This window comes from Ochotona princeps, chromosome 17 (genome assembly GCF_030435755.1).
Source record: "Ochotona princeps isolate mOchPri1 chromosome 17, mOchPri1.hap1, whole genome shotgun sequence".
Taxonomy (NCBI): Eukaryota; Metazoa; Chordata; class Mammalia; order Lagomorpha; family Ochotonidae; genus Ochotona; species Ochotona princeps.
The window spans coordinates 44,269,770-44,391,911 of NC_080848.1; the positions used below are offsets into that span (position 1 = coordinate 44,269,770).

General features: G+C 56.7%; 6 protein-coding genes across 9 annotated transcripts; 3 read left to right on the forward strand and 3 right to left on the reverse strand.

Moving 5' to 3' along the window:
- Positions 1–20,589: 20,589 nt before the first annotated feature.
- Positions 20,590–39,159, forward strand: SHMT1 (serine hydroxymethyltransferase 1). Its single transcript, XM_004599376.4, has 12 exons — positions 20,590–20,692; positions 22,795–22,912; positions 23,339–23,484; positions 27,294–27,409; positions 27,615–27,775; positions 32,542–32,623; positions 32,892–33,104; positions 33,582–33,698; positions 34,506–34,628; positions 35,961–36,077; positions 38,181–38,291; positions 38,486–39,159. Exons 2-12 carry the CDS (start codon positions 22,817–22,819, stop codon positions 38,656–38,658), a joined length of 1,455 nt encoding a protein of 484 aa, XP_004599433.2. The 5' UTR covers positions 20,590–20,692; positions 22,795–22,816; the 3' UTR covers positions 38,659–39,159.
- Positions 39,160–42,081: 2,922 nt separating this feature from the next.
- SMCR8 (SMCR8-C9orf72 complex subunit) lies at positions 42,082–49,982 on the reverse strand. Its single transcript, XM_004599377.2, has 2 exons — positions 47,136–49,982; positions 42,082–42,600 (listed from the first exon to the last, which is right to left on the reverse strand). Exons 1-2 carry the CDS (start codon positions 49,547–49,549, stop codon positions 42,147–42,149), a joined length of 2,868 nt encoding a protein of 955 aa, XP_004599434.2. The 5' UTR covers positions 49,550–49,982; the 3' UTR covers positions 42,082–42,146.
- A 130-nt stretch (positions 49,983–50,112) lies between these two features.
- On the forward strand, positions 50,113–84,883 carry TOP3A (DNA topoisomerase III alpha). Its single transcript, XM_058675671.1, has 19 exons — positions 50,113–50,495; positions 63,109–63,168; positions 63,505–63,578; positions 63,914–63,989; positions 64,307–64,415; positions 65,600–65,743; positions 65,828–65,998; positions 66,450–66,550; positions 67,223–67,297; positions 68,275–68,357; positions 72,124–72,331; positions 75,074–75,259; positions 75,367–75,496; positions 79,913–80,026; positions 80,108–80,273; positions 81,016–81,159; positions 82,812–82,934; positions 83,399–84,081; positions 84,597–84,883. The coding sequence occupies exons 1-19, from the start codon at positions 50,313–50,315 to the stop codon at positions 84,779–84,781; spliced, it is 3,015 nt and encodes a 1,004-aa protein (XP_058531654.1). The 5' UTR covers positions 50,113–50,312; the 3' UTR covers positions 84,782–84,883.
- Positions 84,884–87,650: 2,767 nt separating this feature from the next.
- On the reverse strand, positions 87,651–90,535 carry MIEF2 (mitochondrial elongation factor 2). 2 transcript variants are annotated; one of them, XM_058676234.1, is made up of 4 exons: positions 90,238–90,535; positions 89,221–89,374; positions 88,972–89,131; positions 87,651–88,850 (listed from the first exon to the last, which is right to left on the reverse strand). In XM_058676234.1, the coding sequence occupies exons 2-4, from the start codon at positions 89,362–89,364 to the stop codon at positions 87,814–87,816; spliced, it is 1,341 nt and encodes a 446-aa protein (XP_058532217.1). In that variant the 5' UTR covers positions 89,365–89,374; positions 90,238–90,535; the 3' UTR covers positions 87,651–87,813. The 2 variants fall into 2 exon arrangements, with proteins under 2 accessions (XP_058532217.1, XP_058532218.1); XM_058676235.1 differs by having other exon boundaries at positions 90,446–90,522.
- Positions 90,536–91,222: 687 nt separating this feature from the next.
- FLII (FLII actin remodeling protein) lies at positions 91,223–100,293 on the forward strand. 2 transcript variants are annotated; one of them, XM_058675249.1, is made up of 30 exons: positions 91,223–91,372; positions 92,079–92,189; positions 92,336–92,407; positions 92,809–92,889; positions 93,116–93,201; positions 93,285–93,446; positions 93,624–93,727; positions 93,857–94,032; positions 94,120–94,271; positions 94,385–94,475; positions 94,572–94,722; positions 94,881–95,017; positions 95,132–95,344; positions 95,433–95,612; positions 96,244–96,326; positions 96,434–96,508; positions 96,779–96,862; positions 96,945–97,116; positions 97,429–97,533; positions 97,613–97,804; positions 97,994–98,182; positions 98,449–98,588; positions 98,661–98,895; positions 98,972–99,126; positions 99,207–99,267; positions 99,339–99,467; positions 99,536–99,642; positions 99,731–99,836; positions 99,911–99,976; positions 100,051–100,293. In XM_058675249.1, exons 1-30 carry the CDS (start codon positions 91,310–91,312, stop codon positions 100,183–100,185), a joined length of 3,813 nt encoding a protein of 1,270 aa, XP_058531232.1. In that variant the 5' UTR covers positions 91,223–91,309; the 3' UTR covers positions 100,186–100,293. The 2 variants fall into 2 exon arrangements, with proteins under 2 accessions (XP_058531232.1, XP_058531233.1); XM_058675250.1 differs by having other exon boundaries at positions 95,132–95,338; positions 95,427–95,612.
- Positions 100,294–100,827: 534 nt separating this feature from the next.
- LLGL1 (LLGL scribble cell polarity complex component 1) lies at positions 100,828–113,892 on the reverse strand. Of its 2 annotated transcripts, XM_004599379.3 has the most exons (22): positions 113,723–113,892; positions 111,385–111,482; positions 109,717–109,798; positions 109,494–109,624; positions 108,610–108,768; positions 108,369–108,531; positions 108,152–108,287; positions 107,990–108,044; positions 107,743–107,897; positions 107,440–107,663; positions 107,194–107,261; positions 106,421–106,574; positions 106,242–106,346; positions 105,568–105,860; positions 105,192–105,339; positions 104,943–105,096; positions 102,554–102,849; positions 101,977–102,241; positions 101,650–101,764; positions 101,425–101,521; positions 101,215–101,351; positions 100,828–101,136 (listed from the first exon to the last, which is right to left on the reverse strand). In XM_004599379.3, the coding sequence occupies exons 1-22, from the start codon at positions 113,801–113,803 to the stop codon at positions 101,058–101,060; spliced, it is 3,195 nt and encodes a 1,064-aa protein (XP_004599436.2). In that variant the 5' UTR covers positions 113,804–113,892; the 3' UTR covers positions 100,828–101,057. The 2 variants fall into 2 exon arrangements, with proteins under 2 accessions (XP_004599436.2, XP_058531234.1); XM_058675251.1 differs by lacking the exon at positions 100,828–101,136 and having other exon boundaries at positions 101,211–101,326; positions 101,415–101,521.
- Positions 113,893–122,142: the final 8,250 nt, after the last annotated feature.

Here is a 122,142-nt window from a genome sequence, read left to right on the forward strand (position 1 = left end):
GGCCTTGGAGTTAGCACCTGAACTCCGCCTCTCTTATCTGATGTGCGTTACACTGTAACAGCTGCCCCAAATCCCTGCCCCCGTGTATGGATTTAACTCCTAGGATTGTAGTCACCTTGTGGGCAAGCCACTGGGTGTGTAGGGGTGAGAAGGTTCTGGCCAGTTAACCTTCATTTGCCTTTTGGCCATGGGCCTTCAGGTGCCTGGAACATTTTGAGCATCTTCATTTGAAGGTCAGAGTGTTCCCTTGGGCTCAGCTGGTGGCACAGCTTTTGCTGGTTCCTGTCCCAACTGCTCCACTTAGGACCAGCTCCCGGCTACTGCGCTCCTGAAAAGCCACAGATGAGGGCTCAGCTGCTTGGGCTGCTGAACCTATGTGGCTCCTGTAACTCTGAACTTTCTTTTAAAAAAAAAAAAAAGAGAGATTTATTTATTTTTACTGGAAAGTCAGATATACAGAGACAAAGATCTGGTTCACTCCCCAAGCGGCCGCAATGGCCAGAGCTGAGCCAATCCAAAGCCAGGAGCCTGGAGCTTCTTCCTGGTCTCCCATGTGAATGCAGGGTCCCAAGGCTTTGGGCCATCCTCGACTGCTTTCCCAGGCCACAGACAGGGAGCTTGATGGGAAGTGGGGCTGCTGGGATTAGAACCAGCACCCATAGGGATACTGGTGCGTTGAAGGCGAGGACTTTAACTGCTATGCTATCACAACGGGCCCTTGACTGAGGTTTTTAATAGAGCTATTTGTGTGGGGAAGTTATTGGAAGAAAAATAGCTACACAGAAAAAAAAAAAAAGAAAGAAAAGAAAAAAAAGGCTCAAAAAAGCAGAGGAGGTCGGCAAAAAAGTGGAGGTAGACACAGCAGGTTAAGTTGATGCGTGCGTTCACATCACCTACTGGCAAATCCAAGCACCATAACAGAATGTGGGTCGGGCCAGGTTCGGTTGCAACAAAAACTAGTGCACATTATCGAATGCCAAGGTGAGGCAACCCGCACCAGATGTGGCTGCAGCGATAACCCGGAAGGGAGGGAGCAAAACCCGCAGGGGGAATGTGGGTTCCCCTGCTGGACCACCACTCCCACTGGAGAGCATGAGCTGGGATGAGGGCAGACCAGGCTGGGCACGGCTACTACACCTGTGGGACTTGTGTGAACTAGATCAGGGAAAAGCCAGGCTCAGCTGACTATTCCAACTGGTGCAAGCCAAAATTAGAGTGGGTGAGGGTTGGTTTGGCTAATGCCCATTGACATGTATGACAGCCGAATGGGATGTGGGTCAGACTGGACAAGTCTGCTACACATTCTGGCAAACCAGGGTAGGGGGCGGGCCTGAGGGGTTATTGTGGGTCGCTCCGACTAGACTGCAGCTTCCACTGGTTTATGCGAGGGCCGAGTGTGTGCTGCACAGAACCAGGTTGGACTGCAACACCCATTGGTTCCAGTGGAAGACAGGACTGGAAACAGAACTGACCCAGCAATTGTGACCACCAGCTGCTTGGGGCAATGGACTGTACCAGGTCTTGTACTTGCAAGTACACACAAGAATCTGGTCTGGGATCACCTCAAAGTTTCTTTGGAGATCTCCCCAATCGAACTGCTGAACTCAACCCATGGCCTGCCATGGAGTACAAGTGCCATAGCCGAGCCTCCTCAGAGGCTCAGAGCAGTGGACAGCATATCCAGGTACACATGGAGGATATGGCAGTCTATCAGAACCTGCAAAGGATGCTTGGCATCACAACAGAGGACAGAACGAATCAATCAACTACCCAGCCATATGTTGGCAGTGAAAAACTGGGCAAACAGAGACTCTAAGATGGACTATGTCAATCAGTGGATTCTGCAACGACCTCATCATGCCAAGATTGGCAGCAATTCAGAACTGTTGAACTATCAAAACCACTTGAGCAAGTATTTCAGAGCATGCCCCACATCAGGGAACTGGGGTGGGTGGGAGAATGGCTGGGGCTTCTCCCTTTATCTCCCCATTTACCCCAGTTACAGGAAAAAACAATGTGGAAATAATAGTCTTACCCACTTACCTGTAGCCCTTGAACCTTTTTTGCCCTAATTAACTATGTAAAGATTGTCAAAAATAGGGCCCGGCGGCGTGGCCTAGCGGCTAAAGTCCTCGCCTTGAAAGCCCCGGGATCCCATATGGGCGCTGGTTCTAATCCCGGCAGCTCCACTTCTCATCCAGCTCCCTGCTTGTGGCCTGGGAAAGCAGTTGAGGACAGCCCAATGCATTGGGACACTGCACCTGCGTGGGAGACCCGGAAGAGGTTCCAGGTTCCCGGCTTAGGATCAGCGCATCGGCCCGTTGCGGCTCACTTGGGGAGTGAATCATCGGACGGAAGATCTTCCTCTCTGTCTCTCCTCTGTATATATCTGGCTGTAATAAAATGAATAAATCTTTAAAAAAAAAAAAAAGATTGTCAAAAATAAAGAAAAAACTGAAAAAAAAATTGCCTCATGCCACATCAGCAGCCCATGTCCATCTGCTTGCTCATTCCCCCAAATGGCCGCAGTGCCTAGAGCTGAACTCGTCTGACACTGGGCAGTAGGAGCTTCTTCAGGGACACTCGCACTTGGGTGCAACGCCTGGGACTCAAACCGGTGCCCGTGTGGGATGCTGGCACTGCAGGTGGAGGACTTGCCTTGCTACGCCATGGTGCCAGTCCCACTGCTCCATCTCTGACCCAAATCCTGTTAATGCATCTGGGAAAGCAGCAGGGGGTGACCCAAGTGCTGGGACCCCGACACTCACATAGGAGCCCAGAAGGGACTCTGTCATTTTCTGAGGTTCTGCCTCTTTTAAAAAAATTATTTATGTTTATTGTAAAGTCAGATATACAGAGAGGAGGCGAGACACAGAGGAAGATACTCCGTCCAATGATTCACTTCCCAAGCAGCCACAACAGCCAGAGCTGTGCCGATCTGAAGCCAGGAGCCAGGAGCTTCTTCCACGTGGGTGCAGCGTCCCAAAGCTTTGGCCTGTCCTCAACTGCTTTCCCTGGCCACAAGCAGGGAGCTGGATGGGAAGTGGAGCAGCCGGGATCAGAACCAGCGCCCACATGGGATCCTGGCATGTTCAAGGCAAGGACTTTAGCTGCTAAGCTATCATGCCAAGCCTGAGGTTCTGCCTCTTAATCCAGGGGGCCAACTTGGCTGTTTAAAATAACAGTGACTACATCCCAGTAAGAAGGCGTTGCCTGTGGCCCCGTCCCCTCTGCCACCTCTCATTTCCAGGGAGAAGACCACAGCCTGCCTTGTACCCGTGGTGCTCACTGGTGCTAAGAGTCAACATGGACTTTCTTCTCAAAAACTGTGCCCGGGTGTTTTGGTGGCAGTTCCTTCTGGTACCACGTGGAGGTTTGCCCTTGAGCTGCCTGGCTCAGGGTACACAGCGTTCCAGCGGAAAACACTGGAAGAGGTGTCCTACCTGAACCAGGTGACGCAAAGAACAGCAAGCAGAGCCTGGAAAGGCCTAGGAAGGATGAGGCGGTGGAGAAGCACCTTTGTGGGGTCTGCAGGCTGCTGAGTGAGGCTGCCCGCACCTGCCAGGCACCCACAGAACCACAAGCACGCCCAGAAAAGAGGAAACAATGGCCTCATCCACCCTGATGAACTATGTAAACATCGTCAAAAATAACAATAAAAACATGGGCCCGGCGGTGGGGCCCTGCGACTAAGGTCCTCGCCTTGATCGCACCGGGATCCCATATGGGCACCAGTTCTAATCCCGGCAGCTCCACTTCCCATCCAGCTCCCTGCTTGTGGCCTGGGAAAGCAGTCGAGGACGGCCCAAAGCCTTGGGACCCTGCACCCGCTTGTGGGACCCGGAAGAGGTTCCTGGTTCCCGGCTTCGGATCGGCGCAGCACCGGCCACTGTGGTCACTTGGGAAGTGAACCATCGGACGGAAGATCTTCCTCTCTGTCTCTCCTCTCTGTATATCTGACTTTGTAATGGAAATAAATACATCTTTTTTTTAAAAAAAAAAAAAACAGACACTAAAAACCAAATGACTGCAAGGGGGGTTCGCAGCACTGGGCCAGACAGTGTGGCGTCTCTGCTTAATGTACACGAAGTTACATTGTGTCATGTTGAAGGAGTTCGGGGCAGGTAATGGCCATGGCTGCACAGCAAGGGGATCCACTGAGTGCTGATGGACTGTGAGCTTCACAAGGTTTAAATGATACATTCTGTGCTGGTAGACTTTAACACTGGCACACACACAGACAGGATGAAGGATGGATGGGGCAAGCGTTAGGCTCAGCAGCTGTCACTTGAGCCATCTCCACCCCATATCAGACTCTCTGGCGTGAGTACAGTTCCACATTATTTTTAAAGCTTTATTTTATTGGAAAGGCAGATGTACAGAGAGAAGAGAGAGAGACAGAGAGGAAGATCTTCTGTCCAATGATTCCCTCCCCAAGTGAACGCAACGGCCGATGCTGTGCCGATCCGAAGCCAGGAGCCAGGAGCCAGGAACTTCTTTCCGGGTCTCCCATGTGGGTGCAGGGTCCCAAGGCTTTGGGCCATCCTCGACTGCTTTCCCAGGCCACAAGCATGGAGCTGGATGGGAAGTAGAGCAGCCAGGATTCAGACTGGTGCCCATATGGGATCCTGGCGCATTCAAAGCAAGGACCTTAACCACTACGCTGGTTCATTCCCCAAGTGGCTGCAATGGCCAGAGCTGAGTCGACCCAAAAGCAGAAGCCAGGAGTTTCTTCTGGGGCTCCCATGCAGGTGTAGGGTCCCAAGGCTTTGAGCCATCCTCTACTGCTTTTCCCAGACCACAAGCAGGGAGCTGGATGGGAATTGCAGCAGCTAGGATATGAACTGGCACCCATCTTTGGGATCCTGGTACATGCAAGTGGGGATTTAACCACTAGGTTATGGAGCCAAGCCTTTTTTTTTTTTCCCAGTTCCACTTCTGGTCCAGTGTCCTGTGAATATACACCCTGGGAGGCAGTATGGGATGGCTTCAATGATGCCTACAATGGGGCTATAGCAAAGAAAAAGAGGAAGGAAGGAAGGAAAGAAAGAAGGAAGGAAGGAAGAAAGGAAGGACTGAGGTGCTGTGAAGGCACCTGTGTTCAGCCCCAGAGCCCCTGTGGCAGTCCTGGGCTGGGCTCCCGACTGCCGCCTCCTGCTGACGCTGACCCTGGGAGGCAGTGAGCACGGCTGCAGGAACTGCGCTGCTGACATTGGCATGCTGAACTCAGACTGCATTCCCAGCTCTCAGCTTCAGCCTTGACCCAGCCCTGCCCACTGTGGGCATCTGGGGAGTGGAGCAACGGATGAAGTATCTCTCCTTCTCAAACAGGCAAAAAACAAACATACACAGCAACTGTGTATATATCAGAACAAGATCATTTTTTTTTTTAAAGATTTATTTTTATTACAAAGTCAGATATACAGAGAGGAGGAGAGACAGAGAGGAAGATCTTACGTCCGATGATTCACTCCCCAAGTGAGCTGCAACGGGCTGGTGCACACCGATCCGAAGCCGGGAACCTGGAACCTCCTCCGGGTCTCCCACGTGGGTGCAGGGTCCCAAGGCTTTGGGCCGTCCTCAACTGCTTTCCCAGGCCACAAGCAGGGAGTTGGATGGGAAGTGGAGCTGCCGGGATTAGAACTGGTGCCCATATGGGATCCCGTTGCGTTCAAGGCGAGGACCTTAGCTGCTAGGCCACGCCGCTGGGCCCAAGATCATTTTTTTACAATATATTTTTACAGGAGTCTGTGGACTCTTCCTCACCCATCTTTTGGACACCACTGCTGCCATTTCAAAGGCAAAGGCCAAATCAGGTGAGGGGCTATGCCAACTGGGTCAGAGTAACTACTGGCATGTGCATAATCTAGGGCTGGGAATAGGCTTGGCTGGGGAGCTGTGAAAGTACACCCTAGCTGGGTTGGAGTTCCCATGGGAGAGTGCTGGAGCCGGAGTGGGGGCTGCGTTCTGGTCTGGATATGGCTGCAGTCTGCCTGGCACAAGGGTGAACTGGGCTGAATTCACCTAACAGGGCTAGACTCCAACACCATCTGGTGCTCTGGAGGACCTGGGTAGATGCAGGATTGACTAAACTAGGTCTCTACCCCTACTGAGCCATGTGTGAGCTGTGTCTGGGTATGGACGAGCTGTGGCTGGGCTGAAACATCCAACAACAAGATACAGAATGGATTGAAGGCACGCAAGGAAAGGCCACTGTTCCTACCAGGACAGGAGGTAGACTAAGTAGGGCTGGCCCATGGACCCACTAGTACACACAAGATCTGGCATAGGGAGAGGTTCTGATGGAGGAGCTTGGGAAACTCCTCTGGCAGGACACAGTCCCTGCAGGTGAGCGCAAGAACCACAATAGGGAGCAATCCAGACCAGGCCAAAGAAAGATACCCAACTGTGTACATTTGGCATAGGTTGGGGGCAGACCAGGCTGAATCAGTTCACATCACCTGCTAGTGAATCCGAGCATCAGAACAGAGTGTGGGTCGGGCGAGGTTTGGTCATGACACATATCAGTGCGCATTACAGAATGCAAAGGTGAGGTGAGCCATACCAAATATGGCCGAGGCACCCAAACAGCCCACATGAGAACCAGGGAGGGAGGAGGCAAAGCCGGCAGGGGGAATGTGGGTTCCCCTGCTGGACCACCACTCCCACTGGAGAGCATGAGCTGGGATGAGGGCAGACCAGACCAGGCCAGGCAGGACTAAAACACCTGTGGGCCTCATGTGAGCTAGATCAGGGAAAAGCCAGGCTCAGCTGACTGTTCCGACTGGTGCAAGCCAAAATTAGAGTGGGTGAGAGTTGGTTGGGCTTTGCCACAGCATCAGCTGGCAGGGGCTGGCACTGGGGGCTTATTCTGTCAAGTTAAACTCCAGAACCACCTGGAGAGTGCAAAATCAGAGAGTGGGTGTGGCCTAGGAGGGAAATAGTGGGCCCCTCCCTCTTGGATTACCACTCCCAATGGAGAGCAAGAAAACCAGGACTGGGGCTGGTGTGGCTGGACAGAAAGGCACCCGCCAGTGTGTGTGTGGGCTGGATAGTGGGTTGGTTGGGTTGAACTAGGCTTCAATGCCCATTGACATGTATGAGAGCTGAATGGGGTGTGGGACAGACTGGGCTAGTCTGCTGTACATACTGGCAAGCATGGGAACCAGGGTAGGGGGCGGACCTAGTGGGGGTTATGGGGAGATGCCCCATCTAGGCTGCAGCTCCCACTGGTTTATGTGAGGGCCGAGTGTGTGCTGCACAGAACCAGGTTGGACTGCAACACCCATCGGTTCACAAGGAAGACAGGGATGGAAACAGAACTGATCCAACAATTGCAACGACCAGCATGTGCATAAGTTGATTGGGGCGATGGATGGTGCCTGACCCTGCCTGACCCTCTACTGGCAAGCACACACAAGAATCAGGTCTGGGATCACCTCAGACAAAGTTTCTTTGGAGATCCCTCCAACTGAACTGCTGATCTCAGAACTCCAACCATGTCAGCCAGTGGATTCTAAAGACATTTTATCGTGCTTGGAGCAGCAAGATTGGTAGCAATTTAGAGCTGTTGAGCTATCAAAACTGCTTGAGCAGGATCCTCGGAGCATGCCTCACATCAGGGACCTGGGAGGGGTGGTAGGCTGGGTGGGGCTTCTCCGTTTGTTTCTCCCCGACCCCAGATACAAGGGAAAAAATGATGATATTAGTGTGAAAACAATGGACTTATCCACTTTCCTGTAGCTCTTGACGCTTTGTACCCTAATCAACTATGTAAGATTATTTAAAAAAATAGAAGAATTGCAAGAACAGATTAACCTTTAGGGTCATAGTAACCATATTTTTTTGCTATAGCAGTTTTAGCTCATACTCCCATCACTTCCATTAGTTTGTAAGATTCTTATCAAGCCATTTCTGAGAAGGTGTGCTACATGTCTGGGCCAGATTTCAGGGCAATGAGTAGGCACACAATAAGGTGCCCAGAAACGGCATGGGTTTAAATTGTGCTCCTGTGTGTAAATTGTCAAAGGCCCACTCACCAAGACATTATCACTAACATTAACTCCCAAGCTCACATCGCTTGCAAAAGTCCTCTCACAGGAGCAAACAACAATGCCTCAACAGATTGCAGAATTCTTAGTGGGGTGATTGAGTGCCCATGCAAAAAGGGGGTGAGACTGCACTGACATGGTTGGAGAGACATCTGCCACACCTTGCCAAACAGCTGGAAGCTCCTCTAGGTCCTGCCAACAGGGGAGCTGTTCTCTTCACACCTTCGTGTCATCCACACCTACTGCACGGATCCCAACAGCTGTGGGATAGTGCATAGAGCCATCACCTTCAGCACCAGGTGGAATGTCGGCTGCTCCTCTTCTCATCCAGCCCCCGTTTATGGCCTGGGAAAGCAGCAGCAGATGGTCCAAGTGCTGGGGCTTCAGTACTTGCTGGGAGATGCAGAGGCTCCTGACTCCATGCCAGCCTTGGGCCATTTGTACCTTTTGGGGGCTGAATCAGTGGATGGAAAATCTCCCTCTTTCTCTCTCTCTTGCTGTGTCTGCCTTTCCATGTATTTATTTTATTTTTTTTTTAAAGATTTATTTATTTTATTACAGCCAGATATACACAGAGGAGGAGAGACAGAGAGGAAGATCTTCCGTCCGATGATTCACTCCCCAAGTGAGCCGCAACGGGCCGGTGCGCGCTGATCCGATGCCGGGAACCTGGAACCTCTTCCAGGTCTCCCATGCGGGTGCAGTGTCCCAAAGCATTGGGCCGTCCTCAACTGCCTTCCCAGGCCACAAGCAGGGAGCTGGATGGGAAGTGTAGCTGCCGGGATTAGAACCGGCGCCCATATGGGATCCCGGGGCTTTCAAGGTGAGGACTTTAGCCGCTAGACCACGCTGCCGGGCCCTCCATGTATTTATTTTTATTGGAAAGGCAGATAAACAGAGAGGAGTAGAGACCGAGAGAAAGATCTTCCGCCCAATGATTCACTCCCCAAGTGACCACAACGGCTAGAGCTGAGCTGATCTGAAGCCAGGAGCCTCTTCCAGGTCTCCCACATGGGTGCAGGAGGTTTGGGGCCATCCTTGATTGCTTTCTCAGGCCACAAGCAGGGAGCTGGATGGGAAGTGGAGCTGCCGGGATTACAACCAGCACCCAAACGGGATTCCAACACATTCAAAGTGAGAACTTAAGCTGCTAGACTACCATGCTGGGTCCAGAATAAAATAAATCTTAAAAAACAACAAAACAAAACAAAACAAAAAAACATGACCCAGTGCAGCATCCTAGTGGCTAAATCCTCACTTTGCAACCACCAGGTTCTTATATGGGTACTGGTTCATATCCTGAATGTTCCACTTCCCTTCCAGTTCCCTGCTTTTGGCCTGGAAAAGTAGTAGAGGACAACCCAAAGCCTTGGGACCTAGTGTCCTTGTGGGAGACCTGGAGGAAGCTCCTGGCTCCTGGCTTCGGATCGGCTCAGGTGTGGCCAATGCAACCACCTGGGGAGTGAACCAGCAGATGGAAGATCTTGTCTCTGCTTCTCTCTGTAGATCTGCCTTTCCAATAAAAATAAATAAGTCTCAAAAAAAAAAAAAACTGAATAATGCCAATACATGCTTGTCCTGGAAACTGCCAGGTCCTGCAGCACCCTTCAGAGGCCACGAGGGGCTGCAGATTGCCTGGAGAAGGGGTCTAGAGACATGCTGGAGTGGGGTCCACTGAGGGCATGTTTGACAGGGAGCTTCCAAGGACTGAGTGACCTCATTCACAGGCAATCAAGGTAGCTTAGACAGAGTTGATCAGAGGGGGAAATCTGGAGGGCATGTGTGGGTCAGGCCAAGGTATCCTGGCGCATTCAAGGTGAGGACTTTAGCCGCTAGGCCACACTGCCGGGCCTGCTCAAATGGTTTTGATAGTTCAACAGTTATGAATCGCTGCCAGTCTCATCACTTCAAACACGATGAGGTCGTTGAAGAATCCACTGATTGACATAGTTCATCATAGAGTCTCTGTTTGCCCAGTATTTCGCTGCCAACATAGAGCTGAGGTGGTTGATTGACTTGTTCTATCTTCTGTCTTTTCTTGGTTAGGGTTCTGAGTCTGGCAGTTCAATTGGGGAGATCCCCAAAGAAACTTTGTCTGAGGTGTTCCCAGACCAGATTCTTGTATGTACTAGCACAGGGTGGGGGCAGAATCTATAGAGGATCTGTGGCTTGTCCCTGTGGGGCTGCAGCACCAGCTGGTTTACATGAGAGCTGGGATTGGCAATGAGCTGAACAAGGAAAATCAAGGAACTCACCAACATTCAGAGGAGCAAGCAGGGCCAAGCTGCCACACCTGCCAGCATGTGTAGGAGCCGGGTCTGAGGGCGGGCCTGGATGGGAAGCTTCAAGTACTCTCCCCTCTCAGAAGAACCCTAAGCAGCTTCTCAGAGCTCTTTCTCTGCATATTGCCCTGCTTTTGGAACGTTCCACAGCTCCCAGTTACCACAGTCATCCCAACCCTGCCGTCTTCAGCCAGCACCATCTGTGTGAAGCCCTCTCTGCCGCCAAGGCTGATCAGTAACCCGCACTGCCGAGTCAGGGAGAAGGGACGCCTCACCTGATTTCCCTGCCTTCTCGGGAGTCCCTTCCAGGCAAGCATCAAGTGCAATGTCTTGAGGCTGAGATTGTGAGGTTTTGCCCAGAATGGAGGAAGATAAGGGTGAGCCCTTTCTAGTACACAGTGAGCAGCGGAAGTCGGTTTTCTATGTTTTTTTAGCACTCTCAGATTAACGCTCTGACAGGGTACCATGGGCAAATGCTGACATTGGGAGTTTCAAGTTCCTTTTCTTTGCAGCTTCTTTAGTTTTGCTGAACAAGGAAAGAAAAGAGGCAGCCAAGTGATTGGATGAATGGTGGACAGAGTGGCAATCACCCCTGCGCCCACATATCCCCCCCTCCCACCTTCTCGGTGCCCACTGCACCCCGCTGCCAACAACTCGGGAGTCCCAGACTTCATCTCTATAGTTTTCTTCCAAGACTCATAATGCTTTGGAGCAGATGAACCACCTGAGCCCAGCATGCAGGAACATGAACAGGGACCACACGGGGTACAGGCATCCCAAAGCCCAGGGAACCCAGGGGAAGACAAACCTGGGGGTCCGTGCAGTGGGTGTGGAGAACATGAAGGTCTGACTAGAGTCGCTCCTCCATTGGCAAGACCTCGAGGAGCACACCTCCCCCCACACATCCCCCCACCTGCCTGAAAGGCAAGGCCCATTCTGCAACTACCTCAAGGCATTTCCACCTGACCACCCGCTGAGAGTTCTGTAATCTATTGAGGCACTGTTTGCCTTTGTGGAATTCCTGCTACTATCAATGTGAGCCTGGAAGTTGATGTTGCTGATAACATCTTTTTTTTTTTTAATTTCCTTTTTATTTATTTATTTTTTTCTTATTAATTACATTGCATTTGTGACAGTTTCATAGGCTCTGGGAATCCCCCAACCTCTCCCCAAACCCTCCCTCCCATGGTGGATTCTTCCACCTTGTTGCTGTATTAAATTTCAAATTCAGTCAAGATTCTTTTATTGCAAGCATGTACCATGCATAGAGTCCAGCATCTAATTGTCCAGATACATTCAACAGTTTCTTGGGGAGATCATCTCTGGTCTGAAGGCAGAGCTGGCAGAATATCATCCCCATGAGTTAAAAGCCACAACATAACAGCAACAACAATTTACGACATTATGGAATTAATTGACATGGTATTGAGTAACTGATATGTTAGAAAATGCAAGTTCTTAACCACATCCTGTGACTACTTCATTGACATTTCAATTTTAGTTTATATACTACCAGTTTCTATCCACCTTAAAATGGCTATAGGGTACTATTCAGCTGTCTCGTGTCTGTTTTCATTTTAGTATTTAGCAGTTTATATTGTATTGAAGCATAATTTTGTTGAACTTGGCAGATTTTAGGACAGCCAAAACTAGCTTATAACTTTAACAAGGCATATGTCAATAGTTGTGCAGAACAATTTTAGGAGGGGTGTGCAGAGAAATCTTCAATACCTTAGTGAGGAGTGACTAATCTTTGTTTCCTACCTAGTAAGGTATGTGTGAGACCACAATGACCGTTTCCTGTCTGGTTCAAAGCTTTTCTTGTTGTTTTCTGTATATCTATTCTAATTTGTGTGTGTGTGTGTGTTTGGGGGGTGCTCCGGAGCGACCCTGATGGTCATTGCAAGAGAGGGTGGGGATCCAAAGTTGGAACTAAATAAGAACCAGAGAAAGCTCCTCTCCCTAGTCCTGAAGGAAGTTTACTGTTCTTCTGTTTCTGTTGATTGCTCAGGATTCCTGGGTGGTGTTCCGATGACCTTGGAACCTGTGAGGAAGGATTTGGGCTTCTCCCATCCCATGTGATAGATCCAAATGGGGGTGGATGACCTCAGAGTTCTTGCTGATAATGTTTTGGCAAAACAGCCTTCTACAATTCATGCTGTCTCTGCCGCTCCCACAGACCATATGGCTGGGAGAGAATGTTTATACTAACATTGTAAAACATGCTAACCCAGGGGGCTTAGTCCATGGGTTTTCTTTCCTTGATCTTTAGGTTTCTCCTTCTGTGATGCGTTTCTTCCCTTAAACTGATTTGAGATTAAGTTGTAGAATGAGGGTTGTAGCAGGAATGTGTTTCTGACTGATATGCGCCATCCATTGCAGAACTTCCTGACCGCAGGGTCTGGATAGATAAGTCCTGCCTTACAGTGAAACAAAGGGCAGAGTTAATCTTTAGAGACACCAGTTTGACCAGGATATGAAGAGTTTGCAGGTGAGTTTATGATGGCTTCTGTATAAAGAGGACAGTTTTCTTGCGTTGTTCATTATGATCCTGAAATTGCAGTGATCTGATTGTTTTCTCTCTGTGTCTACTCCACACATCCTTCTCTTTTCGAATTCGGCTGGAGCTGGAGTCCAGCACAGGGGCTTCCTCAACGACACACAGGGTTCACGCCCCTCACCTTGGTGGCAGAGTCAAGCTTGGTACCAGCTGGCTGATGTGGACTGCTGATGGTTCGGCCCTTTTGATTCTCTGTGGAAGATCCTAGAACTGATCATTGATATGCTCACTGCCCTGTCAGTTCACCCCCTGAACAGGACACTCTCCTGGTGGACTGGTGTTCAGCCGCCTGTGAGCCCCAACCCCAGTGCTGGCTGCCACTGCTCGTCTCCTACCCCCAGAGCCCAAGGCAGAGACAAGATGTTCACTCGTTTTTCACTCTCCCCACTCTCCTCAGTCCTTTGGGAAATGTCTAGCAGATGATTGAAAGAATGACAGGTTTTGTTCCAGGTCCCATTACCTGCTAGGGAGGCCCCTAATCTCCCCCCAGCCAAAGCCACACCTACCAGGGAAATCCTCCCAGCCTGAGACCAGAGGACCTTCAGCCCCAGAACAGTAAGCTCTGAAGCCAGTAAAGTCATGGGAAAGGAATTTCATCAATTTCAGTCCCACCAAGTCCCTCCACTCAGCAATATAGGCACTGGTGGGGGAGGAGAAAAGAGAAGAAAAGCTCCCCCAGCTGTAGGCAGCTGGCTAGGTTACCTTGTACCTAGGAAAGTGTCACACTGCTGGTAGAAGAGCAGCCACTAGCTGGCAGGCATCCTGGGACTGGTTAACGCCAACTCTGTGTTAACTATACTAGCTGGCATAGTTGCTTATTCTTTTCTTATTTATTTATTTATTTATTTTTTTTTATAAAGTCAGATATACTTGGGCCCGGCGGCATGGCATAGCGGCTAAAGTCCTCGCCCTGAACGCTCCGGGATCCCATATGGGCGCCGGTTCTAATCCCGGCAGCTCCACTTCCCATCCAGCTCCCTGCTTGTGGCCTGGGAAAGCAGTTGAGGACGGCCCAATGCACTGGGACACTGCACCCGTGTGGGAGACCTGGAAGAGGTTCCTGGTTCCCGGCATCGGGTCGGCGCGCACCAGCCCTTTGCGGCTCACTTGGGGAGTGAATCATTGGACGGAAGATCTTCCTCTCTGTCTCTCCTCCTCTCTATATATCTGACTTTGTAATAAACTGAACAAATCTTTAAAAAAAAAAAACAAAGTCAGATATACAGAGAGGAGGAGAGACAGAGAGGAAGATGTTCTGTCCAATGATTCACTCCCCACAATCTCCTGGTCCAGAAGCCAGAAACCTCTTCCGGGTTTCCCATATGGGTGCGAGGTCCAAAGTTTTGGGCAGTCCTTGACTGCTTTCTCAGGCCAGGGGAGGGAGCTGCATGGGAAGCGGTGCCGCCAGGATTAGAACCGGTGCAAATATGGGTTCGCTGCATGTGCAAGGTGAGAACTTAGCCACTAGGCCACCACACTGGGCTATTTTTATTTTTTATTTTTTGATAAGTGGGGAACACCAAGCCAGGACATGCCACCCTAGCCCCCATGGTGCTGCTGATTGCCCGGGGAAGGACCTGGGGACATACTGGAGTGGAGTGGCTGAGGGCATCTTTCACAGTCGAGGAATGACTTCTGGGGTCTTCCAAGGACTGGGCCATTGCACTTGCAGGCAGGCAAGGGAGCTCAGATGGAGTGGCTTGGAGAGGGGGGACACTGGAGGACATGTGTAGGTCAGGCCAAGACGCCTGCCCATGTGGGAGACTGGGGCTGGGCCCTAATAGGCCAACTAAGCCTGATGTGCCTGCTGGACTTCTCTTCCACTGGTGAATGTAAGAGCTGGGGCTGGGGGTGGGTCAGACAGACCAGGTGGACCAGACCACAGCACCAGCTGGCAAGTGTCAGGACTGGGTACAGGTCATATCTGCTGGACCACAGTACTGCCTGGCAGGAGCAAGATCTAGGACTGGGAGCATGCCAGGCAGGGATGGCTTCAGATCCGCTCACTTGGGGGATGAAACAGCAGATGGAAGATCTCTCTGTTTGTCCTTCTCTCTGTAAATCTGCCTGTCTAATGAAACACAGATCTTCCATCCACTGGTTCACTCCCCAAAAGGCCACCATTCACAACGGCCAGAGCTGGGCTGGTCCAAAGCCAGAAGCCAGGAGCTGCTTCCCTGTCTCCCACGTGGATTCAGGGCCATTCTCGGCTGCTTTTCTAAGCCACAAGCAGGGAGCTGGATCAGAATTGGAGCAGCTGGGACTTGAAACAGCGCCCATACACGATGCTGGCACTTCAGGCTTAAGCTTGTTCGCCTGACCGCTGTTGTTCTTTAGTGAGAGATAATGGACATAGGCCCTCACCGCTGGTTTCTAGCGAGTCAATTAATTCTCTCTTCTCCGCCTCACGCGGCTCCCAGAGTCAGATATCATTGTGGACAGAACCGGAGAGAAGTAAAATGCAGAAGTGCAGTTCAGTGCCTTAGCCGTGCTTCTCCAACTACAGAGTAAGAGCGTCACGGTGCGAACGCACGTGTCTCCTGTTTAAATGATCACTGTGCTAATAGCAGATATTACCCCTGGCAAGCAGAACACAAACACGAAATTCACCCACAATCTCCTGGTCCAGATAGCCCATGCAAGCTCAGTGGTGCGGCCCCTCGTCGCCACCCGCCAGTTTTCCTGGAGATTCCGCCCCCTGCCCTGGCCTGGAGCCCGGGCTGGTCTGCCCCGGGCCAGTACCTGCCCTTGCCGTTTCGCTAGGCAGCTGCACCACGCGGCACCGCCTGAACCCAGGAGGAGCCAAGCCACGCCCGCCCCTCGCCTGCGTCCAACCGTGGCGGGCTCCTCCCAGGGCGGGACCAGGGTGAGGGCGGTCCGATCGGAGCGCATTGACTGGAGCACTGGCTCTCGCGCGCCAAGTTCGGGTCCTGGCCGGTTCTGCGCGTCACGTGGCGGGCGTGCGGTCTATCTCCGCTGGGCTGCCTCGGATCCTAGTGGAAGCGGCGGCGGAGGGGAACCGAGGTGTCTCTGGGCACTTGCACCAGTTCGCGTTCGGGTAAGCTAGGGGACTGGTTCGGGTCCCAGGGCCTGCGCGCTCGCGGTGCGCTCGGGTGGCCTGGCTTTGCCGCGGGGCTGAGGAGCACCGACCGGGTCCTGAGATACGCAGGCCAAGCCAGGCTGGTGCGCGCGACGAGTACGATCCCCGCCAGCACCTCGCCCTGGCATCCTCTTCGCTGAGCCCTAGGTGGAGGGCTGTTAGCAAAGGCGGAAAGCGAGGCCTCGAGACAGAGACAGCCCAGGTGACCGACCCGACCAGTCGTTGAATCCCCATGGGGGGCGGGGGTTTCTTGCATTACTGGGGCGCGCATGCAGTCACTTGGTGGTTGTGCTCCTAAGGGCTCCGCGGAGCGGCGGGGGGAGGGGGAGAGAGAATGGAGGGGGAGCGCCTGCACCTGCTGTGGGCAGCCTGGCATCCCCTGTTGTAGAAAACAATTGCCCCACTGTAGGGCCCTTGGCTTGGTGCCTGGACTTGGTCGGAGGTTCTGGCCCTTCGGTGACCGTTTGGTCAACCCTGCTTAAAGGCAAACAGGCCAAATCAGTAGCGGGACTGGAAACACCAGTTCCGGTTCTTGCAGGGTCGGGTTGGAGGTGGTTTTAACTTGTGGGAGCACGCAGGTGTTTGGATCAATGTGGTCACGTTCTGAAGAGAAGCTTCTGGACTAGAAGCTTCCGGAAGTCAGGACCTTTACTTCTTAGGACCTTGGGAGAGGTGGGTGGCTCTGTCCGTTGCTTTCCTTCCCCTGTGAAGGGGAGAATACAACAGGTACTCTTGTGTATGAGAGACACGTGCCCCGACTGCCTAGGAGGTGCCAGCTGCATCCTCCTGTGTGACAGTGCCACAGGGAGGGGTGAGGGAACAGGGAGCAGACCACAGTGATACCCTGACCCAGCCTGTAGTGAAGTGTCTGCAGGTGGAAGACAACCAGACATACCTGGTACTGTGTCCACCTGCTCTTCCACCCAGGGAGATTTTGATCTCTGGTTGAGCTTCTCTGGTTTCAAGTTTCACAGCCAGAGGTGGCTGAAATCAGGTTTCTGGGGGGAACAGTTTGAAACTTGTAAGGTATGTAACCTCAAGGGGAAAAAACCTCAATTATGTCCCCGGAGGCTAGCCTGGTGGTACCCTGAAGGGAACACCCCATCCGGTTTGCAAGCAGCAGTCCAGACTTGAGGCCTTGCCCCCACCCTGCCCTGCTTCCCATCCAGCTCCCTGCTAACTGACCTGGGTAAGCAGCGGAGGAGGGTCCAAGTGCTTGGACCCCTGCAGCCAGGAGGGACACCTGGCCCTGCCCTGGCTGTCGGGACCATTTGGGGAGTGAACCTGCCTGCCTCTCAGATCAATAAAGCACCTTTCTTAATGAGGATTTTTTTAAAAAAAGATTATTTATTTATATTGGTGCCGGAGTCCAGCTCCAGCTGAGTTCAGAACTCGAGAAGGGTGCGTGGATGAGGCGTAAAGAGAGATGACAGGGACCGCTCTGACTTCATGTCATAATGGATAATGTGGGAAAGCTGTCCACTTTATACAGAAGCAGTCAAACTCTGGCTCACTTTTTACATCCTGGTCAAGTGGGTGTTTCCAAGGATAATTCTGCCTTTTGTGTCACCTTAACGCAGGATGGTATCCATCCTGACCCTGTGGTCAGGAAGTTCTCAATAGATGGTGCATATCAATCAGTAACACATGCCTACTACAATCCTCATTCTACAGCTTAGTCTTGAATCAGTTAAGGCAGGAAATGCATCACAGAAGGAAGGACCTAAAGATCAAGGAAACAGGGAAAGAACAGATTCCCACCACATCTGGGGACAGAACACCCTTGATTAGCATATGGTCAACGGAATCGGGGGCAGCCCAGACAGCAATAATAAAAGGCCCGTTTGCTAAAAGGGTATCAGCAACATCAACTTCCAAGCTCACACTGGTAGCAGAGGCAGACAATGCCTAAATAGATTACAGAATTCTCAGCTGGTCCAGGTGTCCATGCCAAGGGAGGTGGAGCTGCATTCAGGTGGTCGTAGAGACATCCGCCGGGCCCGCCATGCAGCGGGAAATTCCTTGCGGCCCTGCCTGCAATGGAACAATATTCTTCACACCTTCCTTCTTCCACACCCATCACACAGACCCCAGCATATTGGAAAGTCAGATTTATAGAGAGGAGAGACAGAGGATCTTCCATCCGTTGATTCACAACCCAAGTGACTGCAATGGCCAAAGCTGAGCCGATCCGAAGCCAGGAGCCAGGAGCTTCTTTCAGGTCTCCCACACAGGTGCAGGGTCCCAAGGCTTTGGGCTGTCCTTCACTGCTTTCCCAGGCCACAGGCAGGGAACTGGATGGTATTTGGAGTAGCTGGGACATGAACTGGTGCCCATATGGGATTGTGGCACACACAAAACGAAGACTTTAGCCACTAGGCTACCACACCAGGCCCAATAAGACAAATCTTGAAAACTAACAGATGTCCATCCTGACCCTGGACATCTCGTGTCCTGTGGCTCCATGTTATCCACAGGCTGCAGCCTCGTGAGCCTGCTGCCTGATTTTCAGGAAGTCGGACACCTTCTTGTCTCAGAGCTTTGCCCGTGGTGTTTGCTCTGCCTCTGTGGCTCTTCCTCCAGGCCTCATGACCTGGGCTGTGCCTCGCTGTTGAGTGTCTAGATTGGAGGGCCCAGGCCAAAGTAGGCCCTCGAACCCAGTGATGGTCTTCAGCAGTCACTACCTTCAGGTGGCCACTACCATCTGAACCTGCTTTTCTTTCTCCTGCTCCTATTTCTTTTAAAATTTATTTCTTTGAGGGCCCTGTGCAGTAGCTTGGTGGCTAAAGTCCTTACCTTGCACGTGCCGGGATCCCATATGGGTGCCACTTTATGTCCTGGTGGCCCCATTTCCCATCCAGCTCACTGCTGTAGCCTGGAAAAGAAGCTGAGGTCAGCCCAAAGCCTTGGGATGTCTCTGCCATCTGTGCGGGAAACCCAGATGCAGTTCTGTGCACCAAATTGTGGCCTGGCCCAGGTTTGGCTCTTGTGGGCATTTAGGGAGTGAGCCAGTCAATAGAAGGTTTCGCTCTTCCTTTCTCTGTTGCCTTACCCCTCTACGAAGTGAACATCAGTAGTACATTGTGTCCCAAATTAACTATATGGAGATTGTCAAAATTAAAAAAATGTATTTTCAGTACCCCCCCCAAAATAGTACATATGTGTAGATGGGCATAACACATGGCAGCTTTGTGTTTCAGCATAAGCTCCATGAAGTTCAAGATGCTTTGTGTAAACAATGATGGCAGTCAACGTGGTTTATTGCTTAAAAAACTGAGGGTCTATAAAACTGCACCCTGTCAGCCTGGTCCATCTTACACCATGAACTGAAGTGTTGCTGTTAACACTTGAGATGTTGGCATCCTGTGTGGAGACTGGTTCGAGTCCTGGCTGCTCTGTTTCCCATCCAGCTCCCTGCTAATGGGCCTTGGCAAAGCAGCAAAGGGCCCCTGCACCCACATAAAGGAACCCCAGTGAAGCTCCTGGCTTCCGCCTGACCCAGCCCTGGCCATCGCAGCGATTTGGCATATAAACAACAGATGAAAGATCTCTCTTTCGGCAAGTCTGCCTTTTAAAATAAATACATACATCTTTTTTTTTTTTTTGTAACGAAGAACACATGGCCTTTATTAATATTTGTTTATTTGAAAGACAGAGTTAACAGAGGGAGATCTTTGATTCCCTCCCCCAGTGGCCCCAATGTAGGAGCTCCCTTTTGTATAGATGTGGAAGTCCCGAGCAACATATCTGGTTGATTGATTGATTGATTAATTGATTGATTGGTTTAAAGTGTTTACAGGGAGATCTTCCATCTACTTTACCCCCAAATGGCCAGAGCCAGGAGCCAGGAGTTTCTTTTGAATTTCCCACATCAGCGCAGGGGTCCAAAGACGTGGGCCATGCTCTGCTGCTTTCCTCGCCACATTAGCAGGGAGCTGGGTTGGAAGCTGAGCAGTTGGGATTTGAACAGGTATCCATACTGGATGCCAGTGTCACAGGCCAAGGCTTAATCAACTATGCCACAGAACTGGCCCCCTCTCCTACATACTTAGACGCATATATAGTGTCAGGACAGTGGCCTTCTTAATGCCAGTTAAGAATTCCATTGGGTGTAGTACGTTTGCTTGCAATACAGAATCTTGCCCTTGTTTGAGTGGGTCCCTTGTTGCCAAAAAGCACAGGACAGATGGCAGAAGCCCCCCGAGGTGGCGGCTGCTCCCACCCAGCGGCTGAAGTACAACTGTAGATTGGAAGTAGCACCTTAGGTCAGGAAAAGGTTTGCACTAAGGGTGTGAGGGCAGCAACTCCTTCAGTAGATCCAACCTGGGTTCGCCTGCAGAGTGGGGCTGGGGCAGTGGGGGCAGGGTAGGATTCTGCATGCCTGGGCAGATCTCTGCTCCTCCGAGAAGGCGGCTTTCCAGGCGGACTTAGCTCTCAGAGATTAACAAGTGTCCCCTTGGCTGTGCCTGGCCACCCTCGAGTCCTTTCCGACCTTGAGCAGTTAATATTTAAAGGAAGCACTCTCTCTGGCATTCTAGGGCCTGCCAGTCTGTTGTGCCTGTTGATGGGTTCCCTCCCCCCATTGGTGCCAGGTGTCACCTGCCAAATTGGATGTGACACTTTGTGTCAGATGCAGGGGGTCTTTGTGGCCTTCTTCCATGGGAGCTGAACAGCAAGCACCCCAAGTGTTACCTTCCAGGTATGGAGAAGGCAAAAGTCACTTATTGAAAAGAAAATATATGTATTTTTAAAAGATTTATTCATTTTTATTCGAAAGGCAAACATACAGAAAGGAGGAGAGACAAGAGGAAGATCTTCCATCCGATGCTTCACTCGATGGTTCACTCCCCAAGTGGTCGCAACGGCTGGAGCTGAGCCAATCCAAAGCCAGGAGCCTGGAGCTTCTTCAGGGTCTCATACATGGGTGCAGGGTTCCAAGGCTTTGGGCCATCCTCCACTGCTTTCCCAGGCCACAGGCAGGGAGCTGGATGGGAAGTGGGGTGACCCAGATTAGAACCGGTGGCCATATGGGATCCCGGTGCGTGCAAGATGAGGACTTAAACCACTAGACTATGGCCCATGTCTGAAAATATATCTTCTAATGAAAAGAAGCTACAGTGCTACTCTCTCTCCTCTCTCTCTCTCTCTCTCTCTTTCTGTTTATATATATATATGTTTGTATTTTTCTTTTCCAAAATATTTATTTATTATTTTTTTAAAGATTTATTATTTATTTTAATTGCAAAGTCAGATATACATAGAGAAGGAGACACAGAGAGGAAGATCTTACGTCCGATGATTCACTCCCCAAGTGAGCAGCAATGGCTGGTGCACGCCGATCTGAAGCCGGGAACCTGGAACCTCTTCCGGGTCTCCCACGCAGGTGCAGGGTCCCAAAGCTTTGGACCGTCCTCGACTGCTTTCCCAGGCCACAAGCGGGGAGCTGGATGGGAAGTGGAGCTGCCGGGATTAGAACCGGCGCCCATATGGGATCCCGGGGCTTTCAAGGTGAGGACTTTAGCTGGTAGGCCATGCCGCTGGGCCCAAAATATTTATTTTTATTTGAAAGGCAGAGTTACAGAGAGAGGACAGACAAGAGATCCTCCATCCACTGGTTCACTCCCAGGTGGTTGCCATAGCTGGAGCTGAGCTGATCTAAAGCAGTACCTTGTTCCTGGGTCTTCGGTGTAGGTGCGGGGGTCTAAGGACTTGAACCATCCTCCGCTGCTTTCCCAGGGGTATTAGGAAGCAGCAGGATCAGAAGTAGAACAGCCGGGACTCAAAACAGTGCACATTTAGGAAACCAGCACACAGGCTAGGGATTAACCTACTCCACCAACCACTGTGCCCCACCCCCACCATCAGTCCACTTTAACCAAGATGTTCCTGACTGGGGCTTTACAAGGAGGCAGGATTTGGGCACAAGTGCAGCATCATTTTAGGCGGGCCCAGGGCCTAGACGTCTAGAAGGCTGCAGTTAGGACAGCCACATCCTCCTAGGAAAGCCTGGGTTCAAGGATCAGCTCCAGCTGTGATGGCTCAAGAGGCTGGCTGTCTGACATTCCCATGGGAAAGCTGGAGTGAGTTGCTAGCTCTGGGCTGGAGTCCCCCAGGGGAAAGCTGGATTGAGTTGCTAGCTCTGGGCTGGAGTCCCCCAGGGGAAAGCTGGATTGAGTTGCTAGCTCTGGGCTGGAGTCCCCCAGAATCCCTGTAGGTATTGGTGGAAATGAACCAGCAGATGAGACCTCTGTCCTGTCTCTCACGCCAATGAATTAAAAATCAATTTATCTTGGACTGGCATTGTAGTGTAACAGGTTGAGCCTCTGCCTATGGCATGGCCACATCCCATTTGGACACCGGTTCAAGTCCCGGCTATTCCATTTCTGATCAGGCTCCCTGTTTATGGCCTGGGAAAGCAGTGGACGATGGCCCAAAGCCTTGGGACCCTGCATCCTTGTGGGAGACCCCCAGAGGTCTCCTGACTCCAGCTGTTGCTGCCATTTAAGGAAGCAATCAGTACATGGAAGACTTCTCTCTTCCTCTCTCTGTAACACTGCCTTTCAAATCAAATAACTCTTTTTTTTTTTTTTCTGAGCGGATAACAATAGTTTCTACCAAAAGTTTCACATGGTCGTTTTGCAGTCCAGCTCATTGTTTCATCTAGGGCAGTTTTGGGGGAGGTGGGGTGGCCTCAGCCGCTTGGCAGAGCCGCTAACAGGTGGTGATGAACTTAGTCTACATTTAATATTGCTTTAGCATCTCTTGCCATTGTTTTCCATTTTTTTTTTTTTTTCAACTTAGAACGCAGCCTTGACCCAGGGTGATGGCGACTCCTGTGAACGGGGCTGCCCACGATGCCACGCTGTGGTCCTCCCACGAGCGCATGCTGAAGCAGCCCCTCCAAGACAGTGACGCTGAGGTGAGTGAGACGGGAGGTCTTCACCAAGAATTCTAAACCTTTTTATAATCGTTTTTGTAAAGATGTATTTTGTTTATTTGGAAGGCAGATTGAGAGTCAGGGGTCTCATTCACTCTGCACATGGCGGCAGCAGCCAGGGCTGGGACAGGCTGAAGCCAGGATGCAGGAACTTCTTCCTGGTCTCCCTCACGGGTGAAGGGCCCAGGCACTTGGCTCATCCTCCACTACCTTAGGCTGGTAGCTGGAGGGGAAGTGGGGCAGCCAGGACTTGAACCAGTGCCCGTACGGAAGACCAGCCTCATACGCAGAGGTTTAGCGCACTCAGCCCCTGTGCTGCCCAAGAGATGCTCATTTTAAAGAGACTCCTCTATCACTCTTGTTTTTTCTTAATCTCTTCTCTGCTGACCACCTGCTTTCCTCCCCAAGATTTACGACATCATCAAGAAGGAGAGCCAGCGGCAGAGGCTCGGCCTGGAGCTTATTGCCTCGGAGAATTTCGCCAGCCGGGCAGTTCTGGAAGCTCTAGGCTCCTGCCTGAATAACAAGTACTCGGAGGGGTACCCGGGCCAGAGGTAAGTGGGTATCTGCAGAATGCAGGTTCCCACCTGGGGTAGCCTTGAGGCCCTGCACCCCCCAGAAACACAGGCCAGCCTGAGGGAAGGGGCCTCTGGGCTGCATGAGTCATCCACTCCGGGTTGTGTATCCCTAATCTGAAATGCTCAGGGCTCAGAATCCCAGGTGCCGCTGTGGAGCACTTGGGGTCTGTTGGAACACTTGAGCCACCATCACCTGTTTTCCCCTTCCCCTGTCCACGCCCACCCCACTCCCCCATCAGGAAGCTGGACTAGCTCTGGCACACCCAGGTGTGAAGCCGTGAGGGGCTTAGGCCACTTCGCCACCAGGCCTGCAGAACTTCGACCGGGGAGAGGTCTCCCCACAAGCGAGCACCCAGAAGTCCAGCTGCTCACCACCCCCACGTGTCTTCTGTCCTTCCCTCATGCGCTCTCTCCTTGAGAATCAGACAGTGGGCACAGGTGGCTTCAAGTCCAGGGAGTGAGGAACCTGAGAAGGGTACAGGAACCCCTAGGTCTGTAGCCATGATGGGCAGCAGCACAGGGGACTTGTGGGTTGTGTCTGACGTGGGGCAGGGTGGGTAGCCTCAGGCTGAGGAGTGCCCTCAAGGTGAAGTATGGTCCACCTGGAGACTGTGTTTCGGAACCCCTTGCCCAGAGCCCATTTCCAGCAACAAGCCCGAGGACCACAGCAGGGACATGATCCTCATGTTTAGTGTGTGCCTCAATCCTAAGCACTCAGTCATCCTCCTGCTTTCCCAGGCTGTCAGCAGGGAGCTAGATCGGGAGTGGAACAGCTGGGAATTGAACCAGCGCCCATATGGGATGCTGGCACTGTAGGCAGTAGCTTTACCCGCTGCATCGCAAAGCTGGCCCTGTTTATTGTATGCCTATGTATGTGTTTACTTGTTTATCCCAAAGGAAGAAGGACAGAAAACAATGTGCCTGCTGGTAAATTCATGGCCATCGCTCACTGCCTCCCAGCCACCTGGGCCAGAGGCTAGAACAGAGAGACAGGCTCCAGGCACCCCACCGTGTGGGTGTCCCCAGATGGAGGCTTAACCCAGTGTACCAAAGTTAATATTTGATAGCAGTATTGATCAAATAATGACTTAACACAAACCTGAAAAACAAAATTCCTGGTGTTTATTTTTTTAATCACTTTGAGAGGTATTTATTTACTCATTTAAGTCAGTAACAATTCAATGGAAAGCTTCTTTTTAGTGTAACATTTACAATTTTTTTTCCCAGGGGTGGGGAGGACATTTACCTCTTTGTGTGTGTGTGTGTGTGTGTGTGTGTGTGTGTGTGTGTGTGTGTGTGTTGTTAAAGATTTATTTATTTTTTATTGGAAAGGCAGATATACAGAGAGGAGAGACAAAGGGGAAGAGCTTCCATCCAATGGTTCACTCCCCAAGCGGCTACAACGGCTGGAGCTGAGCCAATCCGAGGCCAGGAGACTCCTCTGGGTCTCCCATGCAGGTGCAGGGTCCCAAAGTCTTGGGCCGTCCTTGACTGCATTCCTAGGCCACAGGCAGGGAGCTGGATGGGAAGCAGGGCCGCCGGGATTAGAACCGGTGGCCATATGGGATCCTGGCGGCCATATGGGATCCCGGCGCGTTCAAGGCTAGAACTTTAACCGCTACACTATCGCGCCGGGCCCTACCTCTTTATTTGAAAGGCAGAGTTAGAGAGAGAGAGATCTGCCACTTCATCCTCAAATGGCCACGACGGCTGGTGCTGTCCAGGGAAAAGCTGGGAGCCTGGAACTCCATTCATGTCTCCAAGTGAGTAGCAGGGGCCCAAGTGTTTAGGCCAATTTCTGCTTTCCCAGACACATAAGCAGGGACCTGGGTTGGAAGTGGAGCAGCCAGCTCTCACAGACAGCTTGTGGCTTGACTTGCTCTGCCACAGCGCTGGCTGCCCGTATGTTCACGTCATTGTGCAGCCATTACTACATCTCCAGAATCCTTTCATTTTGCAAAAATCTATCCATTAAACACTCACTGCCTTTCAACAAGCTTATACACAATTACTCATCCCCACAAATCAAAGCTCCCATGACCTATTACTGAACGTTTAGCGTGGCCACGATCAGCAGGTGGGACCTCTTTCTGTTGCATTTCCAAAAAAGAGTTGGTGCCAGCACCATGGTGTGGTAGGCTAGTCGTCTGCCTACAGTGCCAGCATTCCATATGGGTGCCAGTTGCAGTCCCACTGCTCCATTTCCAATCCAGCTCTCTGCTGGTGTGCCTGGGAAAGCAGCAGAGGATGGAGCATGTCTTTGGGCCCCTGCACCCACATGGGAGACCTGGAAGAAGCCCCTGGCTTTGGATCAGCACATCTCTGGTTGTTGTAGCCATTTGAGGGGTGGATCAGCAGATGGAGGATCTCTGTCTTTGCTTCTTTCTGTAACTCCACCTTTGAAACCATTTTGTAAGAATTTTTTTAAGGGCCCAGCACAATGGCTGAGTGGCTAAACCCTCCCCTTAAAAGCACTGGGTTCCCATATGGGCGCCAGTTCGTATCCCAGCAGCTCCAATTCCCATCCAGCTCCCCGCTTGTGACCTGGGAAAGCAGTGGAGGACCGCCCAAAGCTTTGGGTTCCTGCACCCTTGTGGGAGACCTGGAGGAGATTCCAGGTTCCTGGCTCCAGATCGGCGCAGCACCGGCCGTTGCGCTCACTTGGGGAGTGAATCATCCGATGGAAGATCTTCCTCTCTGTCTCTCCTCCTCTATATATATCCGCCTTTCCAATAAAAATAAAAAGAGAAGGAAAGACAGAGAGAGATCTTCCCTCCACCAGTCTTCTCCCCAGCATGGGCGCAGTGGCTGGAGCTGAGCCTATCTGAGCCAGGAGCTTCTTCCCAGTCTCCCACCTGGGTGAAGGCTTTGAGCCATCTGTCACTGCCTCCCCAGGCACACTAGCAGGGAGCTGGATGGGAAGTGGAGCAGCTGGGATTCGCAACTGGCGTCCTTTGGGGGTGTCAGCACCACAGGCGGATGCTTAACCTATTCCATCAGAGTGCTGGTCCTCCACAACATTTTTAGGAGTGTGTTCTTCCTGAGTGCTCCCGCTTACAGGAAGTGTGTGCAGCCGGTGACTGTTAGGAAGCGGAAGTGGGACAGGAACTTGCTGTGGCCTGTGGGGGAGGAGGTGGGAGCTGTTACCACTCAGTGGATGTGGTTGGGAGGCCTATGCAGCAGCGTCCATGCACGGGCCGCTAGGCAAGCCCCACGTGTCGCCATTGGGCCACATCTAGTGTTACATGTTTTCTACATGTCCACATACGCCCTTACAGTCTTGTGTGAAAGCTTGCTGGCTTAAGCACTGTCTGAGCCTAGCAACCATCCTAACACCACCGTGTGGTCCAATTGGGCAAGTAGTTATGAGAAACAGATGTCATTAGAAATGCAAAATTTAAAAAAACACCTTTCGCCTCCAGAGAACCACCATTGCACTCTGTTTTGGTTTGCTATTCTAGGGAACCTGCCTTAAAACCCTCCCTGCCTCCGGGCACCTCCTGTGATGGTGTGCTGCCCTTTGACCCTGTTCACTATGGGGTGCACTGGAATTTCATCCCTTGCTGACACTTGAGGTCCTCTCCTCCCCCTCTTAGCCCCTCCCTAGGCGAGTGTAACACCCAACACTCCATTGTCATAATCTCCCAGATACCCGAGGTTCTTATGGGGAGATGATTCATCCCACCCACCCCTTTGCCATCCACCCTCCCCAGCCCTGAGCTGCTCCGGGCCCTGAACTGAACCCTTCCTCTCTCTCTCTCTCTCTCTCTCTCTCTCCCTGGCAGGTATTATGGCGGCACTGAGTACATTGATGAGCTCGAGCTGCTGTGTCAGAAACGGGCACTGCAGGCCTATAGCCTGGACCCCCAGAGCTGGGGGGTCAACGTCCAGCCCTACTCAGGTGATCGCCCAGTCCTGAAGGGACCTCAGGTGCCAGTTCTCTGAAAGGCGCCTCCAGGGCGGGGCAGCAGCAGGTGTACCTGAGGCTGGGGGATGAGGAGGGTGGGTAGGGAAGTTCCCCTGCACGCCCCTTCCAGGTGGTGCCCTGCCCTTGGGCTTCAACCTTCCAGCACCAACCCCTTGCCCTCCTGGTCTCCCCGGTTCAGGCTCCCCTGCCAACTTTGCTGTGTACACCGCCCTAGTGGAGCCCCACGGGCGCATCATGGGACTAGACCTGCCAGACGGGGGCCACCTGACCCACGGGTTCATGACAGACAAGAAGAAGATCTCGGCTACATCCATCTTTTTTGAATCTATGGCCTATAAGGTGACAGGGGCAGAGGGAGGCACCACTCCCCCAGCTTGGCTTTACCCCCAGGGAAGCTTGTGGGTGCTGCCCCTACCTGGGGCAGGGCCCTGCCTCCACCTACTTCTCTTCTTGCCTGGGCTCTCTGGGACCTCACTGTGGGTATAAGAGAAGGCAGCACTTTGGGAGGGTGTCATGGTGATGTCCCCCAAACTTGTCCCTGAGCGAATGCCATCCTTGCTCAGGAGCCCTGGCACCAGTGCAAACAGACTGCACATGTTCCTGGGGTGGCTGTAACAGGTGCAGCCCAGTCCCCTCACATCCCGCTGTTGCCCTTGGACCTGGGTCCAGCTGGCCACACTAGTGTCAGTAGTGGGGACGGGCCCTTGGAGCTGGGGCGGGCAGGGGCTCGATCCTACAACACTGTTAGGTGCCTGGGCTTCATCAGGTGGGAAAGCCACCCAAGCCTTGTCTTGCCGTCCAGGGTGGTGCCAGCAACCATCTTTCTGTGTTCTTCGTTGGTGGGTGTGTTGTTGAGGGTCTGTCATAGCAGCCACCACAAGCAGAAGGCAGGGGCACGTCTTTCCGCTTGGCTTGCTGTTGGACACACACCTGAGCCTGGCTTGTGCATGGGCACCCGGGTCTGTGGGGTGAGGAGTTGGCTGTTCTGAGAACTGGGCCTGTAGCTCAGTTCTCTCCTTGTCCCTGGACCCTGTTATATATGAGAACTTTCTGCTGTTGTTTCTTGAAAGTCTGAGAGAGAGACAGAGATCTTCAATAGTTCACTCCCCAAATGACTGCAATCGTGAAGCTGGAAGTTAGGAGCTGTGTGGGTATAGGGGCCCAAGGTCTTGGGCCATCCTCCACTGCTTTCCAGGCCACCAGCAGGGAACTGGGTGGGAAGTGGAGCAGCTGGGACTCTTACTGGCGCCCCCTATGGGTTGAAGATTAACCTACTATGCTGCCAGCCCTGAGTGGAGAATTATATCCCTGACCCCATGTGACAGATGCCAGCAGAAACCTGGGTATGCTAAAGGTACTGAATGAACCACTTTCAGGCTGTAGGCGCACTGCACACAAAATCAGACAGGAATTTCCTATTCAGGGAGATGGTGGTCCCAATTCAAGGCCCCTCATGGTATTTCTGCAGATCTTCCAAGAGCTGGAAGAATCCAAAATCGGAAACCTCTCCTATCCCAAGCACTCAGCATGTACTTTGTCTTTGGACTTGAAGCCAGTGCCTGCTGTTTCTTTCACTGTTGTGGCAAGTGTTATTGACTTGTTTTCCAGAATCTTCCAGAACCTTCTAAGCCGAGGTCCTTGATCCCTGGTGTGGGGCAATCCTGCCCTGTGCACCAATTCTTGCCAGCTACTCCTGTCCTGGATTTCTGGGGCAAGGCCTCAGCCCCATAGGACTGCCAGGCAGTGGAGAGGGGGAAGGGCCTGAGCCTGGGGCCCTGTAGTCAGATGGGGCAGCAGCAGCAGCCACTGCTCTCCCTTCCATGGGCCGAGAGGAGGAGACAGGCCTCATTGGCCTCCCCCGGTTATCGTGTGGCCTCCCCTCTGCCCTGCTGGACTGTGGAGCTGGGGTCAGGGGCCGTACCAAGGACACAGTCTTGTCCAGCTGACTGCCTCTCCTTTGGGGCCACCGTGCCAGCCTAGGCCTGGCACTCAGCCCCTGTGTTCCCAAGCCTCCCCAGCCCTGCCGGCTCCTGTCCTAAGTACCTGAGGGCACTCTTGTCCTATCTGTCACCTCTACACTGCTCCAGCCCTGCAACCAATTGCTGAGGAATTCTGGAGGCGGCTTTGTTGAATAAGCTTCTGGCTTAGCAATCAAGACACTTCTTAGAGTACTCCTATCTCAGACAGGAGTGCCTGGGGTTGGGTCCTGGCTCTACTGCCAACTCCAGTGTCCTGCTGGCGTGCACAGCAGCAGACAGCAGGTCGTGGCTCAGGTGTGGGTCCTTTCACCCAAGAGGAAGGCCAGAAGGAGCTCCTGGCTCCCAGCTGCTGGCTCTGACCTCGCCAGTCCTGGCTGTTGTCGGGGCATTCTGAGGAGTGTACCAGAGGGTGGGAAATTTCTATTCATTTATTTTTCCTCTCTCTTTCAAGTGAATTAAATGAAAAAAAAAAAAAAAGTTAAGACAGTGCAAAGCAACATTTTAAAAACATTTATATGAAAGGCAGAGTGAGACAGTCTTTGGTTCATTCCCCACATGGCTGCAGCAGCTGAAGCCTAGAGTTGGGAACTCCAGCGGGTCTCCCATGGGGTTGGCAGAAATTTGAATACGTTCCTGGGTGCATTAGTTGGGTCAGCTGACGCTCCAGCCAGCTCTCTGATCCAGGATGCCAGAGTCACAAGACATGGCCTGGTCCGCTGTGCTGCGAGGCTGTCCTTGGAAAAGCAAAACTTCCCCCTGCATGAGTTGTGAAGTGCGGGGGGAGAAAGCAGCCACAGGGCTATTTAGGGTGGGGTGTGGGATACGCGACCCCCACCCCACTTTTTTTTTTTTATTTTTAAAGATTTATTCATTTTATTACAGCCAGATATACACAGAGGAGGAGAGACAGAGAGGAAGATCTTCCGCCCGATGATTTATTCCCCAAGTGAGCCACAACGAGCTGATGCGCGCCGATCAGAAGCCAGGAACCAGGAACCTCTTCCTGGTCTCCCACGCGGGTGCAGGGTCCCAAAGCATTGGGCTGTCCTCAACTGCTTTCCCAGGCCACAAGCAGGGAGCTGGATGGGAAGTGGAGCTGCTGGGATTAGAATCGGCGCCCATATGGGATCCCGGGGCTTTCAAGGCGAGGACTTTAGCCGCTGGGCCACGCCGCCGGGCCCAACCCCACTTTTTAAAAATTAGAATTGTATCCATTTCTTTAACTGGGGGTCAGCTGTTGGAATTTTGTTGGTCTGACAGACTCTGAGCTGACTTTCTACCCCGGAAACACTGCTCCCAAAATCACAAATGGCCTTTAAATAAAAAAAGAAAGTTTTTTGTATTTTTTTAAAGATTATTTGAAAGGCAGAGTTACAGAGAAACAGAGACAAAGGTCTTCCATCTGCTGGTTCAGTCCCCAAATGACCATAACAGCCAGCTACTGGAACTCCATCCAGGCCTCCCACGTGGATACAGGGTTCCAAGGCCTTGAGCCATCCTCCACTGCCTTCCAGGCACGTTAGCAGGGAGCTGGATCGGAAGTGGAGCAGCTGGGACTTGAACCTGCATCCATATGGGATGCCGATATTCAGGCAGTGGCCTAACATGATACACCACAGTGCTGGCCCCCTGTTTTTTTGTTTTGTTTTGTTTTGTTTTTTATTGCATTTCATTTTATGACATCGTTTCATAGGCTCTGAGGTTCCCCCAGCCCCTCCTCGTACCCTGCCCCCATGGTGGATTGCTCCACCTTATTGCACTATTACGGTTCAAATTCAGTCAAGATTCTTTCATTGCAAGTGTATACCAAGCACAGAGTCCAGCATCTTATTGTCCAGATACATTCAACAGTTTCTTGGGGAGATCATCTCTGGTCTGAAGGCAGAGCTGGCAGAATATCATCCCGATCAATTAAAAGCCACAACATAACAGCAACAACAATTTACAACATTATGGAATTAATTGACATGGTATTGAGTGACTGATATGTTAGAAAATGCAAGTTCTTAACCACATCCTGTGACTACTTCATTGACATTTCAATTTTAGTTTATATACTACCAGCTTCTATCCACCTTAAAATGGCTATAGGATACTATTCAGCTGTCTCGTGTCTATTTTCATTTTTGTATTTAGCAGTTTATATTGTATTGAAGCATAATTTTGTTGAACTTGGCAGATTTTAGGATAGTCCAAACTAGCTTATAACTTTAACAAGGCATATGTCAACAGTTGAGGTGCAGTTTTAGGAGGGGTGTGCAGAGAAATCCTCAATACCCCAATGAGGAGTAACTTATTTTTGTGTCCTACCTAGTAAGGTATATGTGAGTCCCTGCTGACCGTTTGCTGTCTGGTTCTAAGCTTTCCTTTTTGTTCTCTGTCCTAATTTTTTTCGTTGTTGTTTCTTTGTTTTGTTTTGTTTTTGGGGAGGCTCCGGGGTGGCCCCCTGTTATTCAAGTTCTCTCAGGTGTGTTTGGTGGAGAGGTCTTTGTCTTTCATTGGTTATAGTTTTATGTTTGTTTGTTTTACACTGACCGTGTTCATAGAAATACCATTTCTCTCTTTTTCTTGTAGCTTATGTGCATATATAGGTGACTTGTTTTTTCTTGTTTTGATACTGTATCCGGTGACCCAGCTACATTTGGGTGTGAGTTCTCTAACAGGTTGCTTCCGGAGGCGTTTGGTAGTCATGGTGTCGGTGAGGGAGCCTGGTAGTTCTGCGTTCCCACTGCTTTTGTCTCTGCTTTGCTTCCTCCTGCGCTACCTTCGGGGTAACAGCCCTGATCGCAGCGTGCATTTCTGCCTCCCTCCTCAAGGTCAAGGTGTTTCAGTCCGTGCACTGTGCAGGATCTGCTTGTCCCATCTGTTCCAGTTCCCGGGGAGCTGGCGAGCCAAGGGCCAGGGGTCTCACTTTCTCCCCTGGGGGAAATAGGGGCACCCCTGGGATCTTTGGGTGGAGCTTTGGGGTGCCACACTCCCTGGATCTGCTTCACCCTCAAGCCTATCGTGTGGATGTGTTCTTGTTCTCCTTTTTCCATTGCACCCCCACCCACAAACTGTGAATGGGATGGGGCTGGGGGTTCCAGGAGTGCCAGCCTGACCCTGTGTCTCCCCGACACTTCCCAGGTGCACCCAGACACTGGGTACATCAACTATGACCAGCTGGAAGAGAATGCCCGCCTCTTCCACCCCAAGCTCATCATTGCAGGTGAGGGGCCGGCGAGGAGCGTGGGGGCGCGGGCCTGGGAGTGGCACAACAGTCTTCCCGCACCCTGGCACCCGCTCGTGCCACGGGGAGATGAGGGCACCAGCCCAGCAAGCTTCTGGGAGCATGGAGCCCTGGCCTCATGGAGCACGACATTGAAAATGGGGCTCGGAGCCTTCTCTCCCTTCTGCTCCCCCAGACTGCCGGGGGAAGAGCTCTGTGGGCTCTCAGTCCCTCCTCCGGCCTGACCGTCATGCCTACTGCGCCCCAGGCACCAGCTGCTACTCCAGGAACCTGGACTACCAGCGCCTGCGCAAGATCGCGGATGAGAACGGGGCCTACCTCATGGCGGACATGGCGCACATCAGCGGGCTGGTGGCAGCCGGCGTCGTCCCCTCCCCGTTCGAGCACTGCCATGTGGTGACCACCACTACCCACAAGACGCTGCGAGGCTGCCGCGCCGGCCTCATCTTCTACAGAAAAGGTTCGTACTCGAGGGGGCTCACGCTGTCTCCTCCTGAGCAGAGGGGTCAGCAGGAGGCTGGTGTCCCAGCTGCCGGGCCAGAACCAGCCTCGCATTCACGCTGTATCCTTGTTCCCTGAGGAGACCCCTTCATACGAGGGAAGGTTTATTCACCTCGCTGTGTTTTATTTGTGCTTTTCAGGGCGGGGGGGTGGTGAATATTCAAGTCAAGGATCAATATGGCATCTTGTGGTTAATGACAGGGTGTGTGGTGAGCCAGAAGGGAGAACGAGGGGCTGACCCAACAGCCCTGTTTCTGACCCCTCTCTCTTAGTCCATGTCTACAGTGAATGGGGAGCAGCCTACCGTCAGTGGATTCTGTTCCTGCCTTCTTTGTATTATCCACGTAGGACCCGGGTTCAGGAGCCACAGTAGCAGGGGTAGGGGAAAAACGGGAACAGCTTATACAAGCCCATTGTCAAGTTTCTCTTCATCCAGGAGTGCGCAGTGTAGACCCCAAGACTGGCAAAGAGGTGCTGTACAACCTGGAGTCACTCATCAACTCTGCCGTGTTCCCAGGCCTGCAGGGCGGGCCCCACAACCACGCCATTGCCGGTACGGTGTCCTCATATCCGGCCCCAGGCAGTGGAGGCTGAGGTCAGGTGGGACTGGGGAGGCAAGGTGTCCGCTGACCTCGCTCACACGGACATCCACTTTGAGATCCAGCAGGGAAGGCCGTGGCCAAGAGGGTGCTGTAAAGGGTCCCATCCTCGGGGGATAAGCCATCTGTGGGGTGGAAGCACCTGTGTCTGACCCCAGACTCCCCCGCTCGGGGGCCACCTGCTGACCGAGGCTTGGGGGCTTGATTCCCACGATCAGCCACCCTGGTGGGCTCCCACTGACCCACTGCTGCTGTCCCGGAGTTCACAGCCACCTGCTTGGAACGGGGATGCTGGCCATACTACTGCTGGGGACTGGTGGCGCCTGTCCCAGCCTCTTTGTGGACCTCAGGGCTGCTATCTGGGCCAGGGCCACTGTGCTGGGGCCGTGAGGTGATGGTTTTTTTTTTTTTTTTTTTTTTTTCTGCCTCACTTGTGTCTGTTTCAGCAGCCCTGGGAACCAAACGTTTCTTGGACACTGTCGTGGAACAGAGCCGTGAGGTTGGCCGTCAGCTTAGCTTTCGTGCCGCTGATAATCCCCAGCCCACCGCCAGCGGGGCGTAAAAGATCCCTGGAAATGCATGTGCTTAGAGAGCAGCCCTTGTACATCTACTGTGAGCACTGAGCATCCAGGCCCAGGGAAGGCTTGTGCACAGGCGTCTTCAGTTTATAAAAAAATCATCTGTCATAGGTGAGGGCAGGTCACCTGTCCATGGTGCCCTCTGACCCCTGTGTGCCTTTGGTCCCCTTCTGCCCTGTCCAGGGGTGGCTGTGGCCTTGAAACAAGCCATGACTCCGGAGTTCAAGCTGTACCAGCGCCAGGTGGTGGCCAACTGCAGGGCTCTTGCGAAGGCCCTTGTGGAGCTGGGCTACAACATAGTGACAGGTACTGGTGGCAGCGGGGAGCCAGGAGGCCCTCTCCCACTTCCGCCTGCTTCGGAGTGTGGCCAGCCAGTGGTCACCCGATGTGTAAAGGCTTTCTGTCCTCACAGCTGCTTGTGGCGGAAGTGCCCGGGGATGTGGGGGGGGTCACACACCTGGGAGATGGCGAGTTAGAGTGACACCTGGCACTGCCCGTGTCAGGGTGTCCCTGCCCCACAGGGGACTGCATGAACTCCAGCGTTCCTGCGCTTACCAGCAGTCACAGGCCTAGACTTGGGGGTGCGGTGTGGGGGACAGGAGGGGTAGCAGAAGCCAAGCTGGGCAGCACCCCTGTTCTATGCTGTGCTTCCCTTCCTGCTGCATTCTCCATGGCTCTCCCACCTCTGGGACAAAGCCTCCAGCTCCCTGAGGTCACTGACCTGGAGGTGCCTGCTAACCCCTCTGGGGAGATTCCTATAAAGGGGGTTTAAGGGCCAGTGACATGGTGCAGTGGGTTAAGCCCCCATCTGCATCAGCACCATTATTCCATATGGGCACCAATTCGAGTCTTGGCTGTTTCACATTCAATCCTGCTCCCTGCTAGTGGGCCTGGGAAGGCAGCAGAAGATGGCCCAAGTATTTGGGTCCCGGCATCCATGTGGGAGACCCAGGTGGGAGTTCCAGGCTCCTGGCTGTAGCCTAGCCTGGGCTCAGACTGTTGCAGCCATTTGGAGGGTTAACCACTCACCTTCCCCAGGCCACTGGCAGGGAGCTGCTTTGCCGGTGGAGCAGATGCCCAGGGCCTTGAACTGGTACTGATATTGGAAATGAACTCATGGGAGCCACTGGCCAGGCCCTGGAGTGCAGGGATTTTGACTGTGCTGCTTCTCAGGCCAGGTGGCAAGACCCCCAGCTGGCTCCCCATTCCCTGGGGATGCCACTGAATGCTGATGGCTGAGGCAGACGCGTGCTGTGAACATGCTGTGAACACCTGGCCCCCGTCTCTAGTTCTCAGGTCCCCGGTGTCTTTGTGCTTATGGGTGGTGAACATTCTAGACTGTGCCCCCTTTCCTGACTTCCACTGCTTTAATGCCTTGGGCCCCCTGCTGGATGTCTGATTTCCCCCTCCCTGCCCCAGCATTCAAATGGCCCCCTGCTGGAGTGTCTGATTCTCCCCCACTCTCCCTGTCCTGCTCCCAGCATTCAAAGGGTCCCTTGTGGAGTGTTTGATCCCCAGTCTCCCTGTAACACTTCCCTGCGTCGCCCGCTCCAAGCTTAATTCAAAGGCTGGAGTGCCTGACTTCCCCTCCCCTCCTCTCCCCCAGCATTCAAGCAGCCCCTCCGTTTCTGCTTCCAGGGGGTTCTGACAACCATCTGATCCTTGTGGACCTCCGCTCCAAAGGCACAGATGGTGGGAGGGCAGAGAAGGTGCTAGAAGCCTGTTCTATTGCCTGCAACAAGAACACCTGCCCAGGTAAGACTCCTCGTGGGGCTGCTTTTCCAACTTCTCTCCTGTCTGGTTTCCTCATGGCCAGGGTTGTAGCTGCCATTTGGCAACTGCCACGAGCGCTGAGACGAGACTTTCGTCACAGTAGGGCACCGTGGGGTTAAACCTTGGCTCTCTGCCAGCACACCCCACCCTGGGGAGCAGAACGGGAGTGATGGGGAGCCAGGTGCCTCTGGGGGACAGGTTCACCTGAGTGATGCGTCTCAGACGCTGACATGTTTACCTGATCTGCAGCAGGGGCCGTGTCTCAGAAGCTCCTTGGTACACTACTGAAGTCTTACCCAGACTGATCTGCCGTCTAGTGCCTTGGGCACTCAGGTCTTTACATTTTTGAAGGCTTATCTATTTATTTGGAAGGTAGAATTAGGGGCAGAGATCTTCTATTTGCTGGATCACTCCCCGCAAATGGGTGTCAAAGCTAGGACTGGGCCAGGCCCTAGCCAGGAGCCTGGAGCTTCATCCAGCTCTCCCATGTGGGAGCAAGGGCCCGAGCACTTGGGTCATCTGCTGCCGCTTTTCTAAATTCATTGGCAGGGAGCTGGGTTTGAACTAGTGCAGTCAGGAGTCATATGGGATGCCAGTGGCTTAACCAGCTACATACACCACAACACCAGCTCCTGTCTTTTCTTTAAAATTTATTATTATTATTATTATTTATTGGAAAGTCAGACATACAGAAAGGAAGGTCTTCTGTATAATGATTCACTACCCAAGTGGCTGCAACAGCCAGGGCGGAGCCAATCCAAAACCAGAAACCAGGAGCTTCCTCCGGGTTTCACACGTGGGTGCAGGGTCCCAAGGCTTTGGGCCGTCCTTGATTGCTTTCCCAGGCCACAAGCCGGGAGTTAGATGGAAAGTGGAGCTGCCGGGATTAGAACTGGTGCCCATAAGGGATCCTGGCACGTTTAAGGCGAGGAATTTAGCCAGTAGGCCACCTCACCGGGCCCTCTCTTTCATTTTTAAATCAATTGTACTTTTCCTGCTACACTAAGTCAGTATGCTCAGGCCTAGGTTTTGTTTTGTTTTGTTTTGATTTGATTTGTTTTGTTTTGCCCAGGTCCCTTTTTAAATGCATAGCAGTAGCATGGGGTGATGTGGTGCAGCGGGTTATATCGCAGTGTGCTGTGCTGGTTTGAGTTCCAACTGTTTCACTTCTGGTCCTGCTAAAGCATCCTGGGTGGTAGCAAATGATGATGGTATAGGCTCTTGGGCCCCTGCCACCCATAGGGTAGATCCAGATGAGAATTCCAGGTTCCTGGCTTTGCTCTGGGGTCCCACTCTGGCTGCTGCAGGCACTTGACGAGTGAACCAGCAGGTGGAAGATCTCGTTGTCATTCTATCTTTCAGACAGATGAAAATACATTTAAGTGTAACCAAGAGGTAGAGCTGCTAGGCTTAGCAGCTAAAGTCCTTGCCTTGAATGCGCCAGGATCCCATATGGGCACCAGTTCTCCCGGTCAGCCCTGCTTCCCATCCAGCTACCTTCTTGTGGCCTGGGAAAGCAATCGAGGATGGCCACAGCCTTGGGACCCTGCACCTGTCTGGAGACCCGGAAGAAGCTCCTGGCTCCTAGCTTCGGATCAGCTCAGCTCTGGCTATTGCGGCTACTTGGGGAGAGAACCAGCAGATAGAAGATCTTTCTGTCTCTCCTCCTATCTGCATATTTGCCTTTCCAATAAATGTGAGTTGACCGTATTTATTTCTAAAAAAAAACAAAAAAAGAAAGTAATTAAAAAAAAAAAAGACAGTAGGCCGTGTGTGATCTAGGCAGCCTTGTTAGTCTCATTTTGATAATATTTATTTGAAAGGCTGAGTTACACAGGAGAGACAGAAAATCTGCCCTTCACTGGTTCCCCCTGCAAGTGGCTGCAATGTCCAGGGCTGCCTAGACCACAGTCTCCCATGTGGGTGGACACTGCTTTGCCAGGTGCATCCATAGGGAGCTCCCAAGTGGAGCAGCCAGGGCACTGAGATGCAAGCGTCACAGATGGTGGCTTAACATGCTGTTTGCCACAATGCCAGTCCATTTTTATTTTTAAAAATTTATTTATAATTTTGTCTGTCTTGAAGGAGATAAAAGTGCACTGCGGCCCAGTGGCCTGAGACTGGGGACCCCAGCATTGACATCTCGAGGCCTTTTGGAAAAAGACTTCCAGAAAGTCGCACACTTCATTCACAGAGGTGAGGATGAGCCGCGGCGGCACAGCAGTGTGTATGGACGGCATGGCTGGCGGAGATCCCGGCTGAGGGAGGGCATTTCTGTGTCCGGCAGAATTGCTCCCCAGCCAGTGGTCCAATCCCAGAGCTGATGGCCTCTGGGGCATGTCAGGGAGAGGGGCGCAGGCCCAGAGTGAACCCCAGTGTCTTGTGCGCAGGCATTGAGCTGACCGTGCAGATCCAGGATGCTGTGGGCCTGAAGGCCACCCTGAAGGAGTTCAAGGAGAAGCTGGCTGGGGATGAGAAGCACCAGAGGGCGGTGCGGGCGCTGCGGGAGGAAGTCGAGAGCTTTGCATCCCTCTTCCCTCTGCCTGGCGTGCCTGGCTTCTGAAGGGGCCGGCCTGCTCCCCACCTGGCAGTGCTACGGATGGAGGACCCACGTGTGTAGCCTCTGTGTTCTCAGGGATGGGGGAGGAGTTGCCATGGACTTGCATCAGGTCCCTGATTGGTCATCAAGAGATCTGACAGGAACATCCTGTGCTGAACACTGTCTCGTACTCACTAGAAAAAAAAGCCAACATGGAGTCATTTGGCTTAATGAGCGCAGGGGTGCGGGCCACAGCCACTAGAGGCTGGCACCATTCTCCCCCCAGCAGCCAGTGAGAGCCCAGGCTCACAGCTTGGGATGTGTTAGGAAGAACAAGGTTTAGCCCTTTGCAACTGAATCAGGAAAGTCTCCCGAACCAGGTCAGTTAGAGGCTGGGCAAGCCCAGCCTCAGGTGGGTCTGCCTGCTGGGAAGCGTCCTGGGGTGACATCTGAGAGAACCAGCTCTGCTCCCACACATCCCCCTCAACAGGAAGTCACGTGTCACCTCCCAAAGAGACTTTATTTTTCACTTAGCTCAAATGCAAAAACATAGCTCACTGTTTTTAATTAGCACAACCAAATTCATAACCACAGAATGTCTACAAGAATTATAGCTTTAGAAAATACAACCAATTTTTAAATATTTCCAAAAAATATTTTAACTCAAATAAATTAATTCCTGAAAAAGTACACTTTTCATACTATTATTGGTTTGGTGTTCACTCTGGTTAAACTCCCGTGCAGCCACATTTATGGGAGGCAGGTGCTGGTCACCAGTGGGTCTGCCTGCACTGGCTGGCCTCACTTCCACCACAGATGGACATGCAGTAATAAAATAGCTTCTTCACAAACAACAAACAGGAGTTCATCATGGGCTATTTTCCATGGCAGCTGGGTCATTTCTCAATCCAACCTGCGACTCTGCCAGGCCTTGCAGATGGTGACCCCCGTCACCCTGAGGCCCAGCCTGCACTGCGTGACATGGCCTTGTCCCTGCTCTTTGCACACTGCTGCGGCCACCAGAGCAGTCCTAAAATCGGGGGCCTAGCACCCCCTCCCCTGCGCCAGCTGCACTACGCTCCTGCCTCTGTCCTGGCACATTAACCACAACCTTGGTAAATCAGGCCCAGGTTAGGTCTGCATCCAGATGTAGCCAGCTGTGACTGATTTTACGTTTTAGGCATGAGGGGAGAAATGCGCTCATCTGCTCCCTGAAGCTTGTCCATGCTAGATCTCTCTCTCAGAAAATTTCCATTTTTTTTCAGTCCCAGCACTGGGGCAGAGCCAGAAAGCTGGCTGCTGGTTTGCTTGCAAGTGCAAAAGAGGAACCATCTTCCGAGTTCTTGGGGCAGGTGGGCTCACTTCCTCGCTCCCACTGCTATGTAGTTGACGGTGGGCATTTTGGGGGACAAGGGCCCCACTGGACCTCCTGGGAGTTGGAACCGAGCCCTGTACTGGTCTGCCACAGGCGATGAAGTCAGGAGGCAGATGGCAGGCTTTGGGGTGGGTTTTTCTCAAGCCAGGGGGCGGGATTTCACCCTGACAGGCAGGATTCGTCCAGCAAGGTGCCAAGGGCAGTTCAGGCTGCCACCTGCCTTTGTGGTGACCGCTGCGAGCCCAATGAGGCAGACAGAAGATGGGCTGGAGGTCAAGGTTGGGGCACAGCAGCAGGAGGTGGGAAGCCAGGACACCATGTGTGCCGCGGAAGGTGGTGGTTCAGCAGAGCATGCTGGGTGAGGAATCCCTGACATGAGGGCACTGGGCACTGGGCCCCGTCCAACTCCAGGTCAGACACGTGAGACTCTGGTTGCAGGAGAGCCATGCAGAGGGACAAGGTTGCCCAGAGGCCCCCACACCTTGAAGAGCCCTTTGGAAGGAAAGACTGTGGCATCCTGACACTGTAGTCTAGGTCTAGATCCTTCCTGCTGGCCTGCAGTCGGCGAGGTTACCTGCACTGTGAGGTGCCCTCTTGGCCACATCTGTCTGGCTCCCTTCCCGTCTCCTGCCTGCTCAGGCCCTTTGCAGCAGCAGAGAGATGACTCCAGGGTGGGGGGCGTCTCCTCGGTGCCACTGTGGTGCTGGGCTTTGGTTTCCGGGAGGCCACATCTGCCTGCCCGTCCAGCAGCTGCCTGAGGCTCTTCCAAGGGACAGCAGTACCCACCTGCCCTGCTTCCGCAATGGCGCAATGCCCACTTTCCAGTTTGTCGTGAGAGGACATCCCTTTCCTCTGAGACAAAGGCCACCAGGGTATGCCCCGTGAGATGGAGCACATGGCAATCAGTTGCCCAGCTGGAAGACAAGGCGACATGTGGAACACACGAGGCACGTGGGGCATGGTGACAGATGGTGGGGAAGGGGAAAGAAGCAGATAGCTTTGAGTGTTTCACACATTCGCCGCCGCCAAGAGCTCCCGGCAGCCTGTCAGCCCTGTGAGCATGGGCAACACAAACAGATGTGGAGGAGCAATGAGTCACAGGCTGCGCCACAGAGCTGTGCGTCACCTCAGAACCGCAACCAGCACACAGTGGCATCAGGGCAGGCCATCTCCAGGGGCTGTGTCAGCTGCCACACAAAGCTGTTGGTCACCTTAGAAAAGGAATCAGCACAACAGTGGCCTCTGGGCATGGTACCTCTGGAGGCCCGGCCGGCCCTAAGACGGTGAAGTATGGGGGGCGGGGGCGAGAGGCTGTCTCCTTCCTGATCCCAAACACCCTCCACAGCAGGGGGAGTGGAGGCACACCCACAGGGACCCTCCAACCAGTAGTTTCTCCAGGACATCCCAGTCTGGGATCTTGCCGCCGGGCTGACTACTGGACCATCACCAGTACGGGAGAGGTAGTGAAGCGGTTGTGAAGTTTAGCTGTCAGAGAAGCGGGGTCTCGCTCTCACACGGTGGGGACAGTCCCCACAGTGCAGGGTCCACTCTATCTGCCACATCCCCGGCTCCCAGACCAGGCTTTCCTCTTCACTGGCTGGGCCTTTGCTGCCCGCCTCCTGTGTGAACCGGAACCCACCAGGGAGAGTGACTTTAGAGGGCCTAGGAGGAGGTGGGGCTGGGCAGGGCCTGGCGCAGGAAGGGGGCAAAGGAGTTATGGACCGTTGGGGCTATCATGTGGCCATGGGGGATCTGTGTACGATGTGGGATGTCCTGCCTGTTTTTCATCGTCTCCCTGGCTGGTTTTGTCACAGCGTCCCGTAAGGGTTGAATGTGGCCAGTGTGCTCCAGCCATCTGGCTTTGGCTCCCCCTACTCCCCAAGAGGCTGTCGGTTCTGGGAAAGCTGAGCTCCAGACACCCCTGTCCCCTGCCAGAGGCCACCTCCTGCCCGGGAGCCCAGAGCAGTCACCACGGTCCTCCCAGGTGTTTCAGAGGCAGTCACACCCCAGCCTCCGCCCAGTCCCACACGCCACGCCTGCCAACCACGGACGACACCCAGCAGGCTGGATCATTCAGTTCAGGCCAGTCCTCGCCTCCCCTCCCCAGTCACAGAGGCTTGGTCAGCTGGGTGCCTCCTCAGATTTTGTAAAGGAAACTGGGGACGTAGTCGGACCTGAGCATGGGGGTACTGTTCCCGCGGCCCTCCTGCAGGTAGTGCAGCCGCAGCAGCTCGGCCAGGTACTGGACCACCCTGACGTCTTCATTCACCAGGCCCAGGTTCAGCCTCAGGAAGTTGGCCCGGCGGCTGGCGACCAGCTCCTCTGTCTCCTGGTCGTGGGCGGGCAAGTGCAGGTGATGGCAGAAGGTGTAGAGGAAGGCCTTGGCACAGAGCTGCGTGAGCACGCTCTGGACGTGCAGGGCGTAGGTGCTGCCCCGCTTGATCTGTGTGCGGTGGTCAGCTAGGCGGGGCACCAGGGTGCCTCTGTAGAGTGGGCAGCGCAGGGTTTTGTTGTCCAGGTCCAGGATGCTCGTGTAGCGGCTGTAGCGGCTCAGGGCGTGCAGGGTTCCAGCACCAGCGGGAGAGGCCAGCCTGCAACACACCAACACACGGGTGAACCTCAGGAGGCTGGGAGGCTCTGTCCCTGGGACTGCTCCCCCACACCCAAGTCCACCGCAGACCAGGGAGGCAAACGCAATTCATCGGTTTCTCCAAGGGGCTCCTCGCCCCTGCTCACCAACAAGTCCCACAGCAATGAACTGGCCACAGGACCCTCCATCCCCACTAGATGCCAGCTCGCCGGGCCTGGCACCTCACCCATGGCAGCCCATAATGGACTCTTGGCTGAGAGCTCCTCCCCACGGGTCCTCAGTGTCATCCCACCTGCTGAGAGCTCCCCAAGGCCCTCAGCACTGTCCTGCTAGGAGCTCCTCCCCACGGGCCCTCAGTGTCCCCTCTGCTGGAAGCTACCATACAGTACCTCAGTGTCGCCCCACCTGCTTGCCCCCCTGCACTAGGCTGCTGTGAACCTCACCCGGCCTTCCTGCTGCACCCTGGGGCCAGCTCCCTAACCTTGCTGGGCCTCCCCTCTGACTGGAGAACAGTCATTCCAACCACAGAGCTCCCTAGGCACGGGCTGTGTGGAGACGAGACAAGCTATGCTCCAGCTGCACCTGCTCCCATCAGGGTCGGCCAAACACGGGCCCAGGTGATGACTGGCCACTCGCCTCTCCCACAGCACGAGGGGCATCGAGAGCTCAGGTCTGGTTTGGTCTCATGTCCCCTCTGCCCCAACCCCACCACACCTGCCACCTGGCATATCTGGCACAGGCCAGAAGGGAAGACCGTCCACCCGCTCAACCTCTGGAGGCCCTGCTGCTCTGGGGTGGACACTTGTGGCAAGCTGATTAGCCTGCTCCTTGAGCTACCCACAATTCTAGGGGAGTACCTGGCCATCAAGGCCCGCCTCTGCCGAAATCTGGAGGACAGCAGGTGATGGCCCAAGTGCCTGGGCCCCTGTCACCCGCGTGGCAAGACCCCAACGCTGTTCCTAGTCATCGTGGGGACACCTGTTCAGAAAGCAGAGGTGGGACTTGAACCCAAGCAGCGACTCAACCCCATCCCACCCAGCCTGAGTGCTGCTACTTCTGACAATCCCTTCACTCCTGTGTCCCGGACGGCCTCTTGGGATGCCAGGGAGAGACCAGCTCCATGTCTCTACTCTCGCTGCAATGAAAGCCACTGGTGTGCACTGAACATCACCCTGGCCCAACCCAAGGCCGGATCACCCAGCTAGTCAGCAGTCAGACCAGGACTTGACAATGGCCTTCTCCATGCCAGCACACAGTGTGGGGTCTGTTACAGCCTCTTGGCAACAGAATTATCTCCAATGTTGCTAACAATTCCAAAAACCAACTAGATGACCCAGCTGCACTTTTGGGCATGCGGCAGCACTGGTAGTCTGAGGGAGAAGTCCTTGACATATTTAGTCATGGGGGCTGCTTATTTGTACTTTTCTTTGGGGGAATGTTCCAAGGACTGAGGGGCCAGGCCACAGGAAGTATACCTCTGGCCTGACCACCAGCAGTCCACCCAGAGTCCCCTGCAGAGCCAGCGGTCTGGCACATCCTATCAGCCCCACCCACTGTTCCAGAGGTGTTCAAGGAGAGCAGGTGAACCAACAGGTTCTGGAGGTCAGCCCAACAGACCAGCAGCTCCCTGATGGCCTTACCACCGTGCCCACTACTCACCTCGCCTAAGCTGGCTGTGGCAAGCCTGTTCCCACACCACCCCGTCACAGCTGATTCCCCAGGGAATTCTCCCCTGGGGCTCATAGATGCCCCCGACACCCCACATCTACAGGCAGATGGAAGGAGAAACAGTGGGGGGAGGAGGGTCTATGTAGACCTAGCCATCCCCTCCAATGGCCTCCGATGGAGCCCCAGCCATGCCGGCCAATGCATGCACGTCCTCCCAGGCTGCCTGGGGCATAGTGACAGAGCCGGGCCAGACGCGGTGCTGGGCAGCGTCTGGCACTCGGGCAGCTTGCATAAGTACTTGGCAAAGGCCCATGCGGCAATCCAAGCCTCTTGTTTTCCTAGATGGAGGAGTGACTTGCCTGGTGCCCACTGGCAGCGAGCCGTGGTAAGGCAGTTCCAGGGCTCACACCTCTCCCTCCCGCCTCAGCGCCCAAACCCAGGCCACAAGCTAGCACCCCTGGCCCTGCCCCTTATCTAGCAACCCGAGCCAGGCTTGCCTGGCATTGCAGAAAGAACCACTGGGTCCAACGGACAGCAAGGGGCAAATGGCATTGGTCCAGAGAGGCCCAGGGCCCTGGCAGGATGAAGCCCCGGGAGTGGGCCCTGACCACCTTCCCAGCCTAGTACCCTCAAGGTGAAACCTGTCTGTTGGTACTGATGGAGGAGCTTGGCAACTCCTCTGTTAGGACACAATCCCTGCAGATGAGCACAAGAACCAAGACAGGGAGCAGCCAAGACCAGGCCAGGGAACGGTACCCACCGGCATGCATTTGGCTCAAGTCTGGGGTGAGCCAGGCTAGGCCAGTTCATATCACCCGCTGGCAAATCTGAGAGCCAGAATGGTGCGCAGGTCAGGCCGGGTCAGACCACAATACTAACCAGTTTACATTAGGGCCAGGACTTGGGGCTGCCTGGGCTGGGCTGGGCTAGGCTATAGCCCCCCCCCACCAGTATGAGCTAGAATTGGGGGTGGCACCAGGCCAGGCCAGGTTACAGCACCCACTGGCAAATGCAAAGGTGAGACGGGCCATCTCAGAATGAGCCGCAACACCCAACTAACACACATGAGACCCGGCGGAGGTGGAGCGGAGCGAACACAGTAGAGGGGCTGCGTGGGGCTCCCCTGCTGAACCACTACTCCCACTGGTAAATGCTGGGCTGGGGACAGACCACGCCAGGAAGGTCTACAATACCTGCAGGCCTGCAAGTGAGCTGGACTGGGGGGAAACCAGGCTGGGTTGACTGTTCCTACTGGTATAAGCACAAGCTGGAGTGGGTATGCGTTGGCCGGCCTTTGCTACAGCATCTGCTGGTAGATGCTGGCACTAGGGGTTAATTCTGTTAAGTTATGTGAACCATCTGGAGAGTCTAAGAACCGGGAGTGGGAATGGGCCCAGGAGGGAAACAGTTGGGCACCTCCCTCCTGGGTTGCCACTCCGTCTGGTGAGCATGAGAACCAGGACTGGGGCAGGCATAGCTAGACAGAGAGTGGCACCTGCTGGCACGTGTGTGGGCTGGAGAGTGGGGCTGGTTGGGCTGACCTAGACTTCAAGGCCCACTGACACGTATGAGAGCTGAATGGGATATGGGACAGATTGGACGAGTCAGCTGTACACATTGGCTAACATGGGAACCAGGGCAGGGGGCGGGCCTAGTGGGGGTTATCGCGGGTCATCCCAACTAAGCTGCGGCTCCCACTGGTTGGTTTACATGGCCAAGTGTGTGGTGGGCAGGACGGGGCTGGGCAGCAACACGCATTGGTTTGCACAGAGGACAAGGCTGGAGACAAAACAGATCCAGCAACTGCAACTAACAGTGTGTGCGTAGGCTGATTGGGACAACAGACCATAGTAGAGGATGTACTGGCAAGCACACACAAAAATCCAGTCTGGGATCACCTCAGACTGAGATGATGGCGTCACTGATGCCAGGAGCCCACGCAAGGCCCTACTCCCACGGCAGCGGGCTGCAGGAGCAGAGTGTGTAGACGGAAAGGCAGGCTGATGAGGTGCAGAGAAGGGAAGTGACTTGCCGAGGGTCCCAGAGGAAGCCACAGAAGAAACAGAGCAGGGACACAGCGAAGGGGCAGGGCCCCAGCCAGAATCGCCCAATACAACTGGGACAGACATGGTTTGGTAAACACAAGCCAGTGAGGCAGGGCACACACTCTGCCCTGTTCAGACAAGCAGGACAAACCACTGGGGGCTGGGCCATCACCCGCAAGGCAGGTGTCCTAGACGAAGAAGGGTTCAAGTCCTGGCTGCTCCGCTTGTGATCCAGTGCCCTGCTAAGCTGCCTGGGAAAGCAGCAGCAACAGCCCCGGATGGAGTTCAGCCTGGCAATGCAGCTCTCTGCCATTTGGACTCCATGGCATCCCTACCCCCCCACCCATCACCATTACAGCCTTTTCCCTGAAGCAGCTCTCTCCTCTGCCAAGGACACCATGGTGTTCACTGGACAGTCAGTGAGGACCTGAGGTCTCGGAGTCCAGCCGTGCCCACATTCCCCGTGCCACACTCCCACACTGACCTGGTCAAGATCTCTGGGATGGGCTTAGGGGTTAGTGACGATGAAAAATCCACTCTCCACCCCAAAATAATTCTGACCCCAAGGAGACAGACTGGTTGCCAACTCCTTAGGAACTGCAACCTCCACCCAGAATAAAGGGACTGCAAGTCAGGGAAGGGTGGGGGTTACAGGTTTGCAACAGAGCTGGGTTAGAATTGGGGGTTTCCCACTCCAAAGGTCACAGCAACTGGTCTCATTCCCTAACTGGTGGGGCCCTCCCCTGCACCCGGGTATGGTCCTAGGTCCACAGTGACTGGCCTTGTTCCCTAACTGGTGGAGCCCTCCCCTGCACCCGGGTACCTCTGCAAGCCAATGAGCTTCCACTTCTGAAAATCTGTGATGTGCAGAGGTGGAGCGACCCAGTGCTTCACAGGCTTGGCGTGGCGGCTGTAGTTGGGGACGAAGATGGACAGCGCCGTCACTAGCTTCCTGACAATGGCCTCGTCCTCCCCGAGGACCACCAGTGTCCTCCCGCTGAGCAGGGAGTAGATGGCTGGGTGGGCAAAGGGGTACTGGCGGATGAACTTTAAGGCATTCTGACCAGCCTTCTTTTTATGCCTCTCGGAAGACAGGCCAGGGGGCTGAGCAGAGGTGGGGGTCCTGTCAGAGCTGGTGGAGGTGATGCTGCCCACGTAGCTGTGGGTGTCCGAGCAGCTGTCCAGGCTGTTCTTACTGGTGTCCCGGCTGGCCAGCAGGTGGTTTGGGTCCAGCTCGTACACAGGAAATCCTTCAGAGCTGTTGTCTCGGGGGGATGGGCTGGCGTTCTCCGTGGCCAGGTCCATGTGACATGCCTGCTCCGTGTGCTGCAGTCGCTGCGGGCAGACACTCACCACCCTGTCCTCATCGGAGAGCGCCTGAGCCACAGTGGGGAGGGGCGGCAGCTGAGCACTGCTCTCCTTTCCGATACAGCAGGACGCATCTATGTGAGATGGGGTCTGGTCCAAACCGCCCCCCACACCCTCCTCGTCCTCCTCCTCCCCAGCCTCAGCCAGCTCCGATGGGCTGGGGCCTGCCTGGAAGTGGATGGCTCCCTCGCCGTCCGCACAGGCTTCTTCCTCATTAATGGCACTTGGGTAGCTGGCCTTGAAGTCATCTGGGATGAGGGCTTCCGAGGGGCAGGTGCCCAGCACCTCAATGCTGTCCTCGCTAATGGTCCGGTGGCTGACGGCTTTGCTGCGGACCACCTGGGGGCTCAGCGGCACCGTGAGGCTGGCCTGGCTGTCGGATTTGGAGAGCAGGCAGGCGGACCTCTCGGTGCCCAGCACCTCGATGCTCTCCCCGCTGCTAATGCTGCCCTTCATGTCCATGTCCAGGTAGTCCAGGTGCTCCTGCCGGTCGAAGCTGCCCGATTCCGGCGCCTCGGCCTCCTTGTCCTCCTCGTCTCCCAGGTCCTGCTCCATCCTGATGGGCACCGCCTCCACGCTAGACTTGTAGGAGCTGGCGCTGACCAACACTTGGGGCACGCGGCATTCTTCCGGAACCCGGGCAGGCGGCCGGTCTTGACTGGTCTGAGAGGGCAGGCTCTCCTGCTTTTCCAGCACCTTGTCAGAAACCTCCACCAAGTCCTCAAAGAGGAAGCTGGTCACGTGCTGCTGCCGGAGAAGTGCTCTGTCGATCTGGTTGGTCAGCAGGTAGCACAGGTCGCCCCGGAACATGTGCTCGATGTGGCTGAGCTGAGCCAGGGTCTGGGTGAAGTACTCAGTGTCACACAGCTCCTCCAGCGTCTTCAGCTTCTTGTCAAAACACTTGGTGGACTTGGCCTTGATGAGCTTCGGGGTGTAGGCGGGTCTACAGGCATACAGTTCTGGGTCGGCCGCCGGCTGGGTGTCGGTGTCGGCATCGACGTGGGAGTGAGGAGCAGTGGTGGCAGGCTGCTCAGCCTCATCCTGGCCACGCTCCGCCTCACCCGGAGCGCTCGCCCCAGTCCCCTTCAGCTTGCGGTGAGGGTAGGAGCGGATCTGCCGCAGCAGGTCCTGGTGCTCAATTATGGACTTCTCCACGCTGGCCAGCTCGTTGGCCTTCTCGATGGCCTGAGATGAGTAAAAGCCTCTGTCGTTGGCCTTCTTCTGGATCTCTGTCTCCGTGTGCAGCACCGTGCGCGTGTAGTCCAAGTCCTTCAGCTTCTTCTCGAGCTCCGCGGCAAAGGCCTTCCTGTTGCCCGTCTTCAGGCACTCGGAGGCTCTGGAAAATTCGGCAGACAGCTCCTGGAACTGCTGCATGATCTTGTGCTGGTCGGCAGAGATGTAAGCCATGCAGAAGGGCCTCACGAAGCCGCGGGCCTCCAGGTCATACAGGGTGAGGTGGTGCACGTAGGCGAAGGCTCCCTCCTTGGAGTCCCCCAGCACCACCTTGGAGTCCTCCACGAAGTTGAGCTTGGGGTAGGCGGAGCCAGGAGGGTGGCCCACGAAGGAAGCCTGGTAGTCCACAGACATGATGCGCAGCGAGAAGTAATTAAGATCGAAAGTGCCAAAGACCCTGGCGTCATTGGGGATGGTCAGCAAGGGCTGGGGGCCCACCTGCTCCGAGAATTCAGAAATCAGGATGAAGTCCCTAGAGAACTTGGCCCCGGACAGCTTGGACCAGGGGTGGGCTTCCTGGCTGGCAAAGGGATACAGCGGCACGGAGTACTCCTCGGGCAGGGCCGGCTCATGGTAAGGCTCTTCCTCGTACCCGTCCTCTTTGGTGTAGGCCACCACGTCAGGGGCGCTGATCATATTTTCCAAGTGGATGGGGAGCACATGGAGAGGGAGTTAAAACGACACGCCGAAGCCAAAGCCTCCGCAGGCTCCTGGAAGGCTAGCAGGGCCACAGCTCCCTCAGAAGGCCCCTCGAAGGTGCAGCTGCCCCGGAGCCCTCGTGGAACACCCTCCCAGGACCAGGGAGGCCGGCTGCCCGCCTCCTCCGCCTCCTCCGCCTCCTCCGGCGAGCGCAAGGCACCTGCAGTGAGGTCACGCGCACTCCTCCTCCGAAGCCAGCCCCCTCGGCCCTCGCCCCTGCCGAAACGAGTGCCTAACGCGGGCTCCGGGCCGCAGCGGGCACAAGGCAGGCGTCGTGGGCCCCACGCTCCGAGCGCAGAAACCGCCGCGGCTCTCCGGACGCGCCGCAACTCCAAGACAGCTACCGCGGCGCCGCCATCTTGGCGTCACATGACCCGCAGCGGAAGGAGCGGCGCACCTTGGGGCGCCCCGGACGCGGGGCAGTCTGGGAGTTGTAGTTCGCTGTCGCTGTGGGGGCGGAAGTGGCCCGGGAAGGCGGGCGGAAGCGGCGGTGGCAACGTGCGGGGTCTAGGTAGAAGCGGAGGCCGGCAGGAGGCTGAGGCTGCCGGGCACGGGGGCGACTGACCGGAGCGCTCGCGGACGCGTCTCGGGAGCCCCGCACTTTCCTGACAGGGGACGCCGGACGGGCGGCCGCCGCCCCCCCGCTCCTCCGGCATGCGCGGGCTCCGGCTGTGGGGCTACGCGTGCGGGGCCTGAGGGAATGTTGTTCCCCGTCGCCCGCTGCGCGCTGCGATTGCTGCGGAGGCAGCCCGGGCACCGTGCCTTGTCCCGCACCGCCATGGAGGTGGCCTTCCGAGGCGTGCGCAAAGTCCTGTGTGTGGCGGAGAAGAACGACGCGGCCAAGGGCATCGCCGACCTGCTGTCCAGCGGGCGGATGCGGAGGGTAAGAAAGCAGGTTGGCACTCCGTCCCGTGGGGTGGCAAGGAGCCCAGGGGCATTAGCAGGACGCTGGACCCGTAACCGGCCTCGTGCAATGGGAGGCGACGTGGCACACGGCAGCTACGCAGGGAGGATGCTTCGCAGCGCTCAAGGGGCTGTGTGTTAAAACACCTGCTTGCATTGGTGTCCCTGGGCTTGACGTCAGAGCTTCGGCCAGGAGCCAGGAGCTGCTTCTGGGTCTCCCGCACGGGTGCAGGATCCCAGGGCTTGGGAGCGTCCTGCGCTGCTTTCCCAGGCCACAGGCAGGGAGCTGGATGGGAAGTGGGGCAGCCGGGACACGAGCCAGTGCACATCTGTGATCCCAGCGCGTGCAAGGCGAGGACTTTAGCCACTAGGCTGCTGCGCTGACTGTGGCACTTGGCCGTGTAGGGGAGCTTAGAAAGACAGGCACAGGAGTCTGAAAGAGCACGGTGGAGAAGGAGTGGGAGTGGGCGGGAGGAGCGGCCTGTGGCCGGTGCCCAGGTGACAGGGAGCGTCCAGCCTGCACGTGGCTTGTGGTGTGCAGTCAACACTTATTCTAATTGCAGAAGACGTTCATCCCCTCAGAGGAAACAGGGTCAGCTGTGCCCTCCACCCCCATGCCCCAGCACCTCTCAGACGAATCTGCTTTTTCTGTGTGAATTGACCTGCTTTTGACATTTTCTTCATTTTAATTTTATTTCTGTCCACTGGTTCGCTTCCCAGATGGCCGCCACAGGCAGGGCTGGACCAGGCCAGAGCCAGGAGCTGCTTCAGGTCCCCTAGTCGGGTGCAGGGGTCCCAGCACTTGACTCAGCTTCCTTGCCTTCCCAGGTTCATCAGCAGCAAGGGCTGGAAGGGAAGTGGAGCAGCTGGGACTTGAACTGGTGCCCATATGGGATCCCTGTGCGTGCAAGGCAAGGATTTAGCTACTGAGCCATCTTGTCAGGCCCCGTGAGCACTTCACATATGCCAGCTTGTGTTTGGACTCTTGGTCTGAGTTCCTAGCGGTAAATCCACAGGAGTGGAGTGATGACTCTTGGGGGGACTTTGTCGCCGTCGTCCAAGGTGGTGTGGCGCCGAGGTCTCCATCTGCTCTTTCCTGAGCATCTCTTGTGCCTGTGGGCACGTGGTCTCCCCTCTGGAGAAGTACTGGTGCTGCCTTTCCCGTCATCTCTGAGCAGTTGAGGGCCGTGAGGATTTTCCACTCGCTTGTTGCTCAGAGTTTGAGCTCTCCCATGGAGCCCTGCTGCTTTTTGCATCGAGTATTCTGTCTGGTGTGAGGTCAGACGCCAGCTGTATTCTGCTGTGTGTGTGTGTAGTTGACTCAGCAGTATTGAAATCTTGTTACACTCAGTTGAGGATAACTGTTGGAGTTTACTCGGTCTCTCCCAATACGCTGTTTTCACCCCTCAGTGTTGCAATGGCTGTAGCTTTCTAGTAAATTTTTATACTCTTGTAAATGTCTCTCACTTGGTTCTTTGAGATCCTTTTGCCAGGCCTGGCATAGTAACCTAGTGGCTAATGTCCTCACCTTGCATGCACTGGGATCCCATATGGGCACCAGTTCAGATCCTGGCTGCTCCACTTTCCTTCCAGCTCCCTGCCTGTGGCCTGGGAAAGCAGTCGAGGACAGCCCAAAGCCTTGGGACACTGTATCCGCGTGGGAGACCCGGAAGAAGATCCTGGCTCCTGGCTTCAGAATGGCTCAGCTTACTTGTGGCATGAACCCGTGGAAGAAAGATCTTCCTCTCTGTCTCTCCTTCTCTCAGTATATGTCTTTCCAATAAAAATAAATGTCTTAAGAAAAAGAATTCTTTTGGCTATTTGGGGCCCCTAGCAATTCCAGGTGAATTCTAGGATCTACATTTCCGTTTCTGAAAAGCAGGGGTTGGACAAGGACTGCGTTGAATCTTTGTCGCTTTGGGGAGTGTGGCCATCTTAACACTGTCACGTTCTCAAGTCCTCTGGTCCAGCCCGGGATGTCTTTTGTTTCTGTCATCTTTAGATTTTTTCCACAGTGTATTGTAGTTTTCATTGTGTATGTATTGTATTTTCTTGGTAAAACTTATTCCTAAATATGTTATTTGGGCTGTTTATTGTAAGCAGAATTATTTTTTTTATTTCCTCTGAAGCAGTTAATGGCTAATTTGTGGAAACACTGGTTTTTATGTGTCGTTCTTGTATCCAGCCAATGTGCGGGATTTGTTTATTTGTACTAAAAATTTTTGTTTTTTTTTTCTAGAAGATTCTTTATGTAAAAAATAGTCTTGTTTGTGTTTGTAGTTTTACTTATATCTTTTTTTTAATCTATTTTATTGTATTGTTGTTGACAATCTTTACATAGTTAATTACAGTTAAAGGAAAAAGAAGAAAAAAAAGAAAAAAAAAAAACAAAAAGGTTCAGGGGGATAGGGAAGTGGGTAATGCTGTTATGTCCATATTGTTTCCATCATGTATCTGAGGTAAAGGGGGATATTGAGGGAGAAGCCCCACCCGGTTTCCCGCCCACCCCAAGTCCCGGATGTGGGGCATGCTCTGAGATATGTGCTCAAGTGGTGTTAATAGTTCTCCAGTTATGAATTGCTGCCAGTTTCGCTCGATGAGGTCGTCCACGGATTGATATGGTCCATCATAAAGTCTCCGTTTGCCCCATATTTCGCTGCCAACGTATAGCTGAGATGAATGATTGTCCTGTTCTGCCTTCTGTCTTTTCTTGGTTAGAGTTCTGAGTCCAGCAGTTCGATTGGGGAGATCTCCAAAGATACTTTGAGGTATTCCCAGATTAGTTTCTTGTATGTTCTAGCAAGCACAGGGCCCGGCACAGTCCATTACCCCGATCTGCTGGTGGTTGCAATTGCTGTGTCGGTTCTGTTTTCGGTCCCGAGTTGCACTGGAACCAATGGGTGTTGCAGTCCAGTCTGGTTCGGCCGTTACATCAACCAGTGGGAGCTGCAGCCTAGTCGGGGCGACCCACAATAACCCCCACCAGGCTCGCCCCCTACCCTGGTTTGCCAGTATGTGTAGCAGAAGACCAGTCTGTCCCCCATCCCATTTGGCTCTGGTACTTGTCAATGGGTATTAAAGCTTAGTTCTATCTAACCAACTCAACCATCCAGACCTCACAGATGTTGTTGAGTACCTCTCTATCTAGCAATCCCAGCCCCCGTCCTAGTTTTCATGCCCTCCCACGGGAATAGTGACCCAAGAAGGGGGAACCCACTTTTCCCTCCCAGGTCTCTCTGTCCCGGTTTATGCACTTTTTAGGTTATCTTTTTTTTTTTTTTTAAAGATTTTTATTTATTGTATTACAAAGTCAGATATACAGAGAGGAGGAGAGACAGAGAGGAAGATCCTCCGTCCGATCATTCACTCCCCAAGTGAGCCACAACGGGCCAGTGTGCGCCGATCCGATGCCAGGAACCAGGAACCTCTTCCAGGTCTCCCACGCGGGTGCAGTGTCCCAATGAATTGGGCTGTCCTCAACTGCTTTCCCAGGCCACAAGCAGGGAGCTGGATGGGAAGTGTAGCTGCCGGGATTAGAACCGGCGCCCATATGGGATCCTGGGGCTTTCAAGGCGAGGACTTTAGCCGCTAGGCCACGCCGCCGGGCCCTACTTATATCTTTACCAATAGGAAGTCTTTTATTTCGTTTCCTTGCCTAATTATTGCTCTGAAATTTCTAATTCGACCTTTTATTATAGCAGGGCCAAAAGGAACAATTTTGTTTTACAGGAGTTCAAGAAATTTTTTTTAAGATTTATTTATTTTTATTGTACAGTCAGATATATGTAGAGAGGAGGAGAGACAGAGAGGAAGATCTTCCTTCGATGGGTTCACTCCCCAGGTAGCCACAAAGGCAGGAGCTGTGCTGATCATGAGCCAGGAATGTTCTGCGTCTCCCACACGGGTGCAGGGTCCCAAGGCTTTGGGCCGTCCTCGACTGCTTTCCCAGGCCGACCAGCAGGGAGCTGGATGGTAAGTCGGGCGGCCAGGGCTGGAACTGCAGCCCAGAAGGGATACCAGCATGCCAGCTTACCTGCCACACTACACCACTGGCCCCACAGGACCCTTTTTGTGTTGTTCCCAATCTCGTGGTTTATTGAGCTTTTATTGTGAAAGGATTGGAGTTTGGTCAGATACTTTTTTTTTTCTTCATTAATAGAGATAAGCCAGGTAGGGCTTTAAGTATTGGATTGGGTCATGTTTGTGTTTTTATAAATTTTTGGGAAGAGGCTAGCCCGGCACGGTAGCCTAGCAGCTAAAGTCCTCACCCTGCATGCACTGGGACCCCATATGGTACCAGTTCGTATCTTGTCGGCTCCACTTGGCATCTAGCTCCCTGCCTGTGGCCTGGGAAAGCAGTCAAGGACGGCCCAAAGCCTTGGGACCCTACACCCGCGTGGGAGACCCGCATGAAGTTCCTGGCTCCTGGCTTCAGATCAGTGCAGCTCCGGCTGTTGCAGCTGCTTGGGGAGTGAATCAATGAATGGAAGACCTTCCTCGCTGCCTCTCCTCCACTCTGTAAATCTACCTTCCCAATAAAAGTAAATAGATCTTAAAAAATAATAATAAGAGGCTGCTCTTAAGCAGTACTCTCAGAATATTTTTTCTTCTCCACATGAGGTGTCTAAGAGGTGGTCCCCCATCCACGGCAGCTGATACAGTTTGGCACTTGGGAGCAGCCGCCTCTCCTTCACCCCTCTTCCATATGGGAGGAAAGGGAAGAAAAGCAAAATTGGAGCATCTGTCCCAACCACCTTCCCCACACCTCAATACTCCCCACCCTGTTCGGTGATCCTAAGGGTCTGCATTCATGGCAACTCTGTAAACAACATCAAAAATGAAAAAGAAGCTGGGCCCGGCGGCGTGGCCTAGCGGCTAAAGTCCTCGCCTTGAACGCCCCGGGATCCCATATGGGCGCCGGTTCTAATCCCGGCAGCTCCACTTCCCATCCAGCTCCCTGCTTGTGGCCTGGGAAAGCAGTTGAGGACATCCCAATGCATTGGGACACTGCACCCGCGTGGGAGACTCGGAAGAGGTTCCAGGTTCCCGGCTTCGGATCGGTGCACACCGGCCCGTTGTGGCTCACTTGGGGAGTGAATCATCAGACGGAAGATCTTCCTCTCTGTCTCTCCTCCTCTGTGTATATCTGGCTGTAATAAAATGAATAAATCTTTAAAAAAAAAAAAAGGAGCTGAGCACAAGAACCCTGCTGGCATTCTGCCTGGGAGACCAGGGCCTGAACTGCAGGTGTGTGTGTGTGGGAGACCAGGGCCTGAGCTGCAGGTGTGTACGTGTGGGAGACCAGGGCCTGAGCCTCAGGGGTGTGTGTGGGAGCCGAGGCGTGGAAGGAAGAGGTTGGTGGAGCTGGTTATAGTGGAGGCAGATCCTGGTCCCTTTTCCTGGCAGGACATCTTCCAGCTCTCCTGGTGACTTTCAGCTTTCGCTCTGGACTCCCTCCATCTTTAGAAAGAAACCAGCAAAGCCTGCTCTTCTTTTTTTTTTTTGTAAAGATTTATTTATTTTTATTACAAAGTCAGATAGAGAGGAGGAGAGACAGAGAGGAAGATCTTCCGTCCGATGATTCACTCCCCAAGTGACCACAACGGCTGGTGCTGTGCTGATCCGGAGCAGGGGCCAGGGACTTCTTTGCATGTCTCCCACGTGGGTACAGAGTCCCAAGGCTTTGGGCCGTCCTCGACTGCTTTCCCAGGCCACAAGCAGGGAGTTGGATGGGAAGTGGAGCTGCTGGGATTAGAACCAGCACCCATATGGGATCCCGGGCGTTCAAGGCGAGGACCTTAGCCGCTAGGCCACGGCGCTGGGCCAAAAGCCTGTTCTTCTTTTCGAGTCCGTGTTCCCTCATCCACGTCTCCCTGGCCAGGCCACCTCTGCTTCCAGGGACCCTTGGACTCTCCTGATTGTCACCGGACGGTCTGTGCACCTTTCGGTTGTCAGATGCTGATCACGGTTCAGTCATCAGTCAGCACCTGCTGTGCGGTGCGTGGAGTGCCCTGGGTGACTGCTCACACTCCTCCGGGGGTGATGGGCCCTGGAGCTTTAGAAGCAACAAAAGGCTGAACATAGCGAAAATGGAGAAATAATTTGTGTTTCTTTAGAATCAATTTTCAGATATCTGTTGTCGGGAAGCCTTTATAGAGAGATGATATGAGAGAAATCCACCCAAGCATTGATGAGAGATGGGGTGACTGTTTTTCTTTGTAACGGTAGTATCTGCTGCATGCAGTTGGAAGAACAGCCCCCAACCTCCTGCTACATACCGACCGGGATCCAGAACTCAGAGACGCTTGCGAACCTTGTTACCCGTGTGCCTTTCTTTTTTCTTTTATTCTTTTTTTTTTTTTTTTTTTTTTAATGATTACATTGCATTATGTGACACAGTTTTATAGGCACTGGGATTCCCCCACCCCTCCCAAACCTTCACCTCCCATGGTGGATTCCTCCACCTTGTTGCATTACCACAGCTCAAATTCCGTTGAGATTCTTTCATTGCAAGCATCTACCAAGCATAAAGTCCAGCATCTTATTGTCCAGATAAGTTCATCAGTTTCTTGGGGAGACCATCTCTGGTCTGAAGGTAGAGCTGGCAGAGTATCATATTATCATCCCGATCAGTTAAAAGCCCCGACATTACATCAGTAACAATTTATAACGTTATGGAATTAGTTGACATGGTATTGAGTAACCAATATGTTAAAAGAGAAAAAGAAAAGAATGCAAGTTCTGAACCACATCCTGTGACTTCTACATTGACATTTCAATTATTAGTTTATATACAACCGGGTTCTATACACCTTAAAATGGCTATAGATTACTATTCAGCTGTCTCATGTCTATTTTAACTTTAGTATTTAGCAGTTCATAGTGTTGAAGCATGATTTTGCTGAACCTGACTGTTTTTCGGGTAGTCTAACTCTGTAACTCTAACAAGACATATGTCAACAGTTTAGGTGAACAGTTTTAGGAGGGGTGTGCAGAGAAATCTTCAATACCCCAGTGAGGAGTAACTAATCTTTGTGTCCCACCCAGTGAGATATAAGTGCATCCATGCTGACTGTTTCTAAGCTTTCCTGATTGTTCTCTGTCTATCTATTCTAGTTTTTTATTTGTTTGTTTGTTTTGAGGGTCCTGATAGTCATTGCGAGAGTGTGGGGACCCAAAATCGGAACCAGGCAAGGACCAGAGAAAGCTCCTCTCCCTAGTCCCGAAGGAAGTTAACTGTTCTGTTTTCTGCGGACCGCTCAGGGCTCCTGGTTGTCATTCCGATGACCTTGGATCCTGCAAGGCAGGATTTGGGCTTCTCCCATCCCATGTGCTAGATCCAAATGGGGGTGGGTGACCTCAGAGTTCTTGGCCTCCAAAGGCACTCCAGTTTCCCGTGGTCTCCTTGGCAGTTGGGATGTAGTCCTTGGTGCCCGTATTGATAGTCCTTGATGAGGATCTGGGAGCTTTATTTTTTTTTTTTTAAGAATTTATTTATTTGGGTTGGAACACCAGGTTTACAGAAAAGTGAAGAGGCAAACATCTTCCATTTACTGGTTCATTCCCCAAATGGCCACAGTAGAGGCAGCTGAGCTGATCCGGAGCCAGGAGCTTCCTCTCCGGGTCTCCCATGCGGGGGCAGGGTCCCAAAGCTGACGGCCATCCTTTGCTGCTTTCCCAGACCACAAGCAGGGAGCTGGATGGGAAGTGGGGCAGCTGAGATGGGAACCAGTACTCATATGGAATCCTGGCATTGGCAGAGGCAGCCATTGCTGTGTGCCCCACATGTGCCTTTTTTTGTCATTTTTGTTCCAGGGGAGACATCTTTTTCTAATATTTTCTTTTTTTTTAATAAGATTTATTTATTTTATTACAAAGTCAGATATACAGAGAGGAGGAGAGACAGAGAGGAAGATCTTCCATCCGATGATTCACTCCTCAAGTGAGCCGCAACGGCCGGTGTGCGCCGATCCGAAGCCGGGAACCCAGAACCTCATCCGGGTCTCCCACCCGGGTGAAGTGTCCCAATGAATTGGGCTGTCCTCAACTGCTTTCCCAGGCCACAGGCAGGGAGCTGGATGGGAAGTGGAGCAGCCGGGATTAGAACCGGCGCCTATATGATATCCCTGCACGTTCAAGGCGAGGACTTTAGCCACTAGACCATGCCGCCGGGCCCAAGATTTTCTATCTATTGGTTGTGTGTGTGTGTGTGTGTGTGTGTGTGTAAGAGTTTATTTTTATTAGAAACTCAAATATACAGAGAGAAACAGAGACAGAGAGGAAGATCTTCCGTTCTCTGATTCACTCCCCAAGTGGCTACAATGGCCGGAACTGAGCCGATCTGAAGCCAGAAGTCAGGAGCTTTTTCTGGGTCTCCCACGTGGGTGCAGGGTCCCAACACTTTGGGCCGTCCTCAACTGCTTTTCCAGGCCACGGGCAGGGAGCTGGATGGGGAGTGGAGCCGCTGGGAATAGAACCGGCGCGCTCAAGACAAGGACTTTAGGGCCCGGCAGCGTGGCCTAGCGGCTAAAGTCCTCGCCTTGAATGCCCCGGGATCCCATATGGGCGCCGGTTCTAATCCCAGTGGCCCTGCTTCCCATCCAGCTCCCTGCTTGTGGCCTGGGAAAGCAGTTGAGGACGGCCCAATGCATTGGGACACTGCACCCACGTGGGAGACCTGGAAGAGGTTCCAGGTTCCCGGCTTCGGATCGGCGCGCACCGGCCCGTTGCGGCTCACTTGGGGAGTGAATCATTGGACGGAAGATCTTCCTCTCTGTCTCTCCACCTCTGTGTATATCTGGCTGTAATAAAATGAATAAATCTTTTAACAAAAAAAAGACAAGGACTTTAACCACCCTGGTTTGCTCTTCTTGATGCGCAATCATCAGCTGAACTTTTTTATTTTTTAAATTAATTTATTTAGGGCCCAGAGCAGTGGCCTAGGATCTAAGGTCCTTGCCTTGAACACACCGGGATCCCATATGGGCACCGGTTCTAATATGGGATAGCAGCGTGTATAAGGTGAGGACTTTAGCCACCAGGCTACAGTCGGGCCCAGCTGAACTCTTTTTTTTTTTTTTTTAAGATTTATTTATTTCTTTTTTTTTTAATTTTATTTTTTTTAATTTATTTATTATTTTTAATTCATTAATTACATTGTGTTATGTAACACAGTTTCATAGGTACTTGGATTCTCCCCACCCCTCCCCAAACCCTCCCACCATGGTGGATTCCTCCACCTTGTTGCATAACCATAGTTCAAGTTCAGTTGAGATTCCCCCATTTCAAGCATATAAGATTTATTTATTTCATTACAAAGTCAGATATACAGAGAGGAAGAGAGACAGAGAGGAAGATCTATCGTCCGATGATTCACTCCCCAAGTGAGCCGCAACGAGCCGGTGCGCCAATCCAAAGCCGGGAACCTGGAACCTCTTCCAGGTCTCCCACACGGGTGCAGGCTCCCAAAGCTTTGGGCCGTCCTCAACTGCTTTCCCAGGCCACAAGCAGGGAGCTGGATGGGAAGTGGAGCTGCCGGGATTAGAACCGGCGGCCATATGGGATCCCGGGGCATTCAAGGCAAGGACTTTAGCCGCTAGGCCACGCCGCCGGGCCCCCCCAGCTGAACTCTTAATTATCAGCTACCAAGAATTTCCCTGCGCCCAGTGCAGTAGCCTAGTGGCTAAATCCTTGCCTTAACTGCACCAGGGTCCCGTATGTGTGCTGGATCCTGTCCCTGCTACTCCACTGCCCATCCACCTCCCTACCTGTGGCCTGGAAAAGCAGTTGAAGATGGCCCAAAGCCTTGGGATCCTGCTCCCACGTGGGAGACCCAGAAGAAGCTCCTGACTCCTGGCTTCAGATCGGCTCATCTCCGGCTGTTGCAGCTACTTGGGGAGCAGATGGAAAATCTTTCTATCTCCTTGTCAATGTAAATCTGCCTTTCCAATAAAAATAAATGTTAAAAATAATAAGAAGAATAAAAAGAATTTCCACTTAAAAGGTGCCATTCTGCCTCTGAGAGCGGCTTAGATGTTTCACGGGAGTTATCTTAGTTATCTTAGATGTTTCACGGAGATAGGTTATCTCTGTGAGACTGCAGATGTTTGACACGGGTCCATCTTGCCTTTCACCACTTCCTGGGTTCTGGGAAGCCTTCGCCTTGTCCTGTGTGCTGTTGTGAAACTCACAGGCTTAAACTGCTTCTAATGGCTCTGTGAGAAAGAGAGGGTCTTGGGAGGACATGGGGGTGAGGAAGAGGGTCTCCTGGGTGTGTGTGTGAGAGAAATGGAGGTTTCCTGTGTGTGTGTGTGTGTGTGTGAGAGAGAGAGAGAGAGGGTGGGTCTCCTGGGTGTGTGTGTGAGAGAAATGGAGGATTCCTCTGTGTGTGTGTGTGTGTGTGAGAGAGAGAGAGAGAGAGAGAGAGAGAGAGAGAGAGAGAGAGAGAGAGAGAGAGAGAGAGAGAGAGAGGGAAGAAGGGTCTCCTGGGTGTGTTTTGGTGTATCTGTTAGAAAAGGCGGGTCTGAAGGGGTGTGTGAGGGCGGGGGATCTGCTCTGGGGTGTGTGTGTGTGTGTGTGTGTGAAGGGGGGGTGTCCTGAGTGTGTTGTAGTCGTGGACTATAATGTCCCTTGGCTTCCGGTTCTGATTAGGCTCTTTGGATCGTTGCTGTCAGAGCCAGAAGGGACTTCAGAGAAAACAGAACACTTCATTTCAGAGTCAGTTGAGGCTCTGAAAGCAGAGGAACTTGCCCAGTAGAGGTCTGTGGTCAGGAAGTGACGTGTGCGGCGAGGCAGGAGATGATCCAGAGAGTCTTGCCCTAATCCTTTGTCTGCCGCTGGTTGATTGTGTGCAGTCTCCATCAAAACAATTCTGTCAGCTTATCTCAAGGCTGATCTTCCAGTGTTTAGGGGAAAAAATAGGCCCAGTGTGGTAGCCTAGTGGCTAAAGTTCTCACCTTGCGTGCACTGGGATCCCATGTGGGCACCAGTTCTAATCCCATCAGCTCTGCTTCCCTTCCAGCTTCCTGCCTGTGGCCTGGGAAAGCAGTGGAGGACGGCCCAAAGCCTTGGGACCCTGCACCCATGGGGGAGACCCATAGGAAGTTCCTGGCTTTGGATCAGCTCAGCTCTGGCCATTGTGGCCAGTTCAGGAGTGAATCATCGGATGGAAGATCTTCCTGTCTCTCTCTTCTCTCTGTATATCTGGCTTTCCAACAAAAATAAATAAATCTTAAAAAAAAAAAAATGGCATGCTGGGTGGGGCCTTTCCCTTTATCTCCCCCTTACCCCAATACAGAACAAAAACAGAGAGAAGGTGGAAACAATGGTTTTGCCCACTTTCCTGTAGCCCTTGAACCATTGTGCCCTGATCAACTATGTAAAGATTATCAAAATAAAATAATAATGTTGAAGAATGGCATAGATTCTATCAAATTTGTCTTGGTGACTATGTTTGGGAAGACTACTTAATAAATGATCTTGATAATTTTGTCTCCTTATCTGTCGGAATTATTTTGCATTTTTAAAAAGATGTATTTATTTTTATCTGAAAGGGAAAGATAATAGAGCGAAGGAAAGACAGAGAAAGAGATCTTCTATGTGCTGGTCTCGCATGTGCGTGCAGAGTCCCAAGATCTCGGGCCATCCTCCGCTGTTTCACAGGCGCCTTAGCAGGGAGCTGGATGAGGTGGAGCAGCCAGGCCTTGAACCAGTGCTCATATGGGATGCCGGCAGCACAGGCGGAAACTTAACCTACTACATCAGCAACAGCCCACTCTTACACTTTTTTAAAAAAAATTTATTTATTTTTATTACATAGTCAGATATACAGAGAGGAAGATCCTCCGTCCGATGGTTCATTCCCCAAGTGGCCACAGCGGCCGGTGCTGCGCCAATCCAAAGCCAGGAACCCAGGAACCCAGGAACCCGGAACCTCTTCCAGGTCTCCCAAACAGATGTAGGGACCAAAAGCATTGGGCCGTCCTTGACAGCTTTCCCAGGCCACAAGCAGGGAGCTGGATGGAAAGTGGAGCTGCCGGGATTAGAACCGGTGTCCATATGGGATCCCAGGGCTTTCAAGGCAAGGACTTTAGCCGCTAGGCCACGCCGCCAGGCCCCACTCTTACACTTTTTTTTTTTTTGAAATGTTTTTCCTTTTTTTTTTTTTTTTTAAGATTTATTATTATTGGAAAGGCGGATATGCAGAGAGGAGGAGAGACAGAGGGAAGATCTTCCATCTGATGATTCACTCCCCAAGTGAGCCGCAACGGGCCGGTGCGCACCGATCCGATGCCAGGAATCCGGAACCTCTTCTCTGGGTCTCCCATGCGGGTGCAGGGTCCCAAGGCTTTGGGCCGTCCTCGACTGCTTTCCCAGGCCACAAGCAGGGAGCTGGATGGGAAGTGGAGCAGCCGGGATTAGAACCGTCTCCCATATGGCATCCCGGGGCATTCAAGGCGAGGACTTTAGCTGCTAGGCCACGCCGCCGGGCCCATTTTTAATACCCCACTTGAAGGGGTTTTGCCTGATCTCTGTGTTCGTTTTCTAGTTTACTGTTTCATTTCTATTGTTTTGTTTTGTTTTGTTTTTTACAGAGAGAAGGACTTTCTAAATTCAACAAGATCTATGAATTTGATTATCATCTGTATGGCCAGGTGGGTGCTGCAGTGTGTCTTCGTAACCCTGGAGCGTGCCTTCAGGTCAGGGTGCCCTGTTAGAGCCCATTCTTCAGATGTTGAGCTGTTTGCCAGAAATCGCCCTAAGCTGCGTGTGCTTTAGGCTTGTCTGACCAGCAAGGTCAGCCTGGCCACACGTGGACTGTGTCAAGGCCTTTGGCTTTGACAAGCTGGGGGTGTTTCTTGCTAGTCAAGTGTTTACATATCTCTGCCGGAATGGTCCTCCCTCTCTTCTGTGTGATTTGGCAAAATATCACTTCAAAAAGACCAAGCTGAATAATAATTATTATTATTATTGTTATTATTTTAATCCAGAATGTCACCATGATCATGACCTCGGTCTCTGGGCACTTGCTGGCTCACGATTTCCAGATGCGGTTTCGGAAGTGGTCAGTACCGCTCCTGGGGACAGGGCTTCCCTGTTCATCCCGGGAGCCCGGTGCTCTCCTGGGGTTTTGGAGGCGAGTGGCTCTTAACTGTGATCCGTGAGCCTGGGCTGCTCTGGCTCCGTGTAGATGGTGCTTTTGTCTTTGGAATGGTGGGTTTAGATGTCCGTCTTACCCCCAGGACACCAGACCTTTTGCCGGGCTTGGTTTGGTTGGGTTGCATTTGTCCTGAATAGGCAAGCGTGGTGGGGCCATGGGCAGTCCGTGGGGAGGCAAGGCTCTCTCTCTCAGGTGGCAGAGGGGCAGCTGTGAGGGAGCCCCCGTGTGTTCTCTCCCAGGCAGAGCTGCAACCCTCTTGCCCTGTTTGAAGCAGAGATCGAGAAATACTGCCCAGAGAATTTTGTAGACATCAAGGTAGGGGTCTTTTGGGACAACCCTGACGTTGGAGTAGCTGCAGCACCTGTTTATAACTCATGGGAATTTAGAGAGAAGCTTGGGGGAGTTCTTATTTTGGGTAGCGCTGGGGGTGTGAGGCCCAGGTGCCTGGGGGCCCCGCTGCCGTGGGTGTGGTTGTGTTAACCCCCCCATCTTGTGGCAGCCCGTGGCCTGAGGGTACTGCCCATGCTCTCAGGCACGCGCTGCCCTTCAGTCAGCTCTCTCCCTAGTGTAGAGATGACACCTAGCTGCTCTGGAATCTTCTCTCACTGCTCTTTCTCCACCGGGCACATCAGAAAACTCTGGAACGAGAGACAAGGCAGTGCCAAGCTCTGGTGATCTGGACTGACTGTGACAGAGAAGGTGAAAACATTGGGTTTGAGATCATCCACGTGTGTAAGGCCGGTGAGTGCTGCCCCACTGCGCGTCCCTCCTGTGCTGGACGCGTCCATAGCCACTGACTGGGACTGAGCTGGCCCCCCACGCCGTCTCCCTCTTGAGTCATCTGCAGTCCTGCTGTCATCACCAGGCCCCTAAGAGCCTCAGCTTCTGCATGGTTGGGTCCTCCCTCCTGCCGGGAGGGTTCAGTGAGCTCACAGGCGCCACGTGCAGACCCCTGCAAGTGGGGTGTGCATGTGTCCATGGATTTCAAAAACAGCTAAGCGTGCAAATAATCTTTTAATTCCGTTTCCACAAACTTCCTTTGAGGCACCCTCAGATGCTATAACTAAAGTACAAGGAGCAATTCTAAAATGTCCTCTTGAAGTTGTTTTTCTTTGAAAAGCAGAATTACAGAGCCTGGCACAATGGCTTAGTGGCTAAAATCCTCACCTTGCAGACTCCTGGGGCCCATGTCCCAGCAGCCCCACTTCCCATGAGGCTCTCTGCTTGTGGCCTGGGAAAGCAGTCAAGGACGGCCCAAAGCCTTGGGACCCTGCACCCACGTGGGAGACACAGAAGAGGCTCCTGGCTCCTGGCTTTGGATATGCTCCAGCCGTTGTAACCACTTGGGGAGTGAGCCAGCAGATGGAAGATCTTTTTCTCTCTTTCTTCTCTGTAAATATGCCTTTCCAGTAAATAAATCTTTAAAAAGGAAAAAAAAAAGAGTGAGAGCAAGAAAGAATTACAGAGAAGGGTTGGAGGGGCAGGGAGAGAGCTTTCATTCTCTGGCTCGTTCCCCAGATGGTTGCAAAACAGCCAGGGCTGTCTGGGCCAGGCTGAAGCTAGGATCTTCACTGGGTCTCCCACATGGGTGCAGGGGCCCAAGCACTTGACCCATCTTCTGCTGCTTTCCCAGACACATTACCAGGGAGCTGAATCAGAAGTGAAGCATCTGGGACTCGAACTGGTGCCCATATGGGATGTTGCCATTGCAGGCTGGAGCTTTATGCGCTACACCATAGTGCCAGCTTGCTCAACTGTAATTTCCAACACTCAGTGTAAAGGTTGTAGTGGTGTTTCCTGCTAAGACCTTGCATTCCATTAACGTAACCTGACAACTCACACAGCTTCTTGAGCTGCTTGGCTTCCAGGCCCTGAGTCCTTCAGGACAGGGAGGGCAGTACCGTTTGCTCTTGTGTGGTTCGCAGTGAAGCCCACCCTGCAAGTGCTGAGAGCCCGTTTCTCAGAGATCACACCCCGGGCCGTGCGGATGGCCTGCGAAAACCTGACTGAGCCCGACCGCCGGGTGAGCGAAGCGGTGGACGTGAGGCAGGAACTGGACCTGAGGATCGGTGAGTGGCCCGTGCCTGCAGCCAGCCCTGTCCTCCTTCCCCACCATGTCCTCACACCCGCCTTGCCTGTCCCCTGGCCCCTAGGCGCCGCCTTCACCAGGTTCCAGACCCTGCGGCTGCAGAAGATCTTCCCCCAGGTGCTGGCCGAGCAGCTCATTAGTTACGGCAGCTGCCAGTTCCCGACCCTGGGCTTCGTGGTGGAGAGGTTCAAAGCCATCCAGGCCTTTGTGCCCGAAGTCTTCCACAGGATTAAGGGTAGGCCCGGGGCGGGCCTTGGGTGCAGTGCCGCCACAGCCCTAAGGGAGGAGCGTGCTTTGTGGGAGCGTACATCTGGCCCTACCTGGAGATTCAGTCCTTGAGGCCTAGGGTTTGTGTCCTGGCGCTACTGCTGAGTGCAGCTTCCTGCCAGGACGTACCCCAGAAGGCATCAGAGGGTGCCCCTGAATGGAGTCCCAGGCTCCTGGCTGGGGACTGCCCTAGTGGGTAGGATCGCTCTTTCCATCCCTTTCACATCAAAATGAGTCATGTAAATGTGATTTGCTTTTCGTCCTGCTGCCCTGCGTCCTGCAGCATCATAGCATTCCAGACCAACTCTCTCCTGTAGCTACCCGGAGAGATTCCCTTACTTCCTGTTCCTCTGACCTGTGCTGTCAGAGACCTGTTCCTGGCTGGTCACGGCCTTGCTGTTTGTCTCCCCATGACATAGTCACTCACGACCATGAAGATGGTGTTGTAGAATTCCACTGGAAAAGGCACCGGCTGTTCAACCACACTGCATGCCTCGTGCTCTACCAGCTGTGTATGGAGGTGAGAAACGCCCAAGACCTGAGCGACCTGCAAAGCGCCTGGCACACCCATGCTGGGCATCGCTGGCATTGGGTTTGTGTCTCAGGGCATCGGTTTGGGAGGAGTAGCAAGTTAGAACACCCCCACTCCCTGTCCCTAAAGCAAAAGCAACACTCAGATTGTGGAGAGAACTCGGAGATGGAGTCAGAAGCTTTGAGAAACATGTGACTGACACCCCCCCCGAAGCAGCTCTGTCACCAGCAGACAGCACACAGCCTGCCCTGCACCGTCAGCCCAGGCAGCCCTCACGGTCATGGCTTGAAGGGCCAGCATTGTTGAGCAGCGAGTTAAGTCGCAGCTCAGACCTTAGCCGTTGTTTCTCTGGTCCAGTTTCCTGCGGATGTGCTGGGCAGGGCCACAGATGGTGGCCGCAGTGCCTGTTCACGGGGGTGTGCCCAGCCTAGGCCAGCCTGGACCAGCCGCAGCTTTTGCAGCTCCTGGCAGAGTGAAGCAGTAGACAGGCAGTCTTTCTCTCTCACATAAACGCTGTACTTTGTTTGAATCTTGGTCTGCTGGGAAGGGGGCCATGGGCGTTCCCTGCGATGCTGGCTCCAGGGGACACCGGATGGACTGTGGGGTCTGGCGGTGACCCCACTGGCACACTGTGATGTGTCTCGGTTTTGGGTATTCTAGGATCCCACAGCAACTGTGGTAGAGGTCAAGTCCAAGCCGAAGAGCAAGTGGCGGCCTCAAGCTTTGGACACTGTGGTATGTAGGCACGAGGATAATCGCTTCCTGTTGTTGGGCCTGGGGTTCTGCCGTGCACACTGGAGCTGCAGAAGGAAACGCTGGCCGCGGCGCCTACAGCTGAACCTTTGCACGCTCTCCTGATGGTTTGTTTTTTTTTTAACGTGAACTGTAACTGCTGTGTGACAATTAGGAAACAAGAAGAGGAAGACAGATGACCTGTAATTTCTCTGTCCTCACATAACTGCTGACATAGCTTTGGAGTCTTCCTGTTTTTTCTTATTGTCTCAAGTTGTGTAATCTGTAAATGTCATTTTGAGTATCTCATATGAACCCACCTTAGAATGGGATTCCTCAAATTTTTTTTTTTACTCTCAAAGCCAAGTAAATCCTACCAGGGTGCACCTCCCCAGAGTCAGCGCCTCAGCAGGAGGCCTGGGGTGGGATGAGTGGGAAGGGGTAACACCGGAGGCTGAGCAAAGAGGACCCGTAGGTTAGAAAGTGTTGCTGAGCCACTGTCAGCGTGTCCCTGGGCTGCCCTCCCAGGGGAGGCAGAGAGCACTCCTCAGTGCCCAGGTATGCCTTGATACACAGTCACCAGCATCTTCAGCCACCAAAGGGGCCCCACGGGACAGGCTCCTACATCCAGGGACTTAGTGGGACACGGGTGGCATCCCCTAGGTGTGGCTGTCGCAGCACCTTGTTAGCAGCCGGGCAGAGTGCCCATTGAGAATGTGGCTTCTTGCCTCAGTCCCCACCTCCCTCGTCAGGCTCCCCAGTGCTCAGGCCCGTGAGTGGCCGGCTTCCCAGTGAGTTCTGCCTCACCTCAGTTGATGAGAAGCAGAGGCTGGGGTCTGGCACCTTGCAGCCGACCCAGGAATCTGTCCCCTTCCGCGTCTGTTAGCAGCCGGAGTGGCAGGGATCTGTGCTGTCCAGGGGCTGGGCTGTGGTAGCGTGTCTGTCCTCTGTGCCTCACGTGCCTGCTGGCCTATTCACAGGAACTTGAGAAGCTGGCCTCTCGCAAGCTGAGGATAAATGCCAAAGAGACCATGAGGATTGCTGAAAAACTCTACACGCAAGGGTAAATGTGCTGGGTGTCGGAGGAGAAACTGGGAATGTGTTGAGAAAGTGAAATGCACTGGACATGAGAAAAAGACTTCATAGCTAGCACTGCAGCCCTGAAATGGAAAGCTTTGCTCACCATGAATTTCTATTTTCTTTTTTTTTTGTAAAGATTTATTTATTTTTATTACAAAGTCAGATAGAGAGGAGGAGAGACAGAGAGGAAGATCTTCCGTCCGATGATTCACTCCCCAAGTGACTGCAACAGCCGGTGTTGTGCCGATCCAGAGCGAGGAGCCAGGAACCTCCTCCAGGTCTCCCACGCGGGTGCAGGGTCCCAAAGCTTTGGGCCGTCCTCAACTGCTTTCCCAGGCCACAAGCAGGGAGCTGGAAGGGAAGTGGAGCTGCCGGGATTAGAACCGGCTCCCATATGGGATCCTGGGGCGTTCAAGGCGAGGACCTTAGCCGCTAGGCCACGGCGCCTGGCCTGAATTTCTATTTTCTTATACAGAAAGCATGTTTCAGCATAAGAGCCCACACTCCCTCCTGGGGTGCTGACGTGGGCCAGACGAGAACTGGGAGTCCCCGGGGCCATCTACCTGTGAAAGGCCCCGCGAGGTGCACGTGTTGAGCATCCGAGCCTTTGCTTGCCCAGGCTGGGCTGCGCTGTAAGTGCAGCAGCAGCTGTGTTTTGGAGAGCTGTGTGAAGGCACACGGTCTCAGTGTCTGAGCAGCCAGCACGTCGCTGAGGTGTACAGCATGGTTTTACTGGACTGCGTCTTCTGTTCACTGTCCAGCAGTGACGGCCTCAGTGCACGGAGCTGATAGTCACACATGTGGGCTGCTGACTGATGGTCAGTAGCCGAAGTGTATTAACAGCATCAGACTTTTTTTTAAGATTTTTTTTTTTCTAATTGGAAAGGCAGATATACAGAGAGGAGAAGAGACAGAGAGGAAAATCTTCCATCCAATGGTTCACTCCCCAAGCGGCCACAACAGCTGAAGCTGAGCCAATCCAAAGCCAACAGCCAGGAGCTTCTTCCAGATCTCCCATGCAGGTGCAGGATTCCAAGACTTTGGGCCATCCTCGACTGCTTTCCCAGGCCCCAAGCAGGGAGCTGGATGGGAAGTAGGGCTGCTGGTATAAGAATCAGCACCCATGGGCTTGGCAGCGTGGCCTATTGGCTAAGGTCCTCACCTTGATCCCATATGGCTGCTGGTTCTAATCCCGGCAGCTCCACTTCCTCTCTCTCTCTCCTCCTCTCAGTGTATCTGACTTTGTAATAAAAAAAAAAAAAAAAAAAAAAGAATCAGCACCCATATGGGATCCCTGTGCTTACAAGGCGAGGACTTTAACCACTACGCTATCATGCCAGGCCCAGCATCAGACTTTTAAGGACAGATGGCCGTGTAGGCATAGGGAGGAAGGTTTGAGGCAATGACGTATCAGCAGCAAGAGGGAGTTGCCAGCACCTCTGCCTTGATCTGTTATCTAAACCTGAGGGTTGGGGAGTTCCTGGTCTGGTCATTTCCATATTAGCTCCCAGAACCATCCTTACAAACAGGATTGCAACTAGCCATGGCTCCACACTGACAAGGCTTCCAGTGTCCTCTCTGTGAACAGTTGTTTACAGATCTAATACATTGTCCTCCTGTGGTCCCCTTTCCATCTGCCAAGGAAAGTGACAGGCTGCAGTGGGCTGTAGAGGGTTACGCTGCCTCGCAGCACCACCGTCCTGTATGGCCACTGGTTCAGGTTCCTACGGCACCTCTGAGCAGCTCCTGGGGCGTGTGCCTTGGGCAGCAGCGGGAGATGGCCTGAGGGCTTGGGTTCCTGCCACCCATTTTGGATGAAAAGCTGGTTTTCCAGGCTCTGTCTTCTGCCTGGCCTTGGTGGCATGAACAAGCAGATGGAAGACTTCTGTCTGTCTCCTCCCTCTGTGACATTGCTTTTCAAATTAATAAAATTAACCTTAAAAATGTTGAAGAGGCCAGCATTGTGGCACCGCATGTTAAGCCCCTTGCAGTATCAGAGCCCTGGTTCAGGTGCCAGGTGCTGTGCTTCCAATGCAGCTGCCTGCTGGTGCGTCTGTGAGGAAGTGAGAGGCAGTGAGGGGTGCAGCCCCCTGCCGTTGCATCTGCGAGGCAGTGAGGGGTGGCCGTCACCACCCACTTGGGAGACCCACATGGGTTCAGCTTGGCCTAGCCCCTGTTGTGACTGCCCTTCTAGGAGGGGACCAGTGATGGAAGATCTGTGTGTGTGTGCCTTTTCCGCCATTGCTCTCCCTTTCAAATAAATGTATAAATTTTTTTTTAAAAAAAGATTTATTCATTTTATTACAAAGTCAGACATACAGAGAGGAGAGACAGAGAGGAAGATCCTCTGTCCGACGACCCACCCCCCAAGTGAGCCGCAACGGCCGGTGCGCGCCGATCCGATGCCGGGAACCAGGAACCTCCTCCAGGTCTCCCACGCAGGTGCAGGGTCCCAATGCATTGGGCCGCCCTCGACTGCTTTCCCAGGCCACAAGCAGGGAGCTGGGTGGGAAGTGGAGCTGCCGGGATTAGAACCGGCACCCATATGGGCTCCCGGGGCGTTCAAGGCGAGGACCCTAGCCACTAGGCCACGCCGCCGGGCCCAAATAAATGTATAAATATTTTTTATGATTTGCTTTATTTGAAAGATGGAGTTACACAGAGAGGGAGATACAAGTCTTCCATCTGCTGGTTCACTTACCAAATGGCTAACACAGCAAGAACTGTGCCAGGTTAGAGCAGGGAACCTAGACCGCCATCTCGGGCTCAAGCCCTTGGGTTGTCTGCTGCTTTCCCAGGCCTGTTAGCTAGGAACTGGATCAGAAACGAAGCATCCTCCTAGCTTCGAATCAGCTCGGCTCTGGCCATCACAGACATCTGGGGAGTGAACCAGCTGGTAGAAGATCCTGTCTCTGTCAGTCTCGCTTTCAAGTAAAAAAATAAATCTTAGTGGAGCGTCCAATCTGTGACTCAAACTGACAGCACCCAGTGAAGTGCAGGCGTCGCAGTCAGCAGCCTGACATGACCTGCCTCAGCACTGGCTGTGTAACTAAGCCTTTAAGAAAAAGAAATGAGGGCCCGGCGGCGTGGCCTAGCGGCTAAAGTCCTCGCCTTGAAAGCCCTGGGATCCCATATGGGCGCCGGTTCTAATCCCGGCAGCTCCACTTCCCATCCAGCTCCCTGCTTGTGGCCTGGGAAAGCAGTTGAGGACGGCCCAATGCTTTGGGACCTTGCACCCGCGTGGGAGACCCGGAAGAGGTTCCAGGTTCCCGGCATCGGATCGGCGCGCATCGGCCCGTTGCGGCTCACTTGGGGAGTGAATCATCGGACGGAAGATCTTCCTCTCTGTCTCTCCTCTGTATATATCTGGCTGTAATAAAATGAATAAATCTTTAAAAAAAAAAAAAAAGAAAAAGAAAAAGAAATGAGAAGAAGGACAGTATTAGGAGCACTTACTGTTAGGACAGGGTGATGCTGTCTTGGGCCAGTCTGGCAGACTGAACCAACGGGAGGCCAGGGTTAGGGCAGGCCGTGATGTCACTGCCGAGTCCTGGGCCTTAGCCTGCATAGGGCTGCCCATTCCCTGCGTCGTCTCAGCGCTCTGCTCAGCTCTACTCTCCTGGGGGCTTGTTACCTGCAGCCTGTGCAGTGGCGTCTGCAGGGCCTTGTTTGTAGATGACGGTTGGGGTTAGGGTTAAGGTTAGGAAGGGAGCTATTTGGTTTTTTCTCTTTGCTGCTCTCTATTGTAGGTACATCAGCTATCCCCGAACGGAAACAAACATTTTCCCCAAAGACCTAAACCTGACGGCATTGGTGGAGCAGCAGACCCAGGATCCACGCTGGGGGGCCTTTGCCCAGAGCATCCTAGAACGGGGTGGCCCCACCCCCCGTAACGGGAACAAGTCTGACCAGGCGCATCCTCCCATTCACCCCACAAAACACACCACCGGCCTGCAGGTTGGTTCCCCCAAAGGTGCTGACCCCAGAACCCAGGAGGCTTGTTGGCTTGGCAGGATATGCCAGGAGTGGGATACAGCGAGTTAAGCTGCTGCCTACAGAGCCAGCATCCCATATGGTGCTGGTTCAGGTCCCAGCTACTTGCCTTTCAATGCAGCTGCTTGCTGATGGCCTGGGTATTGGGGTGCCTACTACCCGTGTGAAGGACCCTTTGTGGCCATCTGAGGAGTGAACCATCGGATGAAAGAAGTCTCTAATTCTTACAAACAAATAAGTATTTAAAAGCAGAAAAGGGGGGATAGAAGTGAGCCAGGCACACTTCATCAGGGCTTCCCATGTGGCAACAAGGCCCTAGCGTCTGGGCCATGCTGGTCTCCTTTCCCAGGTCCACTAACTGGGACCCAAGTCAGAAGTGGAGTGGCCAGGGTTTAAACAGATGCCTATTTGGGATGCCAGCGTTGCAAGCAGTGACTTAACCTGCAGTGTCCCGCCTGACCAGCCTCTGAGAACCACGTGTGTGTAGCCCCAGTAGCTTTGTAAAGTTACTTTCTTCAAGAGGAGTTTGGCAGAGCGGGTCAAGCCACTGCTCGTGATGCCTGGATTCAAGCTCCAGTTCCCTTCTGTCCTCCGAGGCAGCAGGTGATGGCTCAAGGGCGCCCTGGTGGAGCTCCTGGCAGCTGGCTCTGGCCTTGCACAACCCTAGCTGTTGTAGGCATTTGGGTAGTGAACTCTTAGGGATGGGAAATATATCTCTCTTGCTCCCTCTCTGTCTGCCTTTCAAGTAAGTTAAAAGCTTCTAACTTAAAATTTATTTAAAGAAAAAAAAAAAAAAAAAACAGGCAGCCAGCGTGGTAGCATGGCTGATTGAGATGATGGCTACATGACTGGTGTCCCTTGTGAGTGCTCCCTGAAGTCCTGGCTATGCCCTATTGGTGTGCCTAGATGCCTGGGCACCTACCGGGTGGGAGACCCGGGTGGACCCATTGCAGCCATCAAGAAAATGAACCAGGAATGGAAGCTGTTTCTTTCTTTCTTTTTTTTTTTTTTTTAAGATTTGTTTATTTTTATTACAAAGTCAGATATACAGAGAGGAGGAGAGACAGAGAGGAAGATCTTCCGTCCAGTGATTCACTCCCCAAGTGAGCGCAACGGCTGGTGCTGCGCCTATCCGAAGCCGGGAACCAGGAACCTCTTCCGGGTCTCCCACGCGGGTGCAGGGTCCCAAGGCTTTGGGCCTTCCTCGACTGCTTTCCCAGGCCACAAGCAGGGAGCTGGGTGGGAAGTGGAGCTGCCGGGATTAGAACCGGCGCCCATATGGGATCCCGGGGCGTTCAAGGCGAGGACCTTAGCCGCTAGGCCACGGTGCCGGGCCCAATGGAAGCTGTTTCTCTCTTCCCTCTCATTCTTCTCTCTCCTTTTCCCCTCCCTCCTCTCCTCCCTTTGTCTCTTGGGGGCAAGCATCTGATACAACAGTGAACTCACACTTGGGACGCCCACACCCAGTGTTGGAGAGCCTGGTTTGTATCTCGGCTCCTCTGCTTCTAGTCTGTCTCCTTGCCAGTGTGCACCCTGGGGGGCAGCAGGTACTTGGCTCAAGTACTTGGGCCCCGCCCACCCCTGTGGGAGACCAGACTTGAAGTCAGGATGCTTGGGTGAAACCTTGTGCCTGGCCCAGTCCTGGCTACTCTGTGCATATAAGGGGTGAACCAGCAGATGGAAGATATCTCTCAATATATCTGATGAGCTTAAAAACAGATGATTGGAGAGGGTATGTGTCCCCACCCTTGGACCTACCCCAGGTGTCTGCAGTGGTAGGGCTTGGTGCCAGATCCCAGGAGCATTAGCCAGGTCTCACACGTCAAGGGCCGGAAGCACACTACCCGAGCCTCCCCCTGCTGCCTCCCGTGGTCCTCGCGCAAGAAGCTGGAGTCAGAAGGTAGAGCCCACTCTTGTGCCCTGTGCTCGGATTTGGGAGCCAGCCAGCTAGGCCTCTTGCTGCCGACTGGTCCTATCAGTGTGAAATGATGTGTTTTGCTGCCAAATCTGCTTTCACCAAGTAAAGAAAAGAACTTTGGGGCTTACAGTTCCTAAGAGGGACAGCGCAGCAGCTTTGTGCTATGGTGCTAGTTTCCCAGAGGACACAGGGCAGCATGACAGAGGGAGCCTCGCATTGCCACATCTGTCACCGTAAGATTAAAGAGTTGTAACTTTTTTTAAAAAAGATTTATTTATTTTATTGGAAAGGCAGATGTACAAAGAGGAGGAGAGGCAGAGAGGAAGGTCTTCCATCCGATGATTCACTCCCCAAGTGAGCGCAACGGCTGGTGCTGTGCCGATCCGAAGCCGGGAACCAGGAACCTCTTCCGGGTCTCCCACGCGGTTGCAGGGTCCCAAGGCTTTGGGCCGTCCTCAACTGCTTTCCTAGGCCACAAGCAGGGAGCTGGATGGGAAGTGGAGCTGCCGGGATTAGAACCGGTGCCCATATGGGATCCCGGGGCTTTCAAGGCGAGGACTTTAACCACTACACTATAGCGCCGGGCCCAAGGAGTTGTAACTTAAAAAAAAGGAAGAATGTTTTCTTTGAAAGAAAGGGAGGTCATCTATCTACTGGTTCACTCTCCACTGGTTGAAGCAGCCAGGGCCGGGCCGGGTGAGAGCAAGGAGCTCCATCTGGGTGCCCAGTGTGGGTGCAGGGGCCTGCTGTCCCAGCGAAGGGACCTGTCAGACTCCACTTCCTCCCAGGGAGACGACCAGCGGCTCTATGAGTTCATCGTTCGCCATTTCCTGGCCTGCTGCTCCCAGGATGCCCAGGGTCAGGAGACCACCGTGGAGATTGACATTGCGCAGGAGCGCTTTGTGGCCCACGGCCTCATGATTCTGGCCCGCAACTACCTGGACGTGTATCCCTACGACCACTGGAGCGACAAGGTGACAGGGCAGCGGGCGTGGGGCTCCAGTCTGAGAACTACAGGCCAGCTTGTGTCTGAATGTGAGGGTGGGAATGGCCTAACTGCCACACCTGTCGCTTCCCGTAGCTGCTGCCCATCTACGAGCATGGGACCCGCTTCCAGCCCAGCACCGTGGAGATGGTGAATGGGGAGACCAGTCCTCCCCAGCTGCTCACCGAGGCTGACCTGATCGCCCTCATGGAGAAGCATGGCATTGGTAAGTGGCACAGCCCGGCATCGGGCAGTGGCTCAGCCTGAGCAGGGCGGCCTGGCATTGGGCAGCAGCTCAGCTAGAATGGCACGGCCTGGCATCGGGCAGCGGCTCAGCCGGGGAGCTTCCCTGCACACAGGCACGGAGTCTCCTGCCTGCCCTGCCACAGCTCTCTGCCTGCCTGTGCTGTTACTCTAGCCAGACTGTACTGGCAGACAGGGTTAGAGAGACAAGGACCTGCCCGAGGTCTCCAAGTGTGTGTGTCAGCAAAGCCTGGCACAGCTGACACCAGCAGCCTTGCCCTTGTCCCCATCCTGTCCCCACAGCTCGGGCTCAGCTGAGCGCTTAGGCCCATGGTGGTCAAAGGGGCCCGTGTTACTCTTCTTGAATAAGAACTAGTCAGATACCCACAGTTGACGCTCGGGAGAGTCATCATCACGGTCTGTGTGTCTGTGTTCTGTAGTGACAGCCGTGGACACCCTGCCCTCCCGAGCGGAGCAGCGAGTCTTGAGTGGTAGTGCCTCCCCTTCCTCCCCACGCCCCACGTGGGTAAGGCGGGACTGTGGTACTAGCCATGAGCAGCTACGGTCTGACTTTTTTTTTTTTAATTTGTTTATTTATTTTATTGGAAAGACAGATTTACAGAGACAAAGAAAGATCTTCCGTCCGCTTGTTCTCTCCCCAGCTAGCCACAACAGCCAGAGGTGAGCCAGTCCGAAGCCAGGAGCTTCTTCCAGGCCTCCCACATGGGTGCAGAGTGCCAAGGCTTTGGGCCGTCCTCGACTGCTTCCCCAGGCCACAGGCAGGGAGCTGGATGGGAAGTGGAGCAGCCAGGACACTAACCGGTGCCCATGTGGGATCCCAGCACATATATGGCAAGGATTTAGCCAATAGGCCACCACATTAGGCCCCATTCTTACTTTTGAAAGCTTTATGTATTTACTCAAAAAGCAGAGTTTCAGGGCTGGCACTGTGGCTGCCTCCTGCCACAGCAGCATCCGCTATGGGCACCAGTTCATGTCCCGGCTGCCCCACTTCCAGTCCAGCTCCCTAGTAATGGCCTGGGAAAGCAGTGGAGCATGGCCCACCCTTGGGCCCCTGTACCCGCAAGGGAGACTCGGAAGAAGCTCCTGACTTCAGACCATCCTGACTCCAGCCATTGCAGCCGTTGGAGTGAACCAGGAAGATCTTTCTCTCACTCTATCTATCCCCACTGTAAATCTGTATTTCAAATTAAAATAGATCTTACAAAAATGGACGGGGAAGGGAGAAGATCATCATAAGGAGACTTGTCCACTGCTGGCCCTGGATGATCCTTCCGGCTGAGGCGCCAGCCTGAAGCTGGGAGCTGGAAACGCTGGGTCTCATGTGGATAGCAAAGGCCCAAACACTGGGGCTGTCACCTGCTGCCTCTCAGATATGTTAGTGGGATGCTGAGTGACGGCAGCCAGCGCTCCAACCTGGCATTGCAAACAGCAACTTCATTCTGCAGCGCCAAGCCCAGATTCATAGCTTGCAGGCCCTTTCTGGGAGGTCCAGGAAGCCTGCCTGCATGGGCAGGCCACACCCAGGGGATTCACGCCCTGTGACTGGAACATTAGAAAAACGTGAAGGGCCGTGGAGAGGCATGTGACCATGGGCCGTGGACAGCCGCGTGACCTAGTCTGTGCTGTCAGACTTGGTCTGTGGAAGAGCCTCACCAATGCAGCAGCTTGAATCCAGCACGGAGGGCTACGTAGGGAGCAAGTCGAGAAACGGCCCTGGGAGGTGGGCTTCAGAGGTGGCGAGATGTCCCCCACACCGTGGTGGGCCTCAGGCGGGGCCCCGAAGCAGGGACGCTCAGGGCCACTGTGGCGAAGGGGGACTGGGAAGATGTCTAGCCCAGTCTGCGTGCCTGGCTGAGGGTTTGAACACTGGTACACGGACAGCCACATGATCTGTCCGCCGCACAACTCACCCACTGAAACGCACAGCTTGACTCGTCATTCACAGAGTTGGACGGGACCTTTTCTGTGAAAAAGAACTGGCACCTTCAGCAGTCACTTCCCCACAGCCCTCCCAGCCCCAGGCCACCTCTCTGGATACAGTAGCCTGGGTTGTTTTCAACACTTCCGTGGATGGAATTGTGCAAGATGGGTTCTGCTGCCACTGACTGCCTTTCCTGGCGTCATGCCCTCAAGGCTCGCCCACCCCGGGGCGATGTCTCAGCGTGTGGGCGAGCGACCTCCTGCGGTTCATCCCCCGCATCACACGGTGGGCAGCGCTGGAACATGCAATTGTGCCCGGGGTTGTGCTGGGAGCACAGTCCCCGGGGCCCGCAGAGACTTCGGAGGAGCTGCTGGTTGGCTTGCCCCGAGGAGGGCCCGTTCTCCCCAGGACTTGCTGTCTTCTCAGCACGTCCCTGTTGATGCTGGGCTGTGTTCTGTTCCACTTCCCTGGTGGCAGAGCCCCTTGGCCACAGCTTGGAGGGCAGGTTGGGTGTTGAGGTGGTGCAGCTGAAAGAAATACTCAGGTGTGAGGAGCAGGAGAGCTGAGGGGGCCTGAGTGGGGGGTGACGGCCATCTGGGGGAGCCGAGGGGACCTGAGCTGGTGTGACACCCGTGTGGGGGCGCTGAGGAGGCGATGGGGCCTGAGTGGGGGTGTGACGGCCGGGTGCAAGAGGCACGGGGCCTGAGTGGGGGAGGCAAGGGGCCCTGAGCGGTGTGAAGGCCGTGTGAAGGCCGTGTGAAGGCCGTGTGAAGGCCGTGCGGGCGAGGGCAGATTGCTTTCATTGCGTGTCCTTGCCTCCCACAGAGCTGTTTCTTGGGGCCACCACTGATGTCGGTGCACAAACAGCAACAGGAGAAAGCAGGGCTGCCCTGCCTTGAGGAGTGGGCCAGGGGAGACGGGAGGGCGCAGTGTGACCCTCGGCCATTGCCTGCCAGGAACGGCTCTCGCAGTGTGAGGTCACGGTGATCCCTGACCACCTACAAATTCTGCTGCTTTCACAAGTTGCAACAGAACTCAGTATCCCTATTTTCTGGAGTTCTGTTTGTTTGCTTTTGTTGTTTTAAATTTTTCTGTTTTTAGTAGTTTGTATACAAGGTGAGAATATAGGTCCTATGAGGTAGCCTAGTGGCTAAAGTTCTCACCTTGCATGCACTGGGATCCCATATGGGCACTGGTTCTAATCCCGGCGGCCCTGCTTCCCATTCAGCTCCCTGCTGGTAGCCTGGGAAAGCAGTCGAGGGCAGCCCAAAGCTTTGGGACCCTGCACCCACGTGGGAGACCTCGAAGAGGCTCTTGGCTCCTGGCTTCAGATCAGCTCAGCTCTAGCCATTGTGGCCATTTGGGGAGTAAACCAGCAGATTGAAGATCTTTCTGTCTCCTCTGTAAATCTGACTTTCCAATAAAAATAAATTTTTTAATGAGACTGTATCAGACATACATTCAGGGATAGAGTGAGCAGGGAGGAAGAAGGTGGGAGAGTGATGTTTCTGCTTTCATCTTGTGTCCACAGGGAAGAGAGAGTGCCCCTCCCAGCTGCCGGGCTTCTCATGAGCCTGGGACGGGGAGTGGTTACAGGATCCCACCCCAAGTCCCAGGTGAGGGGAAGTGCATCCTGGGAAGGGGTCATTTGATGGACAAGTAACAGAGTGAATTACACAAGGCGGGGGAGGTATGCTTTCCAGTTTGTGACTCTAAACTTAGTACCTTCATGTCCCCCTCAAAGATTGACTTATTTATTTATTTTTTTAAGAGAGAGGTCTCTCATGCCCAAATGGCAGCCACAGTGGTCAAAGCAGAGCAAGGAGCTTCTTCCAAATCTGCCACGTGGGTGCAGGGTCCCAAGCACTTGGCCATTCTCTGCTGCTTTCCCAGGCCATAAGCAGGGAGCCGGATCAAAAGTCAAGTGGTCAGGATGTGAACCTGTGCCTGTCTGGGATGCCAGCACCACTGGTGGAGGACTAGCCTGTGCCACAGTATCACCCCCACACACACACACACACACGCGTACATACCACTGTTAAGGGTTACTGAAGAATGTAGATTCTTCTGTAGCTGCTTCCTGCTGATTAGGGACGTAGGCCTTGCGTGTCCCTATCTCGGCTGATGGGCCCATCCCACAAGCCAGAGAACTGTCATCCGGTGCCAGTGGCTGTGTCCCACAGCGTCATTGCCACGCTGAGAAATCTCTGGCCTTTCTCTGTCTTTTGAAGTCGCATCTGAGGGCCTTGACTGGTTGTGTCCGTATTTTAGGTTCTGAAGGAAGCAGATATATCCTGGGAGAGGGGCAGTTTGGGTTGGCAGGTAAGGGGGGCATTATGACTAGCGGCTTACAGGGACTGCTCGTGCAGCCCTGAAGTAGCTGCCATCAGTTCAGGGGTGACCCAGGCACCCACAAGCTGCGGAGTCTTAGAGGAGGTGGGACATGGCTTTCAGGTACAGATGCCACGCACGCGGAGCACATCGAGACCATCAAAGCCCGGATGTACGTTGGCCTCACCCCAGACAAGCGCTTCCTCCCCGGACACCTGGGCATGGGGCTTGTGGAAGGTGAGACAACAGGGAGGTCGCTCTGGGTCGCGGGAGTGGGGCTCCCCAGAATCTCCTGAAGCCCCCGCTCTTGCACCACAGGCTACGATTCCATGGGCTACGAGATGTCCAAGCCTGACCTCCGGGCCGAGCTGGAGGCTGACCTGAAGCTGATCTGCGAGGGCAAGAAGGACAAGTCGGTGGTTCTGAGGCAGCAGGTGCAGAAGTACAAGCAGGTGTTCATTGAAGCCGTGGCCAAAGCCAAGAAGTGAGTGAGGGGGCCAGAGCCTGCCCTCCTGCCGAAAGGACGGCCGGCGGAGCTCCTGGGCGTCAGCCGTGTCGGGGTCCCCTCAGCCAGCAGCAGCCCCTCCTGCCACATTTCCTGCTGCAACTCCCTGGACTCCTCTCATCCCCATACTGCCCTGCCCCAGCAGGCTGTGCTGCTGGCATGGGAGGACCCGACAGCCCTGAACCCACAAGCCCGAGTGCTGCATGTGAGCCGTTTGTTCTTGGGCGCGTTTGCAGTTGGTCGTTGAGCAGGCAGCGTATACTGTGTGGAGCGCGTTCCACCGGCACTGCCATGCCTTATCACAAGATAAGCATTTGGTCATTGTGTCCTGGCCCGTTTCCCCTCTGACACGCGGAATCTCAAGAATGCTGGCTCCCCAAGCAATGGCTAATCCGATGGCCACAGGCTGGGCTGAGGATGTACGACGGTGCCTCAGTGACAGAACCTGGAGCCTCTGTAAGCCCTGAGCACATGGGGTCCCTCCCGGGGCCTGGCTGGCTGTGCCCTTTGTAAAGCATTCCTAACGGGTGTGTGAAAGCCGCACAGCACGTGATTCAGACTCAAGGACCCACGCTATGGCAGGTGGCCAGCAGCACAAGTCACAGCCTGGGATCCGCAGTGGGGGTGCCCGCCTCATGCAGCAGCTGGCCCCAGCGGCCCGCCTGGGGTGTGCGTGGGTGTTTGGCGTCCAGTGAGGGGTATGTCCTTGCCGTTTCCCCAGGTTGGACGAGGCCCTCTCCCAGTACTTCGGAGAAGGGGCAGAAGTGGCCCAGCCGGAAGAGCTCTACCCATCCCTGCCTGAGCCAATCCGGAAGTGCCCGCGGTGCAACAGGGACATGGTCCTCAAAGCCAAGAAGAATGGCGGGTTAGTGCCCCTCCCTCTCGGCTTGCTGGAGCTGGCAGGGCACCGGAGTGGGTGTGGCCTCCGATGAGGTGGGGGACCGAGTCATGGCCGGGCTTCTATCCTGTGGATAGAACGCCAGTGTCCCTGGGGGGGTGGGGGGGAAGAGGTGACGGGGGCTGGGCGTCAGGTCCAGATGGTTGTGGGCCCACATCCCTCTCTTGTCACGGTCGAGCTGTATGACCCAAGTAGTTCTTCAGCAGTTTCTCCCCAGAGCAGTGCTGTGGCAGAACGAGTGAAGCCACTGCTTGTAGCGCTGGAGTTCCATGTCTGAGGGTCAGCTTGGTCCCGGCTGTTCCATTCTAGGCCAGCTCCCTGCTCATGCGCCTGCCTGGGAAGGCAACAGACACTATCCTGAGTGCTTGCACCATGACAGGAAGAAACATTTTTATTTTCAGTTCTATATTCTTTGTGTTAATGTGAAAGAGTGTAGTCTCTGCTCTGTGGGTTCACCCCCCAAATGCTCGTGACAGCTGGTGCCGGGCCAGACTGACGCCAGGAGCCCAGATCTCATTCGGGTCGCCATCTTTTGCTCCTTCCCAGGATGCGTGTTAGCAGGGAGGTGGCACGGAGGGGAGCCAGCACTCAAAGCCGGTACTCAGCTGTGGGAGGCTTGGTTCCTGAGCTCTGTTCCCACCTGCAGGCACAGTTTCCTGGGCCTCCCTTGGGGAGGATGGGGTCTGTCCTGGGCGCATTTACCCCTCCAGGGCTTATTGGGCCAGTTCTTGCCTCTGTGTTTGTGGGTTTGTAATGAGATCATTGAAGTTTAGCCTCAGCTTGAAGTCCCGGCCATGTGGCTGCACAGACCCTCAAGTTGGCCAAGGAAGACGAGAGGTCCACACCCCTTGGTGTGGAGCCTGAGGTCCTTCTGTCAAGACAGGCAGGTCCCTGTCCTGGCCTCTCATGTATGTTTCCAGATCACGCAGCCTCGGCTGACCCCCACATGGCAGGGTCGCAGCCTCGGCCGATTCCCGCATGGCAGGGTCGCAGCCTCGGCCGACTCCCGCATGGCAGGGTCGCAGCCTCGGCCGACTCCCGCATGGCAGGGTCGCTCAGGCACCTCCCTGGGGCATCAGCAGGAAGGGCCATGAGAATGTGTGACCGGGCAGAGGACATGACAGGGCCGTCGTTGCTTCAGTTTGTTTTTTAAATTTATTTGAATAATATAGTGAAAGAGTTAAGAGGAGGAGACAGAAAATCTTCCATCTACTGGTTCTCTCCCCAACGCTCATCATAGCCAGAACGGAGCTGATCCCGTCCAAAGCCAGGAACCCGGAGCTTCTGGGTCTCCCACGTGGGTGCAGGGTCCCAAACACCTGGTTATCCTGTGCCCCTTTGCCAGGCAAATCAGGGAGCTGGATCATTAGTGGAGCAGCGGGGGACTCCAGTCAGCTCCAATCAGCATCCATATGGATGCCACGCTGCAGGCTGAGGCTTAACTCGCGATGCCACAGCACCAGCCCCCTGGCTGGTTTTAAGCAGAAGCAGGTCTATTCCACCCCGGGCACTGTAGAGCTGGTGGATGGAGGGTCCTTGGCAGGTGGCCTGCAGCCTCAGGCGGCCCGAACACGTTCCCTCATCTCTGCACTCTGACCTGGTCACCCCCTGCTCCTCAGGTTCTACCTCAGCTGTGTGGGTTTTCCCGAATGTCGATCGGCCATATGGTTTCCCGACTCAGTGCTGGAAGCCAACAGGGACGAGAGCGTGTGTCCCGTGTGTCAACCACAGCCTGTGTACAGGTGAGCCGGGCACTGTGGAAAGTCCAGTGTGGGCCAGGCTCCCCACCCCCACCCCGCAGGAGCACCCTCCCCTCTGCAGTGGGCACTCTTTAGAATAGTTCCTTCGCAGCAAGTGCCTGTGGGGCACCGGAGGCAACCCTACCGACTCAACAGAAATAAAACCATTTTCCAAAGCAAAGGGTAGCGAAGGGAGTGGTTCTGGTTTGCAACTTGGCCAGGCTGACAGGTGGCAGGGTGGCATTACTGGTAGACACGTCCCCGCAGCATGCCTGTGGCGGGGAGGGGAGAGTTCCGATGCCCCATCAGGCCCAGGGACCACTCAGCGCCCCTGGCATTGGAGAACTATACCCCTCCAGGGCGTCTGGGTGCTCAGCCACCCTCTGACTTCACAGGCAGGGTTTGCCCCCTACACTACACACTGGGGAGGGGGTGCTCACGGTGCCCTTTTCTGGCGGCCTTACCAGGTTGAGGTTGAAGTTCAAGCGCGGGAGCCTCCCCCCAACTATGCCCCTCGAGTTGGTTGGCTGCGTCGGCGGCTGTGATGAGACCCTGCGGGAGATCTTGGACCTGCGCCTCTCCCACGGCACCCCCCGAGCAGCCCAGCCCTCCGGCCACCTGCAGGCCAGCCAGGCCCTCAACAGGATGGACAGTAGGCAGCACGGCCGCCCCCAGCCCCCTGACAGCAGGCCCCCTGGACCTTCCAAGGCTCTGACCCGAGCGCCCCTGCTGCCCGCCGCTGCCAGCGGTGCCGGAGAGAGCAACTCTGTGACCTGCAACTGTGGCCAGGAGGCTGTGCTGCTGACGGTGCGCAAGGAGGGCCCCAACCAGGGCCGCCAGTTCTACAAGTGCGCCAGCGGTGGCTGCAGCTTCTTCCTGTGGGCCGACAGCAGCCCTCCGGCAGCCCCGAGAGCTCCGGGGGGCTCGCTGCCTCACCCACCAGGCTCGGGCGGCCCCCTGGGTGGGTCGAGTGGCTTTGGTGGCGGTGGCGGCGTCACGTCCTGCCTGTGCAGCCAGCCTGCCATCACACGCACCGTGCAGAAAGACGGACCCAACAAGGGGCGCCAGTTCCACACATGTTCCAAGCCGCGCGAGCAGCAGTGTGGCTTCTTCCAGTGGGCAGACGAGAACTCGGCCCCCTTGGCCCCAGGTGAGGCGGCAGCTGCAGGAGGGAGGGCTGCCTGGAAGTGAACTGTCAGGTGCCACTCCCCTGCCCCGCCCCGTGTCTCTGTGCTCCCGGGCGGCCACGTGTCCTTGACTGGCGTTGTTTGCACCAAGTAGCTGCTCTGGTCACGGGTTTAGGGGCCCAGGCCAAGGAAGTGACCTTGCCTAGTGTCACTCTGGGAAACGGCCAGCACTGGAACAAAGGAGTCCACCTCCCTGCCTTACGTGCCTCAAGCCTGCAGGCTCACCAGTGTGACCCCAGAGTGGCTGTGACCTCACCCAGGGGCGCAGGACAGGAACCTGCTTCACCACAGTGGGTCCCTGGTCACAGCAGGACAGTGGGCTCAGGCTTCAGGAAAGAAGTTACCAGATGCGCTAGCCGGGTGAGGACACCGGCAGCTCTACCAGGGGCTGGGTGTGACCAGGAAACTGGAGCAGGTGCAGTTCTCAGCGCCTCCGCTCAGATCTCACCCCTGGCCCCACCCCTGGCTTTCCCCACAGGGATGTTTGGAGCCCTGCCCTGGTCGGGAGCAGGAGGCCGAGCCCAGGGGTCTGAAGCCAGAAGCAAAAGGCCTCGGGCCAGCTCCTCAGATACCGCGCCAGGGCCCACGGTGAAGAAGGCCCGCAAGTGCAGCCTCTGCCACCAGCCTGGACACACGCGGCCTTTCTGCCCGCAGAATCGATGAGCAGCATGGGGCGGGCAGCCGGCACCTGCCCTACACAGCCCTGAGCACAGTGTTGGCCCCAAGGTAAGGGATGCCAGGTCCAGTGGCCCCCTGGAAGCCAGCCCTTCCATTGGACCCGCTACCTGCATGTAGCTCGGATGTACAAGGCAGCCACTGCGGAAGAGGACGTGGAGGATGGAACGAGGAGGTTTCCCACCGCGGCCCTGCGGGCAGGAGGGGTACGCCAAGCCGGCTCCTGCCCTGACCTCGCCTCTGCAGCAGCTGTGACCTGCCGTGGCTCATGTGCCTTAATAAAGAATCCAGCCCCACGACCGATGATGTGGGCTGACACTCGCTGGGGCCCTCCACCTCTGCGTCCCCCTCACCTGTGCCAGCTGGTCCTGATGCCGTGGAGTCGCCCGTCATCCCTTGCTGGTCTCAGACCTTGCGAAAGGCACACACACACACACACATGCTGAGCCCACCGAGGTGGTCCCTGCCGCCCACTACATGATGGGACAGTAACCCATCATGTCCCCTGGGGGGACAGTAACCACAACAGCAGCCCCACCCGGGGCTCAAGCTGCGCCATCTGCCATTTGTCCACTCAGGTAGTCAGCGGGTGTGCCCAACCGTGAACCCTTAAGCTCATCATCGTGCCCCTGGCAGTGGGGTTGCTGGCGGTTGCGGCAGCACTAACTTCCTGAGGAGCCCCGGCCAGGAGCCAGGTTTGCTGGACTAGCACTCCAAGAGGGCCTCTGGGCACCTCGCTCCCACCGGGCTGCCCTGGGGGCCACCTGGCTTACATGCTGGGGTGGGGGCTGATGGAGCCTGGGGCCGGCCTGTCATGATGGGAACTGAGGAGCCAGCCCCCACACCGAGAGTGCTTCCTGCTGGTTTCTGAAGTAGCCATGAGGAATGCACATGGGATCCACGGGGTGCTGGCTAAAGGCTCCTCGCTTTAGAGACCAGCCTCAGAGGTGTGGGGCCCACAGGGTGTGAACTCTAGGCTGGCTGAGGCCCCAGGAAGGCTGGGCCGGGGTCAGGGGGCAGTGCCATGGCCCCATGCTCTGCTGGTGACAACAGTGCCCACATGGGAGGCACCCCCAGTGCCTGCAGCTGCTGGAGCCAGGAGTGGGGAGGGAACTCGGCCGCCTCCCAAGAGTGCCCATCAGCAGGAGGCTGGCAAGCCAGGTACAAGCAGGGCCTGGGACCTGGGCCACAGGTGTTGCCAGCAGTGTCAGACCCTGCCCCGGGGTGAGCCACTTCTGTGTTCTCATTGCGTCCCCAGGCAGGGGAGGAGTGGGTGCAGTCCTGAGAGCTGACCCCCCACACACACCGGGGTCAGCTCTGTTAACATGTTGAGGCACTGGGCTCACCAGGGAGATGCCAGGAGCATCTATGTTAGCAGGATGAGGGTAGAGCAGCAGCTGGCAGGGCCTAGGACCAGGGGAGGTCCCCCACGGTCTCTCTGGCTGGACACTGACCATTGAGGCTGTGGTGTGAAGAAATTCTGAGCTACTTGAGGCAGGTAGGTGCCCAGAGAAGGCCCCATCAGGCCAGCACTACGGTCATGCTGGCAGAGGCTGGCACTGTGGCATGAGTAGCAGGGAAAGTCACGATCCCACAGGAGCACAGGTTCAAGTTCCAACTACTCCACTTCCCCTCCTGCTCCCTGCAGATGGACCAAAGGGAGATGAGAATGGCCAGGCCCCTGCGGCCTCCGGGTATTCCCACCGTCGGCAGCAGGACAGAGGGACATGTTCTGTTCCTGTTCCACTCCCGACAGGGTGGGGAGCAGCTACTGGAGGCTGGGCTGAACCAAGTGGCAGGACCTGACCAGCCATCATCCCACACTGGCGTCCCAGGCCCCCCACCACCCTAGAGCCCCTCAGGAAACTGTGAAGGGCAGATGAGAGTGGCCCACAGAACCTGCTCACGGGACCCACATCCTCCCCTCAGCTGCCTCAGTGGCATTAACCAAAGTGAGCCCTGAACTGGGGGAGCAGGGTCTGTACCCCTATTCCCACTGTGGGGCCATGAGGATGGCCAGACCTCCACCACACACACCCCTGCAAACCTCCATACGTCATCAGCCCTTCTGCATAACCCACCTGTTCGGAGCCAAATGTCCATGCTTCCTGTCCAAGGAAGTGCATCCCCTCTCCCAAGGGATCCCAGCAGCTGAGTGGGTGCCCTTACAGGAGCCCTCTCAGACCAGAGTGCCTCAACCTCCAGAACGGGAGGCGGAAACGCTTCTCTCAGCATGCCAGTCAGGTTGCAGTACCCAGTAGCCCAGTGGGTTGGGACGCAGCTTTCAAAAGCAAATGGGCCGGTGCCAGCCTCCACCTGCAGCACCATACCCCGTGCAGGTGCCAATTTGACTTCCAGCTGCCCCACTTCCCATCCAGCTCCCTGCTTGTGGCCCAGGAAAGCAGTGGAGGATGGCCCAAAGCCTTGGGACCCTGCACGTGGGTGGGAGACCCAGAAGGCTCTTTTCCAGATGTGAAGGTGGAAGGTATTTCTGTTTCTCCTCTCCGTAAATCTGCTTTTCCAATAAAAAATTTTAAAAAGTGTACACAGAGCAAGTCCCATGTGATTTTTTTCTTTCATTCACATTCTTCAAGGCAAAATTTTGCTCAGCAGGAAGGCTACCAGACGCAGAATGAGCCCGTGCCATCCGGCCAGCTTGGGAGTCCCAGCCTGGAGCTTGGCCGGGCCCAGTGTGGATGACCAGCCTGGCATGGCCCTGGGTGGTGGACAAGGGTGCCCCGCGAACCTCCCTGCCTGGCAGAGATACAGCATGGATGGAGTCGGCTCACAGGAGCCAGGTGGCCGTGGACACGGCGTCCACGGTGCTCAGGCACAGCCTGTCCCCCTCTCAGCCTCCGCCCAGCCCCATTGTCCCTGCACTCGCTGCTGGTGATCATGGCAGGTGCCCTGCCAAGCCGTGCTTGGTTAACTGACACTGAGCCACAGCCCGGGGCCTGCCTGTTACGGCTAAAAGCAAGCAAAAACCAAGCCCACCGCACATCCCCCACCCGCCCACGGGGCTAGAGCAGCGTCTCAGGTGCCTGCAGGCCCCTGTACAGTGCATAGCCCAGGTCGTCGATGTCCTGCTCCCGCAAGCCACCCAGCATGTCCACGGCAGGGCTGAAGTGACAGGGCAGGCTGGCCTGCTCCAGCCCACACAGCAACAGCTCCAGGGCCTGCAAAAAGCGCTCCCCCAGGGCCTCCTCGGCCCAGTCCATGGCCTCCTCCCCGACCCGCAGCACCACCTGTGTCAGGGGCCCCAGGCCCAGGCGAGACAGCACTGGGTGGCCACGGCAGACAGCACACAGCAGCAGCAGCAGCCGCCGCCGAGAGCCGGCATCACGGCCGTCCAGGGCCCGCAGCCTAGCAGCTTCCAGTGGATACAGGTCCTGCAGCCAGAGGTTGCTGGCCAGGCCTTCAAGCGGCCAGGCCAGGAGGAGGCAGTCGGCGTCAGTGACAGACGGGAGCACGGCCACGGTGAGCTCCAGGCACTCGTGCTGCAGCTCCAGCAGCAGCTCCTCCGAGGCCACGCAGGGCCGGATGGCACAGCCCAGGAGACTGCCAATGGCCGGCCAGTTGACGGAGGCCGTCAGCGCCTTGTGCAGCAGCTGCAGCAGCGGCCGGGAGGACAGGTAGCCCCCCACGAGGAAGCGGTCCCAGGGACTGCTGCCCCGGGGGCTGAACTCCAGCCCAGTCCTGCGCACGGCCCAACAGCGGGGGTCCCGGGCCACCGTGTCAGCACCAGGCACCAGGCTCCAGAGACCCGGCTCCAGCGCCAGAGGCACTGAGAGGCGCACACGCTCAGCCGCCCCTGCCTGCAGCCCGTCATACAGTGGCCCGCCAGGCACCAGGGCCCCGAAGGGCAGTTCTGGAAATTTGTTCCGCAGGTAGGCCTGCAGCTCCAGGGCGATGTCACCAGCCAGCTGCTTGGCCAGGGCCACCTGGGCCTCCGGGATGGCCACATGGGTCCGCTCGAAGGCCAGCAGTCGCTCCTGCAGGGTCAGGCATAGCCGGGCCGGGGGGCTGGGCGCACGAGGACCAGCATCCGACAGTCCCTCTGCAGAGGGTGGCGGGGGGGATAGGATGGATGTGTCCAAGCACTTGGTAGAAATCACAGGAGCTCACCCTCGCACTCTCCACTTCCCGCACCGGGACGTCCCCAGGGGGCGCCCACTCACCTGGGGCAGATGGACAGGGGGCCAGGCGAGTCTCGGGCAGGCTGCGGGCAGCGGGCGGGGGCTGGGGCTGCGGCGGCACAGCCTTGAGCAGGTTCAGCTCCTTCCAGCTGTCCCCCTTGGCATCATCCTCATCTCGGGGGCCGGCGGCCCTGTCGATGAGCTGAGCACAGAGTGACAGTGAGCCCAGCACCAGGCCAGGACACCCACAGGCCACCGTCCCCCGACCCACCCAGCTTTACCCAGCCTTACCCGCTTCACAGCCAGCGTGGCGATGCCCAGCACAGCAGCAGCGCCCACCCCCAGCACCAGGCGGGCATTGGCCAGGAGGAAATCCACGGCACCCCCCAGGCCCTCGTCACCACGCCGCTTGCCCCGCATCTGCGAGAACGCCATGGTGGCTGGCCTGGAAGAGAGCCAGAATGGGGGGCAGCCGGGGAGGGGGTGGGGGCTGTGCAGTGGGGCAACTGGGAGTCAAAGCCACAAGGAGGGGCTTCTGGAGAATCCATGAGACAGGGCAAGGAGATGGGGGCAGCTAGGGTCCCCCAAAATCTGTGCATAACCCAGCCCCAAGGGGACGGACCTCAAGTGTCCCATCCTCCCCTCTGCCGCACAGACATTCGATGCCACCCAAGCCCCAGCAGGTGGTCTGTTGGCATGGGGGGACAGCAAAGCCACCCGACTCAGGTGCCCCTGCCACATGGCCAGCCACAACAACCCTCTCAGGAGGGACTCCAGACCCAACAACCTGCGGTCCCAAGGAGTCCCCTTGGACCTCCAGAAAAGCTCAAGAGACCAGTCACCCCCAAATATTAACAGGGTAACCCCCAAATCCAAGGCCAAGCTTCAGGACAGGTCCAGTGAGATGGGGCAGCAGGAAATTCAGGCTTGGCACGAGGTTGGGGTGCAGGGGGCAGCCCTCAAGTGACAACTGCAAGCCCACGCAGACAGGCAGGGGAGGGCTGGCCCACGGGAGGTCGTCGTACCGGGGTGGGACCCCGAGCAGAGGCCAAGGGCACCCGTTCTTCCCTGGGTGCTGCCAAGCACACGCCAGCTGCCTGAGCAGCTTGGGACTCCAGCCGGACACCTGTCCCTCTGCCTCAGACCAAAAATAGCCGGGGCTCGGCGCCTGGGAGGTCATGGGCCAGCCCTGGGCTGGGGCGGGGGCACCGCAGCTCCTGCTCCCCGACGGGCACTGCCAGCACCCCACTTTGCCACGTTAGTGAAGCACTTTACACACCCCCCTCCCCAGCGCGCACACACACACACCTGGGCTGACTGGGCTCAAGGTGCGCACAGGGTTCACCCCAACCCGGCAGGCCCCCAGGCACGGGCCAGGCCTGGGGACGCGAAAGGGCACAGCCGGGCTTCGAACTCGGGCTGAGCGCGATCCTCGGAGGCCCCGCCCCTCCCCGCTGCGCGGCCAGCAACCCGGAAGTGCGCCACACCTCGGGGGCCCCGCCGGCCCCGGCCCTACCTGGCTCGTAGAACCGGGACCCCTCCGAGCGACGGAGCGCCGAGGGCCCGGGAGCCGAGGCCCCGCCTCCGAGCGCAAACGGGGGGGCAGGCCCCAGCTCCAATGGGAGCGCTCGGCTCCCCGCACGCACGGGAGGCTCAGCCAATGACGGAACGACCACGCCCCGTCAATGCCTCGGGGGCGGGCTCGCCCTGCGTTCCGGATTTAAAGGCGTAGCGCCCGTGTCGCCCCTCCCCCACACCCCGGTCCGCCCGACAAGCTGGGGGTCCCGGGGGCGACCCGCGGCTCACCGCGTCCCCGGAGCCTGGGGGTCTCGAGGGCGACCCGCGGCTCACCACGTCCCCGGAGCCTGGGGGTCCCAGGGCGACCGCGTCCCCTGAGCCTGGGGGTCCCGCGGCTCACCCGCGTCCCGCTGCGGGACCGGGAGATGGCGCGAGCGCGTCTGTCATGGGGGGCCTTGGGGGTGCGGGAAGCTGCCTGAGCGCATGTTCCTGCTAGTGGGCGCGCAGGCAGGTAGCATGGGGGGACCCCGAAGTCGCGGGGCGGCCTCCCTGCCACCTGCTGGCCGCCCGGGGGTGCGGGTCCCCCTGTGGGTGCGCCTCTCCACCAGAGCCTGGCTTCCCCACCCGGGCCTCGCGTCCCCCGGGGCTGCGGGCCTCCACCCGGCCTCGGCTGCCTCTCCCGGTCAGTGGGGCCCAGACGCCCCCTGCCCCGCCGCTGCGCCCTCCCGGGTCCCGCAGGACTCGGGGTGCCGGGCGCCGGCGGGGCGGGCGCAGGGGCGGGCGCAGGGGGCGGAGCCGGCGCTGGCCCAGCCCGCCCCGGCGCACGGGCCGCCCCCGGGCGAGCGACGGCGGCGGCGCAGCCATGGAGGCCACCGGGGTGCTGCCGTTCGTGCGCGGCGTGGACCTCAGCGGCAATGACTTCAAGGTGCGCGGGCCCGGGGGTGCGCCGGGGGGACCCCCGTCCGGCGGCGGCCGCGGCGGCCTCGCCCTTTCCGGGCCTCCCCTGCCGTCCCGGAACCAGGGCCTCCACCCAGCGTCCGCGCGGGGGCGCAGGGCCTGCAGGCCGGGCGTGGCGCGCCGGGGCTCCACGCCCCAGCCCGGCCTCTGGGGCCGTCACTTCCCCCACCCTCACGCACTCCCGGAGACGGGCCATGGTGTAGAGGGCCAGAAGGGCGCTCACCCAGGCCTGGCCGCGCGATGGCCGGGTCCTCAGCAGGGCGAGGGGCCCCTCCTGGGCTCGCTGGGCTGTGCGCCACAGCGGAGGGCGCGATGGGAAGGGGAGGGTCTGACCCGTCCGCACGTGGGGTCTCCGTGTTTATCTGTGTCCGGCCTGGAGTGCCTGGAGCATCTGAGTCAGCAGCTGGGAATGTGGCCAAGGGCACTAGGGACTGGGCGGCCACCAGGGCTCTGGGGTGCCAAGGAAGGCGGGAGAGGGGCCTGGCTGGGTGCCGCTGGCAGGATAGGGCAGGGGTGCCAGGAGATCCCCCCTGAAGCAAGCCTGTTTGGTGTAAACCCTCTTGGGGCACCAGGCTGTGCTTGCCACCCGCCCAGGGGCTGGGAGCCACCCAGGGCAGTCGAGGGGAGCCTGCGTGTCTCACAGCAGCCTCAGCACACCCTCTCCCACCGCCCAGGGCGGCTACTTCCCTGAGAACGTCAAGGCCATGACCAGCCTGCGATGGCTCAAGCTGAACCGCACGGGCCTCTGCTACCTGCCCGAGGAGCTGGCTGCTCTGCAGAAGCTGGTGAGGAAGGGCGGGAGGGGCCCAGGGAGAACCAGGCCCACCCAGAGGAGGGAAGGAGCTCCCCGTCCTGGAAGGTGTGCAAGCAGCTGGGGCAGGGGGACCACGCCCACCTCAACTGAGCCTCTGCTCCTCCATGCCCGGTCCAGGAGCACTTATCTGTGAGCCACAACAACCTGACCACACTCCATGGGGAGTTGTCCAGCCTGCCCTCGCTGCGGGTGAGTGCCAGCCCGGCTTGCAGGGAGATCATGGCACCCGGGGGAGGGCGGGCCTGGGTCTCCTCGGGGGTCGCGGCTGGGCCAGCACTCTGCCTGCCTCCATCCATGTCAGTCTCAGCGACCCTCATGGTGCCAGAGAGCCTTGTGCCCTGACCCCAGCTGGTGCCATAGACTGGGCAGTGGTAGACCCCGGGGTTGGGTGCGCTTTGTCCAGTCCAGGCTGTAACATCAGCTACACCCCCAGCCCACTGGGCAGAGCCTGTGAGCCTCCGTCAGGGAGGCGGCCTCCAAATGCCCTGGGTCCCACCCCCAGACTGCCACTTCCAGCCACATGACCTTGGCAGGAGGCGAGCCAGGAGATACAGACTGCTGGCTTACTGCCCCCCACATCCCCCCACCAGGCCATTGTGGCTCGCGCCAACAATCTGAAGAATTCTGGAGTCCCCGATGACATCTTTCAGCTGGAGGACCTCTCCGTCCTGGTCAGTTGGCCCCCAGCTGACCAGCCCTGGTCTGCCCCCACCCACCGTCACGGTCTGCCCCCACCCACAGAAGGCAAAGCTGGGGCCTGAGGTCACGTGGTGAAGCAACCTTCCCTGGCCCAGGCCCCCACATGGCTCTGTGGCCCTGACACCAGCCCTACCCTAAGCTGTGGGCACAGAGCGAAGGTGGGCACGGCCCCCTGACCCGCTGGTCCCCGCTTGCCAGGACCTGAGTTACAATCAGCTGACCGAGTGCCCGCGGGAGCTGGAGAACGCCAAAAACATGCTGGTGCTGAATCTCAGCCACAACAGGTGCCCTTTTGCCATGGGGGGGGGTGGGCGTGCGGGGGTGTGCAGGCACTGACAGACTGCCCTGCCTGCCCACCTGCCCGCAGCATCGACACCATCCCCAACCAGCTGTTCATCAACCTCACGGACCTGCTGTACCTGGACCTCAGCCACAACCGCCTGGAGAGCCTGCCTCCGCAGATGCGCCGCCTGGTGCACCTGCAGACACTCGTGCTCAACGGGAACCCACTGATGCATGCCCAGCTCCGGTGGGCACCTGGCCTCCTGGCCTCCAACCCTGACCCCCACCTAGGCAGCTCCCGGCCAAGATGGCATTGCCTCAGGGCACACGGGGTGCCTCCTTGACGCTGACCCACCCTCCTCCAAGGCAGTACTGGTCACTCAGGGTGACCCCTCAGCCCTCACCCACCCTTCCTCCCCCACAGGCAGCTCCCGGCCATGACGGCGCTGCAGACCCTACACCTTCGAGACACTCAGCGCACCCAGAGCAACCTGCCCACCAGCCTGGAGAGTCTGAGCAACCTCGCAGGTGGGGGAGGCCCGATGGGTGGGCAGGGGGGCAGGTGTAGGGCATCTCAGCTCCCGCTGCTCATGCCCAGAGCGGCCAGACGTCTGGGACGAGTCACTGTGGTCACACCCCGTTGCCCGCTATGCCCAGATGTGGACCTGTCGTGCAACGAGCTGACCAGGGTGCCCGAGTGCCTGTATACCCTCCCCAGCCTGCGGCGCCTCAACCTTAGCAGCAACCAGATCTCGGAGCTGTCTCTGTGCATCGACCAGTGGGTGCACCTGGAGACCCTGAACCTGTCCCGCAACCAGCTCACCTCCCTGCCTGTGCGTGCGGGGCTGCTGTGGGAAGGCGGGGGCCCCCCCGAGACCCGACCTGGCCCTGACCACCTGCCCCCGCACTACCTCATGCAGTCTGCCATCTGCAAGCTGACCAAGCTCAAGAAGCTGTACTTGAACTCCAACAAGCTAGACTTCGACGGGCTGCCCTCCGGCATCGGCAAGCTGAGCAGCCTGGAGGAGTTCATGGCCACCAACAACAACCTGGAGCTGATTCCAGAAAGTCTCTGCAGGTGCCGGCCTGTGGTGGGGGTGACCTTGGGGTCCCCCAGAACACCCCATAGCAGGGGCAGGGCAGAGGGGTGCCCACAGCAACCCCACCCACCTCTGGGCTCTGCACCTGCAGGTGCCCCAAGCTACGGAAGCTTGTGCTCAACAAGAACCGCCTGGTAACACTCCCGGAGGCCATCCACTTCCTGACGGAGATCGAGGTGAGCTCCCAGCCAGCCCCAGGGGTGGGCGGAAACAGAGGAGGGTCTGGGTCTTTGGGGAGTTGGGCCCCAACACCTGCCCATGCCCCCACACAGGTCCTGGATGTGCGCGAGAACCCCAGCCTGGTCATGCCACCCAAGCCTGCCGACCGCGCCGCCGAGTGGTACAACATCGACTTCTCGCTGCAGAACCAGCTGCGGCTGGCAGGAGCCTCCCCAGCCACGGTGGCCGCCGCAGCCGCAGCGGGTAAGTGGAAGACACTGGGACAGGCCTCTTCCTGCTCTGGACTCAACTTACCCATCCAGAAATGGGGTGGTATGGAACTCCGGGGACCCTGGGTGGGAGGGAGGGCACAGGGGTGAGGAAGGTGGCTGGGGGCTCAAGGACTCTCCGCTGCCCAACAGGAGGGAGTGGGCCCAAGGACCCGCTGGCCCGCAAGATGCGGCTGCGGAGACGCAAGGACTCGGCCCAGGACGACCAGGCCAAGCAGGTGCTGAAGGGCATGTCAGACGTGGCCCAGGAGAAGAACAAGAAGCAGGAGGTGGGTCAGGTGGGAGTGAAAAGAGCAGCCCATGTGTGCCAGGGCCTGGGCAGTGGCCTGGTGCAGGTGAGCCCTGAAGCCTCCCACCCACGCACCTGCTCCCCTTGCCCGCAGGAGAGCGTGGAGGCACGGGCGTCGGCGGCCAAGGCGCGCCGCTGGGATCAGGGCCTGGAGAAGCCGCGCCTCGACTACTCTGAGTTCTTCACAGAGGATGTGGGCCAGCTGCCGGGCCTCACCATCTGGCAGATCGAGAACTTCGTGCCCACACTGGTGGAGGAGGCCTTCCACGGCAAGTTCTACGAGGCCGACTGCTACATCGTGCTCAAGGCAAGGGGGTCAAGGGGAGCGAGAGGGGGTCGGCCTCGCCCCTGCGCCACACCCCCAAGGCTGACTCCACCGTCCCCTCCACCTGCAGACATTCCTGGACGACAGTGGCTCCCTGAATTGGGAGATCTACTACTGGATTGGCGGGGAGGCCACGCTGGACAAGAAGGCTTGCTCAGCCATCCACGCCGTCAACCTGCGCAACTACCTGGGCGCCGAGTGCCGCACTGTACGGGAGGAGATGGGGGACGAGAGCGAGGAATTCCTGCAGGTGCGGGGGCGGCGCAGGGCCAGGCGACCAAATTGCCAGCTCCGCACAAGAGAGCCAGACCCTGGGACCCTGGGGGAGTGACTGGGAGCCCGGACTAGCAGTGAGGGCAGAGCCAGGGCCATAGCCGCAGGACCCTGCCTGCTGGCCGCACACAGCCCCAGCGTTTTACCCCATCCCCCAGGCTCCCACCCCTGCGTGGTCCTGCTGCACATGCGTGCTGGGTCATCCCGGCCTTCCCCGTGCCCGCCATCCAGGACTTTAAAAGAGACTGATTGATTTGCAAGGCAGAGTTAGCCATCTCCCATCCGCTGGTTCACTCCCCAAATGGCCACAATGAAGCCAAGAGCCAGAAGCCTCTCTCTCATCTTTCACTGCCTTCACAAGTCACAGCAGGGAGCTGGAATGCAAGTAGAGCAGCCTGGACTCGAACCTGCAGCCAGGAGGCTGCCACTGTCACAGGCAGAGCTTAGCTCTCTCACCCCACACACACCAGATGTTGTTTAATCATGTCACCAGGACGCACAGCACCTGCGTGTTCTGGGCACAGCTCTGCACCTTGCCTGACAGGTGGTCTTTTTTGAGGGTGGTGGGAGGCACACCCCAGCGGTTAAAGAACGGCACCCTCACACAGGTGTTTGACAACGACATCTCCTATATCGAGGGCGGTACAGCTAGCGGCTTCTACACTGTGGAGGACACGCACTACGTCACCAGGTGAGGGGCTGGAGGGAGGGCAACATCAGACAAGTCAGCTGGCAAGGTTCAGAGGGCACGGGCATCGGGTGCCCACCAGTGAGCCACCCTCGCCATCCGGCCCCCAGGATGTACCGTGTGTACGGGAAGAAGAATGTCAAGCTGGAGCCCGTGCCTCTGAGAGGGACCTCGCTGGACCCGAGGTGAGCCCACGCCCCAGGAGAGCGGCCTTCTAGCCACCGCCCACTCCAGTGGGCAGGGGGTAGACCCTCCCCATCTTCCACCAGCTCCCATGGGCCAGGGGCAGGCTCGACGTGACCCTGCTGTAGCCTCCCCATCTAATGCCCACTCCCTACGGCAGGGGGCGAGCCCGGCATGGCCCTGGGCAATCCCCCATCTGTTGCCCACTCCCCACAGGCAGGGGGCGAGCCCGGCATGGCCCTGGGCAATCCCCCATCTTCTGCCCGCTTCAGGTTTGTGTTCCTACTGGACCGAGGCCTGGATATCTATGTGTGGCGGGGCAGCCAGGCCACACTGAGCAGTAGCACCAAGGCCAGGTATGAGGGTGCCGTGGGGTGCTCCAGGAAGAGGGGTCACAGGGGGTGGACTTCAAGGGCCTGGCCTCTCCTCTCCTCTCAGGCTGTTTGCAGAGAAAATGAACAAAAATGAGCGGAAAGGCAAGGCGGAAATCAGCCTGCTAGTTCAGGGCCAGGAGCCCCCTGAGTTCTGGGACGTGCTGGGCGGGGAGCCCTCAGAGATCAAACAGCACGTGCCAGACGACTTCTGGCCTCCGCAGCCCAAGCTGTACAAGGTGAGGCGCCCGGGATCCCTGGCCCAGGGGTGCAGGGGGGAGGGCGCCCTGTTGCAGAGGAAGCCAAAGTATGTGGCCAGGAGACTGATGGACCAGGACGCGGGGCCAGGGCGTGTGCGCTGCAAAGGACACCTTAGAGAGCAGGGTGGAGGGGGAGGGCCTGGGGAGGGCACGATCAGAAGCCGCCCCAAGCTGTTGTGGGAAGCCAGGATGGAGTTCTGGGCTTCTGGCATCCAGCTGGCCCGGCTTGGGTTGAGAGCGAGCCAGTATATCTCGCTCTGGCCCCACCATACATGTCTCCCCTCCCGCCAGGTGGGCTTGGGCCTGGGCTACCTGGAGCTGCCGCAGATCAATTACAAGCTGTCTGTGGAGCACAAGCAACGGCCCAAGGTGGAAGTGATGCCAAGCATGCGGCTGGTGAGGAGCCCAGAAGGAGGGGGCGGGGCGGGAGCTTCACGGTGCCAGCCTTGACCTGTCCTCCACGTTCTGCCCACAGTTGCAGAGCCTGCTGGACACGCGCTGCGTGTACATCCTGGACTGTGGATCTGATGTCTTCATCTGGCTTGGCCGCAAGTCCCCGCGTCTGGTGCGGGCAGCTGCCCTCAAGCTGGGCCAGGAGCTGTGTGGCATGCTGCACCGGCCGCGCCATGCCACGGTCACCCGCAGCCTCGAGGGCACCGAGGCCCAGGTGCGCTGCGTGTCCGGAGCCCACACCCCTCTGTGCTCACCACACCCCTCTGTGCTTCCCACACCCCTCAGTGCTCCCCACAGCCTCTCAGTGCTCTCCACACCCCTCTGTGTCCCCACACCTGTGCTCTTGCAACCCCAACCCTGCCTGCTGCGGCAGCCACTTGCTACTCCTCCTCCCCTACCGCAGGTTTTCAAGGCCAAGTTCAAAAATTGGGACGACGTGTTGACGGTGGACTACACACGCAATGCCGAGGCCGTGCTGCAGGGTCCCGGCCTCTCCGGGAAGGTGAAGCGGGACGCTGAGAAGAAAGACCAGATGAAGGCTGACCTTACGGCGCTCTTCCTGCCGCGGCAGCCGCCCATGGCGCTGGCAGAGGTGCGGGCAGAGCAGGGGTGCTGGGCTGCGGGGCGGGGCGTCCCTGGGTTCCGCCCTCAGTGCCTTGGGGCGTGGCTGTCCCTGGGCTCTGGGGGCGTGGCCAGCCCTGGGCTCCGCCCTCAGTACCATGGGGCGGGGCCGTCCCTTGGCCCCACCCTCGGTGCTGTGGGGTGTGGCCATCCTTGGGCTCCTTCCTCTGTACCATGGGGGCGTGGCCGTCCTTGGGCCCCGCCCTCAGTGCTGGGGACGGGCTGTGCTACCTGCAGGCCGAGCAGCTGATGGAGGAGTGGACCGAGGACCTGGACGGCATGGAGGGCTTCGTGCTGGAGGGCAAGAAGTTCGCGCGACTGCCCGAGGAGGAGTTCGGCCACTTCTACACGCAGGACTGCTACGTGTTCCTGTGCAGGTGCCGCCCCGCCCTCGGCCCCCCTTCCGCTGCCCACTCCGCACCTGCTCACAGCCCCTCGTCTCTGCGCAGGTACTGGGTCCCCGTGGAGTACGAGGAGGAGAAGAGGGATGACCAGGAGAAGGCCAAGGCCGGCGAGGACAAGGACGGCGAGGAGGCGGCCGAGGCCGAGGAGAAGCAGCCGGAGGAGGACTTCCAGTGTGTCGTGTACTTCTGGCAGGGCCGCGAGGCCTCCAACATGGGCTGGCTCACCTTCACCTTCAGCCTGCAGAAGAAGTTCGAGAGCCTCTTTCCTGGCAAGCTGGAGGTGAGCCAGCACGGCTGGGGCCTCGGGCCTGAGGGGACAGCCGGGGCACAGCCACAGTGACGCTCCCACCCTGTAGGTGGTGCGAATGACGCAGCAGCAGGAGAACCCCAAGTTCCTGTCCCACTTCAAAAGGAAGTTTGTCATCCACCGAGGCAAGAGGAAGGCCGCCCAGGGCGCCCTGCAGCCGAGCCTCTACCAGATCCGCACCAACGGCAGCGCCCTCTGCACCCGGTGGGTGGCCAGCTGGCCTGGGCACGGGTGGCTCCGAGCTGCCCGGCCTGCTTGCCAACGGCCCCTCTCACGGCCCCCAGGTGCATCCAGATCAACACCGACTCCAGCCTCCTCAACTCTGAGTTCTGCTTCATCCTCAAGGTGGGGGTGTGGGCCGAGGCGGCGGGGCAGGTGTGGGGAGGCAGTGCTGGACGCCTCGCTGTGCCCCACAGGTGCCCTTTGAGAGTGAAGATAACCAAGGCATCGTGTATGCCTGGGTGGGCCGGGCTTCCGACCCCGAGGAAGCCAAGCTGGCGGAAGACATCCTCAATACCATGTTTGATGCCACCTACAGCAAGCAGGTAAGGACGTGGGCATGGGTGGGCCTGGCGGGCAGGGGCACTGGGCGGGGCTGACCCTGCCCTCACAGGTCATCAACGAAGGGGAGGAGCCCGAGAACTTCTTCTGGGTGGGTCTCGGGGCCCAGAAGCCCTACGATGATGACGCCGAGTACATGAAGCACACGCGGCTGTTCCGGTGAGCACCAGCGCAGGGAGGGCCTGCACGACCCCTGTCCGGCCCTGCCGCTCCTGCTCCTGACCCTCAGCCCGACCTCCACCTGCAGGTGCTCCAACGAGAAGGGTTACTTTGCCGTGACCGAGAAGTGCTCAGACTTCTGCCAAGATGACCTGGCAGACGATGACATCATGTTGCTGGACAATGGCCGAGAGGTGAGACCCCGACCCTGCCCTCCGTCGCCCATGGGCGGGGCGTGGCAGTGCTCCATCTCCTACTGTCCCCCCAGGTCTACATGTGGGTGGGCACCCAGACCAGCCAGGTGGAGATCAAGCTGAGTCTGAAGGCCTGCCAGGTAAGCTGGCCGGGGTGGCCAGGGGTGACTGCGGGCAACCCGCGGACAGCAGGCCCACAGCCCTCCTCCCCCAGGTATACATCCAGCACCTGCGCTCCAAGGAGAACGAGCAGCCACGGCGCCTGCGCCTGGTCCGCAAGGGCAACGAGCAGCATGCCTTCACTCGCTGCTTCCACGCCTGGAGCAGCTTCCGCCAGGCCCCGGCCTAGGCCCACGCCACCTCCTGCACCCGGGGCCTCAGGCCCGCGGACCCCCTCCCCTGCCTGGGACAAAGTACATGTGTTGTGCTAAGAGATAGTAAATGCTTTTATTTTCAATATTAAAAATCAGTATTTTTAATATTAAAACAGCACTAATTTTAACAAAATTGACAGAAAAAGACATCCCAAGGTATAATCTACAGGGAAACTCATCCTGATCCCCCCAAGCGCGCACGCACGCACACACACACACACACACACACACACTTCACTGGGTCAGTCACCCAGCTTCTCTCCCTCCTCTCCTCTCTCTCACACACGCAAGCATGGGGATGGTCCAGGAGCAAGTACCAAAATAGTTTTAGAAATGACTGCTGAGCCCAGCACAGGCGTTAGAAAAATACTCTGTAGGGGGACAGGGAGTTGCCGTGCGAGGGGTCCCACCGCGGGGCAGCCAGAGCCACCCACCCCGGACACAGGTTAGGTGTGGCTCTGTGTTAAGGGGCCAGGATCACGGGAGACGCTTCAGCTGCTTCTCCAAGGCAGGCAGAGTGCTTGGTCACAGACGGCGTGGGCTGGCTGGACCATGCGTGACCCATGGAAGCCAGAAAGCAGCAGCAGTGACCTCAGCATGGGTAAGGCTGCCTCTGTGCCCAGGGCAGAGAGACCGGGCACCCGGGGACCCCCAGGCCGTGATGCCCACTGGAGCAGGCAGGGCCCAGCCAGACTCCCAGCAGGCCTACAGCTCAGTGACCTCAGGTGTGCTGCACCAGGCTGACCGCTGCTTTCCTAACCCCTAACTAGGAAGTCACCCTGGGAGCCGTTCTCCATGGAGGCCAAGGACAGGGCGACGCCATGGAGCAGGGAGGGCCCGTGACGCCTCACTTGATCAGGGTACTGCAGGCCCGGGCCTCGTCCTCTGACAGGGTCCTCAGGTTCTTCTCCGATTCCTCAGAAAAGCTGGGGGAAGCAGCAGCCATCAGAAGGGTCAGGGCAAGAGGACGGGGAGGGGCTGGCAAGCCAGGCAGTGGGCCTCACCCCAGGAACTCCTTCACATCCTCCACCGTCACATCGCCTGTCGTGTCCAGTGTCGTGTCAGCGCTGGTGGCCGAGCCCGCGGACGCAGGTGACAACATGGCCTCGGAGGGCTCTGGGAAGGAAGAGGTGAGGCCCTGCTGGAATCCCTCGGCACCCCACCTCCCCACTCCTGCCCCGCCACACTTCACATTCCCCCTCACCAGCTCCCACGTTGTAGGCAAGATCAGGGCTTCCTTCACAACTTGGGGTGGCCAGGATGATGCCTGGGGTTCCATTGGCCTGGCTCAACTTGGGGGACTCTGGGAGCCTACAGGAGCAGGGGCAGGGACAGGGCTGCAGTGAGGATCATAGGCAGGTGCCCCAAGGTGGCCAGGTAGCTCTTACACACACATACACGTTGCCAGGGACTGGGCCCTGGGCCACCCCAGCACTCACCTGGCCTGGAGCGGGTCCCGGGGGCAGCGGATGTCCAGGGAACACAGCGGTTCTGTGATGTTGCGGGCGCTCAGCGAGAAGCGCTCGAACTCAGACGGCGAGATCAGGTAGAAGCCTGTGTGAGTGGCAGAGCCAGTGGTCAGGGGAGCTGCCACCACCTCTGCCCTCAGCAGGCCCTGCTACTCGCCCTGGCTGGTGCCGCGCACACCTACCCTGGCCACAGCCTTGCCGGGGCGCCTGCCCTCTCGCCCTGGCCATGCCCTGAGCGGGGGCGCCGTACCCACTCACCCTGGCCGTGCCCTGAGCGGGGGCGCCCTAGCCGCTCACCCTGGCCATGGCGTGTGAAGACACAGGAGGCAATGCCGCTGATGTCCTCCTTCCGGATGCAGGGGTAGTGCACCTGCGGCCGCAGGCCAGGCACGGAGAAGACATGCACGTCCCCCAGGTTGGTGAGGCAGGCCAAGCAGGTCTCCACATAGTCCTCACAGGCCACGCTGGCAAACGTGGCCAGGGCCACCTTGCGCACGCGACAGCCCTCGTGGGCCGTCAATTTGAACTTGGTCTTGGCGCTCACCTTGGGCAGTGTGAACACCTAGCAGCAAGGAGGCCAGTGAGCAGGGGCTGGCCTGTCCCAGCCCAGGGCCCTCATGTGAGCTGCCTGCAGCCAGGTGTGCCCACTGCTTCCTCCTCCCAGTCCCTCATCTGGGGCACAACCCCAGTGTCCATGTCTATACCCTGACTGCCTGCAGGACACAGCAGCGTGTCAAGGGGAGGGGGCTGGATCCTTGGGGGATGCCTGCTGGCTGGGTTAGGTCCTCAGTCTGGCAACATGAGCAGGCCATGGCTCAAGGCCTGGGGGTATCTGGTGGTGAGGCTGGGATGGGCTAGGCGGCCCTGGGCTCACCTTGAACTGCTCCTCAGAAGCGATGAGCACAGCGTGTCCCCCCTGCATGTCCGGCGCCTGCGCCAGGTCCCGAGAGGCCTCGTAGGGCTCAGGCAGTGGGCGGCCACGGCCGTCCAACACGGCGATGGCCACCACGGGTGCCCGATGCATCAGCTGCACCTCCTTGCCCAGCACAGCCTCCACTGCTCGCTCAGGCCGCTGCTCGCTGCCCACGCAGGCCGCTGGCACCTCTAGCGCGTAGGCAAACACGGAGCCCGAGTTGGTGCCGGCCCACATGGTGGGCCCGTGATGACCTGCTGTAGGGACAGGGAAGCCATGAGGAGGGGGCTCCACTTCCTCACAGCGAGGTCAGTCCTAGACTGGCCACCAGCACGCCTGCACAGGTGCCTCCGTGAGCCCCAAACTGGACCTCGCTCCACCAGCCCATCCTACTGGACTCCCAGCCCCTGACCCTGCAACGCCACCTGATGCTCCCAGGCCATCAGCAGAGGGGAAGACAGGCCACCCTGGCCAAGGCCCATGAACCAGCAGAGCTCTGCCAAGCCTCCTCGTAGCAGAGTCCAGTGGCAAAGCCAGGCCACCACAGGATCCAAGAGAATTGACACAGCTAAGCAACAGCTTAGCTGTGAAGTGCCAGGGGACAGCCCCAGCCAGGGTGAACCCGAGTTAAAAACTGGGTTGAGGGCCTAGCGGCGTGGCCTAGTGGCTAAGTCCTTGCCTTGAATGCACCAGGATCCCATATGGGCTCCGGTTCTAATCCCAGCAGCCTGCTTCCCATCCAGCTCCCTGCTTGTGGCCTGGGAAAGCAGTCGAGGACGGCCCAAAGCTTTGGGACCCTGCACCCGTGTGGGAGGCCCAGAAATAGTTCCTGGTTCCCGGCTTCAGATTGGCACAGCAACAGTCATTGCGCTCACTTGGGGAGTGAATCATCAGACGGAAGATCTTCCTCTCTGTCTCTCCTCCTCTCTGTATATCCAACTTTCCAATAAGAATAAAATAAGTCTTTAAAAAAAAAAAAAACGGGTTGAGCCCCCCACCTGCAACATAGGCACCCTGAATGTAGCTTCCAGTCCTGGCTGCTCCACTTCCAGTCCAGCGCCCTCCAACTTCACCCAGGAAAGCAACAGAAGATGGCCCAAGCTGCTGGGACCCTACAACCATGTGGGAGACCCGGATGGAACTCCTGACTCCTGGCTTTGACCTGGCCGGCCCTGCTGTCATGGCCATTTGGGGAATGAACCAGCAAATGAAAGATTTTTTTTAAAGACTTATTTTTATTAGAAAGTCAGATTTACAGAGAAAAGAGACGGATCTTTCATCCACTGATTCACTCCCCAAGTGGTGACAATGGCCAGAGCTGAGTCAATCTGAAGCCAGGAGCCACGAGCTTCTGGGTCTCCCACACAGGTACAGGGTCCCAAAGCTTTGGTCCATCCTCCACTGTTTTCCCAGGCCACAAGCAGAGAGCTGGATGGGAAGTAGAGTGACCAGCACCCACATGGGATGCCAGTGGATGTAAGGTGAGGATTTAGTTACTAGGCTACCGCCTCGGGCCCAATGGAAGATCTCTTTCTGGCTCTCCCTAAACTGTTGTCTTTCAAACAAGGGGAAAAAAAAAAAGCCTGTATCAGTCACACCCAGATGGTGGGACGACCTGATGGACACTTTGGGGGCAGAGCTAGTCCTGAAAAGCGTTTGCACCTGGCTCACTCTCAAGGCACCAGCCCAGGGCCTGGCGCCATGGCTCAGCAGGCTAATCCTCTGCAAGCACCAGGATCCCACAGGGGCACCAGTTCCTGTCCCAGCTGCTCCAAGTCCCATCCCGCTCCCTGTGGCCTGGGAAAGCAGTAAAGACAGCCCAAAGCCTTGGGACCCTACACCTGTGTAGGAGATCTGGAAGCTCCTGGCTCCTGGCTTCAGATGGGCTCAGCTCCAGCCGCTGCAGCCACTTGGGGCAGGCCAACCTCCCTATCTCTCCTTTTCTGTGTTACCTGCCTTTCAAATTAAATAAATAAATATTTTTAAAATTAAAATTAAAATGCTAGCCAAGTGACACGGTCCAGAGCAAGCCACCCAACATGGGTGACTTCCTGACCTCTGTTTCTGTCCACGTTCAAAATCCACCTGGGAGTCAAAAGCCAATCGAAGAATTACAGGTCAGCCCAGGACCTGCTGGCCGCCCCAGGCTGCAGCCAGGGCACCTCCCGGGCTGGCCGCTGTTGCCCTGGACACTGGGCCCCCTTCGCCTGGTTCAGATCTGAGGCGGCCTTGCGTGGTGCATGTGGGTGGCCAGGACAGCCTGGCACACAACCTGTTCACACCCTTCCCCCATCTTGGATGGCCAGCGAGGGCCCCCCGGCCCTGGGTGCTGCCCTCGCCACAGCCCTACCATCTCGGAGGAAGGTGTCAGCGAAGTACAGGCAGCGCACCACACCCGAGAGGGAGTCGTCAGCTGAGCGGGGTTCAATGCGGCGCTGCACGGGTGTCATCTCCACGTCGTGCGGGCAGGCCTGCTCCGCCAGCTGCGCATTGGCTTCCTGCAGCTGCAGGTGGGACGGACCCTGAGCTCTCCGCCCCACGCACTACCCACCCGCGACCCTCCCAGGGCCTGGCTCCCAGGTAGCTGGTTCAAGCTCACCTTGCTGTTGGCATTAGCAGCCCGCTTCTTGCCCGACACACGGCTTTTGCGGATGCGCCGGAAAGACTGGCGCAGCGACTTCTTAAGCGACTTCACGCGTGACAGCGGCCCCTCCATGGCCAGGGAGTCATTGGGGTGCAGGGTACACCTGGGGGCAAGAAGGACCGGTCACACAGATGCTGGCCCCTGCCAGCCCAGAAGCGAGGCAACGAGGGGCCCCACTGGCCCAGCAGCCGGTGGTGTTAGAACACCCTTCCCAGAGACGCCAGGTCATTTCTCACAGAGCTTCAAGATCTCCTTTAACACACTCAAGCTTCCAAAGTGGACACAGGCCCAGCCCCCATCTCCTGAGGGCTCCAGCTGCCCACCCACCCACCTGGCCAACACAGGACTCTTGCGCTGGTAGTCAAAGAGGCCGAAGCCGTGGCTGGTGCCAAAGGCCACGAGCTTCCACTCCGTGTGCAGTGTGACAGCGGTGACGGCGGCTGGGGGCAGGCACTGTACCAGCACGCGTGGCTGGAAACCAGCCGGCCAGGGCAGAGGCCCCACGTGCGGGCTCAGCTGTCCGTGCCCCTTCCATGTGAAGCCCTCCCGGTCCTGAAGCAGGTCCACACTGGCCACGCTGACCGCCTGCTCCGAGGGTGTGTCGCTCAGCTCCAGCACCAGTACCTACGGCCACAGCACGACAGGACTGTCCTCAGTCTCCCTGGACAAGCACCTGCTGAGCAAAATCTGCTGCTCTCCACCATCCAAAGCGCTCCCCGGCACCGGCGCCTTGTCTCCCAGGGAGGCAGCACACACTGAGAACCTGCTCTATGTGGCAAGTGCCATCACCTGGTAGCAACCAAGTCCCAAGGGCCCCCCACACCACAGGACACACCCCCTACTTGGTACTGACTCCTGGCCAACCAGGGACCCACCCCATCTCTCCTCAGCCCAGCCTGTCCTGCCCAGAGCCCACAGGCCCACCCCATCTCTCTTCAGCCCAGCCTGTCCCGCCCAGAGCCCACAGGCCCACCCCAGCATCCCTGAGGGGTGCACTGGCTCTACCTGGCCTGCGGTGCCAGCCACCACCATCTGGCCTGTGTACTTGCAGAGTGCCACCTTCTGCACACCGAGCCGTGGGTCATCACTGTAGGGGTCAAAGCAGCCCACCTGGGGGATGACAGGAGGAGTGACGAGACCCGGCAGGGCTGTGGGTGCTCGCAGAGGCTGGCAGAGGGACCTACCTTGCGGAAGGGTGGCCAGTCATCCTCGGGAGCCTGGGCCAGGCTGTCAGCGTGCTCGCAGTCAGTCTGGAATAGGCCGGCAGTGCTCAGCTTGTACAGTGGCCGCAGGGCCACCCCAGAGGCATCCCAGAAGCGCACGGTGCCGTCCTCATGGCTGTGGGTAGCATAGACATCAGGGCAGGTCCAGGGGCTGGGGACCGGCTGGGGGCAGGGGAACTAGAGGCTTCAGGGCATGGCTGGGAGGCCCCCAGACATGCAGTGCAGCCAGCCTAGGGTCCCACTGGCTGGGGGCAGAGGGACTGGGGAGCTCAGGGAATAGATGGGGGGCCCCTGGACATGGAGGGCAGCCAGCTTGTGGGGCTCCTGCCAGCAGCATAGAAACCACAAGTTCCTCCACAGGGCAGTGCATGCTGCAGCCAAGGGCCTGAGGTTCCCAGCAGGGTGAGCGGGAGGGCGGGACAGGAAGCAGACCTGAGTCATTGGACACGTCAGTGCCCGCCAGGCCCAGGTAGGGCTCTCCAGCACCTGCCCCGGGCAGCCTGGCGTGGGCCAGCCCAGATTTTCCGGTCCCAGGGCAGGCAGGCGGTGAGTGGGTGCAGCCCTGGGGTTGCCAGCGCCCAATTCCCAGCCAAAAGGCAGAGCAGGGCCACAGATGGTTTCACCCTGATCCCCCACGGGCTAGGGGACAGGCCTGAGTCACGGGGCATGTCGGCCCCCAGCAGGCCTGGGATGGCCTCCTTCGCAGCGTGGATATGCAGGTCACACACACCTACCCAGTCAGCAGCAGCCCACGCTGGGATGGCTCCTGGGCCAGGTTCCGACCCCCGGTGATGGGCCAGCTCTAAGAGAAGATGGCAGAGGCAGGGCAGGGCACAAGATCAGGACACAGTCTGCCCCCTCCACCACCACCATAAGGCACTGCACAAGCATCCACAGGTACACCTGCCAGTGGTCCCACCCCAGGCTGGTCCCAAAACACCCTCCCCAACCCAGAGGTCCCCTTTTCCCCCAGCACACACCAGAGCGCCAGAGGCAGGCTGGGGGCTTTGCTGCTCGCCGGCGCTCACGAGGCGGGCCCACAGTTTGGCAGGGACACTGGCCACGTGAGCTGAGCAGGTGACGGCGGATGAGTGTAACGGAGCCAGATAGGGGGCAGGCACGGCCGGCCACCCAGGCGTCTGCAGGTCTAGCACCACCAGCTCCTCCTCCAGCAGCACAGCCAGGGCCTGGGGCTCGTCAAATTCTGCAGGCCAGGGAGGCGAGTCAGGGCTGCCCCGTGGCACTGCGTACCAACAGGGACGCTGAGGTGGACCCGCACGTACCATCCTCAGGGCTCGTGCTGTGCACCGTGAAGAAGTCGATGACGCGGGAGGTGAAGTCCAGTGTCACCAGCGTCTCGGCCCGCAGCACACTCACACAGTGGCGGTCGCCGTAGCTGGCCCGGGGCATGCCACCGCTGAAGATGGTGAAGTGGCCCCTGCGGGCGGGGGTCAAGAGTCCCATGACTCAGGAGCCGCCTGGGCGCCAGGGGGCGCTCCCGGGCCTGGCAGACGGGCATCTCCCACCTACCCGGACGCACAGCTCCGCCACAGGATCTTGCTGATGGCCTTGCAGGGGAAAGGGCCTGCACGGAGCACAGTGTGTCAGCGCCGCCAGGTCCTCCCCGCGCCCGCCACCACGCCACTGCTGCTCTGCTGCCCCATGGGCCGTCCCTTCCCAGCACTCACTCACCATAAGGCGTGCTGGCCACCGTGGGCTGCAGGCTCAGGGGGCCGCCAGCATCCATGGTCCAGAATGCATAGCTGCCGTCGCTGTGGGAGCTGACGATGGTGCTGCCGCCACGGCCCCAGCACACACTTTCCAGTTGCTGGGTAGAAGACAGGCATGAATGCCTGCCTGCGGGCACGCATGGGGGCCCAGGTGAGGAGCACGGGTCTCACTCACTTACCTGGTTCCCTAGGAAGATGTGGTCTACGCCTCGTGCCGCCTGGTCCCAGACGATCAGTAGGCCCCGGCTGTAGCCGATGAGGATCTTGGTGGGGTCCCCAGGGTGGGCCTGCAGTGACTCCACGGGGCCCAGTGTCTTTCCACAGCGGTAGTCGTCGGGCACACTGCAGGGCAGGTGCAGGTGAGCCAGCCAGCTGGGGGCTCCCTGCGGCCACCGGGAGGCCCGCCTTGCCCGCGCTCACCTGCGCAGAGTATCATCTGGACCAACCGTCTGCCCCTCAACCAGCGTCAGGGTGGGGACATCGAGGAAGAAGACACTGCCGCCCTCGGTGCCCAAGGCTGCAGTGTCACTGGCAGCCACCAGCAGGACCACGGTGATGCGGGTGAGGTTAGGCAGAGGGCTGCACGAGACGCAGGGAAGGGGTGAGAGGAGGTCAGTGCACCTGCTAGGGAGGCTGGGAGGGGCTGGGCCGCGGCTCTCAGCTCACTACAGGCTCCCCAGGGCCTACTTGGGGGGCAGGCAGACACCTCAGGAAGGCGACGGTGTGCTGTAATTAGGCTGCTCAATTATTCACCAGGATGCCGGCGAAGAGGGGGATAAAAATAGGTTCCCCAGGTCTTGGAGACAGACTCTGGGCTCCACCCACCCGCCAGGAGGCCCAGGCCGGGCCCAGGAACCACTGGCAGACATGGCCCTCCCTGTGTGCCCCGGGAACACTGCCACCAGCCCGTCCACAGGTGGAATCTGACCCCACGAAGGACCCGGGGAAGAGTTAGGGCTGGGGAAGGAGAGCCCCCCAGCACACAGGATCCAGCCAGCTCTCCTGACCCAAAAGCATCCTATAGGCACGAGGCCAAGCACAGCCCGGGGACTCTGCTCAACCCCAAACCAGTCCTTCCTTCTACAGCCCTCTCCCAGGGTGAGCAGCCAGTGAGCTCCTCCCCTCATTGCGGAGACACAGGGCCAGTTCCCAGGACACAGACCTGCCCCGTGTCCTGGCCTCCGCAGCAACTGCCCGCCCCCAGGCCTGCCTCAGCTTGAACCCCAGTTCCTGTTGGCAGCCCCTGCGCAGCCGGCTCCCCTCTCCCCGCCCCCAAGCCAGCAGCTGGCCAGGGATGTTGGTACCTGGCACTGTCGAAGCCAGCCCGGCTGGGCGGCTGGAAGCTGAGCACTTCCTCCAAGCGGGCACAGCCATGCTGGTGGGTGATCTCCCAGAGGTGCAGGCTGCTGTCGTCCAGCAGGGTCAGGAGGCGGCCCTGGTCAGGGAGCACAGATCAAAACCGGGCTGGCCTGGGCGACGAGGTGGGATACGGGGCTGTGATATCATGGGGAGGAGGCAGAGGCTCACCTGGCCGGGCAGGAAGTGCATCTGGGTGACGGTGGCTGGATCGCGGTGCAGGCCTGTCAGCTCCACACCTGGGGCACCATAGCTGAGAGGGATGGGTCAAGAGCAATACCAAGAAGGCACAGACCAGGAAGCCATGGCACAGGGGCTCCGGGCCCCTCTCCTTCTTAGGAGTACCCCAGTAGGCCTCCCTCTCTGAAGCAGCTCCCATCCTGTACGCCCACGGGATCCCCAAGCTCATCTTAGTGGGACCCATCTGTCAAGTGGGCAAGTGACTCCCACTTTGTGGGGCGCCTGGCTCCAGCTGGGCACACAGCAGGGGCTTGTCTCCCTGGGCTCTGTGGGCTGTGCTCGGCAGGCGGGAGACAAGGCCCAGCCCAGGAAGGAAGCCAGAGAGCAGAGGAGAGCCCAGGCTGCCTCTGCCTCAGCTTTGGGCCAAACTCCAGGGCAAGTAGCCAGGAGCAGGGGTGAGCCCCTAGCCTGCTGCTTCGCAGCCGGACAGGAGCCGAGAGAGGTTGGGGGGCAGGTCGCCCCCCAGCAGCTCCAGACCAGAGCAGGGCCTGGGCACCACCATCCCCAATACGCACACACAGACACACACACACACAGACACACACAGAGTACAGGGTGGGGTCGGCATGGTTGCCCTGGTGATGGGGCAGAAGCTGTTGCCTAGAGTCGGAGCTGGGTCCCCTGCAGGAGCCTGGCAGGAACACAGAAGGGACAAAAGAGGGGCCAGGAGCAGCTGGGCGGGAACCAGGGTCACCAAGGAGATGCAAAGGGGGAGGGGCAGCTCCCTCTGCGGCCTGGCTCTGCAGGGCAGAGTGGAGCCCAGGCCCCAGGTGCTCTGTAAGTCCAAGGCACCCACTTCAGACACCCAGCAGCAAAACCAGCCAGTGGGTGCTCCGGGGGCAAGTGTGGGGCCCCTGTGTGCCATGGGAGTCCACGGGAGCGGAAGGGCCGTTGCAGCTCAGCCACACTCCCCAGAGCATGCAAGTTCACAAACACAGGTCCAGATGCCCATCCCGGCCTGGCCTACCCTGCCCCGGGTGAGGAGACCCCGGGACCCCACACCCCCCTTCCCAAAGCACAGCCTCATTTTCTGCCAACCGACATCCACAAGCAGGCTGAGGAAGCCCAGAGGGACGCCTTGGGCGGGCCAAGGCCTGGCAGCCCCTGCACCTCGGCCTCCCTGAGGGCAGTGGCGGTGGGATCCTCCAGGCAAGGCAAGGAGGCATTCAGCTGCCGGCCAGCACCCCCACCCCAGCCCCAGCCCAGGCCCGCAGGGAAAATGCTGGCTTTGTGCAGCTCACACAACCCATTGTGCGGCTGCCAGGATCCAGGTGGGGGCCCTGCTGTGTCAACCATGCCCAGCCTGGCACTGTCCCCAGCCCCCTTGGCTGAACACACACATCTTCACATTCGCACACGTGTGTGCGCCCACTAAACCAGGGCCCCCAGCCCCACCTGCCACCCCCAACAGGTACCGCCGCCCAGACCGCTGGCCTGGCTGCGGGGAGCGGGGCAGAGTTGCCTAGGGGTAACCAGCTAACTGAAATGCAGTAAGGGCCAGCTGTGGCCACTGTAAACTGACGGCCCCCATCTCCCTGTCTCCCAGGGATCCCAGCATGGTCACCAACAAGGCTGTGACCACCAAGCCACAAAGGATACATCTTGACAGCCCCCGACCTGGTGCCGATGGCCATGATGCGGAGCTCGGGGTCAAAGGCCAGGGCGCTGGGCTGGTTGGGGAAGCCATGCTCCACTGTCTACGGGAGAAGAGATGCCCACTCAGGCCTCAGAGCTGGGTTCTCCCACATCCAGCGCCTCGGTGCTGCTGGATTGCGCTGTATACCCCCACCAGTGCCCGCTCAGGCCCCGGAGCTGGGGTTCCCCACATCCAGCGCCTCGGTGCTGCTGGACTGGGCTGGATACCCCACCAGCGCCCACTCAGGCCCCGGAGCTGGGGTTCCCCACATCCAGCGCCTCGGTGCTGCTGGATTGCGCTGGATACCCCCACCAGCGCCTGCCCTGCCAGCCAGGTCAGGCCCCAGCAGCGAGCAGAGAAGCACTGCCCTCCACCTGCACCCTGCTCCCATTGGCACTGACTGAACCAGAGCTAGGAGTCACAGGGTTTGGGGAGGTCAGAGGTCAGGGGTTAACAACTACCACGAGCTCACCCAGGCTTCTACACTCTCTGGAGAGAGGCCACTTTCCTGTCCAGGCCTTGAGGCTGTCAGCACCTGCCCTTGAGGGCCGAGGGCACAGTCAGGGGTCCTGCCAGACTCCCTGCCTGTCCTCCCACCCAAGGGGCTCCGACTCATCCCAGACCTGCCCACAGTGCCTCCTGACCGCCTGCTCAGCAAGACACACACTGAACCTGACCTTGCCAATGTAGGCCCCGGCAGACAGCAGGGTACCCCATAAGCTCCCCACATTATGGAGGAATAGGGAGAGACAAACTTAGTTGTGTGTCTGGCCTCTGCCTCGCTCCCACCCCGGAGCTCAGCTCAGCATGCACACAGAATTTGCCCTGCTCGTACACTACATACTCCTGGCCACTGAAGCTTCTGCTGACCAGGGCATCCCCACCCAGCTCCCCAGGACACCCGACCCTGTACCCCACAGGCCTCACAAGGTCACGGACCCCCTCCAAGCCGCCCACCCACCCCACACACCCCCTGCCTTATTCCATGTCCATCCCAAACTCGGCTTGTGGTTTTTCACAGCGCCCCAATCCCACCCAGGGGTGCGTCAGTCAGCTGAGTAAAGAGGCCCCAGGGGAGGGACCCCGCGTTGGAGAGCAGATTCCACAGCCACTGGTGGGTCAGAGTCTGCACTCCACCAAAGCCAGGATCTTGGGGGGGGGGGGTTGTCCTCCAGGGAGCACCACTGCCCACCCCTTGCAGCCACTGAGGAAGTGCCCCAGGCTTCCACCGCCCAGCACCACACACAGGATGCCAGCAGGGTCCCCCCTCTCTTCTGGGCCCTCAGTCACCAATCACAGGACTGCCTGGCCCTGGTCCCAGGAGCACTACCTCGGTTTCCCTAGCAATGAAATGGGGCTGCTGTGGTCTCTGGCTCTGCTAGACCTCCCATTTCACAGCTAGGCAAATTGAGGGACACAGCCAAATAGGGACTGGGAGAGGAGCAGGGCAAAGCTCACCCAGCCCCACGCCAGCATCTGCAGAACAAACAGGAGTGTGCACTGCCCGCCCCCAAGTCCCTCAAGATGCGCAGGAAAGTGGAGGGCTCCCGAAAGCAAAGGAGAAAGAAACAGCTAGAGAGGTCTGGAGAGCCCAGAGAGAGAGAGGGAAGGAGGCAGCCCAGCCCCCAACATATACGCAGGGAAAGGCACCCCTCACCCCCAACACACACGTAGAGGCACCCCTGGACCCCCAACACACACACAGACGCATGCATGGAGAGGGAAAGGCACCCCTCACCCCCGACACACACGGAGAGGCACCCCTCGCCCCCCACACACACTCAGGGAGAGGCACCCCTCACCCCCCACACGCACCCAGAGAGGCACCCCTCGACCCCCCACACGCACGCACAGAGAGGCACCCCTCGCCCCCCACACGCACCCAGGGAAAGGCACCCCTCGCCCCCCACACACACCCGGGGAGAGGCACCCCTCGCCCCCCACACACACGCACAGAGAGGCACCCCTCGCCCCCGACACACACGCACAGAGAGGCACCCCTCGCCCCCGACACACACGCACAGAGAGGCACCCCTCGCCCCCGACACACACGCACAGAGAGGCACCCCTCGCCCCCAACACACACCCAGGCTGAGGGGCGGTCAGCGCCGGCGAGACCCCGAGACCCGCAGAGCGTCGGGGTCGGCGAGGCCCACCGCGAGCAGGGGAGGCGGGCTGCAAAGTGGGCGCCCCGGCGAGGGGGCGTAGGCCGCGAGGGGCGCCCCGTTCCCCCGGGCCCGACGCAGCCCCGACCCGGGGCCCCCGGCCCGCCCCTTCCCGCCTCAGCGCCGGCCGCCGCACCTTGTTGAAGGCGAACAGTTCCTGCTTGAGCTTCTCGCGCTGCGGGTCGGCGCCCTGACGCCGGAACCGAAACTTCATCATCTTGCGCCCGGCCGCCGCCGCCCGCGGGATGCGCCGCGCGGCCCCGCCGTCCGGAGGCGCGGGCGGGGCGCCAGGCGGCAGGGGCGCGGGCCCGCGGGGCGGGGCCTGCAGGGGGCGGGCACGGCGCGCGACGGACGCGCCGGCCAGCCAATAGGCGCGGGCGCTGAGCCCGGCGCCCCGCCCCCGCTGGGCAGACAATGCGGGAGGACGAGCGGAGGCGCCAGCAGCGAGCATGCGCCGCGGCGCGGGGCTCTTCGGGACTTGTAGTCCGCGACTCCTGAGCAGCCGCTCGGCTTGCACGGGACGTGCTTTGCCAGGGGCCGGCGGCGCCTGTCCCGGGCTTCGAGGCGGCTTTTCCCTAACCCAGGAGTAGACCTGGCTGCGGGCGACGGGCAGCCCGGTCCCGAGTCTCAGACTCAGTTTCCCGATTGTGTCTCTGGGCCAGTGAGGGCCAGGGCTTGCCCCTGCGTTCCCCCTCAGCCTCGCCTTTGCCCGGTTCGTGGGGCCAGGCGGGCATCCCCTTCCTCAGTGCGTGGGGACAGCCTTCCTCAGTGCGTGGGACCCCCTTCCTCAGTGCGTGGGGACCCTCTTCCTCAGAGCGTGGGACCCTCTTCCTCAGAGCGTGGGACCCCCTTCCTCAGAGCGTGGGACCCTCTTCCTCAGTGCGTGGGGACAGCCTTCCTCAGAGCGTGGGACCCTCTTCCTCAGAGCGTGGGACCCCCTTCCTCAGAGCGTGGGACCCCCTTCCTCAGAGCGTGGGACCCCTTTCCTCAGAGCGTGGGACCCTCTTCCTCAGAGCGTGGGACCCCTTTCCTCAGAGCGTGGGACCCCCTTCCTCAGCGCGTGGGACCCTCTTCCTCAGCGCGTGGGGACCGAGGGGGACCGTCGCGCGGGAGGCGGCCTTTAGGGACTGTCCTTGCTGGTCCTCTGCCTGACCCCAGCATGCCTCCCTCCGCCCCCGCCCAGGCCTCGGGAAGCTGACCCGTCCGTCCGGCCAAGCTAAGGAGAGGCCCGGCTGGACGAGGTCCCAGAAGCTTCGGTGGGTGAGGCCCCAACCTCGACAGCTGTGTCCAGGCAGGAGGGGCTGACCTCTGACCCCCGAGCCTACTGCCCACGTCCACCCCACGCCCAGCTGGGAGTCCGGGGATTAAAGACTAGAGGGTCTGGAATTGGGGGCAGTGCCGGCTGGATGGCGGTGGGGTGGAGGCCGTGGTCGCCCATCTGACTTTTTGGGACATGTCATGGAGGAAGGGGGCACCGTCCCAGCCTGGGCTGAGTGAGAATTCCGGCAGGACTTTTTTGTTTGTTTTATTTTGGTTTTTTTGGTTTTTTTCTAATTTGATTTTTTTATTATATTTTTGACAATCTTTACATACTTCATTAGAGGAAAAAAAGGTTCAAGGGCTATAGAGAAGGGGTAAGACTATTACTTCCACATTGTTTCCTTCATGTAACTGGGGCAAAGGGGGGCATTAAGGTAGAAGCCCCAGCCAGTCTCCAAACCACCCCAGGTCCCAGATGTAGGGCATGCTCCGAGGTACTTGCTCAAGTGGTTTTGATGGTTCACCAGTTATGAATCGCTGCCAGTCTTGCCACTCCAAGCACAATGAGGTCGTTGAAGAATCCACTGATTGACATAGTCCATCATAGAGTCTCCGTTTGCCCAGTATTTCGTTGCCAACATAGAGCTGAGGTGGTTGATTGACTTGTTCTGTCTTCTGTCTTTTCTTGGTTAAAGGTTCTGAGTCTGGCATTTCAATTGGGGAGATCCCCAAAGAAACTTTGAGGTATTCCCAGACCAGATTCTTGTGTGTTCTAACAAGCACAGGGCCCGCACAGTCCATCGCCCTGATGAGCTGGTGGTTGCAATTGCTGGGTTGGTTCTGTTTTCAGCCCTGACTTCATTGGAACCAATGGGTGTTGCAGTCCGTCCTGGTTCTGCCCAGCACATACTCGGCCTTCACGTAAACCGGTGGGAGCTGCAGCCCAGTCGGAGCGACCCACAATAACCCCCACCAGACCCGCTCCCTACCCTGGTTTGCCAGTATGTGTAGCAGTAGTCCAGTCTGTCCCACATCCCATTTGGCTCTCATACATGTTGATGGGTATTGAAGTTTAGTTCTATCTAACCAGCTCAACTATCCAGCCCTCATGGCTGTTGTTGAGTGCCTCTCTGTCTAGCCACCCCAGCCACCCCGTCCTAGTTTTCATGCCCTCCAGTGGCAGTGGTAACCCAAGAGGGAGGAGCCCACTATTTCCCTCCCAGGTTGCTCTCCCATTCCCGGACTATGCACTCTCCAGGTGGTTCTGTGGTTTGACTCGACAGTGCCAGCTTCTGCCAGCTCATGCTATGGCTAAGCCCAAACAACCCTTACCCACTCTAATTTTTGCTTGCACCAGTGGGAACAATCAGCCCAGCCTGGCTTTTCCCTGATCTAGTCCACATGAGGCCCACAGGTGTTGTAGCCCTGCTTAGTCTGGTCTGCCCCCAGCCCAGCCCATGCTCTCCGGCGAGGGGAGCTCCCCTTATTCCCCCAGCAGGACTTTTATTTTCTGAATTTCTATAAAGGATGGGGCCAACATCATGGCATCCCTTATGGACTCCAATAAGTGAGCCAGCTGCCCCGCTTCTCATCCAGCTCTCTGCTGATAGACCAGGCGTGTGGGCCCCTGCTCCTGCGGGGAGACCTGGAAGAAGCTCCTGGCTTCATATCAGTCAGCTCCAGCCACTGAGGACTCTTCGGGAGTAATCTGGCAGATGGGAAGCCTCTCTGTGTGTCTCTCCTACTTCCTTCGGAAACTGCGTTTCAAATAAAAATCTTTTAAAATCTTTCTTTTTTTTTTTTTTTTTTTTTTTTAAAGATTTATTCATTTTATTACAGCCAGATATACACAGAGGAGGAGAGACAGAGTGGAAGATCTTCCATCCGATGATTCACTCCCCAAGTGAGCCGCAACTGGCCGGTGCGCGCCAACCCGAAGCCGGGAACCAGGAACCTCTTCCGGGTCCCCCACGCGGGTGCAGGGTCCCAATGCATTGGGCCATCCTCAACTGCCCTCCCAGGCCACAAGCAGGGAGCTGGATGGGAAGTGGAGCTGCCGGGACTAGAACCGGCGCCCATGTGGGATCCCGGGGCTTTCAAGGCGAGGACTTTAGCCGCTAGGCCACGCCGCCGGGCCCAAAAATCTTTCTTTTAATACTAGATTTGGCCCACTACCTGCGATGCGGGCATCCCATATGGGCACTAGTTCCAGTCCCACCCAGCTCCCTTCAAATGTGTTTAAGAAAGCACAAGCAATGGTCAAATCATTGGGCCCCTGCACACATGTGGAGACCAGGAAGAGGCTTTGGGCTTTGGGCTTCAGCCCGACTCAGGTTGGGCTGTTGCAGCCTTTTGGGGAGTTAACGAGAATATGAGAATGAAGGTACATCTCTCTCCGCCACTGCCTCTCCCTTTGTGTAACTTTGCCATTTTTAAAAAAAATATTAATGGGGTCCGGCACTATAGTGTAATGGTTAAAGTCCTCGCCTTGAACACACCAGGATTCCACACGGGCACTGGTTGTAATCCTAGCGGCCCCGCTTCCCATCCAGCTCCCTGCTTGTGGCCTGGGAAAGCAGTCGAGGACGGCCCAAAGCCTTGGGACCCTGCACCCGCGTGGGAGACCTGTAACAGCTCCTGGCTTTAGATCGGCACAGCAGCGGCCGTTGCGGTCACTTGGGGAGTGAACCATCGGATGAAAGACCTTCCTCTCTAACTCTCCTCCTCTCTGTATATCTGACTTTACAATAAAAATAAAATAAATCTTTAAAAATAAATAAATAAATAAAAACTTCTTGAAAAGTTTATTTGAGTCACAGAAAGATTCCTGTTCATTCCCTAGGGTTGGGCCAGGAGCTCCAGCCAAGTCTTTGATTTCAGTGGCAGAAGCCCACGGCCTTGGACCACCATTTGCCGTCTTTCTAGACACATTATCAGCAGGGAGCTAGACTGAAGCAAGCCAGGCAGGACTCAAACAGGGTGTGGGGGCCCCTGCTAGTTAGCCCCAACGCTGCACCTTCCCCCTTCCTGCCTAGTGCACATCCTGGCAGAGAGAACCCTGCCAGTCATGGGGGAGACCCAGACGGAGCCCCTGGCTTCCACCCACGCTGACTGCTGCAGACACCTGGAGACCAAGCAAGCACATGGAAGATCTGCCTCCTTTTGTTGTTGTTTTCACTTATTTTTATTGGTAAGGCCAATTTTTAAAAGAGGAGACGCAGAACGATCTTCCATCTACTGGTTCACTCCCCAACTGCCCACAACTGCCAGAGCTGAACCGATCTGAAGCCAGGAGCCAGGAACTTCTCCAGGTCTCCTATACAGGTTTAGGGTCTGATGATTCACTCCCCAAGTGGCCACAACAGCTGGGCTGAACTGATCTGAAGCCAGGAGCTTCTTCTGGTTCTCCCACATGGCTGCAGGTTCCCAAGGCTTTGGGCCGTCCTCCACTGCTTTCCCAGACTACAGGCAGGGAGCTGGATAGGAAACAGAGCCACTGGGATTAGAACTAACACCCATACGGGAACTTGGTGCATTCAAGGTGAGGACTTTAGCCACTAGGCTACTGCACTGGGCTCTGTTCAGGGCCCTTCTTTACACAAACAAGTGAGCCTTAGCCAGGCCCAGCCCTCAGGCCCAGCAGGGGTCAGGAATGGCACCCAGACAAGCACCAGGCTGGGAGGGCCTGAGGAACTAATGACTGCCTGTCCCCTGTTCTGCATGCCAGGGCAGCCCGGGCCTATGATTACTGCCACAGCCCAAGGGAACAGGGCTGCCTCGGCTCGAGGCTTCCGGCAGAACATGGAGGCTGGCGGGAGCGCAGGCAAGGACTTGAACACAGGTTCCTTAGCAATCTCAGGCATTTCCGGGGTGGGAATGGCCTTCCCTGCCCTCCTCCTCAGCCACCCCGAGCTCAGCTCCAGCTCAGAATCCCAAGGCCTCAGTGGCTCTTGTCCACTCTGGGCCCATCCCTTCTGTAAAATGCGGTCAGGACCCGATGATTCAGAGGCAGTGCCGACCTCAAGGCCTGGCAAGGTCAAACACACAAGGTGAATGTCAAACACGCAAGGACCTCCACCCGAGGTTACTTCCACACCTAAAACATCCTACTCCCAAAGTCTCTAAGCATGCATACCCCGCTGGGCCCAGCCACTGCCTGCCTACCTAACGCCTCCATGTGCCTACTACTGGTCTACCTGGCTTCAGCCTTAGCTTTCTTGTTTTGTTAATGTTTTAAACAATAGACTGGGCCCGGCGGCGTGGCTTAGTGGCTAAAGTCCTCGCCTTGAACGTGCTGGGATCCCATACAGGCGCCGGTTCTAATCCCGGCTGCTCTAATTCCCATCCAGCTCCCGGCTTGTGGCCTGGAAAAGCAGTCAGGGACGGCCCAAAGCCTTGGGACCCTGCACCCGCGTGGGAGACCCAGAGGAGGTTCCTGGTGCCAGGCTTCGGATCGGAGCAGCACCGGCCGTTGTGGCTCACTTGGGGAGTGAATCATCAGACGGAAGATCTTCCTCTCTGTCTCTCCTCCTCTCTGTATATCCGACTTTGTAATAAAATAAATGAATCTTTTAAAAATAAAGAAAGAAAGAATAGACTGAGCCACAGAGAGGATTCCTCCAATTGCTGGTGTGTTCCCCAAATGGCTCCAACACCCAAGGCTGGAGCGGGCTCAGGTCAGGAGGCTGGAACGCCAGCTGGGTCTTCCAGGTGGGTGGCAGGGATGCAGGCACAGCCGCCTCACGGGCACATTAGCAGGAAAGTGAATTGTTAAGTGGAGTAGCCAGTGCTTGAACCAGGTAATATTCAGGCAGGCGGCTGTCCCGAACAGCTTGCCCTACAGTGTCCACAGCCCTACAGCTGGGCTTTTGATGTTACTGTTCACCCGTGTTTGCCCAGCAGCTAGAACACATCAGGTGCGGGTCTTCCTGAGGCGCCTTAGCAGGGAGCTGGATCCAAAGTGGTGCGGCCAGAGCCTGAACCGCTGCCCATATGGGATGGCAGCTTAACCCACTGTGCCAGGGCCAGCCCTTCACAACACATTTTTAAGTGTGTGTGTGTGTGGTTTCAAATATTTTAAGCAAACGTGTGGAGAGTGTGTGTGTGTGGTTTTACTTCAGTATTTTTCAGAATTTAAAATATCATAAAAAGTGGTGCACCGCCATCGTCATGACCCAGTGCACAGGAAGTGACGGGGGATGCAACAGGGAGCAGATCGGGTGACCTGCACCTGCCAAGGATGCCCTCAAGGCAGGCACGCCAGGGAACAGTGTATCTCACTTCTTCTCCTTGAATCCTGGAAAGGGGAGCAGGGTTGTACTTTCTTTTTTTGTTTAAGATTTATTTATTTTTATTAAAAAGTCAGATATCCAGAGAGGACACATAGAGAGGAAGATCTTCCGTCCAGTGATTCACTCCCGAAGCAGCCGCAACGGCCAGAGCTGTGCTGATCCAAAGTCAGGAGCCAGGAACTTGCTCTGGGTCTCCTGCTGCTTTCCCAGGCCACAAGCAGGGAGCTGGATGGGAAGGAAAGCGGGGCTGCTGGGATTAGAACCGGTGCCCATAAGGGATCCTGGTGTGTTCAAGGAAAGGACTCTAGCCGCTAGGCCACTGCGCCGGGCCCCAGTTGCACTTTTATAGACAGCAAAATCAGGGCCCAGCCTGATGGCTCAGTAGTTAAATCCTCACCTTGCAAACACAGCTGGGCGCTGGTTTGCGTCCCAGCAGCTCCACTTCCCATCCAGCTCCCTGCTTGTGGCCTGGGAAAGCATGGAGGACAGCCAAGGTCTTAGGACCCTGCACCCATGTGGGAGACCCGGAAGAAGCTCCTGGCTCCTGGTCAGCTCAGCTGCAGTCATTACAGCCACCTGGGGAGTGAACCAGTGGATGGAAGAGCTTTGTATCTCTATAAATCTAATCTGCCTTTCCAATTAAAGAAATCTTTAATGCAAAGCACAACAAAAAACCAGAGAAGTGATTTGCTCAAGGTCACTTGATCGCATCCCTGCAGAGAGGGAAGAGGGTAGCAGGGCGAGCCTAGTGAACAAGAGAAAAAGGTTCCTGGGAGAGGTTATGGGCGGCTACAAGGAGCGGAAGGAAGAGGGTGTGGCTGGGGCGTCTGGTGCCCACATCTCGCCCCTCAGCTTCTTCCTGGAGAGCCAGGACAGAGATCAGGACCACAGCCAGCCAGAGAGTCCAGGCAAGGGGGACATGTCCCATGTGGATGCACAAGGCTGCCCTTCAGCGGGCCCGGCGGCATGGCCTAGCAGCTAAAGTCCTTGCCTTGAAAGCCCCGGGATCCCATATGGGCGCCGGTTCTAATCCCAGCAACTCCACTTCCCATCTAGCTCCCTGCTTGTGGCCTGGGAAAGCAGTCGAGGATGGCCCAATGCATTGGGACCCTGCACCCGCGTGGGAGACCTGGAAGAGGTTCCTGGTCCCGGCATCGGATTGGCGCGTACCGGCCCGTTGCGGCTCACTTGGGGAGTGAAACATCGGATGGAAGATCTCTGTATATACGGCTTTCCAATAACAATAAAATCTAAAAAAAAAACAAGGCTGCCCTTCAGGGCCTGGAGGAGGGAGCCCATAGGTTGGGCGGGGGTGGGGGAAGAGCTGAGCTAGTCCACAGGCATCCTGAAACGGAGGGAAGCTGTGGCCCAGGTCACAGGTGAACGGTACCCACGGCCCCCAACTCCCGACAAACCTTCCCGGAAGGCACACCTCTCGCCCTGCCCTGCATGGGGACTCTTAGCAGTGCTGCTTCTGTGCCCCGCCACCTCACTGGGCCTTAGTGTTCTCACTTGCAAAATGTCGGTTAACATTCAAGGCTAGGGACCGGCACTGTCTTGCGGCAAGAAAAGCTACCACGGCAGTCCTGGCTAGGGTCCAGTCCCGGCTGCTCCACTTCACAATCAGCTTCCTGCTCATGTGTCCGAGGACAGCAGCAGAGCGTGGCCCAAGTGCTGAGGCCCCTGCACCCCTGCAGGAGACCTGGAAGCGGCTCCTGGTTTAGGCCTGGTTCTACCCTGGACATCACAACCATTTAGGGAGTGAACCAGCAGATGTAAGGTCTAATTCTTTCAAACTAAAAACAAGCAAACCACACATATATATTAAAATCTTAGTTCCCACCAACCAGTCTGTGCTAGACATCTTGGTCATCCCCTTCATCCTATGCCAATTTTTATAAACATTTATTTTATTTATATTGGAAAGTCAGATATATAGAGAGGAAGGTCTTCCATCTGTTGGTTCACTCCCCAAGCGGCTGCAATGGCCAGAGCTGCGCCAATC

Excerpts from the sequence above, each read along its gene's own strand:
- SMCR8 (XM_004599377.2), bottom strand. The coding sequence starts at position 49,549 with ATGATCAGCGCCCCTGACGTGGTGGCCTACACCAAAGAGGACGGGTAC. Across the intron at positions 42,601-47,135 it reads AAGCTCATTGGCTTGCAGAG|GCTGGCCTCTCCCGCTGGTG; the intron begins GTACCCGGGTGC and ends GGTGTGTTGCAG.
- TOP3A (XM_058675671.1), top strand. The coding sequence starts at position 50,313 with ATGTTGTTCCCCGTCGCCCGCTGCGCGCTGCGATTGCTGCGGAGGCAG. Across the intron at positions 80,027-80,107 it reads GGGCATGGGGCTTGTGGAAG|GCTACGATTCCATGGGCTAC; the intron begins GTGAGACAACAG and ends CTTGCACCACAG. Across the intron at positions 80,274-81,015 it reads GCCGTGGCCAAAGCCAAGAA|GTTGGACGAGGCCCTCTCCC; the intron begins GTGAGTGAGGGG and ends CCGTTTCCCCAG.
- FLII (XM_058675249.1), top strand. The coding sequence starts at position 91,310 with ATGGAGGCCACCGGGGTGCTGCCGTTCGTGCGCGGCGTGGACCTCAGC. Across the intron at positions 99,268-99,338 it reads AGTTCTGCTTCATCCTCAAG|GTGCCCTTTGAGAGTGAAGA; the intron begins GTGGGGGTGTGG and ends TGTGCCCCACAG. Across the intron at positions 99,468-99,535 it reads ATGCCACCTACAGCAAGCAG|GTCATCAACGAAGGGGAGGA; the intron begins GTAAGGACGTGG and ends CTGCCCTCACAG.
- SHMT1 (XM_004599376.4), top strand. The coding sequence starts at position 22,817 with ATGGCGACTCCTGTGAACGGGGCTGCCCACGATGCCACGCTGTGGTCC. Across the intron at positions 27,410-27,614 it reads CAACGTCCAGCCCTACTCAG|GCTCCCCTGCCAACTTTGCT; the intron begins GTGATCGCCCAG and ends TCCCCGGTTCAG. Across the intron at positions 36,078-38,180 it reads CAACAAGAACACCTGCCCAG|GAGATAAAAGTGCACTGCGG; the intron begins GTAAGACTCCTC and ends TCTGTCTTGAAG.
- MIEF2 (XM_058676234.1), bottom strand. The coding sequence starts at position 89,364 with ATGGCGTTCTCGCAGATGCGGGGCAAGCGGCGTGGTGACGAGGGCCTG. Across the intron at positions 89,132-89,220 it reads CCACGCTGGCTGTGAAGCGG|CTCATCGACAGGGCCGCCGG; the intron begins GTAAGGCTGGGT and ends CTCTGTGCTCAG. Across the intron at positions 88,851-88,971 it reads CCCCTGTCCATCTGCCCCAG|AGGGACTGTCGGATGCTGGT; the intron begins GTGAGTGGGCGC and ends CACCCTCTGCAG.
- LLGL1 (XM_004599379.3), bottom strand. The coding sequence starts at position 113,803 with ATGATGAAGTTTCGGTTCCGGCGTCAGGGCGCCGACCCGCAGCGCGAG. Across the intron at positions 102,850-104,942 it reads TGACACCTTCCTCCGAGATG|CAGGTCATCACGGGCCCACC; the intron begins GTAGGGCTGTGG and ends CTGTCCCTACAG. Across the intron at positions 101,352-101,424 it reads GCCCTGATCTTGCCTACAAC|CAGGGCCTCACCTCTTCCTT; the intron begins GTGGGAGCTGGT and ends GAGGGATTCCAG.